We start from the raw sequence: 144179 nt of genomic DNA on the forward strand, positions 1-144179 counted from the left end.
CTTTATTGAATATGCCAAAGCCTTTGACTGTGTGGATCACAATAAACTGGAAAATTCTGAGAGAGATGGGAATACTATACCACCTGACCTGTCTCTTGAGAAATCTGTATGCAGGTCAGGAAGCAACAGTTAGAACTGGACATGGAACAGCAGACTGGTTCCAAATAGGGAAAAGAGTAAGTCAAGGCTGTATATTGAAAACCTGTTTATTTAAATTATGTGCAGAGTACATCATGAGAAACACTGGGCTGGAGGAGGAACAAGCTGGAATCAAGATTACTGGTTCTATAACCTCAGATATGCAGATGACACCATCCTTATGGCAGAAAGTGAAGAAGAAATAAAGAGCCTCTTGATGAAAGTGAAAAGGAGAGTTAAAAGTTGGTTTAAAACTCAACATTCAGAAAAGTAAGATCATGGCATCTGGTCATGTCACTTCATGGCAAATAGATGGGGAAATAAATGGAACCATGAGAGACTTTAATTTGGGGGGCTCCAAAGTTAGTGTAGGTGGTGACTGCAGCCATGAAAGTAAAAGACTCTTGCTCTTTCGAAGAAAAGACGTGACTATCCTAGACAGCATACTGAAAATCAGAGACTTTACTTTGCCAACATAAGTCTGTCTAGTGAAAGCTATGGTTTTTCCAGTAGTCATATATGGATATGAGAGTTGGACAAAAGAAAGCTGAGCTCTTAAGAATTGATACTTTTGAACCATGGTGTTGGAAAAGATTCTTGAGAGTCCCTTGGGCTGCAAGGTAATCCAACCAGTCCATGCTAAAGGAAACCAGTCCTGAATATTCATCAGAAGAACTGACGCTGAAACTGAAACTCCAGCATTTTGGCCACTTGATGCCAAGAACTGACTCATTTGAAATGACCCTGATGCTGGGAAAGACTTAAGGCAGGGGTGGGGGACAACAGGGGATAAGATGGTTGGATGGCATTGCCATGGCAATTGAAAAGAGTTTGAATAAACTCTGGGAGTTGGTGATGGACAGGGAGGCCTGGCATGCTTCAGTCCAAAGGGTCGCAAAAAGTCGGACATGACTGAGTGACTGAACTGAATCTTGCATCATGCTAATTTGCAGAGTTTATTTGCTCTAACAGTTTTGTGTGTGTGTGTGTAGAGTCTTTAGGATTCTCTATATAAAGTATCATGTCGTCTGCAAATAATGACTTTTTTTTTTACTACATCCCTTCCAACTTCTATAACTATTTTTTCTTTCTCTTGTATAATTGCTGTGGCTCTGACTTCCAATACCATGTTCAATAAGAACAGTGACAGTGGGTATGCTAGTCTTGTTCCCAAATTTAATGAAAGGCTTTCATGCTTTTCACCATTGAGTATTATTTTGATTATGGGCTTATCATAAATGACTTTTATTTTGTGGACGTATATTACCTCTATATCCATTTTAATGAGACTTTTTCTTATCATGAATCGATGTTGAATTTCATCAAAAGATTTATCCATGTCTATTGAGATGATCATGTAGTTCTTTGATTTGTTAATTAGGTGTATCATATTGGTTGATTTGCATACATTAAAATATCCTTGCTACTCTGGAACAAATCCAATTTGATCATGGTGTGTAATTCTCTTTATCTATTGGAATTGTTTGCTAATATTTTGTTGAGTATATGTGCATCTATATTCATCAGATATTGGCCTGTAATTTAATCTTCTTTAGTGTTCTTGGTTTTGATATCAGGATGATGATGGCTTCATAGAAAGAATTTGGGAGGGTTCTCTCCTCTTCAATTTTTTGGAGTAGTTTGGGAAGGATAGGTATAATTTTTTCTTTTTATGTTTGGTAGAATTCCATACAGAAGCCATATAATCCTAGACTTTTGTTTGCAGAGTTTTAATTTTTAAAATAACAGATTCTATTTCACTTCAGTGATCAGTGTGTTCAAATTATACATTTCTTCTTGGTTCAGTTTTGACACACTGTATGTTTCTAGAAAATTATGCATTTCTTGTGTGGCTCATGTGCTCAGTGTCCAACTCTTTGTGATGCCATAAGCTGTAGTATGGCAGGTTCCTCTGTCCGTGGAATTTTCCAGGCAACAATTCTGGAGTGGATAGCCCTTTCCTACTCCAGAGGATCTTGCCAACTCAGGGACTGATCTCACAACTCTTATGTCTCCTGCACTGCACACAGATTCTTTACCACTGAGCCACCTGGGGAGGCACAGTCTTTCCCAAGTATCCAATTTGTTGTTAATTAACTGCTCATGGTGTTCTCTTAGGATTTCTTTTTTTATTGTTGTTATTTTGCATTTCTTTGGTATCAGTTGAGATTTCTTCTCTTTCATTTCTTATTTTGTTTAATTGAGTTCTCTATCTTTTCTTATTGGTGAGTCTGAGGGAAGGTTTGTCAGTTTTGTCTGTCTCTTTCAAATAAATATATAAAAGCCCAGCTCTTGGTTTTATTAATCTTTTTACTGTTTATATCCTCTGATATTTATTTTTCCTTCCTTCTGCAGAGATTAGATTTTGTTTTCTTTTTCTGATTCTTTTAGTTGGTTTGCTGTGCTTAGTCACTCAGTTGTGTATGACTCTTTGCGACCCCATGGACTATAGCCTGCCAGGCTCCTCTGTCCATGGGGATTCTCTAGGCAAGAATACTGGAGTGTACTGTCATGCTTTCCTCCAACGGATCTTCCCAACCCAGGTATCGAACCCAGGTCACACTCACTATAGGTGGATTCTTTATCATCTGAGCCACCAGGGAAACTCCTTTTAGTTGGTAGTTTGGGTTGTTTTTCAAGATATTTTCTTGTCTGTTGAAGAAGGCCTATATTGCTATGGACTTCCCTCTTAGAATTTTTGCTAAATCCCATAGATTATGTAAGGTTCCATTTTCATTTTCCTTTGTCTCAAGGTATTTTCTGATTCATTCTTTGATTTCATCATTAAACTGTTAGTTTATAACAACATGGTTTTAATTTCCATGTGTTCATTCTTTTCCTATTTTTCTTTCTGTGATCATTTCAAGTTTCACACTACTATGGTCAGAAAAAAATGTTTGAAATGATTTCTATCTTCTTAAATTTGTCGAGGTTTACTTTATGACCTACTGTGTGGTCTACCATAGAGAGCATTCCATGCATGCTTGAAAAATATGTTTTTATTCTTGGGTTCTTTTGGATATAATTTCCTGTGGATGTCAATTTAGTCCAACTGATACTCTGTGTCATCTAGGACTTCTGTTGCCTTATTGATTTTTCTCTCTGGATTATCTGTCCATTGATATCAATGAGGTGTTAAAGTATCCTACTCTTCTTATATCATTATCAGTTTCTCCCTTTAGGTGTTTTAGTATTTGTTTCATATACGTTGATGCTCCAACTGAAAGAGTTAATTCTTAGGTAGGTTCATAAGGAATCCAGGGCTCTTGGAGGAGGAGAAAGGGGTCTGGGACACTAGAAGATGAAAAAGGGGTCTGAGGTCCTTGAAGAGTTTCAGTTCTGTCCCTCAGTGCTGTCCAACTTTTGGTGACCCCATGGACTGCAGCATGCCAGGGTTCCTTGTCCATTGCTAACTCACAGTGCCTCCCCAAACTCATGTCCTTCACGCCAGTGATGCCATCCAACCATCTCATCCTCTGTCGTTCACTTCTCCTCCTGTCTTGAATCTTTCCCAGCATCAGAGTTTTTTCACATGAGTCAGTTCTCCATATCCGGTGGCCAAAGTATTGGAGTTTCAGCTTCAACATCAGTCCTTCCAGTGAACACCCAGGATGGATTTCCTTTAGGATGGACTGGTTGGATCTCCTTCCAGCCCAAGGGACTCTCAAGAGTCTTCTCCAACACCATAGTTCAAAAGTATCTGTTCTTCAGTGCTCAGTTTTCTTTATAGTCCAACTCTCACATCCATACATGACTGCTGGAAAAACCATAGCTTTCACTAGACAGACCTTTGTTGGTCAAGTTATGTCTCCTTTTTATATGCTGTCTATGTGGTCATAGCTTTTCTTCCAAGGATCAAGGGTCTTAATTTCGTGGCTGCAGTCACCATCTGCAGTGATTTTGGATCCCCAAAAATGAAGTCTCTCATCATTTCCATTGTTTCCTCATATATTTGCCATGAAGTGATGGGACCTGGTGCCATAATCTTAGTTTTCTGAATGCTCAATTTTAAGCCACCTTTTTCACTCTCCTCTTTCACTTCATCAAGAGGCTTTGTAGTTCACTTTCTGCTTGAAGAGGATAAAAGGACAAACTTTTTTTTTCCTACATTCCTTCATCTTAATCACATTCGTTATTTTCTTAAACTCTGAGTTATTATGACAACACTCTTTAAGAATAACTTTCTTTAAGCCCAGAGTTAATGATTATAGAACAAAATCACTCATCTTGCTCAAGGGTATGTTTTTCCTTAAGCTCTGTGCTAATGATTACTTAACAACAATGTATCTTTCTTTGAGGACATGTTTCTCCTTCTTAATAGAAATATTCTGGCTAAGCTTGTTATCTTAAGAGGTATGTTGTGAGAGTGGGCCTAGTAAGACCTTTCTATTGTTAGTAACCAACTGAAAAATTATATAAGTCCCTGATAAGACTAGCAAGTGAGGCACTCTGCCCCCTTCTGATGTCTGTGTCAGAAGCTTTCTCTGTCCTTTTTTCACTGCTAGAAAACTCTGCTACACAAAATCTCTGAGTGAACAAGCCTTGTCTCTGGTCCTGAAGCTAAATTCTTTTCTTCTGAGATCACGAATCTGACACAGTTCACCATAAGGTATCACAATATTGAGTGTACATATGTTAAGGAGTGCAGTAACCTCTTCTTCTATTGATCCCTTTATCATTATATAATGCTGACTTTTTGTCTTTCTTTGTGGATTTTTTAAAAGTCTATTTTGCCTGATATGAGTATTGCTACCCTTGCTTTCTTGTTGTTTCCATTTGCATAAAATATAATTTCCTTCATTTCACTTTCAGACTGTGTATTTCTTTTGCCCTGAAAACAGTCTCCTGTAAGCAGCATATTGTAAGTTTTACTCTGACCTAGATCTAGCTGTAAGCTGTGTTGTTGAGTATGTGAAGCTGGGACACTGTCTTTGAGAAACAAACTGTTGCATACTCCTGTCCAGGGAGTTACTGAGAAATATAGTACTTGACTAGGTATTCAAGCATTCAAAATGAGCACAATTTTGAGACATGGATGTGAATAGGAGAGGCATGTGCAGTGTGGCTGGACATTGATCAACTCAAGCAATGTTAACAGTTAAAGATTAAATTGAAATGAGGGATCTAAATGCAATGCCATTTGAAATAATGTATTATTATGCTTTCAAAAAAATAGTCATTTCCATCAGTCATTTCTATGATTTTTTTACAACAGTTCTTTTTTAAGACACATGATTTTCTAATTTTATCATGCCACCCCAAAAGTTAAGAACAACTTTTGTTCATGTTGCATATATAGAATTATAAATAGCTAGTAAAGCTTTCCAAATTTTAATGTACACTTCACACTGATAAATTGTGGTACACTATTCTACCATTTCTCTCTTAAAATATCAAGGTCTCATACAATGAAAAACAACAGTCAAATAGCTAATGGCAGCTATCTGCTCCACTTGTCATCCTCAGAAATTGTTCTCACCTTCCACCTGTCAAAGCTTTTGTCTGTTGTTATAGAGATAGAGTGGTGTCTCATGCAATTGAGACACATTGTTCATTTCAGTTCCCTGAGTTGTAAGACTTGGTGGCCAGAGGCCACCATTATTTCTCTATCCCATCTGTCATCCAGCAAGCAAGAATAAGATGTGTCTTGAGATGCCAGAGGTGTCTTTCGTTTGCTCATGGTAAAGAGTCCCTATTATTTTTGGTCCCAGGCTGATCTGTTGAATTGCTGAGGTGAAGCTTCATATGATAGAGTCCCCATTCAACTTAGACCATTCAGCTTATTTGTTGACTTAGGGCAAGTATAGCTCAGTGGGTACAAAGTGTGCTCCACATGCCATTGCAGTACCTGCCAGAACTCAACGGTATTATTTTTAAACTGTAACAAGCACAAAATATATTACATAGTTGCTGTTCAATCAATCATCACTGAATATATTAGTGAATGAGAATAAAGGAAAATGCATATAGTATGATTTGTATTGAACCCAGTCTCTGATGTGAACAGAATAAGACATACAACTATTGAACTGAGCAATGTTCAGAGACTATTGCACATAGGAATGCAACAAAAATGCATGCTTCATCTGGGTTTACATGTTCGTATCATAGGTCTTCCTTTTTCTGTATTGAAAAGAACAGATTGAAACAATATTACAAAAGCAACAGAGTCCTCCAACTGCTGTATGTGTTGTAGATAGTTTACAGGTGTGCTGAAATTTGTTCTCTCTTATCCCTCAGAGTGGTTGGCCAGCATCTGAAGTGGCCAGAGTTCTAGAGATGAAGTTACCAAAGTCCTAGTGCAAGTTACCCCTGGTTCAAGAACCCCTTTCTGCTTATTTCAGTATACTATATAAACATTTTCAATGTCCACATGTGCCATGATGGGAAGTGGTTTGTAAATTCCAGACATCATAATCTTGAGTACCCCTGGTAAATATTTTAATGTATAATATTCACCCGAGACTTGTTTTGTTGCTCCCTAGCTGCTATTGAGAGTTTACATATAATTTTTAAATATTTTAGGGATTTTCCTAGAAAATTCATCTTTGCCGTTTTATCTATATTTTGTTATTTAATCAAATGTGCCATACCGTCTTACAATCTTAGTGAATCCATGACAATTTAATAGTTACTCTCCTATTAGGAAGCACTTTATCTGTCTAAAATGAAATAAGTGAAAGTGAAGTCACTCAGTCGTGTCTGATTCTTTGTGACCCTGTGGACTGTGGCCTACTAGCTCCTCCATCCATGGGATTCTCCAGGCAAGAATACTGAAGTGGGTTGCCATTTCCTTCTCCAAAAAATGGAATAAATCTGTACTAAAACAGGCCAAGGATCTGTAATTCAGTATATGCTCACCCTAATTTTTAAAGAAAAATGCATAACCACCCAGCATATACATCAAAGGAGAAGAAATACTTCTTTCTTGTGGTTAAAATGTTTGTCTCTACATTGAAACATGTGAAATTTGCCACCTGTGATAACCCATTATTGATTCACTCATTTGGCAAATATTTCTTAAGCATCTTTTGTGAAATGATAAATTCAGAAGGAGAAAAAGAGAAGGGTAAGGCATGGTTTTTATTCCCAAGGAGTTAATAGTCTGTTAGGAGAGGCAAGACATGAACACATTAAAAACAGTTTAAAATAATGTTACAAAAATGCAAGCTATTTCCCATGGTGACATAAAATGAAATGTGTCAAAGGACTCATAATTATTATAGGTAGTATAGGGGTTCAAAGGAGCACAAGGGTGTTATGCGACTTCCTGGAGATGATGGGAGCTAAACTGGGCTTTGAAGAAAGGAGGAAGAAAAATAGTAATAACAAACACTCACATAGCAACTACTCTGTGCCAGAAACCTTTTTCAGTCATATACTGCTTCATTTAATATTCACTAATACAGAAAGTTACAGGGCTTCCCTGAAGGCTCAGTGGTAAGGAAGCTGCATGCAATGAAGGGGACACAGGTTTGATCCCTGGGTCAGGAAGATGCCCTGAAGAAGGAAATGGCAACCTTCTCCGGTATTCTTACCTGGAGGATTCCATGGACAGAGGAGCCTGGTGGGCTATAGTCCAAAGGATTGAAGAGTCGGACATGACTGAGCATGAGTCACCACTGAATAGAGAAGATTAAGAAACAGAGAGCTTTGGTGACTTGCCTAAGGTAATATAGCTAGTCGGTGTGAGAATAAACCATGGGCAGTCTATGTTTTTACCACTATACTGTATTATCCCTTGTAGATACACTAGAACATGAGAAGTAATTGAACAAAGACACAGTAGGGGGTACTAAGATCAATTAGTAAAGAAGGGGTTGAGACTGATAAGAAAGGTGATATGTTTCTTGTGACTCTGCCCCTGCTTTTTTTGACGTTAGGGCTCTTCAACCCATCTAATTATGATTAATGCTGATGGCCCAGTACTGCCAATCCTTCACAAGAACCCAAAAGACCAAAGCTTATCAACCCTATTTGTCAGTTACTTGTTTTTACTAACTCTGTAATTTCTTAGGTTTAAAAATGAGTTGTTTAGGCAGGTAGTGTTTGACTTTCCCTATCAGTAACTTCGGCTTTACAAATTAAATGCTTAAGACTTATGGTTCAAGATAGAGTAGAATGGCCTGGGCTCATCTCCTCCTGTGAGCACCAAAATAGCTACTAGTTGTTGAACAACCATTGACAGGAGAATGCTGAAACCCACCAGAAAAAGATACCCCACATCCAAAGACAGAAGAAGCTGAGATGGTAGGAGGGGGCAATCACGATAAAATCAAATCCTGTACCCACTGGGGAGGTGACCCACAAACTGGAGAACAATAATAACAAAAAATGTTCTCCCACTGTTGTGAAGGTTCTGAACCCCCACATCAGGCTTCTCAGCCTGGGGATCCTACAAAAGGAACTGGGAATCCCCAGGAATCTGGCCATGAAGGCCAGTAGGATTTGATTATAGGACTTCTGCAGAACTGGGGGAAAGAGCGAGCTCAGTCTTGGAAGGCACAAACAAAATCTTGCATGCACCAAGACCCAGAGAAAACAGAAGTGACCCCACAGAAGACTGAACCAAAACTACTTGCTAATGTTGGAGGGTCTCCTATGAAGGCGTAGCTCAGTAGCGGCTCATGACAGGGATGGGGGCACTGTCAGCAGCAGTCTAGGAAGTTCCCCCTTAGTGTAAGGTCTCTTGGAGGTTGTCATTAACCCTACCACAGAGCCAATAGACCCCAGGGCTGGGTAACCTAAGGCAAAAAAAAAAAAAAAAACACTAACAGGAAGGGAGCACAACCCCAACCATGAGCAGATAATTGGATTAAAGCTTTGCTGAGCAAGGCCCTGCCATCAGAGCAAGACCCAATTTTTCCCACTACCAGTCTCTTCCATCAGGAAGCTTCCTCAAGCCTTTTAGCATCTTCCATCAGAGGATAGACAGAAGCATCAAGAATAACCACCATCCCACAGTGGCTAAAACCAAAACCACATAACAGAAAGTTAATCAGGATGAAAAAGCTGAAAATTATGTCCCAGAGGAAGGGACAAAATAAAACTGCAGAAAAACAACTAAATGAATTGGAGATAGGCAACCTTCCAGAAAAATAATTCAGAATAATGATAATGAAAATGACCCAGTATCTCAGGAGAAAAAAAAAATGGAGAAGACACAAGAAATGTTTACCAAAGACCTAGAAGAACTAAAGAACAAACAAACAGAGATGAGTAATACACTGCTAAGTCACTTCAGTCGTGTCCAACTCTGTGTGACCCCATAGACGGCAGCCCACCAGGCTCCCCCATCCCTGGGGTTCTCCAGGCAAGAACACTGGAGTGGGTTGCCATTTCCTTCTCCAATGCATGAAAGTGAAAAGTGAAAGTGAACTCAGTCATGCCCGACTCTTAGTGACCCAATGGACTGCAGCCTACCAGGCTCCTCCATCCATTGGATTTTCCAGGTAAGAGTACTGGAGTGGGGTGCCATTGCCTTCTCCGGAGTAATACACTAGAAGGAATCAATAGTGGAATAACTGAGGCAGAAGAACCAATAAATGACCTGGCAGAAAGAATGATGGAAATCACTGACACAGAACAGAAAATAGGAAAAAAAAAAAAAGAAGAATAAAAAAAATTTAAGATATCCTAAGATACATCTGGGACAACATGAAATGCACTAGCATTTACATTATAGGGGTTCCAGAAGAAGAGAGAGAGAAAGGACCTGAGAAAATATTTGAAGATGTAATAGACAAAAATTTCCTTAACATGGGAAAGGAAATACTCAACCAAATCCAGGAAGTATTGAGAGCCCCAGGCAGGATAAACCCAAAGAGGAATACATTGATACATATAGAAATCAAACTGATAATAATTAAAGACACATTAAATGTGTAAACTATGGTGTCAAATAAATTCCTCAACTTGCATTAGATGAGTTAAAATAGGTTCTTTGAGAGTCTTGCCTTTTGGATCAGGTCTTAGAGCTTTAATCTGTGTGATAATGGGGAGCAATTGAAAGTGATTGATAAGAGAACACTGAAGTAATACTGGTACTTTACCTGGCAGTCATGCGCAGGGTGAATTGATCAGTTTCCAGAAGTGTACAACTATACAGAGCTCATTTTTCTAGGACTTTTTTCTCCCCTCCATTTAAGCAGTAAAACTTTATGATCCAAAAATTCTAAGCTAATTAATCTTTTTTTGTTTCTTTTTACTTTTCAGTTTACCTATTCACGTGGTTTACAGACTTAACATTAAACTGAGAATATTTGCTGAACTATCTGACATACATAGAAATCTGTTTGTTTTTGACATTTTGGAGATTTCAATATAAAAAGAATACGTACAAAATATGCAAGATTTCAACTTTCTTGTTTTTAAATTTTGAATTTATTTATTTTATCATTGAAGGATAATTGCTTTACAGAATTGTGTTGGTTTCTGCCCAATATCAAAATAAATCAGCCATAGGTATACATATGTCCCTCCCTCTTGAAACTCTCTCCCATCTCCTTCTGTATCCTACCCCTCTAGATTGTCACAGAGCCCCAGTTTGAGTTCCCTGAGTCATACAACAAATTTCCACTGGTTATCTATTTTACATACAGTAATGGAAGTTTTCATGTTACTCTCTCCATGTGTCTCACCTTTTCCTCCCTTCTCCCTGTGTCCATAAGTCTCTTCTCTATGTCTGTGTCTCTACTGCTACCCTGCAAATAAATTCTTCAGTACCATCTTTCTAGATTCCATATATATGTGTTAGTATACAATATTTATCTTTCTCTTCCTGACTTACTTCACTCTGTATAATAGGCTCTAGGTTCATCCACCTCATTACAACTGACTCAATTGTGTTCCTTTTTATGGCTGAGTAATATTCCAGTGTATATATGCACCACAGCTTCTTTATCCATTCAGCTGTCAATGAACATATAGATTGCTTCCATATTCTAGCTACTTTAAATAGCACTGCAATGAACATTGGGATACATGTGTCTTTTCCAGTCTTGATTTCCTCATGGTATATGCCTAGTAGTGGGATTGCTGGGTCATATGATCCTTTAATTCCTAGTTTTTTTGTTTTGTTTTGTTCTGTTTTTAGGAATTTCCATAATGTATTCCATAGTGGCTGTATCAATGTACATTCCCACCAACAGTGCAAGAGAATTCCCTTTTCTCCACACCCTTTCCAGGATTTATTGTTTGTAGACGTTTTGATGATGGATATCTTTACTGTTGTGAGGTGATATCTCATAGTTTTGATTTGCATTTCTCTAATAATGACCAATGTTGAGCATCTTTTCATATGTTTGTTAACCATGTATATGCCTTCTTTGGAGAATTATCAGTTTTTATGTCTTTTGCCCGCTTTTTGATTGTTGTTGTTGCTTTCTTTTTTTTTTTTTATGCTTTACTAGTGTTAACTTGTATTAGCTCCTTGTATATTTTGGAAATTAATCCTTTGTCAGTTGTTTCATTTGACATTATTTTCTCCATTTCTGAGGGTTGTCTTTACACCTTATCTGTAGTTCCCTTTGCTGTGCAAAATTTTTGTAAGATAAATTAGGTCCCACTTAAATTATTTGTGTCTTTATTTCCCTTAATCCAGGAGGTGGGTCATGGAGGGTCTTGCTGTCATTTATGTCATACAATGTTCTGCCTATGTTTTCCTGTAACAGTTTTATAGTTTACGGTCTTAAATTTATGTCTTTAATCTACTTTGAGTTTATCTTTGTGTATGTTGTTAGGAAGTGCTCTAAATTCATGTTTTACATGTTAGCAGTTCAATTTTCCCAGCACCACTTATTGAAGAGGTGGTCTTTGCCCTATTGTATATTCTTGTCTCCTTTGTCAAATATAAGGTACCTATAAGTGTGTGGGCTTATCTCTGATGCTTCTAACTTGTTCCATTGGTCTATATTTATTTTTTTGTGCCAGTACCATACTGTCTTGATGACTGTAGCTTTGTAGTATAGTCTGAAGTCAGGAAGGTTGATTCCTCTAGCTCCATTCTTCTTTCTAAAGATTGTTTTGACTCTTCAGGGTCTTTTGTGTTTCCATATGAATTGTAACATCTTTGTTAGTTCTGTGAAAAAATGTCATTTGTAATTTGCTAGGGTTCACATCAAATCTGTAGATTGCAAATTGGTAGTGTAGTCATTTTCACAATATTTATTCTTCTAACACAGAAATATGAAATATTTCTCCAACTGTTTATGTCATCTTTGATTTCTTGCATCAGTGTCTTATAGATTTTTCATTTTTAGTATACAGGAATACAAGTAATTTCTCTATATGGAAGTGGGTCTCTGGTAGACAGCAATATATGGGTCTTCTTTTTGTACCCACTCAGCCAGTCTATCTCTTTCGGTTGAGCATTTGATCCATTTATATTTAAAGTAATTATTGATATATATGTTTCTATTAGCTGTTTCTCAATTGTTTGGGTTTTGTTTTTTGGAGGTCTTTTTCTTCTCTTGTGTTTCCTGTCCATATAAGTCCCTTTAACATTTGTTGTAAAGCTGGTTGGTGGTACAAAATTCTCTTAAATTTTGCTTGTCTGTAAAGCTTTTGATATCTCCATCAATTTTGAATGAGATACTTGCCACGTAGAGTAATCTTGGTTTTAGATTTTCCCCTTTCTGTACTTTAAATATATTCCACCATTCCCTGCTAATGGTAGAGTTTCTGCTGAAAGATCAGCTGTTAAGTGTAAAGGATTTCCCTGGTATGTTACTTGTGGCTTTTCCCTTGCTGCTTTTAATATTCTTTTTTGGTGTATAATCTTTGTTAGTTTCATTAATATGTGTCTTGGCATGTTTCTTCTTGGTTTATCCTGTGTGGGACTCTGAGCTTCTTGGACTTAATTGACTATTTCAATTTCTATGTTGGGAAAACTTTAGACTATAATCTCCTCAAATGTTTCTCATACCCTTTCTTTTTCTCTTCTTCTTCTGGGACTATTTTATGTCGAATGCTGGTGCATTTAGCATAGTCCCAGTGGTCTCTGCGACTATCCTCAGTTCTTTTCATTCTTTTTACTTTATTCTGTTCTTCAGTAGCTATTACCATCATCAACCCTCCAGCTTACATATCTGTTCTTCCACTTCAGATATTTTGCTATTTATTATTATAGAGTATTTTTCTTAAAGAGATATCTAGTCTTTCCTATTCTATTGTTTAAGTCTGTTTTTTTTGTTTGTTTGTTTGTTTGTTTGTTTTTTGCATTGAGCACTTAGGAAGGCTCGTATCTCTCCTTGCTATTCTCTGGAACTCAGCATTCAGTCGGATATATCTTTCCTTTTCTTCTTTGCCTTTTGCTTATCTTATTTACTCAGCTATTTTTAAGGCATTCTCAGACAACCATTTTGCATTTTTGCATTTCTTTTTCCTGGGGATGGTTTTCATCACTGCCTCTTGTATAGTGCTATGAAACTCCATCCTTGGTTCTTCAGTCACTCTGTCATATCTAATCCCTGGAATCTATTAGCCGCTTCCAATGTATAATCATAAGGGATTTTATGCAGGTCATACCTGAATGCTCCAGTGGTTATCCCTACTATCTTCAAGTTAAGTCTGAATGTGGCAATAAGGAGTTAATGATCTGAACCACAGTCAGCTCCTGGTTTTCTTTTTGCTAACTGTATAAAGCTTCTCCTTCTTTGGCTGCAAAGAATATCATCAGTCTGATTTTGTTGTTGACCATTTGGTGATGCCCAAATGTAAAGTCGTGTTTTGTGTAGTTGGAAGAGGGTCTGTGCTATGACAAGTACATTCTCTGGACAAAATTATGTTAGCCTTTGCCCTGTTTCATTTTGTACCTCAAGACCAAACTTGCCTGTTACTTCAGGTAACTCTTGACTTCATATTTCTGCATTCTAGTTCCCTATGTTGAAAAGGGCTTTTTTTTTTTTTTTTCTGTTAGTTGTAGAAGGTCTTTTAGGTTACTATAGAACCGTTCAACTTCAGCTTCTTAGACATTAGTGGTTGGGGCATAGACTTGGATTACTGTAATATTAAAAGGATTGCCTTGGAAATGAACAGAGAATATTCAGTCATTTTTGAGATTGCACCCAATACTGCACTTCAAAGTCTTTTGCTGACAAAGAGGGAACATTTGTTGACCAAAGGAACCTTTAATGCAAAGATGGGCACAGTAAAGGGTAGGAATGGTATGGAGTTAACAGAAGCACAAGATATTAAGAAGAGGTGGCAAGAATACACAGAACTATGCCAAAAAGATCTCCATAACACAGATAACCACGATGGTGTAATCACTCACTTAGAGGCAGACATTCTGGAGTGTGAAGTCAAGTGGGCCTTAGAAAGCATCACTATGAACAAAGCTAGTAGAGGTGATGGAATTCCAGCTGAGCTATGTCAAATCCTAAAAAGATGATGATTTTAAAGAGCTGCACTCAATATGCCAGCAAATTTGAAAACTCAGCAGTGGCCCCAGGAGTAGAAAAGATCAGTTTTCATTCCAGTCACACAGAAGAGAAATGCCAAAGGATGTTCAAACTACTGCACAATTGCATTAATCTCACACGCTATCAAAGCAATGCTTAAAGTTCTACAAGCTAGGTTTCAACAATACCTGAACCAAGAACTTCCAGATATTCAAGCTGGATTTTGAAAAGGCAGACAGACAAGAGATACAATTGCCAAAATGCATTGTATCATAGAAAAAGCAAGAGAATTCCAGAAAAACCTCTCCTGCTTCACTGATTATTCTAAAGTCTTTGACTGTGTGGATGACAGCAAACTTTGGAAAGTTCTTAAAGAAATGGGAATACCAGAAACCCTCCCCTGCCTCCTGGAAATCTGTATGAAGATCAAAAGCAACAGTTAGGACCAGATATGGAACAATGGACTGGTTCCAAATTAGGAAAGGAGTACCTCAAGGTTGTATATTTTCACCCTACTTATTTAACTTATATGCGGGTATCATCATGTGAATTGCAAGGCTGGATGAAGTACAAGCTGGAATCAAGATTGCCAGGAGAAATCTCAATAACCTCAGATAGGCAGATGACACCACCCTTACGACAGAAAATGAAGAGGAACTACAGAGCCTCTTGATGAAAGTGAAAAAGTTGCCATAAAACTCAGTATTCAAAAAACTAAGATCATGGATATAGGTCCCATCACTTCATGGCAAATAGATGGAGAAGCAATGAAAACAGTGACAGAATTTATTTTCTTGGGCTCCAAAATCACTGCAGATGGTGACTGCAGCCATGAAATTCAAAGATGCTTACTCCTTGGAATTAAAGCTATGACCAACCTAGACAGCATATTAAAAAGCAGAGACATTGCTTTGCCAACAAAGGTCCATCTAGTCAAAGCTGTGATTTTTCCAATAGCCATTGTGTGGATATGAGAGTTGGACTGTAAAGAAAGCTCAGCACCAAAGAATTGATGCTTTTGAACCGTGGTGTTGGAGAAGACTCTTGAGGGTCCCTTGGACTGCAAGGAGATCCAAATAGTTAATCCTAAAGGAAATCAACCATGAATGTTCATTGAAAGGACTGATGCTGAAGCTGAATCTTCAGCCACCCGATGTGATCTACTGATGCATTAGAAAAGCCCTTGATGCTGGGAAATGTTGAAGGCAGGAAGAGAAAGGTACAAAAGAGAATGAAATTGTTCAATGGCATCACTGACTCATGCACATGAGTTTGAGCAAGCCTCAGGATTTGTTGATGGACAGGGAAGCCTGGCATGCTACAGTCCATGGGGTCACAAAGTGTTATACAAGACTGAGTGACTGAACTGACAAAGATTATTTTTAATTTCAATATTTTTGTCATCTGTTTATTCTTTATTTTTTTTCTAGGTCTTTGTTGCCTGTTTTAATTGATTTTTCTATTTTCTCCTGTTTTTGAGGTTTGGATCATATTTACTATCATTACTCTGAATTGTTTTTTAGGTTGTTTGCCTAGATCCTCTTCATTTATTTGGAATTGTGTGTTTCTAGGTTGTTCCTTCATTCACGCAGTATTTCTCTGCCTTTTCATTATTTCTTTTAGTTTATTGTGTTTGAGGTCCCTTTTTCCCAGTCTTCAAGGTTAAATTCTTTCCCCCTTTTGGTTTCTGCCTCTGGTGAGTAAAGTTGATCCAGTGGTTTGTATAGTCTTCATGTAGGATGTGACTTTATGGGGTGAAGAGATTTTTTTTTTCCCTCTGATTGGCAGGGCTAGAGTTGTAATCCTGTCTGGTGGTGACTGAGTTTGTGTTTTTGTCTTGTATCTTGTTTGGATAAGGTGTCCTTCACAGGATGCTGCTGGCAATTGTTGATGACAGTTCTTATATACAGGTGGTTGCCTTTGTGGGAGTCATCACTAATTAATACTCCTTAGGGTTAGGAGTTCTCTTGTAGTCTACTGTCTTGGAGTTTTGGAGTCCCATTCCAAAAGGCTCAGGGATTTATCTCTGGCTGGGGAACTGAGAATCCACAAGTTGTTTGTTATGGCATTAAATGGGATTAAAACAAACACAAAACAGAAAGAAACAAAATTACAAAATCAGGCAAATAATGGAATATACACAAATAAATATACATCTATCAACTCAGTTCAGTTCAGTCGCTCAGTCATGTCCAACTCTTTTTGACCCCATGGACTACAGCATGTCAGTCCTACCTGTCCATCACCAACTCCAGGAGTTTACTCAAACTCATGTCCATTGAGTGAGTGATGCCATCCAACCATCTCATCCTCTGTTGTTCCCTTCTACTCCTGCCCTCAATCTCTCCTAGCATCAGGGTATATTCAAATGATTCAGCATTTTGCATCAGGTGGCCAAAGTACTGGAGCTTCAGTTCCAACATCAGTCCTTCCAATGAATACTCAGGACTGATCTCCTTTAGGATGGACTGGTTTGATCTCCTTGCAGTCCAGGGGACTCTCAAGAGTCTTCTCCAACACCACAGTTGAAAAGCATCAGTTCTTTGGTGCTCAGCTTTATAGTCCAACTCTCATATCCATACATGATTGCTGGAAAAACCATAGCCTTGACTAGATGGACCTTTGTTGGCAAAGGTTTCTGTATGTGTATGTATGTATACACACACACACATATACACACATATTTGCTGCTGCTAAGTCGCTTCGGTTGTGTCCGACTCTGTGAGACCCCATAGACAGCAGCCCATCAGGCTTCTGTGTACACAGGATTCTCTAGGCAAGAATACTGAAGTGGGTTGCCATTTCCTTTTCATACACACACACCTATAAACAAAACCAAAACAGTAAAAAAAAAAAAAAAAAAAAAAGGACAATGGATTGACCCAGCAAACAAAGGAAATGAAAAATAATATCAACCAAACAACTAATCTCAAAAATATACAAGCAAATTATGCAACTCAATTCCAGAAAAATAAACGACCCAATCAAAAAATGGGCCAAAGAACTAAGTAGACATTTCTCCAAAGAAGACATACGGATGGCTAACAAACACATGAAAAGATGCTCAACATCACTCATTATCAGAGAAATGCAAATCAAAACCACAATGAGGTACCACTTCACACCAGTCAGAATGTCTGTGATCCAAAAATCTGCAAGCAATAGATGCTGGAGAGGGTGTGGAGAAAAGGGAACCCTCCTACACTGTTGGTGGGAATGCAAACTAGTACAGCCACTATGGAGAACAGTGTGGAGATTCCTTAAAAAATTGCAAATAGAACTGCCATATGACCCAGCAATCCCACTGCTGGGTATACACACTGAGGAAACCAGTATTGAAAGAGACACATGTACCCCAATGTTCATTGCAGCACTGTTTATAATAGCCAGGACATGGAAACAACCTAGATGTCCATCAGCAGATGAATGGATAAGAAAGCTGTGGTACATATACACAATGGAGTGCCATTAAAAAGAATACATTTGAATCAGTTCTGATGAGATGGATGAAACTGGAGCCGATTATACAGAGTGAAGTAAGCCAGAAAGAAAAACACCAATATGGTATACTAACACATATATATGGAATTTAGAAAGATGGCAATCATGACCCTGTATGCAAGACAGCAAAAAAGACACAGATGTGTATAGCGGACTTTTGGACTCAGAGGGAGAGGGAGAGGATGGGATGATTTGGGAGAATGGCATTGAAACATGTATACTATCATGTAAGAATCGAATCACCAGTCTATGTCTGATGCAGGATACAGCATGCTTGGGGCTGGTGCACGGGGATGACCTGGAGGGATGTTGTGGGGAGGGAGGTGGGAGGGTCGTTCACGTTTGGGATCGCATGTGCACCCGTGGTGGATTCATGTCAATGTATTGCAAAACCAATACAGTATTGTAAAGTAAAATAAAGAAAAAATAAAAAGTTAAAAATGAAAAAAAATCAACCAGTTAAAAACAAAACTAAATAAAGCAAAAAATGGAAAACAAAAATAAATTAAGGTGCTACCTGGGGAATAAAGCAACAAAAATAAAACAAACTAACAGACATAGTGAAAAAAAGAAAGAACAAGAAGAAAAGGGAAAAAAAAAGAATTGCATTACAAAGTTAAATAGAGATTGATAAAGAAGATTTATACATATATTAAATAATAACTACAATGGGAAAAGAACAGTTGGAAAAGCAAACAGAGTAATAAATACAGAAAAAAATTATGTATAAATTAAACAAAAAAAAAAAAGAGAGAGAGAGAGAGAGAGAAACAGGAAAACCCCACAGAACTGCAAAAGGCCAACCTAGAGGCAGAAGTACATAAAAGAAAAAAAAAAGTGATTTGAAAAAGTTTCAAATGCTTAAATAGATTTAACAAAATCAACAACTACCACAACAGCAGGTGAGAAAGGGAAAAAAGTAAAGGAAGAAAATCCAGAAGCAACTACAAAACAAGTCAAAATACAAGAATCATAAGTGTTTTTATTGAGTCTCTGTTGTCAGTGTCGTTTGCCTCATTGGCAATCACAGTCCACCTCCCCACTCTAGGATGCCCTCCAATACTGGGCTAGTTTCTGGACCTGTTATGGGGGCAGCTCAGACTCTATTCTGGTTCTACTCCTGTTTGTTCTTGCCTCCAATGTTCAGAGCTATCAGAATTAGTGTGTTTTCTTTTGTGGGTGCTCTCATTGTCCTTTTACATATTCCATAGGCACAGAGACTGCCTAGTTGATCACTCTGTTTTAATCTACAGCTTGTACAGCTATTGGGAAGGTTTTGGGTCCTCTTCCTTAGCCTCACTCTCCCTGGGTTTCAATTGTAGTTTTATCTCCATCTCTACAAATGGGTCGTCCACAGGGGCTTGCTCCTGAGGCTGCCCTGGAGGACTTGGGTCTGCCACAGGAATGACCAGATGTGGAAGTATTGAAGCAGGTTGGCTCTCAGGGACCCTGGCAGCACCAGATACTCAGGGAAGCCAGCTGCTAGGCCCACAGGAAACATGATATAAAAGAGATACCCCTCTTCCAAGGTAAGGAGCAGCGGCTGCTGAAGATCACTGGAGAAATAACTCCAGAAAGAATGAAGGGATGGAGCCAAAGCAAAAACAGTACCCAGTTGTGAATGTGACTGGTGATAAAAGCAAGGTCCAATGCTGTAAAAAGCAATACTGCATAGGAACCTGTAATGTTAGGTCCGTGAATCAAGGCAAATTGGAAGTGGTCAAACAAGAGATGGAAAGAGTGAACGTCAACATTCTAGGAATCAGCGAACTAAAATGGACTGGAATGGGTGAGTTTAACTTAGATGACCATTATATCTACTACTGTGGGCAGCAATCCCATAGAAGAAATGGAGTAGCCATCATGGTAAATAAAAGAGTTCGAAATGCAGTACTTGGATGCAATCTCAAAAACAACAGAATGATCTCTGTTCGTTTCCAAGGCAAGCCATTCAATATCACAGTAATCCCAAGTCTATGCCCCAACCAGTAATGCTGAAGAAGCTGAAGTTGAACGGTTCTATGAAGACCTACAAGACCTTTTAGAACTAACGCCCAAAAAAATGTCCTTTTCATTATAGGGGACTGGAATGCAAAAGTAGGAAGTCAGGAAACACCTGGGGTAGCAGGGAAAATTTGGCCTTGGAATACGGAATGAAGCAGGGAAAAGGCTAATAGAGTTTTGCCCAAGAGAATGCACTGGTCATAGCAAACACCCTCTTCAAACAACACAAGAGAAGACTCTACACATGGACATCACCAGATGGTAAACACCAAAATCAGATTGATTATATTCTTTGCAGCCAAAGATGGATAAGCTATATATAGTCAACCAAAACAAGACTGGGAGCTGACTGCAGCTCAGATCATGAGTTACTTATTGCCAAATTCAGGCTTAAATTGAAGAAAGTAGGGAAAACCACTAGACCATTCAGACATGACTTAAATTAAATTCCTTATGATTATACAGTGGAAGTGAGAAATAGATTTAAGGGCCTAGATCTGATAGATAGAGTGCCTAATGAACTATGGAAGGAGGTTCGTGACACTGTACAGGAGACAGGGATCAAGACCATCCCCATGGAAAGGAAATGCAAAAAAGCAAATGGCTCTCTGAGGAGGCCTTGCAAATAGCTGTGAAAAGAAGAAAAGTGAAATGCAAAGAAGAAAAGGAAAGATATAAGCATCTGAATGCAGAGTTCCAAAGAATAGCAAGGAGAGATAAGATCACTTCCTCAGTGATCAATACAAAGAAATAGAGGAAAAGAATAGAATGGGAAAGACTAGAGATCTCTTCAAGAAAATTAGAGATAATCAAGGGAACATTTCCTGCAAAGATGGGCTCAATAAAGGACAGAAATGCTTTGTACCTAACAGAAGCAGAAGATAGCAATAAATGCTGGAGAGGGTGTGGAGAAAGGGAACCCTCCTACACTGTTGGTGGGAATGCAAACTAGTACAGCCACTATGGAGAACAGTGTGGAGATTCCTTAAAAAATTGCAAATAGAACTACCTTATGACCCAGCAATCCCACTTCTGGGCATACACACCGAGGAAACCAGAATTGAAAGAGACACATGTACCCCAATGTTCATCGCAGCACTGTTTATAATAGCCAGGACATGGAAACAACCTAGATGTCCATCAGCAGATGAATGGATAAGAAAGCTGTGGTACATATACACAATGGAGTATTACTCAGCCATTAAAAAGAATTCATTTGAATCAGTTCTGATGAGATGGATGAAACTGGAGCCGATTATACAGAGTGAAGTAAGCCAGAAAGAAAAACACCAATACTGTATACTAACACATATATATGGAATTTAGGAAGATGGCAATGACGACCCTGTATGCAAGACAGGGAAAGAGACACAGATGTGTATAACGGACTTTTGGATTCAGAGGGAGAGGGAGAGGGTGGGATGATTTGGGAGAATCACATTCTAACATGTATACTATCATGTGAATTGAATCGCCAGTCTATGTCTGACGCAGGATGCAGCATGCTTGGGGCTGGTGCATGGGGATGACCCAGAGAGATGTTATGGGGAGGGAGGTGGGAGGGGGGTTCATGTTTGGGAATGCATGTAAGAATTAAAGATTTTAAAATTTAAAAAATAAAAAACTAAAATTAAAAAAAAAAAAGAAGAGGTGGCAGGAATACACAGAAGGACTGTACAAAAAAGATTTTCATGACCAAGATAATCACGATGGTGTGATCACTCACCTAGAGGCAGACATCCTAGAATGTGAAGTCAAGTGGGCCTTAGAAAGCATGACTATGAACAAAGCTAGTGGAGGTGATGGAATTCCACTTGAGCTCTTTCAAATCCTGAAAGATGATGCTGTGAAAGTGCTGCACTTAGTATGCCAGCAAATTTGGAAAACTCAGCAGTGGCCACAGGACTGGAAAAGGTCAGTTTTCATTCCAATCCCAAAGAAAGGCAATGCCAAAGAATGCTCAAACTACCACACAATTGCGCTCATCTCACACACTAGTAAAGTAATGCTCAAAATTTTCAAAGCCAGGCTTCAGCAAAACGTAAACCATGAACTTCCAATGTTCAAGCTGGTTTTAGAAAAGGTAGAGGAACCAGAGATCAAATTGCCAACATTCCCTGGATCATAGAGAAAGGAAGAGAGTTCCAGAAAAACATCTATTTCTGCTTTATTGACTATGCCAAAGCCTTTGACTTTCAATCGCAATAAACTGGAAAATTCTGAAAGAAATTTAAAATAAATAAATATATAAATTATACTAACCAAAAAGCAAAATTCTGAAAGAGATGGGAATACCAGACCAAATGACCTGCCTCTTGAGAAACCTATATGCAGGTCAGGAAACTACAGTTAGGTCTGGACATGGAACAACAGACTGGTTCCCAATAGGAAAAGGAGTATGTCAAGGCTGTACTGTCACTCTGCTTATTTAACTTATATGCAGAGTACACCATGAGAAATGCTGGGCTGGAAGAAGCACAAACTGGAATAAAGATTGCTGGGAGAAATATCAATAGCCTCAGATATGCAGATAACACCACCTTTATGGCAGAAAGTGAAGAGGAACTAAGGAGCCTCTTGATGAAAGTGAAAGAAGAGAGTAAAAAATTTGGCTTAAAGCTCAACATTCAGAAAACAAAGATCATTGCATCTGGTCCCATCACTTCATGGGAAATAGATGGGGAAACAGTGGAAACAGTGTTAAACTTTATTTTGGGAGGCTCCAAAATCACTGCAGATGGTGACTGTAACTATGAAATTAAAATATGCTTACTCCTTGGAAGGAAAGATATGATCAACCCAGATAGCATATTCAAAAGCATAGACATTACTTTGCCAACAAAAGTCCATCTAGTCAAGGCTATGGTTTTTCCAGGGGTCATGTATGGATGTGAGAGTTGGACGGTGAAGAAAACTGAGTGCCGAAGAATTGATGCTTTTGACCCGTAGTGTTGGAGAAGACTCCTGAGAGTCCCTTTGATGGCAAGGAGATCTAACCAGTGCATTCTAAAGGAGATCAGTTCTGGGTATTCTTTGGAAGGACTGATGCTAAAGCTGAAACTCCAATACTTTGGCCACCTCATGTGAAGAGTTGACTCAGTGGAAAAACCCTGTTGCTGGGAGGCATTGGGGACAGGAGGTGAAGAGGAAGACAGAGGATGAGATAGCTGGATGGCATTACCTACTAGATGGACGTGAGTTTGTGTGAACTCCACGATTTGGTGATGGACAGGGAGGCCTGGCATGCTGCAATTCATGGTGTGGCAAAGAGTCAGACACGACTGAGCAACTGAACTGAACTGAACTAGCCTCTGGCTGCTCTGCCCCAGTGAGGATTGAGCATGAAGGTGGTGAAGCTGCCTGGGTCACAGGTACCCTGGTAGCGCCAAGTTTGCAGGGATACTGACTGCCTCAGCCACAGAAGCTATGGCTCTATCAGGGTCTTTTTCTAGTCTCTGGCACCTGGCAATCAGAAGGCCCATTTGGCTGGTCCTTCTCTCTTGTGCCGCCCATTCAGGCACTTAAATCGCCCCCTGGCTAGGGTTCTTCTCTGTTTCTGAGCACTTGAGGCGCTTAAATGCCCACCCTGAGTAGGGTCCTTTAATATTTCTAGGCTCTTCAGGCACTTAAATCTCCCTCCTCCCCCCACCCCTGGCTGGGCTCCTACTCTGTTGTTTGGTGCATCAGGCACTTGTAGGGCCAGCTTCTCTATTGTTTAGCTATTGGTGCTGGCATATGGGGAGAGAGAGGTTACTGTGATGACTGCACCTGCTATGCATGACTCAGCAGTATCACCTTGCCTCCATGGCTGCCTGGCTTTCCTCCACAGGTATTTCCAACTACAATCTCCTCTTTCATGTTCCTTGGGGCTGTCTCCCAGCAGTCAACAGCAGACCTTGCCCTTGGATTGCTCTACAATCCCTATTCTCCAGCTCCCAGCTGCTGTGCTTTCTAGGGAACTTCTGTCCCTCTCCAGGCTTTGGTAGTGGTTGTCTGTGTGATTCTTCTTCCATTCAGACTGTCACAGATCAGTTGCTTCACTCACAGCCTCAAATGTTTCTCCTCTGTCCCAAACTATTGCCCCAGTGTAGGGATTGGACCCCTGTTTCAGTTTCCCCACCCATCAAGGCATGACCAATCCTGCTGACTCTCCTCCCGCCCCCCCCCCCCCCGGCAACTGTTTCTTCCATCCTACCAAGTTTTGCATGATTCTACTTATTATTTTCCATTGGTAAGGTACTCCTGCCTGCTCTCAGCTGGTGTTCTGCAAGATCCTCTGTATCTGGAAGTATATTCTTGATGTATCTGTGGAGATAGATGTACTCCACATCCGCCTACTTCTACACCATCTTGTTTTCCCTAAGATTTCAATTTTCAATGATTTATTTTAGGCTGTCACCAAAATTTGAAGGGAAAATTTTAGGAATTTCACAGAGAAACTTTACATCTCATTGTCTCTGCATTAAAATATTGTATTACTTCCCACTATATACTTGCTTTTAAACTGTTCAAAATCTGCTGTATATGTTAAGAAGTCTTTGCAGATTTTGTTTTTCATTTTCCCTTTATTTTACTTTGTAAATCCAAGAAATCCAATTCTGAAAACAATTCTATTTTTCTTTATGATGCTTGCTCCAAATCTTCTTTGGTAAGGGGAAGCCCTGATTATCTACAATTTCCTCAGTCTAACCTAACAGCTGTAAACACTTAACAGCTAATCAGTTGAATTCAGCTCACCTGTGTGAGTGATCCTTGACCGCTCCATCTGCTTTGATTCAAGGTTTTTATTTGTTTTTTTTTGTTTGTTTTTTGTTTGTTTGTTTGTGTGTTTTTTTGTAAAAGGCTTAAAGGGAAAAGAACTAATAAACTTGCAAGATTACTTTCAGCTATTTTGAGTGTTATTCAAAGGACAAAAGTTATAAAACAATACATTTAGCTTTTATTGACTTACAATCTGTCAGTTTTTAGGTGTACAGCAAAATAATTCATATATATGTAAATCTTTTTCCGATTCTTTTCTAAGTTGCTACAAGATATTGAATATAGTTCGCTATGTTATTCAGTAGGATACATTTGTTTAATGCTTATTTCTAATCAACAAATGACTAACATTATTGACAATAAATACTATTGACAACAAATGGAATTAGGCTTAGGGTTAGGGTTAACCTCTGGGGTTTGAGGCTCTGACACACATAAACATGAAAGGGAAAAAGAAAAAAGACAAAGTGGATATTGTTTATTGTAACTGTTCTGGGTGTTGCTTTCTGAAACTACATAGATAGTGCAAACTTTGAAATTGGGTCTATGAGCATATTTGCTAGACCTGTAACTTGTTTTGACTTGAGGTAGTATAGCATGTTTTTACTTATTATTTTTTTAATCTTCCTTTACTGGGCACCAGGGTCATGCTGACTAAATGTGTGTAAGTGCTATTCTTTCTCTTTTAAAAACTTGAAGTGATGCAGTCCTGTCATATCTGATGTTTGGTCTTTGTGATGAAAGGAATAGAAGTGTGTTTGTTTTACACATTCAAAACAGAGCTAGAAGACCAGTGTCGGCATTTTATCAAGCACATTCCTGCATCTCTGGGATCTTGAATTTCCTGAATTGTATCAAACTCCAGGACAACACCAGCCCTTCTCAAAGGAACATCTGCTAGCAGCTTCCAGCTGCAAACCTATAGTCTCAAAGTCTTCTCTGGGAATATACAAAACAAGGATTTCAAACCCCAACTAATATGTTTTCAGCAACCTTACTTCTTGCAGCTCCAATGATATTTCATTAGAAAGAACTCATGGAACTAAGTGTAACGCTGCGGATTTTGCCTTTATAAGGCTACCTCATCTCCACTTAGTAATCCAGTGGAAGACAATTCAAGTGCTTCTGAAATCTGTGTGTTCCAGCCTCTAGCTTTCACTTTTGCTCAAATGATACTCTCTTCTTCTGTTCTTATTATGAATTGTATGCTGATTATTTCCATGGACAAAATAGAAAGTAAACAATTTAAATGGAAAATAAAACAAAATAGAGCAAATAAACAACAACAAAATAGAAAAAAAAACAAACCAACTCAAACTCTTAATCTTTGTCAACTGGAAAATATTATTAATTAGATTAAATTGGAAATGTTTGCAAATGAATGTACCATTCTGTGAAACTACATGTTAGGACTTTTGGTAGAGAAACTATTGTTGGGCAATACGACAGACAACAGGGCCAGCAACTTATATTTCAATTTCAAGAAGAAGAATAAAATGAAATGTCCAAGCCACTATCACTCTTATTGTCCAATTGATTCCTGAAAAATTTTCCTCAGCAAAATCTGTCCCTGCAATCATGGTGGTCATTTATATATTTGTGAACAACCCTGGAAGGGAATCAATGCATCTGGATGGTCCAACAAAGCCTTGATATGCTCAACAAATCCATGGTGGGAAAACCAACTGGATTGCATAGAAACTGCTGGCAAACTGTTTATTTTTTAAAACTGAGATAAGCATTTAAGATCTATCCCTTAGCTAGTTAATGCATAATATAGTATCATTAACAATAATCACAATGCTATATATTAGATCTCCAGAGATTATTCATATCCAAACTGCAAGTTTGTATACTTTTATCAACATCTCCCCATTTTCCCTGATAGCCACCAATCTACTCTCTGATTCTGTGAGTTTAGCTTTTTTTAGCCTTTACATAGAAATGATATTGTCTTTCTGTCTTAATTCACTTAGCATAATTCCCTCAAGATCCATACATGGTGTTGCAAATGACAGGACTTTTTATTTCTCTCTTAATTGACTAGTAGGTAGGTATGTAGATAGATAGATATCACTGCTCAGTCACAAATTCCTGTCTGACTCTGCAACCCTGTGGATGCATGCATGACAGGCTCCCCTGTCCATCACCGTTTCCTGGAGTTTGTTCAAACTCATGTCCATTGAGTTGGTGATGCCATCCAACCATCTTATCTTCTGTCATCCCCTTTTTCTCCTGCCTTCAATCTCTTTCTGGAATTCCCTTGCTTTTTCTATGATCCAACAGATGTTGGCAATTTGGTGTCCAGTTCCTCTAACTTTTCTAAACCCAGCTTGTACATCTGGAAATAAGTTAATATTTGAAATATATAAAGAAATAGTAAGGTCAATAAAAAGAAAGCCTCAACAATCCAATTAATAATAGACATTGTTCCAAAGAAGACATATAAATGGTAAACAAGTAAATTAAAAGGTATGTGATAGCATTAATAATCATGGAAATACAAATTAAAACCACAAAGAAGTATCAGTTAATACTCGTTAGAATGACTATTCTCAAAAAGACAAGAGATAACAAATATTGATGAGAATGTGAAAAAAAAAAAAAACTCTTGTGCACACTGGTGAGAATGTAAATTACTTGACTCAATCACTCTGGAAATTTCTAAAAAAAAATAACAATAGAACTACCATATTATCCACCAATCACACTTCTCTGTATATATCCAAAGTAAATGAAAACAGGTTATCAAAAAAAATCTACATTCCCATGCTTATCACACTTTTAGTCACAATAGTTAAGGTATGGTAACAAATGTATCATATACACTGATTATGGTAATAAACATATTCATCAGTCAATGGACAAATGGATAAAGAAGATGCAAGAGAATTCCAGAAAAAAAAAAAAAAAAAACATCTACTTCTACTTCATTGACTACACTAAAGCCTTTGACTGTGTGGATCACAGCAAACTGTGGAAAACTCTTAAAGCCATTAAATGCCAGACCAACATAACTGCCTCCTGAGAAACCTGTATGCAGGTCAAGAAGCAACAGTTAGAACCAGACATGGAACAATGGACTGATTCAAAATCGGGAAAGGAGTATGCCAAGGCTATATATATTTTCACCTTGCTTGTTTAACTTACATGCTGAGAATATCATGTGAAATTCTAGGCTGGACGAATCACAAGCTGGAATCAAGATTGCCTGGAGAAATATCAACAACCTCAGATAATGTAGGTAATACCACTCTAATGGAAGAAAGAGAAGAGGAACTAGAGTCTATTTAAGAGGTGAAGGAGGAGAGTGAAAAAGCTGGCTTAAAATTCGATACTCAAAAACTAAGATCGTGGTATCTGGTCCCATCACTTCATGGGAAATAGATGGGGAAACAGTGGAAACAGTGTCAGATTTTATTTTGGGGGGCTCCAAAAATGCTGCACATAGTGACTGCAGCCATGAAATTAAAAGATGCTTACTCCTTGGAAGGAAAGTTATGACCGAACTGGATAGCATATTGAAAAGCAGAGACATTACTTTGCCAACAAAGGGCCATCTAGTCAAGGCTATGGTTTTTCTTGTGGTCATGTGTGGATGTGAGAGTTGGACTGTGAACAAGGCTGAGCACCGAAGAATTGATGCTTTTGAACTGTGGTGTTGGAGAAGACTCTTGAGAGTCCCTTGGACTGCAAGGAGATCCAAACAGTCCATTCTAAATATCAGTCCTGGGTGTTCTTTTGAAGGACTGATGCTAAAGCTGAAACTCCAGTACTTTGGCCACCTCATGCGAAGTTGACTCATTGGAAGAGACCCTGATGCTGGGAGGGATTGGGGGCAGGAGGAGAAGGGGACGACCGAGGATGAGATGGCTGGATGGCATCACTGACTGATGGACATGAGTTTGAGTGAACTCCAGGAGTTGGTGATGGACAGGGAGGCCTGACGTGCTGCGATTCATGGGGTCCCAAACAGTCGAACACGACTGAGTGACCAAACTGAACTGAATTTCTGGCACAAAGCTCTATATTTCAAATATTGTCATTCCTTATCATTTTATACTTCATTTATAATACCTTATTAATTGACAACAACCCAGTACTGACTTCATCTTATTCTATCCTCCAAGCATAGTTAAAATGCTGCTGCTGCTAAGTTGCTTCAGTCGTGTCCGACTCTGTGCGACCCCATAGATGGCAGCCCACCAGGCTCCCCCATCCCTGGGGTTCTCCAGGCAAGAACACTGGAGTGGTTGCCATTTCCTTCTCCAATGAATGAAAGTGAAAAGCGAAAGTGAACTCGCTCAGTCGTGTCTGACTTCGAGACCCCATGGATGGCAGCCCACCGGGCTCCTTCGTCCATGGGATTTTCCAGGCAAGAGTACTGGAGTGGGGTGCCATTGCCTTCTCCATAGTTAAAATATAATTTGTAATTGACTTAGTACTAATTTACAATATCATTATGACTGTGAAAGTGCTGTTCATGACTGAGCCAAGGAGTATACAATAGCTATATTTCTTTGTAATTTTTTGCTTTTCCCAGTGTTTAAAATGCTGTTTGTATTTACCACAGTATTTTTCAGGGATTGATAATGGCTCTGTTTAAAATTTTTCATTTTTTTTCCTTTGTATCTATTGTTACTCATCCCTCCATCTCCAATAGCATCTCAATACACTTTTCTACATAGTCAATAGTATCTGATTATTAATTACTGTTATTTTTAAATTTTGTTTCCATTTTTGTTCTAATAATACTTGCATAAAGATACCTCCATTTTCCTGTAGTCTGGACTATTTGCTCTTCAAGCCTACTGCACAATTTTAATCCTGGCAATTTCTTTACCTTTCTCCTAATTCCCTCCATACTATATTTTCTGCTGTCTTGCTTTACTCCTCCTTTTTGCTGAAGCACCTCATGTATGATCTTCATAAGGAACGGTATAATGATGATAAATGTTGAGCCCTTGTTTGTTTAAATATACATTTATCATACTTTCGCTTAATTTAGTTTGCCTGGATATTAACTTTTAGATTGAAAAATAATTTTACCTAAGAGTTTTTTAAAAATTCCTACATATCCTAACTTCCAATAATGCTTCTCAGAAATATGATTTTATTTTAATTCCTTTATAAGTGACATGCTTATTTTTGAAACTCTTAAAAGTTTTTACAACTGTTTCTTTATCCCTGATGCTCTCAAATGACTTTCAGGTTATTCTTTATTTATCACGTTGTACACTAAGTCAGTTAAGTTATACTTATGCTATTTATTTGTATTTAACTTTTATTTAAAATATATGCACATATAAACACATTTAATTTTATATAAATTCACAAATGTGACTTAAATCATATTTTGCTCTGAGGGCAGAGAACCTGGATTCATATCCTATCTGCATTACTTACCATTTATGAGACCTTGGTAAAGTCATAAAATTTCTCTATTTCTCAGTTTCACCCTCTGTATAATGAAGTATGTATATCATATAGTCAATGAGAAATGAGTTTATACATATAAAGAAATTAGTCCATGGCATGTATGAGTTATTGAATATATGACTTAAAGTGTATCTCTTATTAAAATTTATATTTTTTCTTGCCTCTTCCCACCCAATTTTTTCTCTACTTTTTCATAACTATAGTCACGACCTAGTATATATTCTCTTATTTTTCTCCATGCTCATAAAATCACATATAGACAGCAGTCATTGTATTGACATTCTGCTGGTGTTGAATTTTCTTATTTGTCCTTTAATTGAAGAAGAATTTTTCCTTCTCTTATAAGATATTATTGTTTGATATAGAATTCTTGGGTGGTAGGTTTTCTTACAATATTTTGGCCACTATAAAGATGTTGAGTCTTCTTGCTTTATATTTTCTGATTGGAAGACAGATGGTTGTAAATCAATGAAATCCTGAATGTAATGACTTATTTTCCTCTGGCTAATATTGAGAGAGTCAATTCCTCTCTCAATAAGAAGAAAAAATCCAGGGGTCCCCAAGGAGAGAAGGGTCTGGAATTCTCAAGGAAGAGGAAAGGACAAATGTGTTTTTATTTCCTCTACATTCCTTAGGATTATATAACAATAATGTATCCTGCTTGAGGACAGTTTCTAGAAAAAACCTTCTGACTAATCCTGTTATCTTAAAATGTAAATTATGGGAGTGGGTCTAGTAAGGTCTTTACAACCTCCAGACATTCTTTTGATTCACTGTAATAACTAATTAAAAGGTATATAACTCCATTGCTAACACTAGCAAGGGGGTCCTCTTTCTGCCCCCTTCTGATGTTTATGTCAGAAGCTTTATCTATCCCTTTTATACCTTAATAAAACATTATTACACAAAAGCTCTGAGCAATCAAGCCTCATCTCTGGACCTGGATTGAATTCTTCTCCTCTGCAGGCCAAGAATCCCAGCATCTTTCGTGGTTTAGCAACAACCTTTCATCTTGGGGGCTTGTCTGGGATTCTTCAGGACAGGATAAGGATGCTTGGAGCTCTAGTTCTTTGTTCTCCTAGCAAACACATTTTCTGCTGTATTTTACTAACCCTACAGTGTGCTTGTGTGAATGAATGACATGCCCTGTGCAAAGCAAGTGAGGGGCCCTGCTCTGTGGTTCTGCAGTGAACTCATACAGTTTATGGCATAAACCTGTTGGGGGATTATACCGACCTGCCAATGCCAAGAGGCACCAAATGTCTCCTTCGGGGACTGACCAGAAATGGACAAACTCTCCTTGGGCCTGTGGCCCAAACTCTCCTTTCTCAGTCAAACTTTCCTGACCATTTCATAACTTCATGGGAATTAGAACTACTTCGGATTACAGACTTTCAAGGGACTTGTGATCTATGCTGGTACTGTGTACTGTTACTTAGGTCCCAAACTTGGACTGGTAGTCAGGAAGCACCTAAAGTGAAGGTGAAAGTGAAAGTGAAGTCGCTCAGTCTTGTCCAACTCTTTGCGACCCCATGAACTGTAGCTCACCAGGCTCCTCCGCCCATGGGATTCTCTAGGCAAGAATACTGGAGTAGGTTGCCATTTCCTTCTCCAGGGGAATCTTCCAGACCCAGGAATCGAACCCAGGTCTCCCACATTGCAGGCAGACGCTTTAACCTCTGAGCCACCAGTGAAGCTCTGTTACTGTGTGCTGTTACTTAGGTCCCAAACTTGGATTGGTAGTCAGGAAGCACCTAGCCTCATTAGAAATCGAAAGTTCAGAAGCTAGATGGAGCTCTAGCTTCAAGAGCATCTCTGAGGTTAAAGGTTATGCAGATTGGAAGTACAATGAGTTTCTTCCTTTGATAATGCTAGCTCTTAGTAGACCAGAGGAGGCTTTCCAGTGGCTTTTGTCCCAAATCCTTAGATATTCTTTCTGTGGAATCTGTGCAAATTAAATGGAAGGACTGGCCCTAATAACTCGAGGACAAAAATCACTTTTTCCTCACTGGCCAGCCCTTCACCATCTCTTTTGCTATCACTTATACTGGTGTGGTGACACTTGGAAGGAACATCTGTTTTATGTTCGTACCAGTCTTATTGTGGTCATAAATATACTCAGGGCTGTGCACAGGCACTCAGGTGAGGTCATAAATATACTCAGGGCTGTGCACAGGCATTCAGGTGACAAATGTTTCCCCCAGCAGTCTTAGCTTGGGAGGCATTCCAGAAGGTTACTTTGATTGCACCCCAGGTGGCATCAGAGGCAAGCAAGGTTTTAATGGTGAGGAACTGGATATCAGTCTGGGATGCCATCCGGTCTACCCCTGGTGCATCTCCACCCCAACTCAATGGAAGGGACAAGTATGGAAAGTAATGGACAGACTAAGTCCAACCAGGGAAGGAAAGCTTCAGTATAAACTCTGTCTATACCCCCATCTATAGCAGGGAGGGATGCCTCTGGTAGAAAGATGGCACTTGTCCCTTTCTTTCTTTCTTACAGATGGGAGCTAACAATTCCAGCCTTACTCCTTTGAACTGTATCCTGAAAAACTGGGATAGATTTGATCCTCAGAGCTTAAAGAAGGCACTCCTGATCTTCTTCTGTGATACTGAATGTCCACAGTATTCTTTAGAAGACGGGGAACACTGACCTGTTGAAGGATCTCAATTATAACTGTTCGACAATTAGACTGGTTCTGTAGCAAACAAGGGAAATGGTTAGAAGTAGCATATGTGTTACCCTTTTTCTCTCTGCAAGGTATGCCAGATATATGTCCTAAGGGCATAGATTTGGGTATGAAACCTTCAGCTCCCTCCTGTCCTCCTACTTTGCCCCCATACCTGGGACTGCAAGCTGAGCAAACTGAAAGTCAGAGAATCACCCCCCCCCCCAAGAAGGGTTTCCTTCATCTCAGTAGAAACCCAAACTGAGATTCAAATGGCCCAAGTAGAGGTCCAAAAACCCCTCTCTTAGTATGACCTCAGACTACTCTGGTTTCAACAGAAACTCAGACAATCGAAGTAAGAGAAGCTCAGACAGCAAAAATTAAGGGTGAAATACAGGATAAGATGGAGGACACGAAACAGAGAGATCAAGAAAAGCAAGTTTCTCCAATCTATCCCTGGGATCGTATGCACAGAGCAGCCAGAGAGACTTAGGAACAGCCACACAAGCTGTTGCATCTTCATGAAGCACCCACCAGGAGAAATAATCAGTCTATGAGAGTTAATAAGCCCTTTTCTTAACAAGAAATACAAAGAATCAAGGATCATCTGGGAGATTATTTAGAGGACCCAGAAAAATTTATTAGAGCTTTTAAAGGTGTTACTCTGCTTTAAGACCTTACTTGAAAGGATGTGTTGTATATCTTGGGACAAACACTGACTCCTAACTCAAAAACTCAAGTTTTGAGGAAAGCGGTTACTTATGGAGATGAATGGCTTGGTGATGAATCAGTTGAGAAGAGAGAGGATGAGATAGCCACCCTACCCACTGGGAATCAGGCAGTCCCGACCATAGAACCAGACTGGGACTATAACACTGCTAAAGGAAGATGGGGTCAGAGTCATTTTGTCAGATGTATTCTTGAAGGACTCAGGCAAGCACGTGCTAAGACTTTAAACTATGCTAAATTGGCAGACATAGAACAGGAGGAGAAGGAAGCTCCTGGTAAATTCCTAGATAGACTGAGAGAAGCCCTTCACAGATGCACTGAGATTGATCCCGAAAGTGAAGAGGGAAGAGTGATCTTAAAAGATAGATTTCTCACTCAGTCAGCTCTAGATATCCACCATAAGCTATTAAAACAGGCATATGGACCAAATCAGTTTTTAGATAATCTGTTGCAACTGGCTCAAACGGTCTATTATGGTAGGGAATATGAGGAAAAGAAAGAAAGGCAGGAAAGACAAAGGAACACCCTTGTAATGGTTGTCAGAACCATTCTTAAACAGCCTGAGAAAAATGCCCAGAGGGAACGAGGTGAAAAGGGATGAGTTTGCTATTACTGTGGAAAGGAGGGGCACCTCAAGCAGGATTGACCTCAGGCATCTAAGCTGCCCCCGGATCCATGTCTGGTCTACAGTGGACCACACTGGAGGAGAGAGTGCCCTCAGAAGTGTAGGTTTCAGGGGTTGGACCCTCAAGACAATCAGGACTGAAGGTGCCTGGGGGTCCCTACACAAGCTCCCATCTTAATTACACCTGAGGGACCCCGGTAATTGTGGTAGGCCAATCTGTCGATTTCCTTTTAGACACTGGGGAGACTTTCCTTGTGCTTACTGAAGCCCCTGGCCCACTTTCTTCTTGATCCACTTCCATAGTGGGACTGTCTGGACGAGTCAAAAGGTATTATTTCAGTTGTTCTTTAAGTTGTAACTGGGACACTGATATTCTCACATGAGTTTTTGATCATGCCAGAGTCTCCCTCACCCCTTTTGGGGAGGGATATACTGAGCAAGGTCCATGCCTCTGTTCTCATGAATATGGAGCCCTCCCTTTTTCTCCCTTTAATTGAACAAAATGTAAATCCTAGAGTGTGGGCTGATGGAAAATCTGTGGGTCGAGCACAAAATGCTATTCCTGTAGTTGTCAAGATTAAAAACCTGCACTTATTTCCACATAAGAAGCAGTATCCACTGAAACCTGAGGTTAAGGATGAGTTAAAACCCATAACTGAGAATTTAAAGGAGCAGGGGCTATTAATTCCATGTAACAGTAAATGCAACAGTCCGATTTTGGATATAAAGAAATCAAATGGTAAATGGAGACTTAACCGCTATATATTGTACTAAAGAAGTAGCTGTTATGCACTGTAAAGGGGACAGCAGGGATGGGAGTAAAGTAGCCAAAGGTAATCAGCTGGCTGACTGTAAAGCCAGGAAAGCAGCACTTTATGAAACCCCTTCACTGCAGACACCTTTGATCTGGACAGGTCCTGTGGAACAGGAAAAACCACAATATACTGAGGAAAGATATGAGAAAAGAGCAGTAAAGATTACTGATAAAGGATGGTTACAGTCCACAGATGGATGATTAATAATTCTTGAAAATGCCCAATGGAAAGTTTTCCTAAAGCCTTAGAATTAACTAATTATGTAGTTCAGCTCTCAGCTTTTCAACAGGCTTTAATGTAACTCCAGGAGCTGACTCCTGACGAAGCCTCTGAGTCAAGCAAGCCTCTATTTGAGCTAGGAACAGAAGTTCTGGTAAAAACATTGGGATCTGGGAGCCAATCCCTGAAGCTCCTGTGGAAAGGCCCTTACCAGGTTATTCTTTCTTCTCCCACATCTGTCAAAGTGCCAGGAATTGATTCGTGTGTGCATCACACTTAAGTTAAGAGGTGGCACCGTCACCAGAACTAAGTGATGTCATTTTATGTTTTTACTTTATATGCTCTGACTTTGTTCTTTCCAGATGAGCCTGATAATCTATGTGAGCCTACTTCTGCTGACTTCAAAAGTCCTGAGTCTGCCATTTGAACATCAATACAATGCCTTCCTGTCCTGCACTCATGCCTATGCCACATTCCACAATTGGTCTGCAGAGCACTCCCCTCCTCATCAGTTGAAGACTTCCCATGGTGGGTTTCTCTACATCAAGGAAAGGACTCTTTTCAACTCTGTGATGACATCTAACAATCCTCAGATGGACTGATGTAACTATGGACACAATGCAACTTTTAATTTTGATTTTAACTTGGTTTGGTGAGTATTTTGCCTTACATCTGTAACTGTATAATGAGGTTTGTTTCTAGCCATCTGAAAGCTTTTAAGTTACAAATGGTTGTCCAAGCTCCTGCGAGTGCCACAGCCTCATCCAACTATTACTTACCAGGGCCTCTGGATCAGAGATCCTCAATATGAGGGTTAGGAGGATATGTTGCCTCACCAATTTAGGGACAATGCCCCTTATCAGCTCAGAAGCAGTTATGGAATGAAAATGATTCCCCTTTTCCTTGACAACATAATTCTCCTAAAAGAAAAGGGGGGAATGAGAGAGTCAATTCCTAGGCAGTTTAATAAGAAGTCTGGGGGTCCCCAAGGAAAAAGGAGTCTGGAATTCTCAAGGAGGAGGAAAGGACAATTTTTTCCCCTCTATATTCCTTAAGGTTATATAACAATAATGTATCCTGCTTGAGGACCGTTTCTAGAGAAAAACAAAAACAAAAACAAAAACAATCTTCGGGCTAATCCTGTTACCTTAAAATGTAAATTATGGAAGTGGGTCTAGTAAGGTCTTTACAACCTCCAGACATTTTTTTTTGATTCACTGTAATAACTAATTAAAAGGCATATAACTCCATTGCTAACACTAGCAAGGGGGTCCTTTTCTGCCCCTTTCTGATGTCTATGTCATAAGCTTTCTTTATCCTTTTTATACTTTAATAAAACTTTATTATGCAAAAACTCTGAGTGACCAAGCCTCATCTCGGGCCCCAGATTGAATTCTTCTCCTCTAGAGGCCAAGAATCCTAGTGTCTTTCATGGTTCAGGAACAACCTTTCAATGTCAGCATGTTCTACTTATATTTGTGTTTTAGTACTTTGAATTTCACTTATTTATGCAAGGTTTTATTTTCTTGAAAAGCAGGCTTATTGAAGTGTATTTGATATAATTTTTAAAACTGTACATGTTTAATATATGCAACTTGATGAGTTTGGATATAAGCATACACCTGTTAAACCATCTTCACAATCAATGCAATAAGATATATCTATTACATTCAGAAGTTTACTTGTGTCCAGTGTGTGTGTGTGTGTGTGTGTGTGTGTTTATAGTGAGAATACTTAACATGAGGTCAACACTTTTAATGAAATGTTATGTGCATACACAATATTATTGACTGTATCACTAAATTATACAGCAGATCCCTAGAACAAATTCATCTTACATAAGTGAAGCTTGATCAGGTACCTCATGTTGCTTCCCTAGTGGCTTAGATGGTAAAGAATCTGCCTGCAATGCAGGAGACTCGGGTTCAATCCCTGGGTTGGGAAGATCCCTTGGAGAAGGGAATGGCAACCCACTCTGGTATTCTTGCCTGGAAAATTTCATGGAGAGAAGAGCCTGACCATCTACAGTTCATGGGTTCGCAAAGAATCAGACATGACTGAGAAACTCACACACACACACACACCCCTCATGTTAGTGAAGTCATGCTGTATTTATTCTATGACTGACATTTATTTTTGCATAAAACCATCCAGATTCATCCACATTGTTGCAAATGGCAGAATTTCATGTTTTTGGGTTTACTAAAATGTTATTGAACATTTTTTGTAGATTATACTTTATTTACAGTTATTATAAAATGTCAGCTATTTCCCCTGTGCAGTACAATACTTCTTTTTATCTTATATATTTTACATTTAGTAGACTATGCCTCTTAATCCCTTTCACCTGTCTTGCCCATCCCCTCACTGCTCTCCCTATGCGTAGCCACTAGTTTCTTCTCTGCATCTGTGAGTCTGTTTCTTTTTGTTGTATTCATTTTTTTAATTCCTCATACAAGTAACAGTAAATACTATTTGTCTTTCTTTCTTTGACTAATTCACTAAGCATAATACACTATAGATCCATACATTTTGTCACAAATGACAAAATTTCACCTGTCTTATGGCTATTAAATATTACATCATGTGCATATACACACACACCACAGCTTCTATATCATCTGTTGATGGACATTTAGGTTGAATTCATCTCTTGGTTGTAATGGCAAAAAGTGAAAAGAAATTAAAGAGCCTCTCAATGAAGGTAAAAGAAGAGAGCAAAAAAGCTGGCTTAAAACTCAACATTCAAAAAACTAAGTTCATGGTATCCAGTCCCATCACTTCATGGTAAATAGATGGGGAAAATAAGGAAACAGTGACAGGCTTTATTTTCTTGGGCTGCAAAATCAATGTGGATGGTGACTGCAGCCATGAAATTAAAACATGTTTTCTCCTTGGAAGAAAAGCTCTGACAAGTCTGGACAGTGTGTTAAAAAGTAGAGATGTCACTTTGCTGACAAAGGTCTATCTTAGTCAAAGCCATGGGTTTTCCAGTAGCCATGTATGGATGTGAGAGTTGGACCATAAAGAAGGCTGAATGCCTAAAAAATGATGCCTTTGAGCTATGGTTCTAGAGAAGACTCTTGAGATTTCCTTGGACAACAAGAAGATAAATAGTCAATCCTAAAGAAAATTAACACTAAGCAGTCATTGAAAAGACTAAGGCTGAAGGGGAAGCTCCAAATTTTTGGCCACCTGATGCAAAGAGTGGACTCATTGGAAAAGACTTTGAAGCTGGGAAACATTAAGGGTGGGAGGATAAGCGGATGACAGAGGATGAGATGATTAGATGGTGTCATTGACTCAATGGATATGAGTTTAAGCAAATTCCAAGAGATAGTGAAGGACAGGGAATCCTGGCGTACTGCAGTCCATGCCCCCCCCCCCCATGGGGACATGACTAAGTGACTGAACAACAAAATATATATGTATGAATGCATGTGTGCTCAGTCGTGTCCAACTCTTTATGACCCTGTGGACTGTAGCCCACTAGGCTCCTCTATCCATTGGATTTTCCAGGTAGGAGTGGGTTGCAATTTCCTCCTCCAAAGCAATTTCCCAACCCAGAGATCGAACCCATGTCTCCTGTGCTTCCTGCATTAGCAGGTGGGTTTTTTTTTTTTTTTTTTTTTTTTTTTAGCCACCCAGGAAACAGTGGTATGAAGCTAAAAATCAATTGTTGTTTTTCAGTCACTCAGTCGTGTCCAACTCTTTGCAAACCCATGGACTGCATCATTCTAAGTTTCCCTGTCCTTCACCTTCTCCTAGAGTTTGCTGAAACTCATGTTCATTGAGTCGATGATGCCATCCATCCATTCTATCCTGTGTCAACCCCCTTCTCCTCCTGCCCTCAATCTTTCCCAGCATCAGTATCTTTTCCAATGAGTCAGCTCTTCCCATTAGGTGGCCAAAATAATGGAGCTTCAGCTTCAGCATCAGTCCTTCCAATGAATATTCAGGATTTATTTCCTTTAGGATTGACTGGTTTGATCTCCTTGCTGTTCAAGGAAATCTCAACAGTCTTCTCCAGCACAACAGTTTGAAGGCACTTTTTGTGGTTCAATTCTCACATCCATACATGACTACTGGAAAACTAGACAGACATTTGTAGGCAAATGATGTCTCTGCTTTTCAATATGTCGTCTAGGTTTGTCATAGATTTTCTTCCAAGGAGCAAGCGTCTTTTCATTTCAAGGCTACAGTCGACATCCACAGTGATTTTGGAGCCCCCTTCCAAAAAAAACCTGTCACTGGTTCCATTTTTCCCTATCAATCTGCCATGGTGGAATGGGATCAGATGGCATGATCTTCATTGTTTTGAATGTTGAGTTTTAAGCCAGCTTTTTCACTCTCCTCTTTCACCTTCATCAAGAGGCTCTTTTAGTTCTTCTTTGCTTTCTGCCATTAGGGTGGTGTCGCCTGTATATCTGAGGTCATTGATATTTCTCCGGGGAATCTTGATTCCAGCTTCTGCTTCATGATTCTTGATTCCATCCTGGCAGTTCACATTATGTCCTCTACATATAGGTTAAATAAGCAGGTTGACAATATACAACCTTGACATATTCCTTTCATAATGTGGAACCAGTTTGTTGTTCCATATCCAGTTCTGACTGTTGCTTCTTGGCCTGCATACAGGTTTCTCAGGAGGCAGGTAAGGTGGTCTGATATTCCCATCTCTTTAAGAATTTTTCACAGTTTGTGTGTTCCAGAGAGTCAAAGGCTTTAGCATAGTCAATGAAGCAGAAATATTTTTTTTTCTGGAACTTCCTTGCATTTTCTATGATCCCACAGATGTTGGCAATTTGATCTCTAGTTCCTCTGTCCTTTCTAAATCCACCTTTTACAACTGGAAGTTCTTGGTTCACGTTCTGATGAAGCTTAGCTTGAACAATTTTGAGCATTACCTTGCTAGCATTTGTGGTTAGAAAAGATGTAATTTCTAATGTTTTAAATTTGTTGAGACTGCCTTCTGTTTTGTTAATATCATGTGATCTATTATGGAGAATGTCTCATGTTCACTTGAAAAAAAAAAGTGTATTCTGACTGGTATTAAATAGAATCTCCTGTAGATATCTGTTAAGTCTAACTGGTCCAATGTATCATTTAAGGCCATTGTTTACTTACTGATGTTCTGTCTGGACGACGCATCCATTAATTTAAGTGGGATACTAAAGTTCCCTACTATTAGTATATTTTTGTCAATTTCTCTTTTTGTGTCTGTTAATATCTGCTTTATTTACTTAATATTTCCTTATTTTTCTATACATATGGGTACCTCCATAGGACTATAAGAAGCTTTTTCAGTAGACTCTTTGCAGGCCAGAAGGGAATGGCATGATTTATTCAAATCATGAAAGAAAAAAAATTCAAACAATAATACTTTTTCTACCAAAGTTATTGTTTAAAAATTGAATGAAAGATAAAGAGTTTTCTAGACAAACAAAAGCTAAAGGAGTTTACCAACACTAACTGGCCTTAAAAAAATGTTAAAGGGACTTATTTAAGCTGAAAATTAAAGGTGTGACTAGTAATAAGAAAATATTTGAAAGAATAAATCTCACTGAAAAAGTAATTAATATAATAGAGGTATTGGATTAATCATACATAAAGGATACGTAAAGGATCTGGAGAAGATGGTGGAGGAGTAAGATAGGGAGATCACCTTTCTTCCCACATATACATCAAAAATAAATCTGCATGTGGAATAACTCCTGCAGAACACTTGCTGAATGCAGACAGAAAACTCCAGTTTTCCAAAAACACAAGTCAATCTGCTCAGAATGAGGTAGGCCAAAAGAAAAAGATAAAAAAGAGACAAAGATTTCAGGATGGGGGCCTGTGCCCTGGGGAGGGAGTCCTGAAGGAGGAAAACTTTCCACATTTTGGCAATCACTTCACAGTCAGGGATGGGGGTAGGGGAGTAGGGAACTGCAGAAACTCAGAGGGGAACTCAGCAACAGGTGCCAGGAAGGGAAAACAGAGAGAATTCATGACAGAGATCTTTAAGGAAAAGCACTTCCCAGCCAAAAAGCGGTTAACATTGCCCACAACAAGAGGGGCCTGGGTGCTGAAGTTCATGCTGTGGGGGTCATACCCCAGGGAGAGGTCCAGTGTTGGTTGCCATGAAAATATGCTGAGGGAGCTAGAACATAGCTGAGGGACTCCATAGAAAAGGCTGGGCTTGTCAGAGAGGCAAGAGATTGTTGGCACAGTTCAGTTCAGTTCAGTTGCTCGGTCGTGTCCTACTCTTTGCAACCCCATGAATCACAGCACACCAGGCCTCCCTGTCCATCACCAACTCCCAGAGTTCACTCAGATTCATATCCATCGAGTCAGTGAGGCCATCTAGCCATCTCATCCTCTGTTGTCCCCTTCTCCTCCTGCCCCCAATCCCTCCCAGCATCAGGGTCTCTTCCAATGAGTCAACTTCGCATAAGGGAGCCAAAGAACTGGAGTTTCAGCTTTAGCATCATTCCTTCCAAAGAAATCTCAGGGCTGATCTTCAGAATGCATTGGTTGGATTTCCTTGCAGTCCAAGGGACTCTCGAGAATCTTCTCCAACAACACAGTTCAAAAGCATCAATTCTTCGGCGCTCAGCCTTCTTCACAGTCCAAGTCTCACATCCATACATGACCACAGGAAAAACCATAGCCTTGACTAGATGGACCTCAGTCAGCAAAGTAATGTCTCTGCTTTTGAATATGCTATCTAGGTTGGTCATAACTTTCCTTCCAAGGAGTAAGTGTCTTTTAATTTCATGGCTGCTCTCACTATCTGCAGTGATTTTGAAGCCCAAAAAAATAGTCTGACGCTGTTTCCACTGTTTCCCCATCTATTTCCCATGAAATGATGGGACCGGATGCCATGATCTTCATTTTCTGAATGTTGAGCTTTAAGCCAAATTTTTCACTCTCCAGTTTCACTTTCATCAAGAGGCTTTTTATCTACTCTTCACTTTCTGCCATAAGGGTGGTGTCATCTGCATATCTGAGGTTACTGATATTTCTCCCAGCAATCTTGATTCCAGCTTGTGTTTCTTCCAGTCCAGCATTTCTCATGATGTACTCTGCATAGAAGTTAAATAAGCAGGGTGACAATATACAGCCTTGATGTGCTCCTATTCCTATTTGGAAGCAGTCTGTAGTTCCATGTCCAGTTCTAACTGTTGCTTCCTGACCTGCATACAGATTTCTCAATAAGCAGGTCAGGTGGTCTGGTATTCCCATCTCTCTCAGAATTTTCCACAGTTTATTGTGATCCACACAGTCAAAGGCTTTGGCATAGTCAATAAAGCAGAAATAGATGTTTTTCTGGAACTCTCTTGCTTTTTCCATGATGCAGCAGATGTTGGCAATTTGGTCTCTGGTTCCTCTGCCTTTTCTAAAACCAGCTTGAACATCTGGAAGTTCACGGTTCACATATTGCTGAAGCCTGGCTTGGAGAATTTTGAGCATTACTTTACTAGTGTGTGAGATGTGTGCAATTGTGTGGTAGTTTGAGCATTCTTTGGCATTGCCTTTCTTTGGGATTGAAATGGAAACTGATCTTTTCCAGTCCTGTGGCCACTGCGGAGTTTTCCAAATTTGCTGCCATATTGAGTACAGTACTTTCACAACATCAGCTTTCAGTATTTGAAATAGCTCAACTGGAATGCCACACCTCCACTAGCTTTGTTAGTAGTGATGCTTTCTAAGGCCCACTTGACCTCACATTCCAGGATGTCTGGCTCTAGATGAGTGTTCACACAATCGTGATTATCTGGGTCATGTAGATATTTTTGTTCAGTTCTTCTGTGTATTCTTGCCACCTCTTCTTAATATCTTCTGCTTCTGTTAGGTCCATACCATTTCTGTCCTTTATCAAGCACATCTTTGCATGAAATGTTCCCATGGTATCTCTAATTTTCTTGAAGAGATCTCTAGTCTTTACCATTCTGTTCTTGTCCTCTATTTCTTTGCATTGATCGCTGAAGAAGCCTTTCTTACCTCTTCTTGCTCTTCTTTGGAACTCTGCATTCAGATGCTTATATCTTTCCTATTCTCCTTTGCTAGTCATTTCTCTTCTTTTCACAGTTATTTGTAAGGCCTCCCCAGACAGTCATTTTGCTTTTTTACATTCCTTTTCCTTGGGGATGTTCTTGATCCCTGCCTCCTGTACAATGTCACGAACATCTTTCCATAGTTTATCAGGCACTCTATCTATCAGATCTAGGCCCTTAAATCTATTTCTCACTTCCACTGTATAATCATAAGGGATTTGATTTAGGTCATACCTGAATGATCTAGGGGGTTTCCCTGCTTTCTTCAATTTAAGTCTGAATTTGGTAATAAGGAATTCATGATCTGAGCCACAGTCAGCTCCTGGTCTCGTTTTTGTTGACTTTATAGAGCTTCTCCATCTTTGGCTGCAAAGAATAGAATCAATCTGATTTTGGTGTTGACCATCTGGTGATGTCCATATGTAGAGTCTTATCTTGTGTTGTTAGAAGAGGGTGTTTGCTATGACCAGTGCATTTTCTTGGCAAAACTCTGTTAGTCTTTCCCCTGCTTCATTCCACATTCCAAGGCCAAATTTGCCTGTTACTGCAGATGTTTCTTGACCTTCTACTTTTGCATTCCAGTCCCTTATAATGAAAAGGACATCTTTTTTGGGTGTTAGTTCTAAAAGGTCTTATAGGTCTTCATAGAACCGTTCAACTTCAGTTTCTTCAGCATTACTGGTTGGGGCATAGACTTGGATAACTGTGATATTGAATGGTTTGCCTTGAAAACGAACAGAGATCATTCTGTCATTTTTGAGATTGCATCCAAGTACTGCATTTCGGACTCTTTTGTTGCCCATGATGGCTACTCCATTTCTTCTGAGGGATTCCTGCCTGCAGTAGTAGATATAATGGTCATCTGAGTTAAATTCACCCATTCCAGTCCATTTTATTTGGTGATTCCTAGAATGTTGATGTTCACCCTTGCCATCTCTTGTTTGACCACTTCCAATTTGCCTTGATTCATGGACCTGACATTCCAGGTTCTTATGCAATATTGCTCTTTACAGCATCGGACCTTGCTTCTATCACCAGTCACATCCACAACTGGGTATTGTTTTTGCTTTGGCTCCATCCCTTCATTCTTTCTGGAGTTATTTCTCCACTGATCTCCAGTAGCGTGTTGGGCACCTACAGACCTGGGGAGTTCCTCTTTCAGTATCCTATCATTTTGCCTTTTCATACTGTTCATGGGGTTCTCAAGGAAAGAATACTGAAGTGGTTTGCCATTCGCTTCTCCAGTGGACCACATTCTGTCAGACCTCTCCATCATGACCCGCCCATCTTAGTTTGCCCCATGGGCAGGGACCCTTTAATTCCTCACAGATCTCAGGAATTCCTCTAATTTCTTGCAGATATCAGGAACCTGCCTTCATAAAGGCCATAAGTTGTAAGAACAACAGTTATGAATTTACCATAGAGAACATACAGTTGTTCAGAAAAGCTGGCAGGAAAGCCAGAGGTGAAACTAGATGCAACTTCAGTTTACAGTCCCAGAGTGAGGAACTCAAACCGAGTGGCTACTACCAAAGCCAGGGAGAATGCCTGCAACAGTGGACAAAATAGTACTGCTGTGGTTCCAGCCCTGGAAGTAGCAGCAACCATCAAGCCATGAGCAGGCACAAGCTATAGTCCACACATTCCTGGGAGCCAAAGCAGCTTGGCTCTTTCTGTGGACCCATGACCTGGGAGCAATTTCTCTGGGAGATCTCATGACCTGTCTCAGACTATAATAACATCAATCAGGTCTCTGCCACCACAGGCATTCCCTGGTACATTACAATTGTGGCTGCCATACCCCACCCTCTCCCCAGCCCAACTGAGCTAGTGAGCTTTAATAAACCTCAGCCTTCATCACCTTTTGTCTGGGCAGGGAACAGACACCGGAGCGTGGCCTACAAGCAGAGGCAGTCCCAAAACTAAAGCAGACCACCATGGGCTGCGTGACAAAGCAAGAGGTATGGAATTAGCACTTGAAGCCACAGGTTCAGCAGATTAAATCCCCACAATTAACTCGAGAGTGTGGACTATGGAGGTAATTGTCGACTTTGCAAGCAAGTACAAGCTGGCTAAGGGCAGATCTGAGTCTGAGCAGAACCCATAGTGCCCTCAGCATGTCCAGACACCTTCCTAGAATTATTGGAGAACTTCATGAGTAGGCAGATTGGCTGGTGCACACTACATGAAGAGGTCAATGGAGGAGTAAGAAGGACATTCTTCTGCAAAACAGTTGAGCCTCCCGGTCACGCCCAACTCTCTGTGACGCTAGGCCTCCCTGTCCGTCACCAACTCCCAGAGTTCACCCAAAGCCATGTTCGTCGAGTCAGTGATGCCATCCAACCATTTCATACTCTGTCATCCCCATCTGCTCCTGCCATCAATCTTTCCCAGCATCAGGGTCTTTTCTAATGAGTCAGCTCTTAGCATCAGGTGGCCAAAGTATTGGAGTTTCAGCTTCAACATGAGTCCTTCCAATGAACACCCAAGACTGATCTCCATTAGGATGGACTGGTTGGATAACCTTGCAGTCCAAGGGACTCTCAAGAGTCTTCTCCAACACCACACTTCAAAAGTATCAATTCTCTGGCACTCAGCTTTCTTCCCAGTCCAACTCTCACATCCATACATGACCACTGGAAAAACTATAGCCTGACTAGATGGACCTTTGTTGGCAAAGTAATGTCTCTGCTTTTGAATATGCTATCTGGGTTGGTCATACCTTTCCTTCCAAGGAGTAAGCATCTTTTAATTTCATGGCTGCAATCACCATCTGCAGTGATTTTGGAGCCCAGAAAAATAAAGTAGGCCACTGTTCCTACTGTTTCCCCATTTATTTTCCATGAAGTGATGGGACCAGATGCAGTGATCTTAATTTTCTGAATGTTGAACCTTCAGCCAACATTTTTACTCTCGTCTTTGACTTGCATCAAAAAGCTTTTTAGTTTCTCTTCACTTTCTGCCATAAGGGTGGTGTCATCTGCATATCTGAGGTTATTGATATTTCTCCTGGCAATCTTGATTCCAGCTTGTGCTTCTTCCAGCCAAGCACTTCTCATGATGTACTCTGCATAGAAGTTAAATAAGCAGGGTGACAATATATAGCCTTGATGTACCCCTTTTCCTATTTGGAACCAGTCTGTTATTCCATGTCCAATTCTAACCGTTGCTTCCTGACCTGCATATAGGTTTCTCAAAAGGCAGGTCAGGTGATCTGGTATTCCCATCTCTGTCAGAATTTTCCAGTTTATTGTGGTCCACGTGTGGCTGAGAGCTACCACACGTCCGAAGTCAGGGACAGCGGCCCAGAGTGCCAGGCTGCTATGGCGCAGGAACGGCTGGGAGGAGCCACCCCACGTCCGAGGTCAGGGCAGTGGCTTGGAGGAGCTGCCGAGCATCCGAGGCCAGTGGCAGCCAGGAGGAGACACCCTGTGTCCGAGGTCAGGGGCGGACGGGACAAGCCACCTCGCACTGGAGGCCAGGAGCAGTGACCCTGGGGAGCCACGCCGAGCTCGAGGCCAGGGGAGGCAGCTGGGAGGAGCCAGCCATGCCTGAGGCCAGGGCCAGCGGCTGGGAGGAGCAACCCAAAGAGCAGTGGCTGAGCAGACACAGGAGGGCCTAGAGGAGATATCCCAAGTTGAAGGTCAGGAACGGTGGCGGTAAGGAGATACCCCTCATCCAAGGTAAGGAGCAGTGGCTGCACTTTGCTGGAGCAGCCATGAAGATATACCCCACGCCCAAGGTAAGAGAAATGCAAGTAAGATGGTAGGTGTTGCAAGAGGGCATCAGAGGGCAGATACACTGAAACCATACTCACAGAAGACTAGTCAATCTAATCACACTAGGACCACAGCCCTGTCTAACTCAATGAAACCAAGACATGCCTGCTGGGCAACCCAAGATGGGTGGGTCATGGTGGAGAGGTCTGACAGAATGTGGTCCACTGGAGAAGGGAATGGCAAGCCACTTCAGTATTCTTTCCTTGAGAACCCCATGAACAGCATGAAAAGGCAAAATGATAGGATACCGAAAGAGGAACTCCCCAGGTCATTAGGTGCCCACTATGCTACTGGAGATCAGTGGAGAAATAACTGCAGAAAGAATGAAAGGTTGGAGCCAAAGCAAAAACAATACCCAATTGTGGATGTGACTGGTGATAGAAGCAAGGTCCGATGCTGTAAAGAGCAATATTGCATAAGAACCTGGAATGTCAGGTCCATGAATCAAGGCAAATTGGAAGTGGTCAAACAAGAGATGGCAAGGGTGAACGTCAACATTCTAGGAATCACCAAATAAAATGGACTGGAATGGGTGAATTTAACTCAGATGACCATTATATCTACTACTGCAGGCAGGAATCCCTCAGAAGAAATGGAGTAGCCATTATGGTCAACAAAAGAGTCCAAAATGCAGTACTTGGATGCAATCTCAAAAACGACAGAATTATCTCTGTTCGTCTCCAAGGCAAACCATTCAATATCACAGTTATCCAAGTCTATGCCCCAACCAGTAATGCTGAAGAAACTGAAGTTGAATGGTTTTATGAAGACCAGAACCCCGGGAGATGGTGATGGACAGGGAGGCCTGGCGTGCTGTGATTCATGGGGTCGCAAAAAGTCAGACATGACTGAGCAACTGAAATGAACTGAACAAGACCTTTTAGAACTAATACCCCCAAAAGATGTCCTTTTCATTATAGGGGACTGGAATGCAAAAGTAGGAAGTCAGGAAACACCTGGACTAACAGGCAAATTTGGCCTTGGAATGCAGAATGAAGCAGGGCAAAGACTAATAGAGTTTTGCAAGAAAATGCACTAGTCATAGCAAACACCCTCTTCCAACAACACAAGAGAAGACTCTACACATGAACATCACCAGATGATCAACACCGAAATCAGATTGATTCTATTCTAAACAGTGGAAAATTCTGAAAGAGACAGGAATACCAGACCACTTCACCTGCCTCTGCCTCTTGAGAAATCTGTATGCAGGTCAGGAAGCAACAGTTAGAACTGGATATGGAACAACAGACTGCTTCCAAATAGGAAAGGGATTACGTCAAGGCTGTATATTGTCACCCTGCTTATTTAACTTATATGCAGAGTACATCATGAGAAACACTGGGCTGGAAGAAGCACAAGCTGGAATCAAGATTGCCGAGAGAAATATCAATAACCTTAGATATGCAGATGACACCACCCTTATGGCAGAAAGTGAAGTGGAGCTAAAAATCCTCTTGATGAAAGTGAAAGAGGAGAGGGAAAAAGTTGGCTTAAAGCTCAACATTCAGAAAACGAAGATCATGGCATCCGGCCCCATCACTTCATGGGAAATAGATGAGGAAACAGTGGAAACAGTGTCAGACTTTATGTTTTTGGGCTCCAAAATCACTGCAGATGGTGATAGCAGTCATGAAATTAAAAGACGCTTACTCTTTGGAAGAAAAGTTATGAGCATATTCAAAAGCAGAGACATTATTTTGCCAACTAAGGTCCATCTAGTCAACGCTATGGTTTTTCCTGTGGTCATGTATGGATGTGAGAGTTAGACTGTGAAGAAGACTGAGCACTGAAGAATTGATGCTTTTGAACTGTGGTGTTGGAGAAGACTCGTAAGAGTCCCTTGGACTGCAAGAAGATCGAACCAGTTCATTCTGAAGATGAACCCTGGGATTTTTTTGGAAGGAATGATGCTAAAGCTGAAACTCCAGTCCTTTGGCCACCTCAGGAGAAGAGTTGACTCATTGGAAAAGACTCTGATGCTGGGAGGGATTGGGGCAGGAGGAGAAGGGGACGACAGAGGATGAGACGGCTGGATGGCATCACGGACTCGATGGTCGTGAGTCTGGGTGAACTCTGTGTGATGAACAGGTAGGCCAGGCATGCTGCAATTCATGGGGTCACAAAGGGTCAGACTCGACTGAGCGAATAAACTGAACTGAACACAGTGAAAGGCTTTGGCATAGTCAATAAAGCAGAAATAGATCTTTTTCTGGAACTCTCTCTTTTATTTTTTTTTCCCATGATCCAGTGGATGTTGGCAATTTGCCCTCTGGTTTCTCTGCCTTTTCTAAAACCAGCTTGAACATCTGGAATTTCACTTTTCACTTATTGCAGAAGCCTAGGTTGGATAATTTTGAGCATTACTTCACTAGCGTGTCGGATGAGTGCAATTGTGCGGTAGTTTGAGCACTCTTTGGAATTACCTTTCTTTGGGATTGGAATGAAAACTGACCTTTTCCCATCCTGTGGCCCCTGCTGAGTTTTCCAAATTTGCTGGCATATTGAGTGCAGCACTTTCACAGCGTCATGTTTCAGGGTTTGAAATAGCTCAACTGGAATTCCATCACCTCCACTAGCTTTGTTCACAGTGATGCTTCCTAAGGCCCACTTGACTTCACATTCCAGGATATCTGGCTCTAGGTGAGTGATCACACCATCTTACAACCACTCTAATATAACTTTTTTTAATATCTTCTTTTTCATACTATTCCAATATTTTTTATTATTCCTTTAATTTTTACCTTACATTTTTCTTTCTTAAAAAATCTACACCAGTGGCGGATCCATGTTTATGTATGGAAAAACCAATAAAATACTTTAAAGTAATTAGCCCTCAATTCAAATAAATTTTTAAAAATCTAATTTTTAAATAAACTTATTTTAGTTTATGTTTTTCCTATTTTTACCATACTATTCAGTTATATTGTATTTTATCCTTATTTCTTATTTTGTATTTTTGCTAATCTAGTGTTTAGTGTCTTTACTTATGAGTTTATTGGCTTGATTTCTCTCTTCTCTTTTTATTCTTGTTTATGCCCCTTTTTCTTTTTGTAAGTTTGTGAATTGCTTTGGGTGTTCTTTGCTGATGAATGTTGCTTTCACTATTAATCTTGGCATTTGTCTTATCACCTCCCTCTTGAGTCTCTCTCCCCTTTCAATTATTCCAACAATTATTGGATAAAACATCCTATAAGTATTAATTAGGTCCAACTGGTCCAATGTATCATTTAAGGCTTGTGTTTCTTTATTAATTTTCTATCTGGATGATACTGACTATAAGGTTACTTTGTAGGCTGTAATTAAATATACATTAACTCTTTACTAAATAAATACTAACAAAATGATGTAGTTCTTTTTATGATATGCCATGGATTGTAAAATATTTCTTTCACTTTTTAAAAATGCTTTTTTTCTTTTTTCTCTTTGTAACTTAAAAGTATCTTCGGTCTCACATATTCTTTCATCTGTTTGGTCTGTTCTATTCTTGATGCTTTCCCTTGCATTTATTTTCTTATTTCAATCATTGGATTCTTTAACGTCAAAATTTTCTGTTTGTGTATTTCTTTATTTATTTAAATATATATATTTATTTATTGTAGTTGGAGGCTAATTACTTTACAATATTGTATTGGTTTTGCCATACATCAACATGAATCTGCCACGGTTGTACATGTGTTTCCCATCCTGAACCCCCCTCCCACCTCCCACCCCATATCATCCCTCTGGGTAGTCCCAGTACACCAGCCCCAAGCATCCTCTATCATGTATCAAAACTGGGCGGGTGATTCATTTCATATATGATATTAAACATGTTTCAATGCCATTCTCCCAAATCATCCTATCCTCGCCCTCTCCCACAGAGTCCAAAAGACTTTTCTATACATCTGTGTCTCTTTTGCTGTCTCACATACAGGGTTATTGTTACCATCTTTCTAAATTCCATATATATATATATATATATATATATATATATATATATATATATATATGTTAGTATACTGTATTGGTGTTTTTCTTTCTGGCTTACTTCACTCTGTATAATTGGCTCCAGTTTCATCCACATAATTAGAACTGATTCAAATGTATTCTTTTTAATGGCTGAGTAATACTCCATTGTGTATATCTACGACAGCTTTCTTATCCATTCATCTGCTGATGGACATCTAGGTTGTTTCAAAGCCTTGGCTATTATAAACAGTGCTGCAATGAACATTGGGGTATATGTGTCTCTTTCAATTCTGGTTTCCTCAGTGTGTATGCCCAGCAGTGGTATTGCTGGATCATATGGCAGTTTTATTCCCAGCTTTTAAGGACTCTCCACACTGTTCTTCATAGTGGCTATACTAGTTTGCATTCCCACCAACAGTGTAAGAGGGTTCCCTTTTCTCTACACCCTCTCCAGCATTTATTGCTTGTGGACTTTAGGATCACAGCCATTCTGACTGGCGTGAAATGGCACCTCTTTGTGGTTTTGATTGGCATTTCTCTGATAATGAGTGATGTTGAGCATCTTTTCATGTGTTTGTTAGCCATCTGTATGTCTTCTTTGGAGAAATGACTATTTAGTTATTTGGTCCATTTTTTGATTGGGTCGTTTATTTTTCTGGAATTGAGCTGCAGGAGTTGCTTGTATATATTTGGATTAATTCTTTGTCAGTTGCTTCATTTGCTATTATTTTCTCCCAATCTGAAGGCTGTCTTTTCACCTTGCTTACAGTTTCCTTTGTTGTGCGGAAGCTTTTAAGTTTAATTAGGTCCCATTTGTTTATTTTTGCTTTTATTTCCAATATTCTGGGAGGTGGGTCATAGAGGATCCTGCTGTGATTTATGTCCGAGAGTGTTTTGCCTATGTTCTCCTCTAGGAGTTTTATACTTTCTGATCTTACATTTAGATTGTTAATCCGTTTTGAGTTTATTTTTGTGTATGATGTTAGAAAGTGCTCTAGTTTCATTCTTTTACAAGTGGTTGACCAGTTTTCCAGCACTACTTGTTAAAGAGATTTTCTTTTCTCCATTGTATATTATGCCTCCTTTGTCAAAGATAAGGTGTCCATTGGTGGATTTATCTCTGGGCTTTGTATTTTGTTCCATTGATCTATATTTCTGTCTTTGTGCCAGTACCATGCCATCTTGAAGACTGTGGCTTTGTAGTAGAGCCTGAAATCAGGCAGGTTGATTCTTCCAGTTACATTTTTCTTTCTCAAGATTGCTTTGGCTATTCGAGGTTTTTTTTGGATTTCCCTAAAAATTGTGAAATTATTTGTTCTAGCTCTGGGAAAAAATGCCATCGGTAGTTTGATAAGGATTGCATTGAATATATAGATTGCTTTGGGTAGTGTTCTCATTTTCACTATATTGATTCTTCTCATCCATGAACCCAGTATATTTCTCCATCTATTAGTGTCCTTTTTGTTTTCATTCACCTGTGTTTTTTAGTTTTCTATATACACGTTTTCTGTTTCTTTAGGTACTGGAGTGGGTTGCCATTTCCTTCTCCAGGGGATCTTCCCCGACCCAGGGATCGAGCCCAGGTCTCCCGCATTGCAGGCAGATGCTTTAACCTCTAAGCCACCAGGGAAGCCAGATATGTTCCAAAGTATTTTATTCTTTTCGTTGCAATGGTGAATGAAATTGTTTCTTTAATTTCTCTTTCTATTTTCTCATTATTTGTGTATAGGAATGCAAGGAATTTATGTGTGTTGATTTTATATCCTGCCACTTTACTATATTGATTAGCTCTAGTAATTTCCTGTGGAGTTTTTAGGGTTTTCTATGTAGAGGATCATGTCATCTGCAAACAGTGAGAGTTTTACTTCTTCTTTTCCAATCTGGATTCCTTTCACTTCTTTTTCTCCTCTGATTGCTGTGGCCAAAACTTCCAAAACTGTGTTGAATAGTAGTGGTGAAAGTCGACATCCTTCTCTTGTTCTTGACTTTAGGAGAAATGCTTTCAATTTTTCACCATTAGGGATAATGTTTTCTGTGGTTTTGTCATATATAGCTTTTATTATGTTGAGGTATGATCCTTCTATTCTTGCTTTCTGGAGAGGTTTTTTTTTTTTTATCATAAATGGATGTTGAATTTCGTCAAAGGTATTCTCTGTATCTATCAACATAATCACATGGCTTTTACTTTTCAATTTGTTAATGTGGTGTATTACATTGATTGATTTCCAGATATTGAAGAATCCTTGCATCCCTGGGATAAAGCCCACTTGATCATGGTGTATGATCTTTTTAATATGTTGTAGGATTCTGATTGCTAGAATTTTGTTAAGGATTTTTACATCTATGTTCATCAGTGATAATGGCCTGTAGTTTTCTTTTCTTTCTTTCTTTCTTTCTTTCTTTCTTTCTTTCTTTCTTTCTTTCTTTCTTTCTTTCTTTTTTTTGTGGCATCTTTGTCAGGTTTTGGTATTAGGGTGATGGTGGCCTCATAGAATGAGTTTGGAAGTTTACCTTCCTCTGAAATTTTCTGGAAGAGTTTGAGTAGGATAGGTGTTAGCTCCTCTCTAAGTTTTGGTAGAATTCAGCTGTGAAGCTGTCTAGACCTGGGCTTTTGTTTGCTGGAAGATTTCTGATTATAGTTTCAATTTCCATGCTTGTGATGGGTCTGTTAAGATTTTCCATTTCTTCCTGGTTCAGTTTTGGCAAGTCGTACTTTTCTAAGAATTTGTCCATTTCTTCCACATTGTCCATTTAATTGGCATATAATTGCTGATAGTAGTCTCTTGTGACCCTTTGTATTTCTGTGTTGTCTGTTGTGATCTCTCCATTTTCATTTCTAATTTTATTGATTTGATTTTTCTCCCTTTGTTTCTTGATGAGTCTGGCTAATGGTTTGTCAATGTTATTTATCCTTTCAAAGAACCAGCTTTTGGCTTTGTTCAATTTTGATATGGTCTCTTTTGTTTCTTTTGCATTTATTTCTCCCCTAAATTTAAGATTTCCTCCCTCTACTAACCCTGGGGTTCTTCATTTCTTCCTTTTCTAGTTGCTTTAGGTGTGGCGTTAGGTTATTTATTTGACTTTTTTCTTGTTTCTTGAGGTATGCCTATAATGCTATGAACCTTCTCCTTAGCACTATTTTTCCAGTGTCCCACAGGTTTTGTGTTGTTTTGTTTTCATTTTCATTCGTTTCTATGCATATTTTGATTTCTTCTGTTATTTGTTGGTTATTCAGCAGCATGTTGTTCAGCCTCCATATGTTGGAATTTTTAATAGTTTTTTTTTTCCTGTAATTGATATCTAATCTTACTGCATTGTGGTCAGAAAAGATGCTTGGAATGATTTCATTTTTTTTTTTTGAATTTACCAAGGCTAGATTTATGGCCCAGGATGTCATCTATTCTGGAGAAGGTTCCATGTGCACTTGAGAAAAGGTGAAATTTATTGTTTTAGGGTGAAATGTCTTATAGATATCAATTAGGTTTAACTTGTCTATTTAAAGTTTGTGTTTCCTTGTTAATTTTCTGTTTATTTGACCTATCCATAGGTGTAAGTGGGGTATTAAAGTCTTCCACTATTATTGTGTTATTGTTAATTTCCCCTTTCAGACATGTTAGCATTTGTCTTACATATTGTGGTGCTCCTATGTTGGGTGCATATATATTTATAATTGTTATATCTTCTTCTTGGATTGATTCTTTGATCATATGTGATGTCCTTCTTTGTCTCTTTTCACAACCTTTATTTTAAAGTCTATTTTATCTGATATGAGTTTTGCAACCCCTGCTTTCTTTTGGTCTCTATTTGCATGGAATATTTTTTTTCCAGCCCTTCACTTTCAGTCTGTATGTATCCCTTGTTTTGAGGTGGGTCTCTTGTAGACAACATACATAGTGGTCTTGTTTTTTGTATCCATTCAGCCAGTCTTTGTCTTTTGGTTGGGGCATTCAACCCATTTACGTTTAAGATAATTATTAATAAGTATGTTCCCATTGCCATTCATTTTATTCTTTTGGGTTCGAGTTTATACACCCTTTTTGTGTTTCTTGTCTAGAGAAGATCCTTTAGTATTTATTGGAGAGCTGGTTTGGTGGTACTGAATTCTTTCAGCTTTTGCTTGTCTGTAAAGCTTTTGATTTCTCCTTCATATTTGATTGAGATCCTTGCTCGGTACAGTAATCTGGGCTATAGGTTATTTCCTTTCATCACTTTACGTATGCCTGCCATTCCCTCCTGGCCAGAAGAGTTTCTATTGAAAGACCAGCTGTTATCCTTATGGGAATCCCCTTGTGTGTTATTTGTTGTTTTTTCCCTTGCTGCTTTTAATATTTGTTATTTATGTTTGATCTTTGTTAATTTCATTTATATGTGCCTTGGGGTGTTTCACCTTGGGTTTATCCTGTTTGGGACTCTCTGTTTTTTTTGGACTTGGGTGATTATTTCCTTCCTCATTTTAGGGAATTTTTCAACTATTATCTCCTCAAATATTTTCTCATGGTCTTTCTTTTGGTCTTCTTCTTCTGGGACTCTTATGATTCAAATGTTGGGTTGTTTAATATTGTCCCAGTGGCCTCTGAGATTGTCCTCATTTCTTTTAATTCTTTTTTTTTTCCTCTCTGATTCATTTATTTCTACCATTCTATATTCTACCTCACTAATCCTATTTTCTGCCTCCATTATTCTATTTGTTACCTCCAGAGTATTTTTTATCTCATTTATTGCATTGTTCATTATACATTGACTCTTTTTTATTTCTTCTAGGTCCTTGTTAACCCTTTCTTGCATCTTCTCAATCCTTGTCTCCAGGCTGTTTTTCTGTAATTCCATTTTGTTTTCAAGATATTTGATCATTTTCACTATCATTATTTGGAATTCTTTATCAGGTAGATTCCCTATCTCTTCCTCTTTAGATTGGTTTGGTGGGCATTTATCCTGTTCCTTTACCTGATGGATATTCCTCTGTGTCTTCATCTTGTGTATATTGCTGCATTTGGGGTGGCCTTTCTGTATTCTGGCAGTTTGTGGAGTTCTCTTTATTGTGGAATTTCCTCATTGAGGGTGGGGTTATATCAGTGGCTTGTCAAGGTTTCTTGGTTAGGGAAGCTTGTGTCGGTGTTCTGATGGATGGAGCTGAATTTCTTCTCTCTGGAGTGCAATGAACTGTCCAGTAATGAATTATGAGATGTCAGTTGTTTTGGGGTAACTTTGGGCATCCTGTATATCGAAGCTCAGGGCTGTGTTCCTGTGTTGCTGGATAATTTGCCTGGTATGTCTTGCTCTGGAACTTGTTGGCCCTTGGGTGGTGCTTTGTTTCTGTGTAGGTATGGATGTGAGAGTTGGACTGTGAAGAAGGCTGAGCACCGAAGAATTGATGCTTTTGAACTGTGGTGTTGGAGAAGACTCTTGAGAGTCCCTTGGACTGCAAGGAGATCCAACCAGTCCATTCTGAAGGAGATCAGCCCTGGGATTTCTTTGGAAGGAATGATGCTGAAGCTGAAACTCCAGTACTTTGGCCACCTCACGAGAAGAGTTGACTCATTGGAAAAGACTTTGATGCTGGGAGGGTTTGGGGGCAGGAGAAGAAGGGGAGGACAGAGGATGAGATTGCTGGATAGCATCCCTGACTCGATGGACGTGAGTCTGAGTGAACTCTGGGAGTTGGTGATGGACAGGGAGGCCTGGCATGCTACGATTCATGGGGTTACAGAGAGTCGGACACGGCTGAGTGACTGAACTGAACTGAACTGATGGAGGCATTAGATGAGCTCCTATCGATTAATGTTCCCTGGGGTCAGGATTTCTCTGTTGTTCTCAGGATTTGGACTTAAGCCTCCTGTTTCTGGTTTTCAGTCTTATTCTTACAGTAGCCTCAAGACTTCTCCATCTATACAGTACAATTGATAAAACATCTAGGTTAAAGATGAAAAGTTTCTCCACAGTGAGGGACACCCAGAGAGGTTCACAGTGTTACATGGAGAAGAGAAGAGGCAGGAGGGAGATAGAGGTGACCAGGATGAGATGAGGTGGAGTCAAAAGAGGAGAGAGAAAACTAGCCAGTAATCACTTCCTTATGTGCGCTCCACAGTCTGGACTGCTCAGAGATGTTCACTGAGTTATACAGAGAAGGGTAGAGGGAGGAAGGAGACAGAGGTGGCCAGGAAGATAAAGGGGGGAATCAAAAGGAGAGAGACAGATTCAGCCAGTAATCAGTTCCCTAAGTGTTCTCCACCGTCCAGAACACACAAAGAGATTCACATAGTTGGGTTGAGAAGAGAAGGGGGAGGGAGGAGATAGAGGCCTGGAGGAGAAAAAGGAGAGTTGAAAGGAGGAGAGAGCAGTCAAGCCAATAATCTCACTCCCTAGTAAAAATGGGTACTGAAGATTGGGTTCTTAAGGGTACAAAATTGATAACAAATACCAAAGAGCAAATATTAAAAATCTAAAAGAGAGGTTGAATTTTCAAAAATACAATATTAAGGAAAAGAAAAGAAAAGTCACAAAAATTATAAAATATATATGTATGAAGTTTGCTTTAAAAAATAGGGTCTCATTTTTTGGCAAGGTAATGGTAGGTTACAAAAATGAAAAATAAAGAAACAATAGAGGACTTAAAAACTAAAAAAAAAAAATTAAGAATGATAGTAAAAATATATCTAGGACTTCCTCTGGTGTTGTTGTGGGTAGTGTGGGGTGAGTTCATTTTTGGATAGTTTCTTGATCCAGCTTATATTTCTCAAGACCTACAGGCCCTTTCCTATGTAGTCAGTAGTAACTACAGGTTTTTAATCTATTGCACCTGTCACTTCCAAGGCCGTTCCCTCTGTTTTAGCTTCTTCTGTTTGCTGGTCTCTTCAGTGTCTACTTTCCACCCTGACACAAGGGGGCGCTGAAGGACACTTTTTTTTAGGCTCACTTGTTCATTAGTGCTGTAGGGAGGGAGGAGTGCTGCAAACAAATAACACTGGAGTGTGCTCGCAGTGTCTAGGCCACACTGGGTTTGCCCTCACTCATGGTGTGTGTGCTTTCCCTGTCTACACTGATTAGGCTCTAGGTTGCTCTGCTGGGAACTGTCTGAGGCTGGCCCTGGGTTGTATGCACTTCCCAGGTCTAAGCTGCTCAGGTTCAGTTACTCAGGTAGTCCTCAGAGGTGCAGGCTCGGTTGGGCTTGCATTTTGTGTCCTTCCCAGGTCCAAGCAGCTCAGGTGATCAGGTGTTTGGTGAGTGTGGTCACTGTGACTTATTGCCTCCCCCGTCCCTGCAACTCAGTTTTCTGGGTGTCCAACTGGTGTACCTTCTCAGGCAGATGTTGACCATCCAGAATCCTAAGAAGTCTGTTATCAATGAAGCCTGCTTGCAGTTTGTTAGATAATGCCTTTCTGGGGCTGCGATGGTCCCCTTCCGGCTCTGGCTGCCTGTCACTGGAGTGGGATGGTCTGCAGCCGGCTAGCTTTGCTCAGTCCTTTGTTCTGTGAGTGGCCCTGATAGTGTCTTATGTTAGGGCTTTTCATGTAACTCTAGTCAGTCCTTTGTTCTGTGAGCCGGCCTGGTGGTGTTTAGGTTAGGGCTTTTCTCGTGGTAGCTATCCCACAGTCTGGTTTGCAAGCCCAAGTTAGTTCCCTCAGATTGCCCTTGGGGCATTCAGGCCTGGTCCATACTCTAAGCAATGCAGCCCACACCTCCTTGCCCAGCCCCCGCTTGCTAGTGGTGGAGACAGGCATTTGTGCTGCTTCTCCGCTGGGGATGTGGGTTTGAATTATTTATTTATTTTTCCTCCTGGTTATGTTACCCTCTGTGGTTCCAAGGTTCGCCACAGACTCAGCAGTGAGAGTGCTTCCTGGTGTTTGGAAACTTCTCTCTTTTTTAAGACTCCCTTCCCAAGACAGAGCTCTGTTCCCACCTCTTTTGTATCTCTTTTTGTCTTTTATATTTTTTCCTACCTTCTTTCAAAGACAATGGGCTGCTCTTTTGGGTGCCTGATATCCTCTGCCAGCATTCAGAAGTTGTTTTGTGGAATTTACTCAGCCTTTAAATATCTCCCCATCCTATTCCTCTGCCATCTTAGGGCCACCTCTTATGTTTCTTTCTTATTTTGATAACTTCTATGTTAAATTTCTAATTTTATTCATATGTTATTTTACTAATTTCATTGAATTTTCTTTCTGTGTCTTTTTTTGTAGCTTATTGATTTTCCTCAAAATGGCTACTTTGAATACTTTCTATTGTAAATTATAAATCCCATGTTTTGGGGTTCGTTTACTAAAGATTATTGTGAACCTTTGTTTATGTCATGTTTATTTTCTCATGTTTCTTAAAGATTTGTGTTACTGTCTTTGCATTTGAAAACCCGTCTGCTTTTGAAAAAGCTGTCACTTCCTCTTATCTTTGCTAACTGCTTTCATAGGAGAAACAACTTTTGTCATTCTAGCTATACAGCCCATGGAATTATCCAGGCCATAATACTAGAGTGATAGCCATTCCTTTCTCCAGGGGATCTTCCCAACCCAGGGATTGAACCCAAGTCTGCCACATTGCAGGCGGATTCTTTACCAGGTTAGCCACCACAGAAGCCTAATAATATAGGAGCGGGTAGCTTATCCCTTCTGCAGGAAATCTTCCTGACCCAAGAATTGAACCAGGGTCTCTTGCATTGCAGGTGGATTCTTTACCAGCTGAGCTACCAGGGAAGCCCAGAAATTCTTAGGCTTTCTCAGAACTTGTATGGATACATTTACTCCACACTACTTGTTCCTTCTTGTGACAGAATTCTTCAGCTTATATAATTTCTCTCAGACTTACAACACACCAGGCCAACTTCTGAGACCATCTCTATTCCTAAAAGTGGTACTACAGCTGCAATTTATGGTTTCTACTGGTCTGTGGACCCTAGTCTGGTTTTTGCATTTTCTTCTGAACTGTCTACTAAAACTTAGTCTTGCCACTACCTTCAGGAGTGTTCACAGGGGGCAGTTGAAGAGTGGATGTAAAGGAGTGAAGCACATGAGATATTGGGTTTTCCTAAGGCCAGTTGGAGAGATCTGAGGGTTAGGCTTTCCTTATATTTCATGGGCAGGCTTTCTGATAAGTTCCACAGGGCAGCAAGAAGAGACTGCATCCTTTTAATGCCTTCTGAAATATTATCTGCCTCTCTCTTGTCTGTCCCCAGTCAGGAAGCTTCTGATTTATTGTAGAGACTGACATAGAGTTTAGTCCTTTTGACAGTGTCTTGCCATCACTAGAAGCCACACTCACTATCCTGATCCCCCTTCTTCCTGTGGGAAACATCTTAGTCTTTGAAGATCTCATTTAGCCTTAACCTGTGCAATTTGGTGGAGGGGCGATGCTGCATAGTTACCTTACCCACCCCATTTAGTCCAAATTTGTATTTCTTGCTCTAGCTGTGGGCTGGAACTTCTTATCCTGATTTTCCACAGGGATCATTCATCCATGGGTGACTGCCCAAGTCAATGTTTTTCATGTGCACCCAGAAATGGTCAAGAGGGGCTGGAACAAACTCATAGTCTACTGCAAGGTCCACAATCAAATCCACCACAAAACAAGTATTTGTTATCCATTTACAAACAAACTGCCTCAGTGGGAGTTCTGAGATACAACACTATGCACAAAGGGACCGAAAGAGACTCTTGCCCACATATGCATCAGGGAATAGACAGACAGAAGTTACTGTTTGTAATTTTTTTAAATGATGGCCAATCTGACTGGTATGAGTTAGTAGCTCGTTGTAGATTTGATTTGCACTTCTCTAATAATGAGTGATGTTGAGCATCTTCTCATGTGTTTATTGGCCATCACTATGTCTTCTTTAGAGAAGTGTCTGTTTAGGTCTTCAGTTTAGTTCAGTTCAGTCACTCAGTCATATCTGACTCTTTGCAACCTCATGGACTGCAGCATGCCAGGCTTCCCTGTCCGTCACCAACTCCCAGAACTTGCTCAAATTCATGTCCATCGAGTCAATGATGCCATCCAACCATCTCATCCTCTGTTGTCCCCTTCTCCTCTGGCTTTGAATCTTTCCCAGCATCCATGTCTTTTCCAATGAGTCAGTTCTTTGCATAACATGGCCAAATTATTGGAGCTTCAGCTTCAGCATCAGTCCTTTCAATAAATATTCAGGACTGATTTCCTTTAGGATTGATGGGTTGTATCTCCTTGCAGTCCAAGGGACTCTCAAGAGTCGTCTCCACCACCACAGTTCAAAGCATCAATTCTTTAGTGCTCAGCTTTCTGTATAGTCCAACTCTCACATCCATACGTGACTACTGGAAAAAAAATACCTTCTCCTGCCCATTTTTTTGATTGGGTTTTTGCTTTTTCTGATATTACTGCATGAACTACTTATGTACTTTGGAGATTAATCCTTTGTCATTTGTTTGGTTTTCAATTATTTTATCCTATTCTGAAGGTTGTCTTTCATCTTGTTTATAGTTTCCTTTGCTGTGTAAATACTTTTAAGTTTAATTAGACACCATTTATTTATTTTTTTAAAAAAATTCTTGTTACTCTAGGAGATGGATAAGAGAGGATCATGCTGCAATTTGCATCAAAGAGTGTTCTGTCTATGTTCTCCTCTAAGAGTTTTCTAGTTGCTTACACATAATCTTACTTTTAGCATTTAAGTCTATAATCCAGGTCCTAATTTCATTCTTTTACATGTAAATCTCCAGTTTTCTCAGCACCATTTATTGAAGAGGCTATCTTTTCTACATTGTATTTTCGTGCCTATTATGTCAAAGATAAGGTGTCCAGAAAAGCATGGATTAATTACTGGGCTTTCAGTCTGGTTCCATTGATCTATATTTCTATTCTGTGCCAGTATCATGTTGTTTTGATGACTGTAGCTTTGTAGTACAGTCTGAAGTCAGAAATGTTAAATCCTCCAACTCCATTTTTCTGTCTTAAGGTTGCTTTGGCTAGTCAGGTTCATTTGTGTTTCCATACAACCTGTGAAATTATTGGTTCTGTGAAAAATGCTGTTGGTAATTTGCTAGGGATTGCACTGAATCTGTAGATTACTTTGGCTTGTATCGTTATTTTCACAATATTGAATCTTCCAATCCAATAACGCGGTATATCACTCTGTCAGTTTGTGCTATCTTTGATTTCTCTCATTGCTGTCTTATAGTTTTCTGCAGGCATGTCTGTTGTCTCTAGGTAGGTTTATTTCAAATTATTTTACTTTTTGTTGCTGTTGCAATGGTGAATGGGATTGCTTCCTTTTTTTCCTGATAATGCATTGTTTGTGTATAGGAATGCAAAAGATTACTCTGTATGACTTTTGTATCCTGCAACTTAATTGATTAGCTCTAGCAATTGTCTGGAGAAGGTAATGGCACCCCACTCCAGTACTCTTGCCTGGAAAATCCCAGGCAAAATCCCAGGATGGAGGAGCCTAGTAGGCTGTAGTCCATGTGATTGCTAAGAGTCGGACACGACTGAGAGACTTCACTTTCACTTTTCACTTTCATGCATTGGAGAAGGAAATGGAAACCCACTCCAGTGTTCTTGCCTGGAGAATCTCAGGGACGGGGGAGCCTGGTGGGCTGCCATCTGTGGGGTTGCACAGAGTCATGTATGACTGAAGTGACTTAAAAAAGCAATTGTCTGGTGTTATCTTCAGGGTTTTTTATGTATAGTATTCTGTCACCTGCAAGCAGTGAGAGATTTAGTTCTTTTTCAGTTTGAATTCCTTTTCTTTTTCTTCTCTGATTGCTTTGGCTAAGAATTACAAAATCATATTGAAAAATAGTGGTAAGAGTGGGCACACTTGCCTTGCTAATGATCTTAGAGGAAATGCCTTTCAGGTTTTCACTGTTGGGAATAATGCTTTCTGTGGCTTTGTTGTATGTGGACTTTATTATATTGAGGTAGTTTCCTTCTATGCTGATTTTCTGTTTTTTTTTTAAATTATTATTTTTTAATCACAAATGGGTGTTGAATTTTGTTGAAAGCTTTCTTTGCATCTATTGAGATGATCATATTGTTTTATCTTTCCATTTGTTAATATGATGTATCTCATTGATTGATTTGCATATACTGAAGAATTCTTGTACCCTTGGGATAAACCCTATTTGATCATGGTGTATAATCCTTTTAATGTGTCATTGGATTTTATTTACTAGAATTTTGTTGAGGAATTTTACATCTATGCTCTTCAGTGATATTTGCATGTAATTTTTTAAATTGGTATCTTTTTTATTTTAATTGGAAGCTAATTACTTTACAACATTGTAGTGGCTTTTGCCATATATTGACACGAATCAGCAATGGGTGTACATGTGTTCCCCATCCTGAACCCCCTCCCACCTCCCTTGCCATCGCATCTCTCAGGGTCATCCCAGTGCACGAGCCCTGAGCACCCTGGCTCATGCATCAAATCTGGACTGGCGAACTGTTTCACATATGATAATATGCATGTTTCAATGCTATTCTCTCAAATCATACCACCCTTTATTTCTCCCACAGAGTCCAAAAGAGTGTTCTATACATCTGGGTCTCTTTTGCTGTCTCATATATAGGGTCATCATCCCATCTTTCTAAATTCCAGATATATGCATTTGTATACTGTATTGGTGTTTTTCTTTCTGGCTTACATCAATCTGTATAATAGGCTCCAGTTTCATCCACCTCATTAGAACTGATTCAAATGTATTCTTTTTAATGGCTGAGTAGTACTCCATTGTGTATATGTACTACAGCTTTCTTATCCATTCATCTGCTGATGGACATCTAGGTTGTTCCCATGTCCTGGCTATTATAAACAGTGCTGCAATGAACACTGAGGAACACGTGTCTCTTTCAATTTTGGTTTCCTCAGTGTATATGCCTAGCAGGGGGTGGATTGTTGGGTCATATTGCAGTTCTATTTCCAGTTTTTTTAAGGAATCTCCACACTGTTCTCCAGAGTGGCTGTACTAGATTGCATTCCCACCAACAGTGTAAGAGGGTTCCCTTTTCTCCACACCCTCTCCAGCATTTATTGTTTATAGACTGTTGGATAGCAGCCATTCTGACCAGCGTGAGATGGTACCTCATTGTGGTTTTGATTTGCATTTCTCTGATAATGAGTGATGTTGAGCATCTTTTCAAGTGTTTGTTAGCTACCTGTATGTCTTCTTTGGAGAAACTCTGTTTAGTTCTTTGGCGGATTTTTTGATTGGGTTGTTTATTTTTCTGGAATTGAGCTGCATGAGTTGCTTGTGTATTTTTGAGATTAATTATTTGGCCATTGCTTCCTTTGCTATTATATTCTCCCATTTTGAAGGCTGTCTTTTCACCTTGCTTATAGCTTCCTTCGTTGTGCAAAGGCTTTTAAGTTTAATTAGGTCCTGTTTGTTTATTTTTGCTTTCATTTGCATTACTCTGGGAGGTTGGTCATAGAGGATCCTGCTGTGATTTATGTCCGAGAGTGTTTTGCCTATGTTTTCCTCTTGGAGTTTTATAGTTTCTGGTCTTACAGTTAGATCTTTAATTCATTTTGAATTTATTATTGTGTATGGTGTTAGAAAGTGTTCTAGTTTCATTCTTTTACAAGTGGTTGACCAGTTTTTCCAGCACCATTTGTTAAAGAGATTGTCTTTTCTCCATTGTATATTCTTGCCTCCTTTGTCAAAGATAAGGGGTCCATAGGTTCGTGGGTTTATCTCTGGGCTTTCTATTTTGTTCCATTGATCTATATTTCTGTCTTTGTGCCAGTACCATACTGTCTTGATGACTATGGCTTTGTAGTAGAGCCTGAAGTCAGGCAGGCTGATTTCACTAATTCCATTCCTCTTTCTCAAGATTGCTTTGGCTATTCGAGCTTTTTTGTACTTCCATACAAATTGTGAAATAATCTGTTCTAGTTCTCTGAAAAATACCATTGGTAGCTTGATAGGGATTGCATTGAATATAGATTGCTTTGGGTAGTACACATATTTTTATGCAACTGATTCTTACAATCCATGAACATGGTATTATATACATCTATTTGTGTCATCTTTCTTTCATCAGTGTTTTATATATATGAGTCTTTTGTTTCTTTAGGTAGGTTTATTCCTAAGTATTTTGTTCTTTTCTTTACATTGGTGAATTGACTTGATTCCGTAATTTCTCTTTCTGTTTTCTCATTGACAGTGTATAGGAATGCAAGGGATTTCTGTGTGTTGATTTTATATTCTGTAACTTTACTATATTCACTGATTAGCTCTAGTAATTTTCTGGTGGAGTCTTTAGGGTTTTCTATGTAGAGGATCATGTCATCTGCAAATAGTGGGAGTTTTACTTCTTCTTTTCCAGTCCGGATTCCTTTTATTTCCTTCTCTGCTCTGATTGCTGTGGCCAAAATTTCCAAAACTATGTTGAACAGTAGTGATGATAGTGGTCACCCTTGTCTTGCTCCTGACTTTAAGGGAAATGCTTTCAATTATTCACCATTGAGGATAATGTTTGCTGTGGTTTTGTCATATATAGCTTATATTATGTTGAGGTATGTTTCTTGAATTTTGTCAAAAGCTTTCTCTGCATCTATTGAAATAATCATATGGTTTTTTGTCTTTCAATTTGTTAATGTGGTGTATGACATTGATTGATTTGAGGATATTAAAAAATCCTTGCCTCCCTGGGATAAGCTCCACTTGGTCATGATGTGTGACCTTTTTAATATGTTGTTGGATTCCATTTGATAGGATTTTGTTAAGGATTGTTGTATCTATGTTCATCAGCGGTATTGGTTAGCAGTTTTCTTTTTTTGTGTCATCTATGTCTGGTTTTGGTGTTAGGGTGCTCTTGGCCTCACAGAATGAGTTTGGAAGATTACTTTCCTCTGCAAGTTTCTGGAAGAGTTTGAGTAGTATAGGTGTTAGCTCTTCTCTAAAGTTTTGGTGGAATTCAGCTTTGAAGCCGTCTGGACCTGGGCTTTTGTTTGTTGGAAGATTTCTGATTACAGTTTCGATTTCTGTGCTTGTGATGCGTCTGTTAAGATTTTCTATTTGTTCCATGTTCAGTTTTGGAAAGTTATACTTTTCTGAGAGTTTGTCCATTTCTTCCACATTGTCCATTTTATTGTAATATAGTTGCTAATAGTCTCATGATCTTTGTATTTCTGTGTTGTCTGTTCTGATTTCTCTATTTTCACTTCTAATTTTGTTGATTTGATTCTTCTCCCTTTGATTCTTTTTTTTTCTTTTGTGGGTTATGACCAGAATTTTATTTAAAATAAACTGAATAACAGAAGATATCATAGTATATAAAATTTAAAGTTACGCTTTCTTTTTTTTTCTGTTTTTTTTTTAATTTTAGTTTTTTATTTTTTAAATTTTAAAATCTTTAATTCTTACATGCATTCCCAAACATGAACCCCCTCCCACCTCCCCTCCCCATAACATCTTTCTGGGTCATCCCCATGCACCAGCCCCAAGCATGCTGCATCCTGCGTCAGACATAGACTGGCGATTTAATTCACATGATAGTATACATGTTAGAATGTCATTCTCCCAAATCATCCCACCCTCTCCCTCTCCCTCTGAGTCCAAAAGTCCGTTATACACATCTGTGTCTCTTTCCCTGTCTTGCATACAGGGTCGTCATTGCCATCTTCCTAAATTCCATATATATGTGTTAGTATACTGTATTGGTGTTTTTCTTTCTGGCTTACTTCACTCTGTATAATCGGCTCCAGTTTCATCCATCTCATCAGAACTGATTCAAATGAATTCTTTTTAACGGCTGAGTAATACTCCATTGTGTATATGTACCACAGCTTTCTTATCCATTCATCTGCTGATGGACATCTAGGTTGTTTCCATGTCCTGGCTATTATAAACAGTGCTGCGATGAACATTGGGGTACATGTGTCTCTTTCCATTCTGGTTTCCTCGGTGTGTATGCCCAGAAGTGGGATTGCTGGGTCATAAGGTAGTTCTATTTGCAATTTTTTAAGGAATCTCCACACTGTTCTCCATAGTGGCTGTACTAGTTTGCATTCCCACCAACAGTGTAGGAGGGTTCCCTTTTCTCCACACCCTCTCCAGCATTTATTGCTTGCAGATTTTTGGATCGCAGCCATTCTGACTGGTGTGAAGTGGTACCTCATTGTGGTTTTGATTTGCATTTCTCTAATAATGAGTGATGTTGAGCATCTTTTCATGTGTTTGTTAGCCATCCGTATGTCTTCTTTGGAGAAATGTCTATTTAGTTCTTTGGCCCATTTTTTGATTGGGTCGTTTATTTTTCTGGAATTGAGCTGCAGAAGTTGCTTGTATACTTTTGAGATTAGTTGTTTGTCAGTTGCTTCATTTGCTATTATTTTCTCCCATTCAGAAGGCTGTCTTTTCACCTTGCTTATATTTTCCTTTGTTGTGCAGAAGCTTTTAATTTTAATTAGATCCCATTTGTTTATTTTTGCTTTTATTTCCAGAATTCTGGGAGGTGGATCATAGAGGATCCTGCTGTGATTTATGTCTGAGAGTGTTTTGCCTATGTTCTCCTCTAGGAGTTTTATAGTTTCTGATCTTACATTTAGATCTTTAATCCATTTTGAGTTTATTTTTGTGTGCGGTGTTAGAAAGTGATCTAGTTAAAACTGGTCAACCACTTGTAAAAGAATGAAACTAGATCCCTTTGATTCTTGATGAGTCTGGCTAATGGTTTGTCAGTTTTATTTATCTTCTCAAAGAACCATCTTTTAGGTTTTTTGACTATAGTCTTTGACTTAGTTGCTGTGTGTGTGTGTGTGTGTGTGTGTGTGTGTGTGTGTGTGTGTGTGTGTGTGTGTTTACATTATGGTCTCTTTTGTTTCTTTTGCATTAATTTCTAATCAAATTTTTCATGATTTCTTTCCTTCTAGTAACCCTGGGGTTCTTCATTTCTTCCTTTTCTAGTTGCTTTAGGTGTAGAGTTAGGTTATTTTTTGGACTGTTTTCTTGTTTCTTGAGGTAAGCCTGTATTGCTATGAACCTTCCCCTTAACACTGTTTTTACAGTGTCCCATAGGTTTTAGGTTGTTGTGTTTTCACTTTCATTTGTTACTATCCATATTTTATTTTTTTATTTCTTCTGCAATTTTTTTTAGTTATTCAGAAGCATGTTGTTTATCCTCCATATGTTAGAATTTTTAATAGTTTATTTTCCTGTAATTGACATCTAATCTTACTGCCTTGTGGTCAGAAAAAATGCTTGGAACGATTTCAATTTTTTTTTTTTTAATTTATGAAGGCTAGATTTATGGCCCAGGATGTGATCTATCCAGGAGAAGGTTCAATGTACACTTGAGAAAAAGGTGAAATTCATTGTTTTCTGGTGAAATGTCCTATAGATATCATTTAAGTCTAAGTGATCCATTGTATCATTTAAAGTTTGTGTTTCCTTGCTAATTTTCTGTATTGTTGATCTATCCATAGGTGTGAGTGGGGTAGTCTCCCACTATTATTGTGTTATTGTTAATTTCCCCTTTCATACTTGTTAGAATTTGCCTTATATATTGCGGTGCTCCTAAGTTGGATGCATATATATTTATAATTGCTATATCTTCTTATTGGACTGATCCTTTGATCATTATGTAGTGGCCTTCTTTGTCTCTTTTCACAGCCTTTATTTCAAAGACTATTTTATCTGATATGAGTATTGCTACTCCTGCTTTCTTTTGTTTTCCATTTCTGTGAAATAACTTTTTACAGCCTTTCACTTTCAGACTGTATGTTTACCTTGTTTTGAGGTGGGTCTCTTGTAGACAGCATATATAGGGGTCTTGTTTTTGTATCCATTCAGCCAGTCTTTGTCTTTTGGTTGGGGCATTCAACCCATTTGCATTTAAGGTAATTATTGATAAGTATGATCCAGTTTCCATTTACTTTGTTGTTCTTGGTTCGAGTTTATACACCTTTTCTGTTTCCTGTCTAAGGAAGATCCTTTAAAATTTGCTGAAGCTCTGGCTTGGTAGTGCTGAATTGTCTCTGCTTTTGCTTGTCTGTAAAGCTTTTGATTTCTCCTTCATATTTGAATGAGATCCTTTCTGGGTATAGCAATGTGAGTTTTAAGTTTTTCTCTTCAATCACTTTCTAAGCATGTCTCACTTTTCCTTTCTTGTCTGAAGAATTTCTATTGAGAGATCAGTGGTTATCCTTATGGGAATCCCCTTTTGTGTTTTTTCTTGTTTTTCCTTTGCTGCTTTTAATATATGTTCTTTGTGTTTGATCTTTATTAATTTAAGTAATATGTGTCTCGGGGTGTTTCAGCCTTTGGTTAATTTTGTTTGGGACTCTCTGTGTTTCTTGGACTTGGATGACTATTTCCTTCCCCATTTTAGGGAAGTTTTCAACTCTTATCTCCTCAAGTATTTTCTCATGGCCTTTGTTTTTGTCTTCTTCTTCTGGGTCTCCTATGATTCGAATGTTAAGACGTTTGAAATTGTCCTAGAGGTCTCTGAGATTTTCCATATTTCTTTTAATAATTATTTTTCCCTTTTTTCCTCTCTGCTTCATTTATTTCTACCATTCTATCTTCTACCTCACTTATCTTATCTTCTGCCTTAATTATCCTACTGTTCGTTTCCTCCAGAGTGCTTTTTATCTCATTTATTGTATTTTACATTACTGACTTTGTCTTTTTATTTCTTTTAGGTCCTTGTTAAACATTTCTTGCATCTTCTCAATCCTTGTCTCCAGACTATTTATCTGTAACTCCATTTTGTTTTCAAGATTTTGGATCATTTTCACTATCATTGTTATGACTTCTTTTTTCAGGTAGACTCCCTATCTCCTCCTCTATTGTTTGGTTTGTGGGCATTTGTCATGTTCCTTTACCTGCTGAGTATTTATTTGCCTTTTCTTTTTGTTTATATTGCTGTGTTTGGGGTGGCCTTTCTTTATTCTGGCAGTTTTTGGTTCCTCTTTATTGTGGAGGTTTCTCCCTGTGGGTGGGGTTGGACAAGTGGCTTGTCAAGGTTTACTGGTTAGGGAAGCTTGTGTCGGTGTTCTGGTGGGTGGAGCTGGATTTTTTCTCTCTGGAGTGCAGTGACATGTCCAGTAGTGAGTTTTGAGATGTCAATGCGTTTGGCGTGCCTTTGGGCAGCCTGTATATTAAAGCTCCGGTTTATTTTCCTGTGTTGCTGGAGAATTTGTAAGGTATGTCTTGCTCTGGAACTTGTTGTTTCTAGGGTGCAACTTGGTTTCAGTGTAGGTTTGGAGACTTTTGAATGATCTCTTACTGATTAATGTTCCTGGAGTCAGGAGTTCTCGGGTGTGCTCAGGTTTTGGACAGAAGCTTCCTGCCTATAGTTTTCAGTCTTATTATTACAGTAGCCTCAAGAATTCTCCATCCATACAGCACCAATGATAAAACATTTAGGTTAATGAGAAAATATTCTCTGCAATGAGGGAAACTCAGAAAGGTTCTCTGAGTTACACAAAGAAGAGAAGAGGGAGGCGGGAGACAGAGGTGACCAGGAGGAGAAGAGGAGGAATCAAAAGAAGAGAGAGCCATCTAACCATTAATCAAATCCTTATGTGCTGTCCACAGCCTAGAACACCCAGAGAGGGTCACAGAGTTACAGAGAGAAGAGAAGAGGGAGGAAGGAGATAGAGGTGACCAGGAGAAGAGGAGAAGTCAATAGGAAAGAGACAGATATAGCCAGTAATCAGTGTTTTCCACAGCCCAGAATACCCAGAGATTCAGAGTTGGGCAGAGAAGAGAAGGGGGAGGGAGGAGATAGAGGTAACCTAGGGGAGAAAAAGGGGAGTCAAAAGGGGGAAAAGGCAACCAAGCCAGTATTCATGCTCCTAAGTAAAAATGAGTACTGAAGAATGGATTCTTAAAGGTACAAAATTGACAAAAATTCCAAAAGGCAAAGATTAAAAATCTAGAGTAGAAGTTAGACTTTAAAAAATACAATATAAAAAAGATCACAAAAATTATAAAAATATATATATATATGTTGTTTGCTTTAAAAATAGGGTCTTTTTTTGCAAGTTAATAGTAGGTTATAAAAATGAAAGTTAAAGGAGTAATAAAGGACTTAAAAATAAAAATTAAAAATTATAATAGTAAAAATATAATACACCGAAGAACTGTACAGAAAAGATCTTCATGACACTGATAATCACGACAGTGTGGTCACTCACCTAGAGCCAGACATCCTGGAATGTGAAGTCAAGTGGGCCTTAGCAAGCATTACTACGAGCAAGGTTAGTGGAGGTGATGAAATTCCAGTTGAGTTTTTTTCAAATCCTGAAAGATGATGCTGTTGAAAGTGCTGCACTCAATATGCCAGCAAATTTGGAAAACTCAGTACTGGCCACATGACTGGGAAAGGTCAGTTTTTATTGCAGTCCCACAGAAAGGCAATGCCAAAGAATGTTCAAACTACTGCACAATCACACTCATCTCACACGCTAGTAAAGTAATTCTTAAAATTCTCTAAGCCAGGCTTCAACAATACATGAATTGTGAATTTCCAGATGTTTAAGCTGGTTTTAGAAAAGGCAGAGGAACCATAGATCAAATTGCCAACATCTGACGGATCATCAAAAAAGCAAGAGAGTTCCATAAAAACTTCTATTTTTGCTTTATTAACTATGCCAAAGCCTTTGACTGTGTGGATCACAATAAACTGTGGAAAATTTTTCAAGAGATGGGAATACAAGACCACCTGACCTGCTGTTTGAGAAACCTGTATGCAGGTCAGAATGCAACAGTTAGAACCGGACATGGAACAGCAGACTGGTTCCAAATAGGAAAAGGAGTACGTCAAGGCTGTATATTGTCACCCTGCTTATTGAACTTATATGCAGAGTACATCATGAGAAACATTGGGATGGAGGAAGCACAAGCTGGAATCAAGATTGTCAGGAGAAATATCGATAACCTCAGATATGCAGATGACACCACCCTTATGGCAGAAAAATTGGCAGGAGGAGAAGGGGACGATAGAGGATAAGATGGCTGGATGGCATCACTGACTCGATGGACGTGAGTTTGAGTGAACTCCGGGAGTTGGTGATGGACAGGAAAGCCTGGCGTGCTGCAAACCATGGGTTCTCAAAGAGTCAGACATGACTGAATGACTGAACTGAACTGAACTATGGCAGAAAGTGAAGAAGAACTAAAGAGTCTCTTGATGAAAGTGAAAGAGGAGAGTGAAAAGATTGGCTTAACGTTCAACATTCAGAAAACTAAGATCATGGCATCCAGTGCCATCAATGCATGGCAAATCGATGGGGAAACAGTGGAAACAGTGGCTGACTTTATTTTTCTGGGCTCCAAAATCACTGTAAATGGTGACTGCAGCCACAAAATTAAGACACTTACTCCTTGGAAGCAAAGTTATGACCAGCCTAGACAGCATATTAAAAAGCAGAGAGATTACTTTGTCAACAAAGGTCCATCTAGTCAAGGCTATGATTTTTCCTGTGGTCATGTCTGTATGTGAGAGTTGCACTATAAGGAAAGCTGAGCAGCAAATAATCGATGCTTTTGAGCTGTGGTGTTGAAGAAGACTCTTGAGAGACCCTTGGTCTGCAAGGAGATCCAAACGCCCCATCCTAAAGGAGGTCAGTCTTGGGTTTTCATTTGAAGGACTGATGTTGAAGCTGAAACCCCAATACTTTGGCCACCTGATGGGAAGAGCTGACTCATTTGAAAAGACCCTGGTGAAGGAAAGATTGAGGGCAGGAGGAGAGAGGGATGACAGAGGATGAGATGGTTGGATGATATCACAGACTCAGTGACATGGGTTTGGGTGAACTCTGGGAGTTGGTGATGGACAGGGAGGCCTGACGTGCTGTAGTTCATGGGGTCGCAGAGTCAGACACGACTGAGCGACTGAACTGAACTGAAAAATATATCTAGGAATTTCTCTGGAGCTGTTGTGGGCAGTGTGGAGTCAGTTCAGTTTCAGATAGCTCCTTGTTCCAGCTTATATTTCTCAAGATCTATAGGCCCCTTCCTATGTAGTTGGTGCTAACTACAGGGTTTTAATGTGTTGTACCTGTTACTTCCAAAGAGGTTCCCTCTGTTTATTTTGGCCTATTCTTTTTGCATGTCTCTTCAGTGTCTAATTTCTGCCCTGACACAAGGGGGGCGAAGGTGGTCACTTATTTAGGCTGACTTGTTCAGTTGTGCTGTGGGGAGGGAGCAACACTGCAAACAAATACAACTGGTGTGTGTGGGGAGCACACATAGTGTCTCAGCCACACTGGGTTTGCCCCCACTTATGGTGTGTGTGCATTCCCAGTCTAAACTTCTCAGGCTCCAGGTTGCTCTGCAGGGAACTGTTTAAAGCAGGCCCTGGTTTGCGTGCACTTCCCAGGACTTAGCTGCTAAGGCTCAGGTTCTCAGGTACTCCACAAAGGCACAGATTCGGTTGAGCCTGTGTTTTATGTCCTTCCCAAGTCCGAGTAGCTCAGGCTACCAAGTGCTTGCCAAGCGCACACTCCCCAGGTGTGGTGTGTCTTATCGCCTCCCCAGTTCCAGCTGCTCAGTTTCCTGGGTGTGCAGTGAGTGTGCTGTCTCAGGTGTGCTATGTGTCTCTTCTGGAGAGCTGATCTCTGGCTGCAACCCTCCTGGCAGATGTGAACAGTCCAGGATCTCAGGAAGATTTGGTTAGCAGCTGGGAGCCTGCTCACAGTTTGGTAAAGAATGCCATCTCTGGGGCCGAGATTGCACCTTTCCAGTTCTGGCTGTTGCCCGCCTGCCTTTTTTCCTCCAGCAGAGGATGGGGCTGTCCACTGCCAGCTAACTCTCCTCTGGTATTCACTCAGTCCTTTGTTCTGTGAGCAGGTCTGGCCGTGCCTTAGGTTAGGGCTTTTCATGGGAAAGTTCTCTCTCTCTCTCTTTTTTCTCTCTCTTTCTGTCTATCCCACAGTTTAGCTTGCTATCTCACATTAGCTCCCTCAGATTGCCTTCAGGGCATTCAGGCCTGGTCCTTACCCTAAGCAGTGCAACCTGTGCCTCCCTGTTCAGCCTCAGCTTGCTGGTGGTGGATACTAGTGCCGGGAGTTGCCATTAGGCATGTAATCTGTGGGGTTTATTTATTCATTTATTTATTTTTCCTCCCAGTTATGTTGCCCTCTGAGATTCCAAAGCTCCCCACAGACCCGCCAGTGAAAGGGTTTCCTGGTGTTTGGAAACTTCTGCTGTTTTATGACTCCCTCCCGGGATGGGTCTCCATCCCTAACTCTTTTGTTTCTCTTTTTATCTTTTATAGTTTGTCCTACCTCATTTCAAAGACAATGGGCTGCCTTTCTGGGTGCCTGGTATCCTCTGCCAGAATTCAGTTGTTTTGTGGAATTTGCTCAGCTTTCAAATGTTCTTTCAGTGAATTTGCGGGGGAGAAAGTGGTCTCCCCGTCCTATTCCTCTGCCATCTTAGGACCGCCCCCAATGTGGTATATTTGTCTGGTTTTGATATCAGGGTGATGGTGGCCTTGAGAGAGTCAATTCCTAGGCAGGTTGATAAGAAGTCCAGGGTCCACATGGATGAGGAGAAAGGTCCGGGGCTCTTGAACAGGAAATAAGTGTTTGGAATTCTCAAGGAGGAGGAAAGGACAAAGTTTTTTTTTTTTTTTTTTTCCTACATGCCTTAGTCTTAGTAAAGATTATATAAAAACAATGTATCCTGCTTGAGGACAAGTTTCTCCTTGAGCACCTTCTGACTAATCCTGTTATCTTAAAATGTATATTATGGCAGTGGGTTTAGTAAGATCTTTACAACTTTGAGACATTCTTTTGATTTATTGTAATAACCAGTTTAAAAAGTATATCACTCCCTTGCTAAAACTAGTGAGGGGGGCACTCTCTATCTCCCTTCTGATGTCTATGCCAGACGCTTTCTCTGTCCCCTTTCACTTTAATAAAACTCTGGTATACAAAAGCTCTTGAACAATCAAGCCTGGTCCCTGGTTCCAAAGCTAAATCTTCTTCTTTGGAGATCACAAATCCAATATCGTTCACCATAAGTTATCATCTTGGGGGCTCATCCAGGATCTTCAGGACAAGGTAAGAACACTCAGAGCTCTAGCCTCTCTGCTTTCTCAGTATACATGTTTTCTGCTTTGCTTTACTAACTCTATAATATGTTTGTGTAAATGAACGACATGCCCTGCTCAAAGCAAGTGATGAGCCCTGCTCTGTGGTTTCATGGTGCCTTGTGATGACTGAAGGCAGTCCCAGAAAGGGGATCCTTGTTGGGGACTTTATACCGACCCGCCAATGCCAAGAGACACCCAAAATCCCTGTGAAGGGAGAGGCCAGAAATGGGCAAAGTATGTGGACTGAATTTTCTTTTCTCAGTCTCCTTTTACTGGTCTCTTTGACCATTTCATAATTGCGTGGGGAATTAGAACTACTAACCTACTCTTTTGGTTCATAGACTCACTAGGGACTGGTGACCCATGCCGTTAATGTGTACTTTTACTGAGACCCCCTGTATGGAAGCACCTAGCCTTGCTGGGAGCCGAAAGTTGCAAGAGCGTGTTTGGGAGTGAAGTGGAGCTCTAGCTTTAGGAACGTCTCTTAGGCTAGAGATCACTCTCTTAGCTGTCTGCCTCAAGGGCCTCCAACCTGAAAGTGAATCTTTGTCTGATCTGTGTGGATACAAGCATTGCTGGTGACCATTAGATGTTTAAGGACACAGATAGGGCATTGCAGGTGTTATGCCCAAGGCACGAAATCTCCCAATGACCACCAGGGAGCTGATATCTGATGCAAAAGCAAGAGAGTTTTTAATACCAACCTCGAGCTGGGGCTCCCACTGTTACCGACGCAGTGGCTAAGGAGAGGAGCCCCGAACTCTGGGTTACATTGCTTATATAGGGTATTCTCAAGCGAAAAATTCAAAAAACAGGAGTTTCCGAGTTGGGAGATGTCTAATTGGTTACCTTCTGTGGAAGGGTTAGGTGTTGGGTTCTGATTGGTTTTCATTTCCCGGGCTGGCCACGGGTTCTAATTGGTTTCCATTTCCCGGGCTTAATTCAAATTTCCCGGGCAGGTCATAAGTCTTGAACGTAAAGTCAGGAGATCCTAATCTGGGATCTGATTGGCTCGCAGGTGATGGGGTGAGGTCAGGGGATTTCCAAAGACTCGTTCCTCAGAACTCTAAAATGGCAAAATGGAGTGGCTTAGGCTCTTCATTCCCCCCTTCTCAAGGACCCAGGACAGACTCAATCATGGGTCTGTAACCAGCTCTATATTTTCTTTCGCTAAGTGGGCGGCTGGAAGAGCTGTATATTGGGACCTGATGGAAGCATAAGTCGGGCCACAATGTGTTTACAGGGTGTGTGGCAGTCGTCTGGTTCAGCACCTCGTATGTCTCTCCATTTCGTAGTTTCCAGGTTACTTTAAAAGGTTGGTGTGAATTTTGGTCCTGGGCCACACCTAAAGCCTTCCAGCCCAGGAGGGAGACCACCAGGAGTAGCTGGGTAGCCATTTTACCTACTTTTGTTGTCTTCGCAGTTTCAGCTTGAGCGGGTTAGTTTTGTCTATTTCTGCCTTCCACTGGGGGAGGAACTCTTCTCGTAAGGCGAACAGGTCTGCAGGCCGTGTGTGGGTGTAGTGGACCCAAGCAGAGATGCTGTCAACTTTGAGAGCAGTTGGTGTCGCCAAGATGACAAGGAAGGGTCTCTTCCACCTAGGCTCTAGGGTCTCTTGGCGATGATGGTGTACGTACACCCAGTCTCCTGGCCAGTAGCGGTGAGGTTCAGGTGGAGGGCCTGATTCATATAGTGCTTTAAGCCTCTTCCATGTGTCCCTGTGGGAGTATTGTAAGGACCAGAGACAAAAAAGCAACTTCTGATCATCTATTTCTTTTAACACTTCTGCCTTTAGGTTAGGGATTAATGGGGGTTCAGTTCAGTTCAGTTCAGTTCAGTCGCTCAGTTGTGTTTGACTCTTTGCAACCCCATGAATCACAGCACACCAGGCCTCCCTGTTCATCACCATCTCCCAGAGTTCACTCAAACTCATGTCCATCGAATCCGTGATGCCATCCAGCCATCTCATCCTCGGTCGTCCCCTTCTCCTCCTGCCCCCAATCCCTCCCAGCATCAGAGTCTTTTCCAGTGAATCAACTCTTCACCTGAGGTGGCCAAAGGACTGGAGTTTCAGTTTTAGCATCATTCCTTCCAAAAGAAATCCCAGGGTTGATCTCCTTCAGAATGGACTGGTTGGATCTCCTTGCAGTCCAAGGGACTCTCAAGAGTCTTCTCCAACACCATAGTTCAAAAGCATCAATTCTTTGGCCGGAGGTATCCCATACATGATTTCAAAAGGGGTGAGTCCCAGTTGGTAAGGTGAGTTCTGCACCCGATACAGGGCAAAGGGGAGGAGAGCCACCCAGTCCCCGCCAGTCTCAGCAACTAGTTTTGTTAATGTCTCTTTAAGCGTCCTATTCATCCTTTCCACTTGCCCTGACCTCTGGAGCCTATAGGCACAGTGCAGCTTCCATCTAGCCCCCAAAGCCCGGCTATACCCTGGCTTACCTGAGACACGAAGGCTGGCCCATTATCTGACCCCACCTGTGCCGGAAACCCGAACCGTGGCAAGATGTCTTCAATCAGCTTTTTGGCCGCCACCTGTGCTGTTTCTCTCTTGGTGGGGAAAGATTCTACCCACTCTGAGAAGGTATCTATGAACACCAACAGGTATTTGTATCTGTATTTACCCGGTTTTACCTCAGTGAAGTCCACCTCCTGGAAGTCCTTCACCTCAGTGAAGTAAGCTCCTGGTCTTGTCCCCTGTTCTCTAATTCCTTGGTTGGCCGGATGAGGGACAGCGTTCATGAGCTGGCATGCTTTGCAGTTTGATACGATGTCTCCTACTATCGTCCTGACATCTTTCATGGTAATCTTGGCATGTCTAATCAGGTCTTGCATCTTGCAGGTTCCCAGGTGAGTGGCACGATGCACTTTTAGTAATACTTGTTTTCCTAGTTCTTCTGGGAGGATTAGAGAGCTGTCTGCTTCTCTCCACCACCCGGCCAGCTGTTGGGCCATAGGCAGGCTTTTTATCCAGTCTAAGTCTCTTGTTGAGTAATTGGGCAAAGCTGGCAGAATAGGGCTCCCTGGGTCAGGCAGCTGAAGAGTGGCCTCTATCATGGTATTCTGGGCTGCATCCCTGGCTGCCCTGTCTGCCAAGTTGTTTCCCTTGGTGTGTCTGGCTTCTGGTGCCCCAGGCAGTGTATTATGGCTAGTTTTTTTAGGAAGTCATAATGCTGAGAGGAGAGCTTTTATTTCTTCTTTGTTTCCAATCGTCTTACCCTCTGCCATGAGGAGTCCCCTCTCTGTGTAGATGGCCCCGTGTATGTGGGCAGTAGCAAAGGTGTATTGGCTATCAGCAATGATGTTAAGCTTTTTGTCCTTTCCCAACTGGAGGGCTTTTGTTAGGGCGATTAGTTCAGCCCTTTGAGCCGAAGTACCCGGAGGTAGTGCTTCTGCCCACACAATTTCGGTTTCCGTGGTTACAGCTGCCCCTGCATACCTGAGTCCATCTCTAACGAAACTGCTCGCGTCCGTATACCAGGTGACCTCAGCATCCACCAGGAGGTGATCTTGCAAGTCCTCTCGAGTCCCATGCACCTGGGCTAGTATGTCTCTGCAGTCATGGATTGGGGCTTCCAAGTCTGGGTTAGGAAGCAACGTAGCCAGATTGAGAGCAGTAGGCAGTAGAAAGATGATTCTGGAGGGGTTTAGCAGTATTCCCTGGTAGTGGGTCAGCTGAGCGTTGCTGATCCATCTATTTGGGGGTTGTTCCAGTATGCCCTCAATGGCATGGGGGGCATTTTGTGACATTTTGTGACGTCAGGCAACCCTAGGGTGGGGGCTGACAGCAGAGCCGTTTTAATAGTTTTGAAGGCGGTCTCCATCTGTTCTGTCCAGCTGAAAGGGGTGGTTCTTTTCGGTGGCTTCATATAAGGGTTTAGCCAGTTCCGCATAGTTTGGAATCCAAAGACGGCAGAAGCCAGCAGACCCCAAGAATTCTCTCACCCTTTGAGGTGAGTCTGGGGTTGGTATTTTGAGTATCATCTCCTTTCATGCATCTGACAGCCACCTCTGCCCTTCTTTTAACACATACCCTAAGTAGGTTACCATCTCCTTTCATGCATCTGACAGCCACCTCTGCCCTTCTTTTAACACATACCCTAAGTAGGTGACCTCTGGTTGGCATATCTGAGCCTTTTTGGCTGAGGCTCGGTACCCTAATTTTCCAAGGGTCCGCAATAGTTCTCAGGTGCCCACGAGGCAAGTCTGTTGGTCTTTTGCTGCAACTAAGAGGTCATCTACGTATTGCAACAAGGTTAGTTGGAGGTGCTGTTGTCTAAACTCACCCAGGTCTTCATGGAGGGCCTCATCGAAGATGGTGGGAGAATTTTTAAATCCCTGTGGCAGTCGCGTCCAGGTCAGCTGTCTGTTGATCCCGTCTTCCAGGTCGGACCTCTCAAAGGCGAAAAGCTCCTGGCTCTTGGGCACCAGGGATAGACTAAAGAAAGTGTCTTTTATATCTAGGACCATATACCAGTGATGATCTGGTGGGAGTGAGCTCAAGAGTTTGTATGGGTTTGGCACCATAGGATGAATATCTAGAACTCAGCGGTTAACTTCCCACAGGTCCTGTACAGGCCAATAGTCATGAGAATTTGGTTTTATAACAGGGAGCAGGGGAATGTTCCACACCAACTGACAGGGTCTCAAGATTTTCTGGGCTAGGAGCCTGCGGATATGGGGGGTGATTCCCTGTCAGGCCTCTAAGGTCATAGGACACTGTCTGATTCAGACAGGATTGGCCCCTGGCTTGAGATCTATATATATAGGAGGGCGGTGCCTAGCCAAGCCGGCTCCCCCTGTCTCAGGCCACGCTTCAGGGAATTCATCTAGCCACTTCTGGATGTCCGTTTGGGGAAGGGTCGGTTTTTGGTGCAGCCGATATTCATCCTCTAATTGAATTGTCAGTACTTGAATCGGCCTGCACGCCTGATCAAGTATTTTAGTTTCTCCTGAGAGGAAGTGAATTTGAGCTCCCATACTGATTAACAAGTCTCTTCCCAACAGTGGTACGGGGCATTCTGGGATGACCATAAAGGAGTGGGATACCCGGCCCGTGCCCAAATCCACCGATCTTCGAGTAGTCCATTGATATTTTTTCATCCCAGTGGCCCCCTGCATCCATGAAGTCTTTCTGGCCAATTTCCCTTGGGGCTCCAGCAAAACCGAATATTGAGCCCCTGTGTCGACAAGGAAGTCAATTGGGGTACCCTCCACTCTTAGGGTTACCCTGGGTTCGGGGAGGGGCGCCAAACCCTATCTCCCCTAGTCGCTCAGTTCATCGACGACCAGGATAGGGGTCTCTCGTGGTCTCTTCTTTTTCTTAGGGCATTCTTTGGCGCAGTGTCCTTCCTCCTTACAATAGGCACATTGGTTCTTTCCTAATGCTGGTCGCGTATGGGGGTAGCTTTTACCTTCAGCCGCTAGGCAGTGCAGCTGGTGTTCCCTTCCTCCCGAATCAGGAACTGTTGCTGCTAGCAGGATGCATGCCATATTGCGGGTCTGGCTGTCTGCTGCCTTAGCTTGTTTTTCCTCGGGGGTCTCTCGAGTATTGTAAACCCTTTCTGCCACTGTTATTAAATCCTGGATACTCTTTTCACCCAGGTGTTCTAGTTTTTGTAACTTTTTCCTGATGTCTGGAGCCGCCTGGTTGACAAAATGCATTATCAAAGCAGCCTGAGTGCCTTCTGCTTCTGGGTCCATGGGGGTGTATTGTCTAAAGGCCTCTATCAGCCTTTCCAGATAAGTGGCTGGACTCTCAGTGAGGCCTTGTTGGACATCTCCTACTCTAGCTAGGTTAGTGGGTTTCCGTGCAGCTGCCTTGAGCCCCCCCAACAGTCTGGTGGTAGACCCGGAGCCTCTCCTTACCTTGTGCCATATTGTAATCCCAGTAAGGTCACGATAAAGGAAAAGAGGTGTTAATTTCATCTATACTCGTGGTGGGTTCTCCATTTGCCCCTGGGACCCTTTTACGGGCCTCATTCTGTATTTTCTCTCTCTCTTCTGTGGTGAAGAGAATCTGGAGCAGCTGTTGACAGTCGTCCCAGGTGGGCTGATGAGTAAAAAGCACAGTCTCTAGAAGGTTAGTTAGATCTCTAGGGTTATCTGATAACTTAGCATTCTGTGACCTCCAGTTATATAGGTCACTGGTAGAGAAGGGCCAGTATTGATGAGGTTGGTTCCCTTCCTCATTGGGGGGACCAGCCACTCGTAAAGGGAGGGCAACAGTTGAGTCTACCGGGCCCGCCGGAGACATGGCTCGCCTATGGCGAGTATTTTGTGCAGGCCCCCCTTCTGATGCGTCGGCCCTAGGTGGAGGGATAGCAGGGGCCCGCAGTGGCTCGAGGGGTTAGTAAGGGGGTGGGAAGAGAAGTTCTTCCTCTGTTCCCCCTTGTAAAATGGGGTACAGCGGCACCTTTGGTTCAGGTTCCTTGGGATATTTCAGGTTCTTTCCTATACGTGTCACCAGTACCTGCATGGTGGAGAATCCCTGTTGAGGCAAGAAGGTTTTACCCATGGAGGGGGGCACAATATGAGATCTTCCCACACTATGACATAGGGAACTTGGTCAGGGTGCCTGCTCCACAGTTGAAAGATGATATCTCGAACTCAGTGCATGGTTTCCAAGTCAAAGGTGCCCTCTGGGGGCCATCCCTCGTGGAAGGTTGGCCATTCCGCACTGCAAAAAGTGATTAATTTATCTTTCTTAATTTCCACACTGAGGTCATGTGAGCGCATCTTGACCTCCTTAAAATGGTCAGTGATCAGGGATAAAGGGGTAGCGTTAGATTGACTTTGCCCCATCATTCCTAGATCAGTCAGATGTTGGTAAATTAACACAGACAGTACAGATAGCCACACAGACAGAGAGATAGAAGATACAGACCTCCGGGAGTCCGAAGGCAAAACTGAAAGTAAGACGACGGCCTCCGGCCGTTCAGTGGGAGCGACCCACTATCGTCTACAGAAAACAGGGGCACTCCGTTCCCTCCGAAGGGGCCAGGGACGTCTCCCAACAACCCGCACTGGTGACCCATAGGTTTGTCCACCTGAGTCATGTACTGGTCTCAGAAAATAGGCCTTGTCAGAAACAAAGAGACAGAGAGGAGCTTACTGGCTGTGGATAACTCTCCGGATCGGTTTCCCTGCGGGGCCGGTGGGAGATCCCGGACGAGCCCCCAAATGTTATGTCCAAGTCACAAAATCTCCCAATGACCACCAGGGAGCCGATATCTGATGCAAAAACAAGAGAGTTTTTATTACCAAGCTCGAGCTGGGGCTCCCACCATTACGGACACAGTGGCTAAGGAGAGGAGCCCCGAACTCTGGGTTACATTGCTTATATAGGGTATTCTCACAGGAAAAATTCGAAAAACGGGAGTTTCCGAGTTGGGAGATGTTTAATTGGTTAACTTCTGTGGAAGGGTTAGGTGTTGGGTTCTGATTGGTTCTCATTTCCCGGGCTGGCCATGGGTTCTAATTGGTTCCCATTTCCCGGGCTTAATTCGAATTTCCTGGGCAGGTCATAAGTCCTGAATGCTGGCCACGGGTTCTAATTGGTTCCCATTTCCCGGGCTTAATTCTAATTTCTCAGGCAGGTCATAAGTCCTGAACGTAAAGTCAGGAGATCCTAATCTGGGATCTGATTGGCTCGCAGGTGGTGGGGGTGAGGTCAGGGGATTTCCAAAGACTCTTTCCTCAGAACTCTAAAATGGCAAAATGGAGTGGCTTAGGCTCTTCACAGGATCTGGTCAGATTGAAAGTGCAGCAGGCTTCTTCCTTTGGTAGTGCTAGCTCTTAGCAGACCAGAGAAAGCTCTTGAATGGCTTCTGTCTCAACTCCTTAGGTATTTCTTTTGTGGAAGCTGTGGAAATGAACTGGAAGTATTGGTCCTAGTAGCTTGAGGGCAAAAATAACTTTTTGCTCACTGGCCAAGCTCTTTTGCTATCACATATACTGGTGTGGTGACACTCAGAAGGGACATCTTGGTTGTTGTTCATCCCTTTATGATTCACTGTTTCTACTGTGGTCAGGACTGTATTCAAGAATGTCCATAGGCATACAGAACATGGATGCTTCCCATAGTAGACCTAGCTTGGGAAACATTCCAGAAAGCTACTCTGCTCCACCCTGGGTGGCATCAGAGGAAAAGGGCAAATCAAAGGTCTTGGTGGTAAGAAACTGAAAATCAATCTGGGATACCATTAGGTCTACCTCTGATGCATCTCCACCCCACCTCGGTGGTAGAACCAGGAAGGACAAGTAAGGCACCTGCATCACTAAGGGACAGACTAAGTCCAATCAGGAAAGGAAAACTTAGGTGGAAAGTCTGTCTATGCCCCCATCTAGAGCAGGGAGGGATACTTCCAGTGGAAAGAAAATCACAGCTGTAGATGATGTTTTTTCTCTCTTACAGATGGGAGCTAATAGTTCCAGAACCACTCCTTTAAGATGTATTAAAAAATGAAATAAAACTGGGACAAGTTTGATCCCCAAACTTTAAAAAAGGCACGCCTGATCTTCTGTGATACTTAATGACCACAGTATCCTTTGGAAGATGAGGAACACTGGCCAGTTGAAGGGTCTTTTAATTATAATACTGTTTTACAATTATACCAGTTCTGTAGAAAACAAGAAAAATAGGTGTAAGTGCCATATATGCTGCTCTTTATCTCTCTGCAAGATATGCCAGACTTGTGTCCTAAGGGTGCAGATTTGGGTGTGAAAACTAAAGCTGCCGCCTGTCCTCTTACTTGGCCCCAGTATCCAGGGCTCCCAACTGAACAGACTGAGAATCAGGGCACCCTTCCAGGAGAGGTTGCCTCAGTCTCATTAGAAATTCAAGCAGTCCCAATTGTGGTCAAGACTATTTAGAGGATCCAAAAAGTACATAGAAGCCTCTACAGGACTAACTTTACTTTATGACCTGACCTTACTTGGAGAGATGTAAAGTACATCTTGGGATAGGCGCTGCTGACTCCTGACTCGAGAGCTTGAGTTCCGGGGAAAGTTGCTACTTTTGGTGATGAAAGGCTTGACTGTGAGACAAGGGGAAAGAGGGAACACGGAATAGCCCTCCTTCCTACTGGGAGTCAAGCAGTTTCCATAACAGAGCCACGTTGTCAGATGTATTCTTAAAGGACTCAAGCGAGTGTACACTAAGACTTTAAAATTATGCTAAGTTGGCTGACATAGAACAGGGATAAACTCCTGCTGCTACTGCTGCTAAGTCGCTTCAGTCGTGTCCGCCTCTGGGCGACCCCATAGACGGCAGCCCACCAGGCTCCTCCATCCCTGGGATTCTCCAGGCAAGAGCACTGGAGTGGGTTGCCATTTCCTTCTCCAATGCATGAAAGTGAAAAGTCAAAGGGAAGACGCTCAGTCATGTCAGACTCTTCCTAGTAAATTCCAAATAGACTGTAGGATCTCCACAAGTTTATTGTCATTGATTCTGAAAATTCAGAGGGAGAAATAATCTTCAAAGATAGATTCATCACTCAGTTGGCTCCAGCTATCTGCTGTAAGCTACTACAACAGGCGTTTGGACTGAATTAGTCTTTAGAAAAACTGTTGCAGCTGGCTCAGACAGTATATTATGATAGAGAATATGAGGAGGAAAATAAAAGTCAAAAAAGAACCAGGCAAAGACTGAAGCTTCAGCACGGCTGTTAGATCCACTCTGAAACAGCCTGAGGAAAAATGCGCAGAGGGACCCAGGTGAAAAGGGATTTACTTGTTATTACTGTGGAAAGGAGGGCTATCTAAGCTAACCCTGCTCCGTGTCTGGTCTGTAAAGGACCACATCTGAGGAGAGATTGCCCTCTGAGACATAGGCCCCAGGAGTTGGACTCTCAAGGCAATTGGGACTGAAGGTGCCCAGGGATCCCCACACAAGTTCCCATCCTAATTACACCTGAGGAACCCCAAGTATTAATAACTGTGGGGGCCAATCAGTTGATTTTACTTTGGACACTGGGGCAAATTTCTCTGTGGTCACTGAAGACCCTGGTCTGCTTTCCTCCTGATCAGCTGCCTTAATGGGACTGTCTGGATGAGCCAAATGTTATTGTTTCAGTTGTCCTTTAAGCTGCAACAAGGACTCTTGTGCTGTTTTCTCATGAGTTTCTAATTGTGCCAGAGTCTCCCTCACCCTTTTCAGGGAGGGATATACTGAGCAAGGTCCGAGCCGGGGGTGGCCTCTGTTTTCATGAATATGGAGACTACTCTTTCTCTCCCATTAATTGAACAGAATGTAAATCCTAAAGTGTGGGCTGATGGAAAAACTGTGGCTCGAGTACAGAATGCTGTTGCTGTCATTATCAAGCTCAAAGACTCCCACATATTTCCACATCAAAAGCAGTATCCATTAAAGCCTGAGGCCAAGGGTTAAAACTCATCATTGAAAATTTAAAGGAACAGAGGCTATTAACTTCCTGTAATAGTCCATACACCAGTCCTATTTTGGGTGTGAAAAAGTCAAATTATAAATAGAGACTAGTTCAAGATTTATGAATAATAAATGAGGCTGTGGTCCCTTTTACTCATATGCCAAAAACAAATGGATTTTCTTGCTTACAGGTCTGAGTGGACACTTTTGCTAGATGGATTGAGGCCTATCCCTGCTGTAGTGAACAGGCTAAGGAAGTTAAAAAAATTTTAATCCATGAAATTATTCCCGGGTTTGGGCTGCCACAGAGCCTCCAGAGCAACAATGGCTACACCTTTAAAGCTGCTGTAAGTCAAGGGGTGTCATAAACTCTAGTAATAGAATATCACTTTCACTATTCCTGGAGACCCCAATCTTTAGGAAAGGTAGAAAAGGCTAATGACATTATTAAGAGACATCTGCATAGATTAACCCAAGAAACACAAGAAAGTTGGTTTAAAGTTATACCCATAGCTTTAATGAGGGCTTGAACTGCCCCTAAAAAGAAGGGACTGTCTTTATGACAGACTGTTTTTGCACACATATATTATTGTAAATCCTAAAGCCTTAGAATTAATTAACTATGTTACACAGCTTTCAGCTTTCAACAGACATTATGAGAACTCTGGGAGGTGAGCCCTGACCCAGCCTCCATAATCTGTCTAATTTCTGGGTCTGTGGACCGGTCCTCCTCCTCATCAATTGAAGGATTCCCATGGTGGGCTTCTCCATTTCAAGGAAAGGACTTACTTCAACTCTATGCATACCTTCACCAAGAGCAATCATATGTGACGCCTCTTCTTGATCTGATGACATCTAGCAATCTTAAGATGGACTGATGTAACTATGTACAAAATGTAACTTTTAATTCTGATTATGTTTTAACTTGGTTTAATGACTATTTTGCTGTACATAAGAAGGTGAATGGGTCTAGATCTGGTGGTTTTCTACCTGATGCTTATCAAATATGGTATGAGGCCATATGGCTAACTTCTGAAGAGGGACACCTACTATCTAATGCTCCCATATGCTGGGAACTAACAGAGCCATCCCTGGAAGTTAGATGACAACTTAATTATAATGACTGGAAACAATTGGGACTTTGGGGCCTCAAGAAATATGCAATGAAATCATTCCTGTGTTTTTCAATCCCAGTTCAGGTCGTCCTTTTGCCTGGTCAGCCACTGATTGGGACTGGATCCCACAGTCAGGCTGGCTTGCCCCAAATGGGACCTACTGGATATGTGGCTCTTATCTATGGGTGTGGCTTCCCCCTTGCTGGATAGGCAGATGCACCCACAGTTCAGTTCAGTTCAGTCACTCAGTCGTGTCCGACTCTATGCGACCCCAAGAATCGCAGCACGCCAGGGCTCCCTGTCCAACACCATCTCCCAGAGTTAACTCAGACTCATATCCATCGAGTCCATGATGCCATCCAGCTATCTCATCCTCTATCGTCCCTTCTCCTCCTGCCCCCAATCCCTCCCAGCATCAGAGTCTTTTCCAACAAGTCAACTTTTCGCATGAGGTGGCCAAAGTACTGGAGCTTCAGCTTTAGCATCATTCCTTCCAAAGAAATCCCAGGGTTGATCTCCTTCAGAATGGACTGGTTGGATCTCCTTGATGACCAAGGGACTCTCAAGAGTCTTCTCCAACACCACAGTTCAAACTCATCAATTCTTCGGCACTCAGCCTTCTTCACAGTCCAGCTCTCACATACATGACCACAGGAAAAACCATAGCCTTGACTTGACGAACCTCAGTCGGCAAAGTAATGTCTCTGCTTTTGATATGCTATCTAGGTTAGTCATAACTCTTCTTCCAAGGAGTAAGCGTCTTTTAATTTCATGGCTGCAGTCACCATCTGCAGTGATTTTGGAGCCCAAAAAGATAAAGTCTGATAGTGTCTCCACTGTTTCCCCATCTATTTCCCATGAAGTGATGGGACCAGATGTCATGATCTTCGTTTTCTGAATGTTGAGCTTTAAGCCAACTTTTTCGCTCTCCTCTTTCACGTTCATCAAGAGGCTTTTAGTTCCTCTTCACTTTCTACCATAAGGGTGGTGTCATCTGCATATCTGAGGTTATTGATATTTCTCCAGGGAATCTTGATTCCAGCTTGTGTTTCTTCCAACCCAGCGTTTCTCATGATGTACTCTGCATAGAAGTTAAATGAGCAGGATGACAATAAACACCCTTGACGTACTCCTTTTCCTATTTGGAACAAGTCTGTTGTTCCATGTACAGTTCTAACTGTTTCTTTCTTACCCGCATACAGATTTCTCAAGAGGCAGGTTACGTGGTCGGGTATTCCCATCTCTTTCAGAATCTTCTACAGTTTATTGTGATCCACACAGTCAAAGGCTTTGGCATAGTCAATAAAGCAGAAATAGATGTTTTTCTGGAACTCTCTTGCTTTTTCCATGATCCAGCAGATGTTGGCAATTTGATCTCTGGTTCCTCTGCCTTTTCTAAAACCAGCTTGAACATCAGGGAGACCATGGTTCACTTATTGCTGAAGCCTGGCTTGGAGAATTTTGAGCATTACTTCACTAGCATGTGAGATGAGTGCAATTGTGTGGTAGTTTGAGCATTCTTTGGCATTGCCTTTCTTTGGAGTTGGAATGAAAACTGACCTTTTCCAGTCCTGTGGCCACTGCTGAGTTTTCCAAATTTGCTGCCATATTGAGTGCAGCACTTTCACAGCATCATCTTTCAGCATTTGAAACAGCTCCACGGGAATTCCATCACCTCCACTAGCTTTGTTCATAGTGATGCTTTCTAAGGCCCACTTGACTTCACATTCCAAGATGTCTGGCTCTAGATTAGTGATCACATCATCATGATTATCTGGGTAGTGAAGATCTTTTTTGTACAGTTCTTCCATGTATTCTTGCCACCGCTTCTTAATATCTTCTGCTTCTGTTAGGTCCATACCATTCCTGTCCTTTATCGAGTCCATCTTTGCATGAAATGTTCCTTTAGTATCTCTAATTTTCTTGAAGAGATCTCTAGTCTTTCCCATTCTGTTGTTTTCCTCTATTTCTTTGCATTCATCGCTGAAGAAGCCTTTCTTAACTCTGCATGGCTTCATATTTTCAGGGTTTCCAGGGAAGCCTGCTAATCTGCCATACCTTAGCCATACCTTAAAACTAATTGGGCAAGGTCTGTATTTCACTGGTATGATTATCTAGCTGCAATATTTTTTTCCCTCTCCAAGAATTACAGATGTTGTGCTATGATTTCATGCTCTAACTTTACTTAACAAGCTTAACAAGTTTCTCAAAAAGGTATTTCAGCCCTTAATACCAAACAAATACAAATTAGAAAGATGGTTTTACAAAACAGATTGGCCTGAGATATTCTATTGGCCACACAAGGAGAAACTTGTGCTATTATTCATACTCAATGCTGTACATATATACCAGATATGAATACTAATGTTACTCAGTTTACTAAACACATGGACAAGATGATTCAAGCTATGGATTCTCCTGAAGCCTCAGTCACCTAACTTTGGGAAACATTAACTAGCTCCCCATGGTGGAAAACTATCTTAATCATAATAATTTTAATTGTTCTGTTTTTACTGTTTGATCCCTGCATCTGCAAATGTGTAACTGGATCTGTTTCTAACCATCTAAAAGCTTTTAAGTTACAAATGGTTGCCCAGACTCCTACGAGTGCCACAGCCTCCTCCAACTATTACTTGGGACCCCTGAGTCAGAGGATTAGGAGAATATGTTGTCTCAACAATTTAGAGACGATGCCTCTCAGAGCAGGAAGTAGTTATGGAATGAAAATGATGCCCCTTTCCCTTGGCAACATAATTCTCCTAAAAGAAAAGGAGGGGCTGAGAGAGTCAATTCCTAGGTAGGTTGATAAGGAGTCCGGGTTCCACAAGGAGGAGGAGAAAGGAGTCTGGGGCTCTCAAGGAGGAGATAAGGGTCTGGAATTCTCAAGGAGGAGAAAAGGAAAAACTTTTTTTCTACATTCCTTAGTCTTAGTAAGGATTATATAACAACAATGTATCCTGCTTGAGGACAAGTTTTCTCCCTTTTGAGAACCTTCTGATTAATCCTGTTATCTTAAAATATATATTATGGGAGTGGGTCTGGTAAGATACTTACAACCTTGGGACATTCTTTTGATTTATTGTAATAACCAGTTTAAAAATGTATATAGCTCCCTTGCTTAGACAAGTGAGGGGGGCACTCTCTCTCCCCCTTCTGATGTATATGTCAGAAGCTTTCTCTATCCCTTTTCACTTTAATAAAACTCTGCTACACAAAAGTTCTTGAGTGATCAAGCCTGGTCCCTGGTCCTGAAGCTAAATCTTCAGAAATCATGAGTCCAACATCATTCATCTTAAGCTCTCAGCCTTACTGAATTAGTTGGTGTGTGTTCCTCCCTCTGCAATTTTTTTTTTAATCTGATCAGCAGCATTTTATTATAAAATCAACAGGGAATCATGACCTGGTGACTCATGCTGGAGTGTACAGTTGTTCTTAGCTTATCTAAAAAGGAAGAAGAGTTCATTAAAGTTCAAGTGTTGAGAATACACATCTGAAAACCTAGGTTTTTTTTTTTTTTATTTTACTTATTTATTTTAATTGGAGGCTAATTACTTTACCATATTATATTTGTTTTGCCATACGTCAACATGAATCTGCCATGGGTGTACATTTGTTCCCTATCCTGAACCTCCTCCCACATCCCTCCCCATACCATCCCTCTGGGTCATCCCAGTGCACCAGCCCCAAGCATCCTGTATCCTGCATCGAACCTGGACTGGCGATTCATTTCTTATATGATATTATACATGTTTCAATGACATTCTCCCAAATCATCCCACCCTCTCCCTCTCCCACCTCTGCAATTTTTTAAATGAGTTTGAGCTGGATTTGTGTTAACTTTCTTTAAAAGTTTGATAGAATTCAGCTGTGAAGTCATCAGGTCCTGGGGTTTTGTTTGTAGGAAGATTTTTTGTTACAGTTTACATTGCATTGCTTGTGATTGTTCTGTTCATATTTCCTATTTCTTCCTGGTTCAGTCTTGGAAGGTTATACTTTTCTAAATATTTTTTCATTTCTTCCAGGTTTTTCATTTTATTCTATATAGTTCCTCAAAGTAGTCTCTTATGATCCATTGTATTTCTGTGTTATTTGTTGTGACTTTTCATTTTTTATTTCTAACTTTATTGATTTAAATTTTCTCCCTTTTTCTCTTGATGACTCTGGCTAATGGTTTGTCAATATTATCTTTCAAAGGACCAGTTTTTAATTTATTGATCGTTGCTATTGTTTCCTTCATATTTTTTCATTTATTTTGGCTCTGATCTTTATGATTTCTTTCATTCTGATAACTCCAGGGGTTTTTTTTTTTTTTTTTTGATTGTTCTTTTTTTTTTTTTTTGCTTTAGTTGTAAGATTACATTTTATTATTTGATGTTTTTTCTTATTTCTTGAGGTAAACTTTTATTTTTATAAATTTCCACCTTATCACTGTTTTTGCTGCATGCCATAGATTTTGGCTTATCATCTTTTCGTTTTCATTTCTTTCTAGATTTTTTTTTTTAATTTCCTGGTTGATTTCTTCTATGATCTCTTGATTATTTAGACATGTGCTGTTTAGCCTCCATGTGTTTTTACATTTTTTCCTGTAATTGATATCTAATCTTATAGTGTTGTGGTCAGAAAAAAAAAAAATGCTTGATACAATTTCAGTTTTCTTAAATTTACCAAGGCTTGATTTGTGACCCAAAAAGTGATCTATCCTGGAAAATGTTCCATGTGCACTTGAGAAAAAAATGCATTCTACTGTTTGGGATTGTAATGTCCTGTAGATATCAATTAGGTTCTCCTGTTACAAGCTATTATTTAAGATATGTTTCCTTATTAATTTTATGTTTGGATGGTCTGTCATTTGGTTTGAGTAAGGTGTTAAGTCCTCCACTATTATTTAGTTACTATCAATTAACTTTTTATATGGTTAGCATTTGTCTTATGTATTGTGTTCCCATGTTTGGTGCATATATATTTATAATTGTTATATCTTCTTCTTAGATTGATATCTTCATTATTATGTATTATCTTTCTTGGTCTCTTACAACAGTTTTTGATCTTAAAGTCTGTTTTATTTAATATGATTATTGCTACCCCAGCTTTCTTTTGATTTTCATTTCCATGGAATATCTTTTTCCAGCCCCTCACTTTCAGTCTGTATGTGTCCCGAGGTCTGAAGTAGGTCTCTTGTAAACAGCATATATACAGTTCTTGTTTTTCTATCCATTCAGCCAGTTTGTGTCTTTTGATTGGAACATTTAATTCATTTACATTTAAGGTAACTATTGTTATGCACAATCCTATTACCATTTACTTTTTTGTTTTGGGTTTGTTTTTGTAGGTCTTTTCTTTCCTTGTGTTCCCTGTCTAGGGAAGTTCCCTTACCATTGGTTTTAAAGCTGGTTAGATGGTTCTGAATTCTTCTAACTTTTGCTTATCTGTAAAACTTTTGATGTCTCTGTTGAATCTGAATGAAATCCTTGCTGGATAGAGTAATCTTTGTTGTAGTTTTTTCCCTTTCATCACTTTTTAAAAAATATATATCCTGCCACTCCCCTCTGGCCTGAAGAGTTTCTGCTAAAAGATCAGCTGTTAACTTCTGGGGATACCTATATATGTTATATGGTGCTTTACCCTTGCCACCTTTAATAGCTTTTTTTCTTTTTGCTTAATTTTTGTTACTTTGATTAGTATGTGTCTTGGGGTGTTTCCCTTTGGGTTTATCCTGTATCAGACACTTTGGGCTCCTGAGACTTGGGTGGCTGTTTACTCTCTCATGTTAGGTAAGGTTTTTTACTATAATCTCCTCAAACATTTTCTCATACCCTAACTTTTCTAATCTTCTCTGAGACCCCCATAATTTGAATGTTGTGCTTAATGTTGTCCCAGAAGTCACTAAGCCTGTCCTCATTTCTTTTAATTCTTATTTCTTTTCTTTTTTGTTTGTTTTGCTTCAATTATTTCCAACATTGTATTCTTCAGCTCACTTATAGACTCTTATTCCTTAGTTATTCTGCTATTGGTTCCCTGTAGTGTATTTTTTTAATGTGAGTTATTATGTTGTTCATTGATGATCGTCTGTTCTTTATCTCTTTTAGTTCTTTTTTAAGACTTTCTTGTGCCTTCTCAATTTGTGCCTCTGTTCTATTTATCTGTGTTTCTACTATATTTCTGAGGTCTTGGATCATCTTTACTATCATTACTGTTAATTCTTTTTCAGTTAGATTGTCTATTTCCTCTTCATTTATTTGGTCTTGTGGGGTTTTAGCATATTCCTTCACTATGGCATATTCTCTGTTCTTTCATTTTAATTTACTGTGTTGTGGGTCTCCTTTCCACAGGATTCCAGATTGTAGTTCTTACTTGTGGAGTCTGTTTCCAGTTGGTGGGGTTGGACCAGTGTCTTATGATGGCTTCCTGATTTGGGAGGGTGGCACTTGTATTGTGAGTGGAGTTGAATCTTGTCTCTCTGAAGGGCAGTGCCACATCTAGTGGTATGTTTTGAGGTGTCTGTGGGTCTGTTATTGCTTTGGTCAGCCTGTCTGCTGGGCTTCCCTGATGACTCAGCAATAAAGAATCTGCCTGCAATGCAGGGCACCCAGGCTGGGTCAGGACCATCCCATGGCATGGCAATCGACTCCACTATTCTTTTCTGGAGAATCCCATGGTCAGAGGAGTCTGGCAGGCTCACAAAGAGTTGGACATGACTGAAGTGACTGAGCACACACACACTCAGCCTGTCTGCTAATGGGTAGGATCCAGTTCCTGTTTTGCTAGCTGTTTGACATGCATAATCTGTCACTGGAGCTTGTTGGCCTTTGGAAGGGACCATATCTTAGTTGTTGAGATGCAGACCTTTGGAAAATGTTAAACCAATTAATATTCTGTGGAGTTGGGAGTTCTCTAATGTTTCAGTCTCTTGAACTCGGTTCTACAACTTTAGATCTTCAGACCCACCTCCTGGGTAGTGCCCCAAGACTTCCTCTTCATTTTATTTTATCTTCATTATTGACCAAAATGGATTAAGATATATAATATGCCTCTAAGCTGATATTTTAATTGGAGGCAAATTACTTTACAATATTTTGGTGTTTTTTTTTTTTTTTTGTCCTACATTCAAATGAATCAGCCATGGGTGTACACGTGTTCCCCATCCCGACACTGCCTCCCACTTCCCTCCCCATCCCATCCCTCAGGGTCATCCCAGTGCAACAGTCATGAGTAACCGGTCTCATACAATGAACCTGGACTGGCGATCGATTTCACATATAATAATATACATGTTTCAATGCCATTGTCTCAAATCTTCCCAACCTCGACTTCTCCCACAGAGTCCAAAAGTCTGTTCTTTACATCTTTGTCTCTTTTGCTGTCTCACATATAGGGTCATCATCACCATCTTTCTAAAATCCATATATATGCATTAATACTGTATTGGTGGTTTTCTTTCTGACTTACTTGACACTATATAATAGGCTCCAGTTTCATCCACCACATTAAAACGGATTCAAATGCATTGTTTTAAATAGCTGTGTAATATTCTGTTGTATATATGTACCACAGCTTTTTATTCATTAGTCTGTCGATGAGCATATAAGTAGCTTTGGCCATTGTAAACGGTGCTGAGATGAACATTGGGGTACACGTGTCTCTTTCAATTCTGGTTTCCTTGCTGTGTATGCCCAGCAGTGGGATTGCTGGGTCATATGGCAGTTCGGTTTCCAGTTTCTTAAGGAATCTCCACACTGTTCTCCATAGTGGCTGTACTAGTTTGCATTCCCACCAACAATGAAAGAGGGTTCCATTTTCTCTGCACTCTCTCCAGCATTTATTGCTTGTAGACTTTTGGATTGCAGCCATTCTGACTGGTGTGAAATGGTACTTCATTGTGGTTTTGATTTGCATTTCTCTGATAATGACTGATGTTGAGCATCTTTTCATGTGCTTGTTAGCCATTTGTATGTCTTCTTTGGAGAAATGTCTGTTTAGTTCTTTGGCCCAGTTTTTTATTGGGTCACTTATTTTTCTGGAATTGAGCTGCAGGAGTTGCTTGTGTATTTGTGAGATTAATTATTTGTCCGTTGCTTCATTTGCTATTATTTTCTCCCATTCTGAAGGTTTTCACCTTGCTTGTAGTTTCCTTTGTTGTACAAGAGCTTTTAAGTTTAATTAGGTCCCTTTTTTTTTTTATTTTTCCTGTTGTTTCCATTACTCTGGGATGTGGGTCATAGAGGATCCTGCTATGATTTACATCAGAGAGTGTTTGGCCTATGTTTTCCTCTAGGAGCTTTATAGTTTCTGGTCTTACATTTAGATCTTTAATCCATTTTGAGTTAATTTTTGTGTATGGTGTTAAAAAGTGTTCTAGTTTCATTCTTTTACAAATGGTTGACCAGTTTTCCAGCACCACTTGTTAAAGAGATTTTCTTTTCTCCATTGTATATTCTTGCCTCCTTTGTCAAAGATAAGGTATCCACAGGTAAGTGGACTTATCTCTGGGCTTTCTATTTTGTTCCACTGATCTATGTTTCTGTCTTTGTGCCAGCGCCATACTGTCTTGATGACTGTTGCTTTGTAGTATAGCCTGAAGTCAGGCAGGTTGATTTCTCCAGTTCCATCCTTTTTTCTCAAGATTCCTTTGGCTCTCCAAGGTTTTTTTTTATGTACATACAAATTGTGAAATTATTAATTCTAATTCTCTGAAAAATACCATTGTTAGCTTGATAGGGATTGCATTGAACAGTATAATTGTTTTGGGTAGTATACTCATTTTCACTCAATTGATTCTTCTGATCCATGAGCATGGTATATTTCTCCATCTATTTGTGTCCTCTTTGATTTCTTTCATCACTGTTTTATAGTTTTCTATATATAGGTCTTTTGTTTCTTTAGGTAGATTTATTCCTAAGTATTTTATTCTTTTCATTGCAGTGGTGAATGGAATTGTTTCCTTAATTTCTCTTTCTGTTTTCTCATTGTTAGTGTATAGGAATGCAAGGGATTTTTTTCTGTGTTGATTTTATATCCTGCAACATTTCTATATTCATTGATTAGCTCTAATAATTTTCTGGTGGAATCTTTAGGATTTTTTATGTAGAGGATCATGTCATCTGCAAACTGAGAGTTTTATTCTTTTCCAATCTGTATTCCTTTTGTTTCATTTTCTTCTCTGATTGCTGTGGCTAAAACTTCCAAAACTGTGTTGAATAGTAGTGGTGAGAGTGGGCACCCTTGTCTTGTTCCTGACTTTTGGGAAATGCTTTCAATTTTTCACCTCACATTGAGGATAATGTTTGCTGTGTGTTTATCATATATGGCTTTTATGATGATGAGGTATGTTCCTTCTATGCCTGCTTTCTGGAGAGTTTTTATTTTTTTATCATAAGTGGATATTGAATTTTTTTCAAAGCTTTCTCTGCATCTCTTGGGAAAATGATATGGTTTTTATTTTTCCAATTTGTTAATGTGATGTATCATATTGATTGATTTGCAAATATTGAAGAATCTTTGCATCCCTGGGATAAAGCCCACTTGGTCATCCTGTATGATCTTTTTAATATGTTGTTGGATTCTGTTTGCTAGAATTTTGTTAAGGATTTTTGCATCTATGTTCATCAGTGATATTGGCCTGTAGTTTTCAGTTTTCTTTTTTGTGTGGCATCTTTTTCTGATTTTGATATTAGGGTCATGGTAGTCTCATAGAATGAGTTTGAAAGTTTACCTTCCTCTGCAATTTTCTGGAAGAGTTTGAGTAGGATAGGTGTTAGCTTTTCTCTAAATTTTTTTTGTAGAATTCAGCTGTGAAGCATCTTGTCTTTGGATTTTGTTGGAAGATTTCTGAATACAGTTTCAATTTCCGTGCTTGTGATGGTTCTGTTAAGATTTTCTATTTCTTCCTGGTTCAGTTTTGCAAAGTTATACTTTTCTAAGAATTTATCCATTTCTTCCAAGTTGTCCATTTTATTGGCATATTGTTGCTGATCGTAGTTTCTTATGATCCTTTGTATTTTTGTGTTGTCTGCTGTGATGTCTCCATTTTCATTTTTAATTTTGTGCCTTGATTCTTCTCCCTTTGTTTCTTGATGTGTCTGGCTAATGGTTTGTCTAACCCTTTCTTATCTTCTCAAAAAAAACAGCTTTTAGCGTTGTTGATTTGGCTATGGTCTCCTTTGTTTCTTTTGCATTTATTTATGCTGTAATTTTTATAATTTATTTCCTTCTGCTAATGCTGGGGTGCTTCATTTCTTCTTTTTCTAGTTGCTTTAGGTGTAGGATTAGGTTATTTTATTTCTCTCCTGTTTCTTGAGTTAAGCTTGTATTGCTATGAACCTTCCCCCATAACACTGCTTTCACTGAATCCCGTAGTTTTGGGGTTGTTGTGTCTTTGTCATTCATTTCTATCCACATTTTAATTTATTTTTTTATTTCTTCTGTGATTTGTTGGTTATTTAGAAGTTTGTTATTTAGCCTCCATATGTTTGTTTTTTAATAGTTTTTTCCCTGTAGTTGACATCTAATCTTACCGCATTTTGGTCAGAAAAGTTGCTTGAAATGATTTCAATTTTTTTGAATTTACCAAGGCTAGATTTATGGCCCAGGATGTGATCTATCCAGAAGAAGGTTCCGTGTGTACTTGAGAAAAATGTGGAATTAACTGTTTTATGGAGAAATGTCCTACAAATATCAATTAGGTCTAAGTGGTCCATTGTACCATTTAAAGTTTGTGTTTCCTTGTTAATTTTCTGTTTTGTTGATCTATCTATAGGAGTGAGTATGGTATTAAAGTCTCCCACTATTATTGTGTTACTGTTAATTTCCCTTTTCATACTTCTTAATAGTTGCCTTATATATTGTGGTGCTCCTAGTTGGGTGCATATGTATTTATAATTGCTATATCTTCTTCTTGGATTGATCCTTTGATCATGATGTAGTGTCCTTCTTTGTCTCTTTTCATGGCATTTATTTAAAAGTCTGTTTTATGTGATATGAGTATTGCTACTCCTGTTATCTTTTGGTCTCCATTTGTGGAAAATATATTTTTCCAGCCCTTCACATTCAGTTGGTATGTATCCCTAGGTTTGAGGTGTGTTTTTGTTCAATTCAGTTCAGTTCAGCTGCTCAGTCATATCCGACTATTTGCGACCCCATGAACCGCAGCATGCCAGGCCTCCCTGTCCATCACCAACTCCCGGAGTCCACCCAAACCCATGTCCATTGTGTCGATAATGCCATCCAACTATCTCATCCTCTGTCATCCCCTTCTTCTCCTACCCTCAGTCTTTCCCAGCATCAGGGTCTTTTAAAATGAGTCAGCTTTCTGCATCAAGTGGCCAAAGTATTGGAGTTTTAGCTTCTATATCAGTCCCTCCAATGAACACCTAGGACCTTTAGGATGAACGGGTTGGATCTCCTTGCAGTCCAAGGGACACTCAAGAGTCTTCTCCAACACCACAGTTCAAAAGCATCAATTCCTCGGTGCTCAGCTTTCTTTATAGTCCAACTCTCACATGCATACATGACTACTGGAAAAACCGTAGCCTTGATTAGACGGACCTTTGTTGGCAAAGTAATGTCTCTGGTCTCTTGCAGACAGCATATATAAGGGTCTTGTTTTTGTATCCATTCAGCCAGTCTTTGTCTTTTTTGGGGGCATTCAACCCCTTTACATTTAATGAATTATTGATAAGTATGATCCTGTTGCCATTAACTTTATTGTTTTGGGTTTGACTTTATCAACCTTTTCTGTTTTTCCTGTCTAGAGAAGATCCATTAGCATTTGTTGAAGAGCTGGTTTGGTGGTGCTGAATTCTGTCAGCTTTTGCTTGTCTCTAAAGCTATTGATTTCTCCTTCATATTTGAATGAGATCCTTGCTGGGTACAGTAATCTTGGTTGTAGGTTTTTCTCTTTCATCACTTTAAGGATGTCCTTCCATTCCTTTCTGGCCTGAAGAGTTTCTATTGAAAGGTTCACTGTTATCCTGATGGAAATCCCCTTCCAAGTTATTTGTTTTTCCCTTTCTGCTTTTAATATTTATTCTTTGTTTTTGATTATCAATAAATTGATTAATATGTGTCTTGGGGTGTTTCACCTTAGGTTTATCCTGTTTAGGTCTCTCTGGGTTTCTTGGACTTGGGTGGATATTTCCTTCCCCATTTTAGGGAAGTTTTCAACTATTAACTCCTCAAGTATTTTCTCATGGCCTTTCTTTTTGTCTTCTCCTGGGACTCCTATGATTCAAATGTTGGGGCCTTTAACATTGTCCCAGAGGTCTCTGAGGTTGTCCTTATTTCTTTTAGTTCTTTTTTTCTTTTTTCCTCTCTGTTTCATTTATTTCCACCATTTTGTCTTCCACCTCACTTATCCTATCTTCTGCCTCAGTTATTCTACTGTTGGTTCGCTCCAGAGTGCTTTTGATCTCAGTTATTGCATTATTAATTATTGACTGACTCTTTTTTATTTCTTCTTGGTCCTTGTTAAACTTTTCTTGCATCTTCCCAATCTTTATCTCTATTTATCTGTAACTCCATTTTGTTTTCAAGATTTTGGATCATTTTTACTGTCATTATTCTGAATCCTTTTCCAGTTAGACTCCTTATCTCCTCCTCTTTTGTTTGGTTTTGTGGGCTTTTGTCATGGTCCCTTACCTGCAGAATATGTCTCTGCCTTTTCATCTTGTTTTGGTTGCTGTGTTTGAAGTGGAAGTTTGTGGTTGCTCTTTATTGTAGAGGTTTCTCCCTGAGGGTGGTGTTGGATGAATGGCTTGTCAAAATTTCCTGGTTAGGAAAGCTTGTGTCTGTGTTCTGGTGCTGAACTGTGTTCTGGTGGGTGGAGCTGGATATCTTCTCTCTGGAGTACAATGAAGTGTCCAGTAGTGACTTTTGAGATGTTTTTGGCTGCCTGTATTTTGTGCTCAGGATTATGTTCCTGCTTTGTTGGAGTATTAGTTTAATATGCCTTACTCTGAAACTTGTTGGCTTTTGGGTGGAGCTTGGTTTCAGTGTAGGTATGGAGGCTTTTGGAGGAGCTCTTGTCGATTAAGGTTCCCTGGAGTCAGGAGTTTTCTCATGTTGTCAAGTTTTGGATTTAAGCCCCTGCCTCTGGCTTTCAGTCTTATTCCTACAGTATCCTCAAGACTTCTCCATCCATACAGCACTGATGATAAAACATCTAGTTTAATGGTAGAAGGATTCTCTGCAGTAAGGAACACACAGAGAGGTTCACAGTGTTACATGGAGAAGAGAAGAGGGAGGATGGATATAGAGGTGGCCAGGAGGAGAAGAGTGGGAATCAAAAGGGGAGAGAGGAATCAAGCCAGTAATCAATTCCCTATTGTTCTCCACAGTCTGGAACATTCAGAGAGGTTCACAGAGTTCCATAGAGAAGAGAAGAGGGAGGCAGGAGATAGAGATGACTAGGAGGAGAGAAGGGGGAGTCCAAATGAGAGAGACCAATCTAGCCTGTGATCAGTTCCCTAAGTGTTCTTCACAGCCTGGAACACCCAAAGAGATTCACAGAGTTAAGTAGAGAAGAGAGGGGAGAGGGAGGAGATAGAGGTGACCTGGGGGAGAAGAAGGAGTGTCAAAAGGGAAGAGAGCAATAAAGCCAGTAATCACATTCCTAAGCAAAATGGGTACTGAAGATTGGATTCTTAAAGGTTCAGAATTGATAACAAATATCAAAGAGCAATGATTAAAAATCTAGAGTAGAAGTTAGACTTTCAAAAATACAATATTAAAAAGACAAAACAAAACAACAAAACTTATTTAAAAAATATGAAATTTGCTTTAAAGATAGGGTCTTTTTTTGCAAGATAATGAAAATTAAATAAGTAATAAAGAACTTAAATTTAAAGAAAAATTAAAAATGATAATAGTAAAATATATTTAGGATTTTCTCTGGAGCTGTTGAGGACAATGTAGGGTCAGTTCAGTTTCAGATAACTCCTTATTCCAGCTTATACTTCTCAAGGTCTATATATCTCTTCCAGTTTAGCAGTGCTAACTACAGGGTTTTAATCTGTTGCACCTGTCACTTCCAAAGAGGTTCTCTCTGCTTTGTTTATTTTGGCTTCCTCTGTTTGCAAGTCTCTTCTGTATCTAACTTCTGCCCTGATACAAGGGGCTGAAGGTGGTCATTTATTTAGGCTCACTTGTTCAATTGTGCTACAGGGAGGGAGGAACACTGCAAACCAATATCACTGGCATGCGTGGGGAGTGCTGGCAGTATCTGGGTCACAATGGGTTTGCCCCCGCTCATGGCATGTATTCTTTTCTGGTTTACACTGTTCAGGTACCAGGTTGTTTTGCAGGGGAACTGTCTAAGGCGGGCCCTGGGTTAAGTGTACTTCCCAGGTCTTAAGCCACTCAGGTTCAGGTTCTCGGGTACTCCCTAAAGGTGCAGACTCGGTTGGGCCTGCAATTTGTGCCCTTCCCGGGTCCGAGAAGCTCAGGTGACCAGGTACTTGTGAACACACTCTCCCCAGGTGGAAGATGCGTCTTATCACCTCCCCCATCCCAGCTGCTCAGTTTCCCGGGTGCACAGATGGAGTTGCCGCCTCAGGTGTTCTGTGTCTCCTCTGGGGAGCTGATCTCTGGCTGCTACTGTCCTGGCAGATGTCACCCATCCAGGATCCTAGGAAAACTTGATTAGCAACTGGAAGCCTGCTCTCAGTTTGTTCAAGGATTCCATCTCTGGGGCTTAGTTTGCCCCTTGCCTTCCGCCTCTCACTGTCGGCCACGTGCCTCTGGCAGGCAGGGGATGGGCCAATCTGCAGCCAGATAGCTCTCCTCTGGTATTTACTCACTCCTTTGTTCTGTGAGTGGGCCTGCAGTGCCTTACATTAGAGTATTTAGTGGTAAATTTCTCTCTCTCCACTTTCCCCCCCCCCCACCTCTCTCTCTGGCTATCCCACAGTTTGGGTTGCTAGCTCATGTTAGCTCCCTCAGATTGTCCTCAGGGCATTCAAGCCCCATCCTTACCTTAAGCAACGCAGCCCATGCCTCCCTGTTCAGCCTCTACTTGCTGGTGGCAGTCATGAGAGTCTGGGCTACTTTTCTGCTGGGAGTTGCAGTTAGGCACGTAATCTGTGGGTTTTATTTATTTTTTTTCCTTCCAGTTATGTTGCTCTCTGAGATCCAAAACTCCCCACAGACCCACCCATGAGAGGGTTTCCTGGTGTTTCTGAACTTCTCCTCTTTTAAGACTCCCTCCCCAGGACAGGTCTCTTTTGTCTCTCTTTTTATATTTTATATTTTGTCCTACCTCCTTTCCAAGACAATGGGCTGCCTTTCTGGGTGACTGTGTCCTCTGTCAGCATTCAGAAGTTGTTTTGTGGTATTTGCTCAGTGTTCAGATGATCTTTCCATGGGGGAGAAAGTGGTCTCCATGTCCTATTCCTCTGCCATGTTTGACCTTCTCCCCTGCATTGTTGTTTGATTGTTCTAATTTCATTCACTTAGTTGTAGTTGTCTAGTATTCCCATAACCACTTATTGATTAGATAGTCATTCCTCATTGCAGAGTCTTGCCTCCCTTGTCATCTATAAGGTGACCATAAGTGTGTGGGCTTATCTCTGGACATTCTATCATATTCCATTGATCTATATTTATTTTTGTGTGCCAATATCATGCTGTTTGGATGATTCAGGCTGAGATCATAAAGGCTGATTTATCCAGCTTTTATATGTGTGTGTGTGTGTGTGTGTGTGTGTGTGTGTGTATATATATATATATATATATATATATATATATATTTTTTTTTTCCTTTCTCAAGAGTACTTTGGCTACTTGGGGTCTTTTGTCTTTCTATACAGTTTGTAAAATTTGTATATCCTATTTATATACCCTAATTCAATGAAAAATGCCACAGGTAATTTGATAGGGAACACATTGAATCTGTAGATTGCTTTAGGTAACATAGTCATTTTGAAAATATTGACTCTTCCAATCCAAAGACATGGTATATCTCTCCATATGTTTGTCTTATTTTTGAATTATTTCATCAATGTTTAATAATTTTCTAAATATAGGTCTTTTGGCACCTTATGTAGGTTTATCTTTAGTATTTTATTCTTTAAGATATAACAGCAAGTGAGATTGTTTTGTTAATTTTTTCTTTCCAAATTTTAATTGTTAGTTTATAGGAATAAAGTGATTTCTGTTCACTAATTGTGTATCCTGCAAATTTACAAAATAGCTTAATGAGCTCTAGTAGTTTTCTTGTAGCACATTTAAGATTTTCCATGTGTAGTATCATGTCATCTGCAAATAATGACAGTTTTTTTTTTCTTTTACACTTTGGATTACTTTTAGTTCTTTTTCTACTGATTGCCATAGCTAGAACTTCCAAAATTATGTTGAATAAGAATACAAAGAGTGTACATTCTTGACTTCTTTTTGATCTTAGAAGAAATGTTTTCAATTTTTCACCTTTGAGAATGTTTGTTGTTAATTTGTTATATACAGCATTTATTATGTTCAGGTAGGTTCTCTCTGTGCCCACTTTCTGGAGAGTTTTTATTATAAATAGGTATTAAATTTTGTCAAAAGTATTTTCTTCATCTATTGAGAAGATCACATGGTTTTTATTCTTCAGTTTGTGTGGTGTATCACATTAATTGATTTGTTTATATCAAAGAAATTTTATATCCCTGGAATAAATGTCATGTGAGCAAGGTTTATGACCCTTTTAGTATGCTGTTATATTTGGATTGCAGGTACGTTCTTGAGGATTTTTGTATTTATGTTCATCAGTGATATTGGCCTGTGATTTTCTTTTTTGTGTGTGGTATCTTTGTCTGCTTTTGGTATCAGGGTGATGGTGGCCTAATAGTTTCAAAAGGATAGGTGTTAACTACTCTCTAAATGCTTGGTAAAATTCATCTGTTAAGCCATCTGGTCCTGGACTTTTGTTTGCTGGATCATTTTAGTCACAGTTTCAATTTCATTCTTTTTTTTTTCTTTTTTAGTTCTACCAGTTTATTGCTGCCAATCCATCTCCCTCCACCCTCATGCACACACGCTCAGTCATGTGACCCCATGGGCTGCAGCCCATCAGGCTCTTCTGTCCATGGGATTCTCCAGGCAAGAATACTGGAGTGGGTCAATTTCATTCTTATGATTGGTATGTTCATATTTTCTTTCTTTTTGGTTCAATCTTGGAAGGTTTTACCTTTCTAAGAATTTGTCTGATTATCCTAGGTTGTCCTTTTTATTGGCATATAGTTGCTTGTAGTAGTCTCGATTCTTTGTATTTCTTCGGTGTATGTTGTAACTTCTTTTTCATTTCTAATTTTACTGATTTAAGTCCTCTCCTTTTTTTTCTTGATTTCAATTTTGTCTGCTTACTCAAAGAAATAGGTTTGTATTTCATTTATATTTTTCATTATTTTCTTTGTCTCTATTTCATTTTTTTTCCTATTTCATTTTATCTGCTTGATCTTTAGGATTTCTTTTCTTCTACTACCTTTGAGTTTTGTTTGTTCTTCACTCTCTAGTTGCTTTAGGTGAAAATTTAGGTTGCATGAGGTTTTTTCTTATTCCCTGAAGTAATATCCAACTCCCGGAGTTCACTCAGACTCACGTCCATCGAGTCAGTGATGCCATCCAGCCATCTCATCCTCTGTCGTCCCCTTCTCCTCCTGCCCTCAATCCCTCCCAGCATCAGAGTCTTTTCCAATGAGTCAGCTCTTCTCATGAGGTGGCCAAAGTACTGGAGTTTCAGCTTTAGAATCATTCCTTCCAGGACTGATCTTCAGAATGGACTGGTTGGATCTCCTTGCAGTCCAAGGAACTCTCAAGAGTCTCCTCCAACACCACAGTTCAAAAGTATCAATTCTTCGGTGTGCAGATTTCTTCACAATCCAACTCTCACATCCATACACAACCACTGGAAAGACCATAGCCTTGACTAGACGGACCGTCACTGACTGGATGGACGTGAGTCTCAGTGAACTCTGGGAGTTGGTGATGGACAGGGAGGCCTGGCATGCTGCGATTCATGGGTTCACAGAGTCTGACACGACTGAGTGACAGAACTGAACTGAACTGAATATTACATTGCTAAAAACTTCCCTATTTGACTTGCTGTTTCCCCCCGCCCCCCATAAGTTTTGGATCATCATGCTTTCATTTTCATTTGCCCCTAGGCAGTTTTTATTTTCCTCTTTGATTTTATCAGTGACTTATTGGTTGTAACATAGATTTCAGTCTCCATGTGCCTGTGTTTTTAACGTTTTTCTCCTATAACAGATTTCTAATCTCACATTGTGGTGTTAGGAAAAGATGCTTGATATGAGTTTACTTTTCTTAACATTACCAAGGCTTGATTTGTGACCCAAAGTGTGATCTGTTATGGAAAATGTTCCACGTGGGTTTTAAAAGAAAATCTATTCTACTGCTTTTTGTTGGAACATCCTATAGATATAAATTAAGTCTATCTGGTATAATGTATCATTTAAGGTTTTTGTTTCCTTATTAATTTTCTGTCTGGATGATCTGTCTGTTGATGAATGTGGGGTGTTAAAGTCAACCCATAATTATTTTGTTACTGTCATTTGCCTTAAAAATTGAGGTACTGCTATGTTGGGTTCATATATATTTACAATTTTTGCATATTTTCTTGGAATGATCCCTTGATCATTATATAGTATCCTTTATCTCTTGTAGCAGTATTTATTTTAAAGTCTTTTTTATCAAATATGAGTGTTTTTATGCCAACTTTCGTAGACAAACCTAGACAGAGTGTTAAAAAGCAGAGGCATAAATTGCCAACAAAAGTCCATATAGTTAAGTTTGTTTTTTCCAGTAGTCGTGTATGGATGTGAGATTTGGACCATAAAGGAAGCAACGTGCTGAAAAATTGATGCTTTTGAAGTGTGCTGCTGGAGAAGCCTCTTGAGAGTCCCTTGGACAGCAAGGAGATCAAACGAGTCCATTCTAAAGGAACTCAACACTGAATATTCATTGGAAGGACTGATGCCATTAATGAAGCTCTAATACTCTGGCAATCTGATACAAAGAGCTGACTCACTGGAAAAGACCCTGATGCTGGGAAAGATGGAAGACAAATGGGGAAGAGGGTGGTAGAGGAAGAAATGGTTAGATAGTATCACTGACTCAGTGGATATTAATTTGAGCAAACTGAGGGAGATTGTGATGGGCGAGGAAACCTGGTACAGTTTAGTCCATGGGTTCACAAAGAGTCATTCATGACTCTGTGACTGAACAAAAACATTAGGGTTTTGTTTTTGTATCTACTCAACCAGTCTGTGTATTTTGTTTGAAATATTGAATCCACTTACATTTAAGATAACTATTAATATTTATTTTTCTATTGCCAGTTTATTTGTTTTACATTTGTTTTTATAGGTGTGTTTTCCCACTTGCTATTTTGTTCTTTTTTCTTTTGGTTTGATAAGCATCTTGTGTCATTTTTGGGTTGCTGTTTCTTTTCTGTGTGTGTATCTATTTTTTTTTTTTTTTTTGGTTTGCATTTCCCAATAGGATTTGATATAGTGATCTGTATATATTCAAGTTATTTTAAGTTTTTGGCCCCTCAATTTGAAATGCAATTCCTTTGCTACATTTTTACTCTGTTCTTATCATGGTTTCTGGTATTAATATTGTATTTGTGTATGAATAGTATCCTACTTTTACAGTATATTTGCCTTTTGTAATTGTTGTTAGTTATAAAGTAGTGTCTGAATATTTGTAATATCATGGAGTGTAGAACGTCAGGCTCCTCTGTTCTCTATCTCCCAGACTCATTTTCATGTTCATTGAATCAGTGATGCTCTCTAAACATCTCATCCTCTGCCCCTCCCCATCTTTTGCCTTCAATCTTTCCCAGCATCAGGGTTTTTTCCAGTGAGTCAGCTCTTTGCAACAGGGGGCCAAGGTATTGGAGCTTTAGCTTCCAACAATCCTTTCAATAAATATTCAGGGTTGATTTCCTTTAGGATTGACTGGTCTGATCTTGCAGTCCAAAGAACTTTCAAGAGTTTTCCCCAGCACCACAATTTGAAAGCATCAGTTCTTCACTGCTCAGTCTTCTTTATGGTCCAAATCTCAAATCCAAACATGACTACTGGGAAAACCATAGCTTTGACTATATGGACCTTTGTCAGCAAAGTGGTGTCTCCACTTTTTATTATGTTGTCTAGGTTTGTCATAGCTTTTCTTCCAAGGAGCAAGTGCCTTTTAATTTCATGGCTGTAGTCACCATCCACACTGATTTTGGATCTCAATGAAGTGGCGGGAGGGAGGAGGAAATCTGTCTTTGCTTGAACTTTTTCCCCTTCTATTTGCCCGTGAAGTGATGCAACCAGATCCCATGATCTTCATCTTTTGAATGTTAAGTTTTAAGCCACGTTTTTTTCACTCTCCTATTTTACCTTCATCAAGAATCTCTTTAGTTCCTCTTTACTTTCTGCCATTAGGGTGGTGCCATCTGTATATCTGAGGTTGTTGATATTTCTCCCGGCAATCTTGATTCCAGCTTGTGCATGATCCAGCCCAGCATTTCCTATGATGTAATCAGTATAAGCAGGGCAACAATAGACAGTTTTGAAGTACTCCTTCCCAATTTGGAACGAGTCTATTGTTCTATGTCCAGTTCTAACTGTTGTTTCTTGTCATGCATACAGGTTTCTCAGGATGCAGGTAAAGTGGCCTGGTATTCCCATCTTATCAAACATATTCCACAATTTGTTATGATCCACACAGTCAAAGGCTTTAGTGTAGTCAGTCAAGCAGAATTAGAATTTTTTGCAATTCCATTGCTTTTTCTATGATCCAGTAAATTTTGGCAATTTGAACTCATGTTCCTCTGCCTTTTCTAAATCCAGCTTGTACATTTGGACGTTCTCAGTTCACATACTGCTGAAGCCTAGCTTGAAGGATTTTTTTTTTTTTTTTAGCATAACCTCGCTAGCATGTGAAATGAATGCAATTGTACTGTAATTTAAACATTTGGCATTGCCTTTCTGCAAGATTGGGAGGAGAAAAGTTGACCTTTTCCAGTACTGTGGAACTACTGAGTTTTCCAAATTTGCTGGCATACTGAGTGTAGCAATTTGACGGCATAACCTTAGGATTTTGAATAGCTCACCTGGAATTCCATGACCTCATGAGCTTTTATCATAGCAATGCTTCTTAAGGCCCACTTAATTCATACCCCCAGGATGTCTGGCTCTAGGTGAATGACAACACCATCATAGTTTCTGGATCATTAAGAACTTTTTGTATAGTACTTCTGTGTATTCTTGCCACCTCTACTTAATCTCTTCTCCTGTTAGGTCCTCGCTGTTTTTGTCCTTTATTCTGCCTAACTTTGCATGAAATATTCCCATGGTGTCTCCAATTTTCTTGAGAACTCTAGTCTTTCCCATTCTATTATTTTCCTCCATTTCTTTGCATTGTTCAATTAAGAAGGCTTTCTTATCTCTCCTTGCTATTCTCTAGAACTCTGCCTTCAAGTGGGTGTATTTTTCTCTTTCTCCTTTGCCTTTCACTTTTCTTCTTTTCTCAGCTGTTTGTAAGGCCTCCTCAGCCAACCACTTTGCCTTCTTGCATTTCCTTTTCTTAGGGGTGCTTTTGGTCACCACCTCCTGTACAATGTTATGAACTTCCATTCATAGTTCTTCAGGCGCTCTGTCTACCAGCTCTAGCACCTTGAATCTATTCATCACCTTCACTGTATGATCATAAGGGATTTTATTTAGGTCATACCTGAATAGACTAGTGGTTTTCCTTGCTTTCTTCAATTTGAGCCTGAATTTTGCGATAAGGAGCTGATAATCTGAGCCACAGTCAGCTCCAGGTCTTGCTTTTGCTGACTGTATAGAGCTTCTCCATCTTTGGCTGCAAAGAATATAATCAGTCTGATTTCAGTATTGACCATCAGGTGACAACTAAGTGTAGAGTTGTCTCGTGTTGTTGGAAGAGGTTGTTTGCTATGACTAATGAGTTCAGGAGATCCAACCAGACCATTCTGAAGGAGATCAGCCCTGGGATTTCTTTGGAAGGAATGATGCTAAAGCTGAAACTCCAGTACTTTGGCCACCTCATGCAAAGAGTTGACTCATTGGAAAAGACTCTGATGCTGGGAGGGATTGAGGGCAGGAGGAGAAGGAGACGACAGAGGATGAGATGGCTGGATGGCATCACGGACTCGATGGACGTGAGTCTGAATGAACTCCGTGAGTTGGTGATGAACAGGGAGGCCTGGCGTGCTGCGATTCATGGAGTCACAAAGAGTCGGACACAACTGAGTGACTGAACTGAACTGAACTGAATGAGTTCTCTTGGCAAAACTCTGTTAGCCTTTGCCATGGTTCTTCTTCTGGGACCCCTATAATGTGAATGTTAGTGCAATTAATGTTTTCCCAGAGGTGTCTGAGAATTTCCTCATTTCTTTTCATTCTTTATTCTGTTCTGTGCCACTGATTTCCACCATTTTGTCTTCCATCTCACATCTGTTCTTCTGCCTCAGTTATTCTGTTAGTGATTCCTTCTAGTGTAGTTTTCATTTCTGTTATTGCATTACTCATCTCTCTTGTTTGTTCTTTAGCTCTTCTAAGCCTTTGTTAAACATTTCTTTTTTAATTAATTATTTTTGAAGAATAATTACTTTAAAATATTGTGATTGTTTCTGCCATACATCAATAACAGGTTCCCCCCACATGTTCCCCCCATCCTGAATCCCCCTCACCTCCCTCCCCACCCTGTCCCTTTTTGTTGTCCCACACCACCAGCTTTGGATGCCCTATTTCATGCATCGAACTTACATTGGTCATCTGTTTTACATATGGTAACGTATATGTTTCAATGCTATATTCTCAAATCATCCCACCCTGCCTTAAACACTTCTTGTATTTTCTGTATCTGTTCCTCTTTCACTTTCCAAAATATCAGATCTTCTTTACTATCATTACTCTGAATTCGTTTTCAGGTAGATTGGTGATCTCTTCATTTAGGTAATCGTGTTGGTGTTTATCTTGTTCCTTTCTCTGCAACAGATTTCTGTGTTGTCTCATTTTGTCTAACTTACTGCATTTGTGCTCTCCTGTTTGCAGGCTGCAAGATCATAGTTAATCTTGCTTCTGGTGTCTGCCCCCGTGTAAGTTATATTGGTTCAGAGATTTGTGCCATTATTTCCTAAATAGGGGGATTGACATGTGTGGTGGTGACTAGGGCCTGCCCTGGATATTGTTCTGTGGTTGTCACTGTCCTGTCAGGGGTAAGGTCCGGTTACTAGTTTGTTGGAGTAGAGGCCCACAGGTCTTCTTCTTAGCTGTGTTGTTTTTGTTTGTTTGTTTGTTTGTTTGTTTGTTTTTTATCTCTGGTGCAAAGTAGGTGGGAGTAGAGCACTCCCATGTCAGAAGAAGCCACCAACTATTATTTCTCTGGAGCTGTTCAGTTCTGAATCTGCTCTATTGTGTCCCCTTTCACCCACTGTGTGGGTTCACAGAATATAGCATTGTTTGCAGTGCTCTCGGTCCCACATTTACTATGGATATGCCAGCAGTTCACCCTGATGACACTCAGGCATAGTTTTCACCAGGCCAATGGAGCAGATCAACTGAGGTCAGGTCCCAGGACTGCAAGATTCATGCACCTGGACTAGCTATGGGAACTATAGAGACAGTTCAGGCTCTGGCCTGAACCAACTCCCATGTGTACATACCCACAATGCCCACAGCCACTAAAGAAAGACCTGTCTCAGCTATAGGTGCAATTGTTTTAATTTTTGATGCTCTGCAGGCGCTAGATTTAGGAAGCTGTCAGCAGATGAGTAACCCCAAGGTTTGTGCAACCACAAGAAGAGAGATCAGCTCTTCTTCATTACTCATATGGCTCCTGGGGCTCAGCTGTGGTTTCAGCCCCACATCTTTGTGTGTTTCTCCCACTGGAGCCTTCTTCAGAGGTTGCTAGAGCACAGGAGCTCATCAGGCAAGAGTGGGTTAAGGTGAGATCAGAGCTAGTGAGTTGCCTACATGGGAAGGGTGCTGGGTTAGTGGTTGGAATGCAGCCCATCAGGTGTGGGAGACAGAAGAGGTGATGGTGGGAGTATACAAGCTGGTTTCAGCTCCAGAGGGAGCACTCCCTAGGAGATGACACAAGAGGAGAGAATCTGCAAAGGGGGCCCAGTCCTTTGCATGCCACTCAACAATGGCGCTTGGATTCTATGGCAGTCCAGGTTTCCTCCACAAGCATTCTGGGTTGTCAAGCTCCTCGCTTCCATCCCCTCAGGTTGTCTGCTGATAGCCAATAGCAGTTGCCTCCCCAGATCTGCTCTCCAGACCCCATGTTCCAGTGCTCAGTCCTTGCTCACTGATGGATACCAGTCTCAGGTTGAGGCATGCAGGACTGTGGCATAGACCAATTATGTAGGTCTCACTCTATCCTGCCTGCCACACACTGGCTGCTGGGCTCACCTTTTAGCCTCCAAATCTCCCCTCCTGCCGAAGCTGATCTCCTCATCAATGAAGGTGCTTCCCCAGATGCAGGACCTTCTCCTCATCTTCAGCTCCCTGCCAAGGGCACAGGTCCTGTCCTGCTTCCTCTCCTTTTCCTTTTCCCTTTTTCTTTCTTTCATACTTCCCAGCTATATGGGAATCTTTCTCATCCTTTTGTGGTCTGAAGTCTTCTGCTAGTGTCCAGCAGGTACTTTGTGAGAATTGCCCCGTTTATAGATCCACTTTTGAGAATAGATTAACTGCCTGTCTTTGTACTCTTCTGCCATGTTGAGGATCCTAGATCTAAGTTTTCAGGTGTGTTTGGGTCCTATTTAGGTTATCATAACTGGAAACTATTGTTGGGATTCCAAAAGCTATGATTTACATAAATTAAGCACTTTGTTATGCATGAAATAAGCACAGAGTTATAAAGACCCTTGTGCTCTTTAGTTTTTTCATCATCTAAATTAGCAAGACTTTTTATTAGTGACATATATTTCTCTCATAGTTCTTGCCCTATGTCTAATGACAAAGTCTTCCATGTACTAGTGTAGGAAGAAACTTATGAAGTTATAGAACTACTGAGTCAAGCCTAGAACTTAATATCTTCCTCTGATCAAATGTAGTGGAGCAACATATGATTCAGACTCATTTTTTTCTGAATTAGGCTCTAGCAAAAAAGGTCCTCTTCTATGCTCATCAGGGGCTTCCATGGTGGCTCAGAGGTTAAAGCATCTGCCTGGAATGTGGGAGACATGGGTTCGATCCCTGGGTTGGGAAGATCCCCTGGAGAAGGAAGTGGCAACCCACTCCAGTACTCTTGCCTGGAGAATCCCATGGAGGGAGGAGCCTGGTAGGCTACAGTCCATGGGGTTGCAAAGAGTTGGACATGACTGAGCAACTTCACTTTCACTTTCTATGCTCATCATGGCCAACTAGTCTATAGAATTTTTCCTTCTACTTTTGGAAGGGTATCTAATTTCCTGGAGAAGGTTATACCTTGGTTATTGAAAGCCAGGTGAGCAAGAAAGTCAAGCATTCCAGGAAGGAGAAGGGGAACAGCTTATGCAGAGATAGTGTGATGAAAGAGATAATAAGACTTTTTCAAGGCACAAGTTTTATTTAACTTTTATTGATAAGTCAGTGCAGTAAGAATCATTACTCCTCCTTTATTAGTAGAAGTTGAGTTTCTTCAAAGCATAGATTCCACAAAAATTTAGATGTAACATTCTTATGTTTAAAAAAGCAGTCCCTCAGATTTTAAGGATGATCAAGGTAGTAATGAAAAGAGAAGTCTCCAAACATCTAGACAACTGTAGTCACTGTGATATGAATTTCATTGTACTTTTCACAGATGTGCTGAACAGATGTCATCATCTTTCAACGTGTCCATTATATATATATATATATATATATATATATATATATATATATATATATATATATATATATATAAACAAAAGCTTGGAAAGCAGTAGATTAGAGAATTAACTGTCTTAAGTAAGAGATAGGGCCATAATTATAATCTAGGAGTTCTGACTCTATGCCTAAGGCCTTTTCCCTACTTCACAACATACTTTGCATTAGGAAAGTTTTTTGCTCAGGACACTAGAACTTCACACTCGTACCAAGTTAGAGTATTTTCTTTTTAATATTTGACAAGATGGAAGACATTAATATAGAATTTTATAGGTCATGTAGACTCACACTTTCCTGAACATGAAATAGAGAGGCCAGAGATGGCTTTTTAACAATTATTTAATGCAGCGTGTAGAATTATTTTTAATTAAGAATATTTTGTTCAACTAATAATAAATATTTTGAAATAACTATTTTTTTTTGTTTTTCATTTTAGCTTTTTATTTTGAGGGGGGAAAGAGACACAGATGTGTATAACGGACTTTTGGACTCAGAGGGAGAGGGAGAGGGTGGAATGATTTGGGAGAATGACATTCTAACATGTATACTATCATGTGAATTGAATCGCCAGTCTATGTCTGACGCAGGATGCAGCATGCTTGGGGCTGGTGCATGGGGATGACCCAGAAAGATGAAATAACTATTTTTAAAACATTTTAAAATTGTAATATTATGTTTTTCATTTTAAAAATAATTTTTATTGGATTATAGTTGTTTATAATTTTTGCAGCCAAAGATGGAGAAACTCTATACACTCAGTAAATACAAGGCATGGAGCTGATTGTGGCTCAGATCATGCATGTGGGCAAAGTTGCTTCAGTCGTGTCTGACTCTTCATGACCCTATTGACAGTAGCCCACCAGGCTTCTCTTTCCATTGGATTCTCCAAGCAAGAAGAGGAGTGGGTTGCCATGCCCTCCTCCAGGGCATCTTCCTGACCCAAGGATCAAACACTTGTCTCTGGCATCTACCTGCATTGGCAGGCAGGTTCATTATCACTAGTGTCACCTGAGAAGCCCATGGGTCAGATCATTAGATCCTTATTGCAAATGTCAGGCTTAAATTGAAGAAAAGGAAAACCACTAGGCTATTCAGGCTTGATTTAAATAAAATCCTTTATGAATATACAGGGAAGGTGATGAATTTACTCAAGGGATTAGATCTGACAGACAGAGTGCCTGAAGAGCTATGGATGAAGGTTCAAAACACTATATAGGAGGCAGTGACCAAAGCTATACCAAAGAAAAAGTTATGCGAGAAGGCAAAGTGATTATCTGAGGAGGCCTTACAAATAGCTGAGGGGAGAAGAGAAGTGAAATAGAAGCGAGAAAGGGAAAAATATACCCAACTGGATGTAGAGTTCCAGAGATAGCAAAGAGAGATACAAAGTCCTTCTTAAATGAACAATGAAAAGAAATAGAAGAAAAATCAGAATTGTAAAGACCAGAGATCTCTTCAAGAAAGTTGGTGATATCAAGGGAATATTTCGTCCAAGAATGAGCACAATAAAGTACAGAAATGCTAAGCACCTAACAGAAGCAAATGAGATTAACAGATGGTGGCAAGAATATACAGAAGAACTATACAAAAGAATCTTAATGACCTGAACAAACATGATGGTGTGGTCATTCACCTGACGCTGAACAACCTGGAGTGTGAAGTCAAGTGGACCTGAGGGAGCATTAATATGAACAAAGCTAGTGGAAGTGATGGAATTCCAGGTGAGCTATTTAAAATTCTAAAAAGCAATGCTGTTAAGGTGCTGCACTCAAAATGTCAGCAAATTTGGAAAACTCAGCAGTGGCCACTGAACTGGAAAAGGTCAGTTTTCATTCCAATCCCAAAGAATTAATGGTTATACCAAAGAATGTTCAAACTATTGTACATTTGCAATGATTTCACATGCTAGCAAGGTTATGCTCAAAATCCTTCAAGCTAGGCTTCAGTAGTACATGAACCAAGAACTTCCTGGTGTATAAGCTGTGTTTTGATGAGGCGGTGGAACAAGAGTTCAAATTGACAACAGTCATTGGATCACAAGAAAATAAGGGGATTCCAGAAAAACGTCTACTTCTGCTTCATTGACTATGCTAAAGCCTTTGACTGTGTGGAGACAATAAACTATGGAAAACTTAATGAGATGCAGATACCAGAGGACCTATTTCCTAAGAAACTTGTATGTCGGTCAAGAAGTAACAGAACTGAACGTGGAACAACTGACCAGTTCAAAATTGAAGAGGAGTATGACAAGGCTGTATATTGTCACTCTGCTTATTTAACTTCTATGCAGAGTATATCATGCAAAATATCAGGCTGGATGCATCACAAACTGGAATTAAGATTTCTGGGAGAAATATCAACAACCTCAGATATGCAGATGATACCACTATAATTCCCGAAAGTGAAGAGGAACTAAAGAGTCTCTTGATGAAGGTAAAAGAGGAGAGTGAAAAATTTGGCTTAAAGCTCAACATTAAAAAAAAAAAAACACTAAGATCATGGCATCTGGTCTCATCACTTCATGGAAAATAAGAGGGGAGAAAGTGCAAGCAGTGACAGATTTTATTTTCTTGTGATCCAAAATAAATGCAGATGATGGCTACAGCCATGAAATAAAAAGATGCTTTTTCCTTGGAAGGAAAGCTATGAAAAACCTAGACAGCATCATAGAAAGCAGAGACACCACTTTGCCCACTAAGGTCTGTAGAGTCAAAGCTATAGTTTTTCCAGTAGTCATGTATGGATGTGAGAGTTGAACCATAAACAAGATGGAGTGTTGAAGAACTGATGCTTTCAAGTTGTAGTACTAGAGAAGACTCCTAAGAGTCCTTTGAACTGCAAGGATATCCAACCAGTCAATCCTAAGGAAAATCAACCCTGAATACTCATTGGAACAACTGTTGGTAAAGCTGAAGCTCCAATACTTTGAACACCTGATGGGAACAGCTGACTTATTGGAAAAGAGCCTGGTGCTGGTAATGATTAAAGGAAAAAGATGAGGGTGGCAGAAAATGAGATTCTTAGACAGCATCACCGACACAATAGGCATGAATCTGGGCAAACTCCGGGAAAAAGTTGAGAACAGAGGAGCCTGGCGTGCTACAGCCCATGAGGTCACAGAGTTGGACATTACTTAACTACTGAACAACAGCAACAACATAGCTGATTTACAATGTTATTATGCTTTCTGTTGTAAAACAAAGTGAATTAATTATATATATGCATATACCCACTCTTCTTTAGATTATCTCCCCCTATACGTCAATTCAGAGTATCGAGTAGAGTCCCCTGGGCTACACATAAGGTCTTTGTTAGTTATGAATTTCATATATACTAGTGTTTTATATGACAATCCTAATCTCCAAATTTATCCCTCTGGCCCCATCCCCCTTGGTAACCATGGTTTATTTTCCCTACAACTCTCTTTTTTGAAATGTTTATTTATATCATTTTTAAAGATTCTACAAATAAGCAAAATGTAAAATTAGCTTTTCTCTGTCTCCATTCAGTATGACAATCTATGTCAATCCATGTTGCTGCAAATGGCATTATTTCATTCTTTTTATGGCTAATATTCCACTTTATACATGTACCACATCTTTATCCTTTCATTCATTGATGGACATTTAGGTTACTTCCATTTAATAGCTATTCTAAATAGTGCTGCAATGAACACTGGGGTGCATATACTATACCAAATTATGAATTCCTCTGTATATATGCCTAGAAGTTGGATTGCAGGGTCATATGGTAACACTATTTTTAGCTTTTTAAAGGAAAATCCATACTCTTCTCCAGAGTAGCACTATTAACTTATATTTCCACCAACAGTGTAGGAGAGTACCCTTTTCCCCAAACCCTCTCCAGCATTTATTGTTTGTAGACTTTGTAGATTTTGATGATGGCTATTCTAAATGGTGTGAGGTGATATCTCATTGTAATTTTCATTTGCATTTTTCTCTTTATTAAAAATGTTGAGCATCTTTTCTTGTGCCTTTTGGCCATCTGAATGTCTTTTTTGGAGAAAAGTTTACCTGTGTCTTCTGCACAGTTTTGATAGGGTTGTTTGTTCATTTTTTATATTGAGCTGCATATGCTGTTTGTACATTTTGAATATTAATCTCTTGTCAGTTGCTACTTTTTCAAATACTTGATCCCATTCTATGGGCCACTTTTTGTTTTAACTAAGTCTCTTTTTCTATGCAAAAGCTTTTATGTTTCATTAGGTCCCATTTGTTTAATTTTGTTTTTATTTTCATTATTCTAGGAGGTGGGTCAAAAAATATCTTGCTACAATTTATATCAGAAAGTGTGTTTTCTATGTTTTCCTCTAAGAGTTTTATAAGTATCCAGTGTTACATTTACATATTTAATTCATTTTGAATTTATTTTTGTGCATGATGTTATGGAGTTATATAATTTAGTTCTTTACCATGTAGCTGTTCTGTTTTACCACCACCACTTATTGAAGAAACTGTCTTTTCTCTATTGTATATTCTTGCCTCATTTGAAATATATTAGGTGACCATAGGTATGCTGGTTATTCTCTGGACTTTCCATTCTGATCCATTGATCTACCTTCCTTTTTTGTGCCAGTACCCTACAGTTTTGATGACTCTAGCTTTGTAGTTTGGGTGAAGTCAGAGAGCCAGATTCCTTCAGCTCTGTTTTTCTTTCTCAAGATTGCTTCAGCTATTTGGCGTCTTTTGTTTTTCCATATAAATTGTAAAAAAAAATTGGTATAGTTCTATGAAAAATATCCTTGATGATTTCATAAGGATTGCATTAAATCTGTAGATTCTTTCAGTAGTATAGTCATTTTCACAATACCAATTCTTACAATGCAAAAACATGGTATATATTTTCTTTTCTTTTTCTTTTTCTTTTTTTTTTAGTTTTCTATTTTTAAAATTTTAAAATCTTTAATTCTTACATGCGTTCCCAAACATGAACCCCCCTCCCACCTCCCTCCCCATAACATCTCTCTGGGTCATCCCCATGCACCAGCCCCAAGCATGCTGCATCCTGCGTCAGACATAGACTGGCGATTCAATTCTTACATGATAGTATACATGTTAGAATGTCATTCTCCCAAATCATCCCACCCTCTCCCTCTCCCTCTGAGTCCAAAAGTCCGTTATACACATCTGTGTCTCTTTCCCTGTCTTGCATACAGGGTCGTCATTGCCATCTTCCTAAATTCCATATATATGTGTTAGTATACTGTATTGGTGTTTTTCTTTCTGGCTTATTTCACTCTGTATAATCGGCTCCAGTTTCATCCATCTCATCAGAACTGATTCAAATGAATTCTTTTTAATGGCTGAGTAATACTCCATTGTGTATATGTACCACCGCTTTCTTATCCATTCATCTGCTGATGGACATCTAGGTTGTTTCCATGTCCTGGCTATTATAAACAGTGCTGCGATGAACATTGGGGTACATGTGACTCTTTCCATTCTGGTTTCCTCGGTGTGTATGCCCAGAAGTGGGATTGCTGGGTCATAAGGTAGTTCTATTTGCAATTTTTTAAGGAATCTCCACACTGTTCTCCATAGTGGCTGTACTAGTTTGCATTCCCACCAACAGTGTAGGAGGGTTCCCTTTCTCCACACCCTCTCCAGCATTTATTGCTTGCAGATTTTTGGATCGCAGCCATTCTGACTGGTGTGAAGTGGTACCTCATTGTGGTTTTGATTTGCATTTCTCTAATAATGAGTGATGTTGAGCATCTTTCCATGTGTTTGTTAGCCATCCGTATGTCTTCTTTGGAGAAATGTCTATTTAGTTCTTTGGCCCATTTTTTGATTGGGTCATTTATTTTTCTGGAATTGAGCTGCATAAGTTGCTTGTATATTTTTGAGATTAGTTGTTTGTCAGTTGCTTCATTTGCTATTATTTTCTCCCATTCAGAAGGCTGTCTTCTCACCTTGCTTATATTTTCCTTTGTTGTGCAGAAGCTTTTAATTTTAATTAGATCCCATTTGTTTATTTTTGCTTTTATTTCCAGCATTCTGGGAGGTGGATCATAGAGGATCCTGCTGTGATTTATGTCTGAGAGTGTTTTGCCTATGTTCTCCTCTAGGAGTTTTATAGTTTCTGATCTTACATTTAGATCTTTAATCCATTTTGAGTTTACTTTTGTGTGCGGTGTTAGAAAGTGATCTAGTTTCATTCTTTTACAAGTGGTTGACCAGTTTTCCCAGCACCACTTGTTAAAGAGATTGTCTTTACTCCATTGTATATTCTTGCCTCCTTTGTCAAATATAAGATGTCCATATGTGTGTGGATTTATCTCCGGGCTTTCTATTTTGTTCCATTGATCTATATGTCTGTCTTTGTGCCAGTAGAAAAACATGGTATATATTTTCATCTGTTTGTGCCATCTTTTATTTTCTCCATCAGCATCTTATATTTTGCTATGTTTTTTCCATAGTCATGGACAAATGTGAGAGTTGGACCATAAAGAATGCTGAGTGCCAAAGAATTGATGCTTTCAAACTATGGTGTTGTTCAAGACTATTGAGAGTTCCTTGGACAGCAAAGTGATCAAACCAGTCATTCTTAAAGGAAGTCAACCCTGAATATTCATTGGAAAGACTGATGCTGAAGCTGAGTTCCAATACATTGGTCACATGATGTGAAGAGCCAATTCATTGGAAAAGACCCTGATACGGGGAGAGATTGAGGGCAGGAGGAGAAGGGGCTGACAGAGGAAGAGATGTTTGGATGGCATCATCAACTCAATAGGCATGAGTTTGAGCAAAGTCTGGGAGATAGTGGTCAGGAAAGCCTGGTGTGCTGCAGGACATGGGGTCGTGGAGTTGGACATGATTGAACAAATGAGCAACAACAATCTTATAGTTTTCAGGGTACAGATTTTTTGCCTCCTTAGGTAGTTTTATTTCTAGGTATTTTATTCTTTTTTATGTGGTGGTAAATTGAATTCTTTCTCTAAGTTCCCTTTTCTGATCCATTGTTTTTAGTATATAAAAATGAGAGTGATTTCTGTATATTAATTTTGTATCCTGCCTCTTTACAAAATTCATTGATGAGCTCTAGTAGTTTTCTGGCAGCCTCCTTAGGATTTTGTGTGTATAGTATCACGTCATTTACAAACAGTGTCAGTTTTACTTCTTTTCCAATTTGAATTTCTTCATTTTTCTTCTTTGCCATGTCTAGACTTCCAAACCTATGTTGAATGAAAGTGCAGAGTAGACATTCTTGTTCCTAATCTTGAAGGACACACTTTCAGTTTTTCAGCAGTGAGAATGATGTTGACTGTAAGTTTGTCATATGTGTCCTTCATTATGCTGAAGTATGTTCCCTTAAGGGCCTTCCCTTGTAGCTCAGCTGATAAAAAATCCGCCAGCAATGCAGGAGACGTGGGTTTGATCCCTGGGTTGGAAAGATCCCCTGGAGAAGGAAATGGCAGCCCACTCCAGTATTCTTGCCTGGAGAATCCCATGGACAGAGGAGCCTGGCAGGCTACAATCCATGGGGTCACAAGAATCAGACATGACTTAGCAACTAAGCCACCATATTCCCTTTATGTCCATTTTCTGGATAGGTTATTTTCTTTTAATCATTGTGTTTTGAATTTTATCAAAAGCTTTTTCTGCATCTATTGAAATGATCATATGATTTTTATTATTCAGTTTGTTAATGTGATGTGTCACATTGATTGATTTACATATATTGAAGTATCCTTGCATCCCTGGGATAAATCCAGCTAATCATGTTATATGCTTTTAATATGCTGTTGGACTTTTTTGCTAGTATTTTGTTGAGGAATTTTGCTTTTCTGTTCATCTGATATTGGCCTGTAATTTGTGTGTGTGTGATATGATTTTCTGCTTTTGATATCATGGTAACTGTGATATTATACAATGAGCTTGGGAGTGTTCCTTCCTCTCCAATATTTTGCAGTCGTTTGAGAAGTATAGGGGAAACTCTTCTCTAAATGTTTGATAGAATTCACCTTTGAAATCACCTGGTCTCAGACTTTTGTTTGTTGAAAGTTTTTTACATCACAATTTCATTTTAAGTACTAGAGATTGGTCTGTTCATAATTTCTATTTCTTTCTGCTTCAGTCCTAGAAGGACTTACCTTTCTAAGAATTTGCTCATTTATTCTTGACTTTCCATTTTAATTGCATACAGTTGCTTGTAGTAGTCTCATGATCCTTTGTATTACTCCGGTGTCCATTGTAATTTCTGTTTCATTTATAATTTTACTGATTTGAGTTTTATCTCTTTTTTCTTGATTAGTGTGGAAAAAGTTTTGTGTTTGTCTTCTCAAAGAATTATCTTTTAGTTTCATTGATCTTTGCTATTGTTTCTTCAACTCTTTTTCATTTATTTCTGCTCTGATTTTTATTTTTCTTTTGCAAACTATGAGTTTTGTTTGTTCTTCTTTCTCTAGTTTCTTTAGGTTCAATATTAAGTTGCTTGAGTTTTTTTTTTCTTTTCCTGATGTAAGATTATATTGCTATAAACTTCCCTCCTAGAACTACTTTTCTATATCCCATAGGTTTTGGATCATTGTGTTTTCATTTTTATTTGTCTCTAGGTAATGTTTTTTTCCTCTTTGATTTCTTTATTATTTTTTTTTAGTAACATATTGTTTACCCTCCAAGTGTTTGTGTTTTTTACATTTTTTTTTCTGTAATTGACTTCTAATCTTGTACTGTTATGGTTGGAAAAGATATGATATAATTTTAATTTTCTTACATTGATCATTGTTTATTTGTAGCCCAAGATATGATCTATCCTGGAGGTTGTTCCATGTGGATTTGAAAAGAAAGTGTCGATTTTATATCCTGCAACTTTACTATATTCATTGATGAGCTCTAGTAATTTTCTGGTGGAGTCTTTAGGGTTTTCCATGTAGAGGATCATGTCATCTGCAAACAGTGAGAGTTTTACTTCTTCTTTTCCAATTTGGATTCCTTTTATTTCTTTTTCTGCTCTGATTGCTGTGGCCAAAACTTCCAGAACTATGTTGAATAGTAGCGGTGAAAGTGGACACCCTTGTCTTGTTCCTGACTTTAGGGGAAATGCTTTCAATTTTTCACCTTTGAGGATAATGTTTGCTGTGGGTTTGTCATAGATAGCTTTTATTATGTTGAGGTATGTTCCTTCTATTCCTGCTTTCTGGAGAGTTTTTATCATAAATGGATGTTGAATTTTGTCAAAGGCCTTCTCTGCATCTATTGAGATAATCATATGGTTTTTATTTTTCAATTTGTTAATGTGGTGAATTACATTGATTGATTTGCGGATATTGAAGAATACTTGCATCCCTGGGATAAAGCCCACTTGGTCATGGTGTATGATCTTTTTAATGTGTTGTTGGATTCTGATTGCTAGAATTTTTCCCTTGCATTCCTATACACGAATAATGAGAAAGTAGAAAAAGAAATTAAGGAAACAATTCCATTCACCATTGCAACGAAAAGAATAAAATACTTAGGAATATATCTACCTAAAGAAACTAAAGACCTATATATAGAAAACTATAAAACACTGATGAAAGAAATCAAAGAGGACACTAATAGATGGAGAAATATACCATGTTCATGGATTGGAAGAATCAATATAGTGAAAATGAGTATACTACCCAAAGCAATTTACAAATTCAATGCAATCCCTATCAAGCTACCAGCCACATTTTTCACAGAACTAGAACAAATAATTTCAAGATTTGTATGGAAATACAAAAAACCTCGAATAGCCAAAGCAATCTTGAGAAAGAAGAATGGAACTGGAGGAATCAACGTGCCTGACTTCAGGCTCTACTACAAAGCCACAGTCATCAAGACAGTATGGTACTGGCACAAAGACAGACATATAGATCAATGGAACAAAATAGAAAGCCCAGAGATAAATCCACACACATATGGACACCTTATCTTTGACAAAGGAGGCAAGAATATACAATGGAGTAAAGACAATCTCTTTAACAAGTGGTGCTGGGAAAACTGGTCAACCACTTGTAAAAGAATGAAACTAGATCACTTTCTAACACCGCACACAAAAATAAACTCAAAATGGATTAAAGATCTAAATGTAAGATCAGAAACTATAAAACTCCTAGAGGAGAACATAGGCAAAACACTCTCAGACATAAATCACAGCAGGATCCTCTATGATCCACCTCCCAGAATGCTGGAAATAAAAGCAAAAATAAACAAATGGGATCTAATTAAAATTAAAAGCTTCTGCACAACAAAGGAAAATATAAGCAAGGTGAGAAGACAGCCTTCTGAATGGGAGAAAATAATAGTAAATGAAGCAACTGACAAACAACTAATCTCAAAAATATACAAGCAACTTATGCAGCTCAATTCCAGAAAAATAAACGACCCAATCAAAAAATGGGCCAAAGAACTAAATAGACATTTCTCCAAAGAAGACATACGGATGGCTAACAAACGCATGAAAAGATGCTCAACATCACTCATTATTAGAGAAATGCAAATCAAAACCACAATGAGGTACCACTTCACACCAGTCAGAATGGCTGCGATCCAAAAATCTGCAAGCAATAAATGCTGGAGAGGGTGTGGAGAAAAGGGAACCCTCCTACACTGTTGGTGGGAATGCAAACTAGTACAGCCACTATGGAGAACAGTGTGGAGATTCCTTAAAAAATTGCAAATAGAACTACCTTATGACCCAGCAATCCCACTTCTGGGCATACACACTGAGGAAACCAGTATTGAAAGAGACACATGTACCCCAATGTTCATTGCAGCACTGTTTATAATAGCCAGGACATGGAAACAACCTAGATGTCCATCAGCAGATGAATGGATAAGAAAGTGGTGGTACATATACACAATGGATTATTACTCAGCCGTTAAAAAGAATTCATTTGAATCAGTTCTGATGAGATGGATGAAACTGGAGCCGATTATACAGAGTGAAGTAAGCCAGAAAGAAAAACACCAATACAGTATACTAACACATATATATGGAATTTAGGAAGATGGCAATGACGACCCTGTATGCAAGACAGGGAAAGAGACACAGATGTGTATAACGGACTTTTGGACTCAGAGGGAGAGGGAGAGGGTGGGATGATTTGGGAGAATGACATTCTAACATGTATACTATCATGTGAAGTGAATCGCCAGTCTATGTCTGACGCAGGATGCAGCATGCTTGGGGCTGGTGCATGGGGATGACCCAGAAAGATGTTATGGGGAGGGAGGTGGGAGGGGGGTTCATGTTTGGGAATGCATGTAAGAATTAAAGATTTTAAAATTTAAAAAATAAAAACTAAAAAAAAAATTAAAAAAAAAGAAAAAAATTAAAAATTAAAAAATAAATAAATAAAAAAAAGAAAAGAAAGTGTCTTCTGCTGCTTTTTGGTGGAATGTCCTATAGATATCAACTAAGTCTATCTGATCTAATGTGTTATTTAAGGCTTTTTTTTTTTCCTTAGTAAATTTCTGTTTGGATAATGTCTGTTCATTAAAGTGGGTGTTTAAGTCCCCCACTATCATTTTGTTACAGTTGATTTCTCCCCTTATAGATGTTAAACTTACTTCGTAAATTGAGATACTCCTGTGTTGGGTGCATACATATTTACTTATCGTTTTATCTTCTTGGATTGATACCTCGATCAGTTTGTCTCTTTTAAGCCTTTATTGTAAATTTTATTTTGTGTCAAATAAGTAGTGCTACTCCAGCTTTATTTGTTTTTCATTTACATGGAATATCTATTAACATCCCTTCACTTTCAGTCTGTTTGTGTCCCTAGGTGTGAAGGGGACTCATAGACACATTACATAAGGTTCTTGTTTTTATATATTCACTCAATCTCTGTGTTTTTGTTAGAACGTCTAATCCAATTACAATTAAGGTAATTATCAATAAGTGCATTCCTATTGCCATTTTCCTAATTGTTGTGGGTTTCTTTTTGTAGTTTTTTTTTTTTTTTCTCCCTTGCTACTTTGGTCTTTTACAGTGTGATGACAATTTTTAGTGTTGTGTTTGGTTGTGTGTGTGTGTGTGTGTGTGTGTGTGTGTGTGTGTGTATCTTCTGTATTTTTGAGTTTGCTCTTTTAATGAGGCTTTGATATAGCAGTCTATATATGTATAGGCTTCTTTTAAGTTGCTAGTCTCTTTCTCACCTAGAGAAGTTCCTTTAGCATTTGGTATATTGTGGCTTGTTGGTCCTGAATTTTCTTGGCTTTTGTTTGTCTGTGAATATTTTAATTTCTTCATGTAATCTTAATTGAGTTTCCCAGGTGGCTCAGTGGTAAAGAATCTACCTGCAATGCAGGAGATACAGGATACTCAGGCTTGATCCCAGGGTTGGGAAGATCTCCTGAAGGAGGAAATGGTGATGCACTCCAGTATACTTGCCTGGGAAATCCCATGAACAGAGTAGCTTGATGGGCTACAGTCCATGGGGTCACAAAGAGTTGGACACAACTTAGTGACTAAACAACAACAATCTTAATTAGAGCTTTGTTGGGTAGATAATTATTTTTTTTTCTTCTTTTCTCTTCATTTATTTAATTTTCTGTCATTTTGGGGGTATATTTGACATATTTCTTTCACATTTCTTTGCAAATGGTATTTTTCAATTTCTTTTTAAAAATTTATTTATTTTAATTGGAGGATAATTACTTTACAATATTGTGACGGATTTTTTTTAGCTTTTTATTTTTTAAATTTTAATATCTTTAATGCTTACATGCGTTCCCAAACATGAATTTTGCTATACATACATCAGTATAAATTGGCCATAGGTATATATGTGTCCCCTCCATCCTGAAACCCCATCTCTCTTCCTTCCCCACCCTATGCTTCCAGGTTGTCACAGAGCATTAGCTTTGGGTGCCTGGCTTCTTACATCAAATTCGCACTGGTTATCTATTTTACATATAGATTATGTCTCAATGCTATTCTCTCAAATGATCCCGCCTTCTCCTTGTCCAACCAAGTCCAAAAATCTGTTCTTTATGTCTGTGTCTCCTTTGCTGCCCTAGATTGTTGGTACCATCTTTCTAGATTCCATATATATACTAACATATGGCATTTGTCTTTCTCTTTCTGATTTATTTCATTCTGCATAATAGACTCTAGGGTATTCCACCTCATTAGAACTGACTGAAATGTGTTCCTTTTTATACCTGAATAATATTCCATTCTGTTTATGTACTACAGCTTCCTTATCCATCCAGGTCTATAGACACCTAGGTTGTTTCCATGTCCTAGCTATTGTAAAGAGTGCTGCAATGAACACTGGGGTGCATAATGTCTTTTTCACTTCTGGTTTCCTTGGTGTGTATGCCCAGCAGTGGGATAGCTGGGTCATAAGGTAGTTCTATTTGCAATTTTTTAAGGAATCTCCACACTGTTCTCCATAGTGGCTGTACTAGTTTGCATTCCCACCAACAGTGTAGGAGGGTTCCCTTTCTCCACACCCTCTCCAGCATTTATTGCTTGCAGATTTTTGGATCGCAGCCATTCTGACTGGTGTGAAGTGGTACCTCATTGTGGTTTTGATTTGCATTTCTCTAATAATGAGTGATGTTGAGCATCTTTTCATGCGTTTGTTAGCCATCCGTATGTCTTCTTTGGAGAAATGTCTTTATCTCTTATTCATTTACTTGTTCTTGAGAGTTTTTATCTTATTCCTTCATTTGCAAATATTTTTTTGTTACCTCATTTTGTCTAATTTTCTGTGTTTGTGGTCTCCTTTCCACACGTTTCAGGATCATAGTTTCTCTTGCTTCTGGTGTCTGCCCCCTGGTGGGTTAGGTTGGTTCAGGGGCTTGTACAGGCTTCCTGTTGGGAAAAACTGATGTCTGCCCTCTGGTGGGTAGAGCTGGGTCTTGTCCCTCTGATGGGCAGCACTGTGTCAAGTCATGTGTTTTGAGGTGGCTGTGAGCTCAGTTTGACTATAGGCAGCCTGTCTTCTGAAGAGGAGAGATGCATTTCTATGCTTTTGGTTATTTGACGTAATGATTTCGAGCACTGGAGCCTGCAGGTTTTTGTGTGTGGCCAAGTCTTGGTACATTGAGAAAACTAGGATCATGGCATCTAGTCCCATCACTTCATGGGAAATAGATGGGAACCAGTGGAAACAGTGTCAGAGTTATTTTAGGGGGCTCCAAAATCACTGCAAATGGTGATTGCAGCCATGAAATTAAAAGATGCTTACTTCTTGGGAGGAAAGTTATGACCAAACTAGATAGCATATTGAAAAGCAGAGATATTACTTTGCCAACAAAGGTCAGTCTAGTCAAGGCTATGGTTTTTCCAGCGGTCATGTATGGATGTGAGAGTTGGACTGTGAAGAAGGCTGAGCGCCAAAGCATTGATGCTTTTGAACTGTGGTGCTGGAAAAGACTCTTGAGAGTCCCCTGGACTGCAAGGAGTTCCAAACAGTCCATCCTAAGAGAGATCAGTCCTGGGTGTTCATTGGAAGGACAGATGCTGAAGCTGAAACTCCAATACTTTGGCCACCTCATATGAAGAGTTGACTCATTGCAAAAGATTCTGATGCTGGGAGGGATTGGGGGCAGGTGGAGAAGGGGAAGACAGAGGATGAGATGGCTGGATGGCATCAACGACTCGATGGACATGAGTTTGAGTGAACTCTGGGAGTTGGTGATGGACAGGGAGGCCTGGCATGCTGTGATTCATGGGGTTGCAAAGAGTCAGACACGATTGAGTGACTGAACTGAACTTAAGTCTTGTTACAAAAATGTGGACCTCTGAGAAATTTCACTCAGATAATTATCCCCTGAGGTTTCCACCACCAATATCCTTTTCCCCCAAAGTGAGCTATATTTAACCTTTGCTTCCACAGGCAATCCTTCAACACTCCTTGATAAATGTAGTCCAGGTTTCTATGAAAGTGAAGTCACTCAGTCGTGTCCAACTCTTTGTGACACTGTGGACTGTAGCTCTCCAGGCTCCTCTGTCCATGGCATTCTCCAGGCAAGAATACTGGAGTGGGTTGCCATTTTCTTCTCCAGGGGATCTTCCCGACCCAGGGATCGAACCCAGGTCTCTTGCATTGCAGGCATATGCTTTAACCTCTGAGCCCCCTATGGAGATACTTATTTGTGCTGCATCCCAGTGTACTTAAAACATTGTGTGTGTCCTTGAAGAGTGGATTCTCCATGTTCCTCAGCCATGTGGAGCTCCTGCATGCAAGCACCCCTTGCCTTCAAAGTTAAATGATGAGTTTTTTTGTTTGTTTGTTTCCTTCTGATTTCAAAACCTTTATCTTGAAGTGCTATTTTTATGTGGAAACATCCCTGTGTAGCCTGTAGGGGTTTAATATTTTTGACGAAAGGGCTGTTTTTTCTGCCACTTCTTTTTTTGTGTGTGAATAAAGACGGTTATCCTCTTCATAGGAGGTGTGACTGATATTTTGGTGACCAGAGCCTGCACTTGGTATTGAGCAGGTGCTCTGTGGTTGTCACTACCCTGTTAAAAGTGGAATCTGCTCTCTAATTGTTGATACAGAGGTGCCCAACTGTTTTTGATCTGTGGCACTAGGTAGGTGGGACTGGAGCATTCCCACTGGGAGAGAAGCTAGAGTATCCTTTGTCTGGAGTTGTTCACCTCTGAGTATGCTCTGTTCTGTCACCTTTCACCTGTTGTGTGAGCTCTCAGATTACATTGTTATTGGTACTTCCCTCAGCCCCACCTAAAACATGGGTATGCTGGCAGTTGCCCTGATATATATCACATGTTTTTTGTTGTTGCTGTTGTGTTTTGTTTTTGTTTTTTAACCAGGCCATCAGCATAGATCCATTAGAATCAGGTCCCAGAATTGCAGTAATCATGGATCTAGACCCACTGTGGATGCTAGGGGGCAGCTCAAACTCTGGTGAGCTCAATTCCCATGGATATGTGTCCATAACATCTACAGCTACTAAAGCTAGGCCTGTCTTGGCTACAGGAGCACTTGTTGTCCATTCAAATGTTCTGTAGGCACTGAACTTACAAAGCCAGTCAGTGTGTCAATTTGCAGTTTACACATGCAGAGATGTCAGGTTTTCTTCCTTAGTTGCATAGCCTCTGGGGCTCAGTTGTGCCCCACCTCTGTGTGTGGGTCACCCATCGAGTTCTGCTCCTGATTCTGCCGCAGAGCACAAGAGTTCTGTCCAGCAAGGAAGAGGTGCAGAGCCAGCAGCCTCTGGGGTGGCAAGAGCCCTGGTGGGGACAGCTATCATGGGGAAGCTGATGAATGCATGCACAGGAGACCCATCCCTTGCAGGGATGGGGTATGCAAGGGAGACAGTGGCCATGGATGTGAGAAAGCTGGCCCTGGCGGAAGCTCTTCTTAGTACCCAGGGAAGCTGGGGTCAGCTCATGGGGACAGAGGCTGCAGTAGTGCCCCCACTCCTTGTCTGTCACTCAACAATGGATCTTCATTGTTACTGTGGTCTGAGTTTCCTCCACCAGCATTCCTCATTGGAGATTTCCCCACTCTCATCCCCTCAGGTTGTCTCATTGCAACCAACAGTAGTCTTCTCTCCATGTTTGCCCTCTAAATCCTACGTTCCAGCACCCAATCCCCATTAGCACTGACAAATACATATTTCAGGCTAGGTCACACAGGTCTGTGGCATGTACCATCTGTGTATGTCTCACTCTGTCTTCTTGCTTACCACAGACCAGTTGCTGCAGTCTCCTCTGACCGTCCCCAAAGTTCCCCTTCTGTCCCATCTGGTCTCCCTACTGTTGAGGGAGTTTCTCTGCATGCAGAACCATTCCTCTCCTTCAGCCCTCTCTTTTCTTTCATCTTACTCTATTATTTGGGGAGTGTTCTTGTCCCTTTAGGTATCTAAGTTCTTCTGCTAGTGCTCAGGTTGTTATCTGTGAGAATGGTTCTATTTGTAGATATATTCTTGATGAATTTGTAGGGACAGATGATCTCCACATGTTCTTACTCCTCCACTATCTTGACTTCTCTAAAATTGCAGTTTTTTTTTTTTTAATTTAAAATTTTCATTCTATTGTTATAGTCACATTATAAAAGATTACCTTTCCTCTAGTTTTTCACAGAAAACAGGAAATCAAAAGTGGTACTTTAAAGGGAAATTAGATCAACATAATCAGTTTTTATTACAAAGCAGATCCTGTCAACATTTCTTCTATTAATAACAGAGTATCCTGGGGCCTATCCAACCCTACCTACAAGGGACAGGTTTTAAGTGACACTAAATTTGTTTCATGATCCCATAAAACAGTCTTTGATTTACCTTGAGACCAAATTTATTTTCAGATTAGCCATAAAGCGTAGCCTTACTAGAAATACTACAAGGGAAAAGTATTTTCATCTGTATCACTATGGGTAAAATAATAACAAAAATTATATCAGAACAATTTCTAGACTACCTGTCTTGAATGTTCACAGTAAAGTGTTTTATCAGGAGGCCATAGTCCTAATGTACTTTTCTTAATGATTGCTTGTATTGCTGTGGAAGGTCAATACTCTTTTCCACCCATTAACCAAACTATACTACATATTGTTAATCAAACATTGACTATACATTACTGCCTTCAGGCCACACTCTTACAATTCTTCCAGACTGTAAGCAGGACTCTTCTCTCATTCCCACACATTCAAGCAAATTTACCTATCCTTCAAGATTTATCTCCATGTTCCCCATCATGAAGCCTTCCTTAACCAAATGCATGTATACTTGGAAGGATTACTTCTTATGAGTGTCTATATATTTATCATACTTAGTTTATTTTTATTAACTATTTTATTTTGTCTTAAAAACATGGTATTATTTCATTGGTATGTTTTATTCTTCCCTTACTACATAGTTATTTGAGCATAGGATCCTGTGTGTATCCTTCACAACACAGATTACTTCATACTGAGTTTTGTACAAATAGGTTTTTGATAAATAAGTTTGTTGAGTTGAGTTTTAACAAAATATCTAGATGACATGGTTGCCTCCAACATTAAACTCAGGCTCGAAAACAGTCTAGACTTTGAAGATTTCTCTGTAGTTCATCAGTATTACAGGAACATGAAAGCAATATTATATTTTTGTTATCATCATCGAGGCATATTTATGTGGTAAATATGCTCTGTAGTTTAACCTTGACAACTTCTTTTTATCTCTATATATCTACATCCAGAAAGCAAATATTTTCTTTTGTCAGTCTATTTGTCTGAGTAATGTTGCTAGTAAACTATTAAATGACAAAGCGTTTTAACATCAAATGAGTTGAGATTTTTATATTAAGATGAAAGGAACATCAAGCTTGGAATCATGAGGCATCAAAGATTCATTCTATCAATAATTATCATCTCAATTCAATAAAATTTTTGAGCTGCAATTTTATTATATGTTAAAATAAATTCTATGAAGACTACTGAAATTACATCAATTCATTCATCAAATATTTACTGAGGGCTTGCTTTGTGTCAGACACTATTGTAGGTACAAGGGAAATGAACAATGAATACAAGAGAAAAAACTCGATTTTCATAGATTTATATTATAATTGGGAAAAAGATAATGAACTATCAAACAATAACCAATAAGATAAAAGGTAGCTTATTTTATAATAAATAATACATTTATAATTATATTTCAGTCTATTGTCCTTATTAAATTTATTGTTACCTTATATATTATTGGTTATTGTTTGATAGCTTATTATCATTTTCCCAGTAGAATGCAGATCCATGAGAGCAATGCTTTTTATTAGAAAGTGACCAGGGGTAAACACTAATTGAGACTGAGTGTCGAGATAAGTCCTAATTAATGGTGCATTTAAACTGAGACCTGACTGAAAAGAAGAGCAATTATTGTGAATAACTGATTGCAGAATATTTCATATAGAAGTAAAAATGTGCAAAGAATATTAGGTGAGAATAAGTTTGATATGCTATTAGTAAAAATGTATGGTCATTTTGGACAGAACAGAGTTATGAAGACAGTGGCAGAAAAGGAGGAAAGAGAGATAAGCCTAGTCCAGATTACTTAAGGCCATATATGCCAAAGTAATTGGTTTAAATTTTATTCTAGATATCATGGGGAGCCAACAGATGATGTTAAGCTGAGGAGTAATGAAATCTTATTTATATTTTAAAAATATTACACTGATTGTGGGAAATGAGTTGTCAGTAACTGGCAGCAGATTGTTCTATGCATATGCTAACTACCTATTAGTCATTCACTTTTCACTCCCCAAACATAGAAATGTTCAATACAATTTTCAATTTTATCAAAAAAGTTAAGACATAGATGAGCTCAAAAGTAAAGACATGCTCAAATATCAGAACTTAAATGTGAATGTCAAAACCAGATGGCTGAATACATAATACCAGTTGATGTTTTAATAATCTAGCAAGATAAAGTCTAGGATTTTCAAGTGGCCTTGGATTTGTATTAAAAAAATGGAATCATTTGTATAAAGGCTGAAACACTGAAGGACTGCTAACTTCATGAAAAACAGACGAGAAAATCCCATCCTCACATGTGAGGGAATTAGGCAGTTATCATATGGTCACTATTATGAAAGGGAAAAAAAAAGGTTTCTATATAAAATCAAAGCTACCAAACTGTGCCATGATTGGGTATAGGATTCATATTTAAATTACCTTTATGATTTTAGAAATGAAGGCATGAAACTAGTATGAAAACTGACCTAAAACCAGTGAAACCACTGGGACAATGGCAGGAGCAAACATAGCAGCGTTCTGTTGGGACTCTTAAAAAATCCAGGGCTTTCTGACATGCATAACAAAAAAGTAAGCACAAATAACAGGAGCTTATATTTTTAAATTAAGCATGACTCTTCAGGATAAAAATAAAGCGACCAAAATAAATAAAATCAGAATGAAAAGGAAGCTACAAACAACACAACAGAAACACAAATGATCATAAAAAATTACTAAGAAAAAGTATATAACAATTAAATTGACAACCTAGAAAAAATGCATAAATATCTAAAAATGTCTAATTTCCCAAGATTGAATTTTAAAAATAAACATAAAAATGAACACAGTGATTACCCATAATGAAATTGAGTCAGTAATAAAAAGAAATTCCCAACATACAAAGTTCAATATCAATTGGCTTCACAGCTGAATTCTACCAAACATTTTGAAAAGAATTAACACCTACATACCTCAGATTATTCAAAAAAAAAAAAAAACTGCAAAGGAAGGAATGCTTACAAAGTTGTTCTAAAAAACAAAGTCTGTGAAAAAGGAAATAACAGATTAATACCATTGATGAGTATAAATGCAAAATCTTCAACAAAATATTAGCAAAATTAAATCAACAATATATGAGAATCACACAATATGATCAAGCAAGATTTATCCAAAATATTGCAAGTATGGTTCAATATCCACAAATCAGTCAATATGACACACCACATTAACAAATGGAAAACAAAAACCACACAATCATCTCAACAGATGCACAAAAAGCTTCTAACCAAATTCAACATTCATTTATGATAAAAAGAACTCAACAAAATGTGTATAAATGGGACATAACTCAACACAATAAGGCCTCATATAGCAAACCTATAAGCAGCATCATACTTAGTGTGAAAAGCTGGAAGCACTTTTTTTAACATCAGAATAAAAAAGGGTGGCCACTCTCACCACTTTTATTCAACATAGTCTTGGAAGTCCTAGCCACAGCAATCAGACAAGAAAAAATAAAAAAGAAGAAAGAAAAGAAAGAATTCCAAATTGGAAAAGATGAATTAAAACTGTGACTGTTTGCAGATAGCATGATAATACATATAGGAAATTCTAAAGAATTCACTAAAAATATATCAAACTGATAAATAAATTTAGTAAACATGCAGAATGTATAAAATCATTAATAATATACAGAAGTTTACTGCATTTCTATACACAAATTACTAACTATCAGAAAGAAAAATTTTGAGAACAATCCCACTCACAATTGCATGAAAATGAATAAAATACCTGGGAATAAATCTAACCAAAGATGTGAAAAACCTATACTTGGACAATCATAAGTTGTTAATGAAATAAATTAGAAATGAAACAGGCAAATGGAAAGATATACTGTGCTTATGAATTAGAAGTATCAATACTGTCAAAATGATCATACCACACAAAGCAATCTACATATTCAATGCAATCTGTATCCAAATAACAATGGCATTTTCACTGAACTATAACAAATGATTCTACGATTTGTATAGGAATAAAACCCGCAAATACTCAAAACAATCATAACAAAGAAAAACAAAGCTGAAGGTATTGCATTTCCTGGTTTCAAACTATGTTGCAAAGATATATTAATAGTAACCCAAACAGTATTGTAATGGCACAAAAAAAGACAAATATTATCAATAGAACAGAATAGAGCTCTCAGAAATGAGCTGACACTTAAGTGGTCAAATAATCTTTGACAAAAGAAGCAAGCATATACAATGGGGAAAAGATACACTCCTCAACAAATTATGTTAGGAAAACTGGTCAATTACATGCAAAATGATTAAATTGGACTACTTTCTCATACCATTTGCAAAACATAAGCACAAAGCCTGAAGGTGTAAAACTTTTCGAAGAAAATGTAGCACACTTTTGATATTGGTCTTAGCATATTTTTTGGGGGTATATCTCCTCAGGAAAGAGAAGAAAAAAGCAAAAATAAGAGGACTACTTCAAACTCAAAAGTTTTTGCGTGGCAAAGGAGACTATCATTAACACAAAAAGGCAGTCTATTGGATGCAATAAGGTATTTGCAAATGATATCTCTGATAAGAGGTTAATATCCAAAATATACAAAGAACACCGTTCAACATTAGGAAAACAAACAACCCTATTCAGAATGAGCAAAGAACCTGAATGGACACTTTTTCAAGGAATACCTACAGATGGCCAACAGACAAATTAAAAGATGCTCAACATCACTCATTATCAGGAAAATGCAAATCAAAACCACCATGAGATATCACTTCATACCTGTCATAATGCCTGATATCAAAAACACAGCAATAAATGTTGGTGAACTTTTGTGCACTGTTATTTGGTGTAGTTGCTCTGGAAAACACTGTAGTTTCCTCAAAAAAATTAAAAAAATAGAGTTAACATAGAACTTAAAAATTCCACTTCTAAGTTTTTATCAGACAAAAACAAAAACACCACTTCAAAAAGAAAAATACCACTTCAAAAAAATATATACAGCATTCTTCAAAATATCCAAGATATGAAGCAACCTAAGTGTCCTCATTAGAGAAGGTACACACACACACACACACACACACACATATATATAAGGGCACACACATATATAATACATATATGAATATATATTATATATATAAATTACACACACAATGGAATCTTACTCAGCTATAAAAAAAGAATGAAATTTTACCACTTGTTGGAATATGGATGGACCTAATAGCTGTTATGCCAAGTATAATAAGCTGGACAGAGGAAGAAAAAGAGTATGATTTCACTTATATGTGAAATCTGATAAATGAAACAAACATAGCAAAACAGAGACAGAGTCATAGATACAGAGAACAAAAAAGTTCTTCTAAGAAGGAGGTGAGTGAGGGGTTGAGTGAAATAAATGGATGAGGTTAAGGGAGATAAAGTTCAAGAAACAAAATAAATGAGTCACAAGGATGAAATGTACATTGTGGGGAATATATTCAATAATAAAATAATATATTTGAATACTGATGAAGGAGGTCAATAGGTACAAATTTTCAGGTATAAGCTAAATACTAGGGATGTAATATAAAACATAATTAGTATAATTAACACGTTATATATATGTGTATATGCATATATATATACATATGTTAAGATAAATTCTAAAAATTATTAAAACAAGAAAAAATTGTTTTTTCTTTTATTTTGTACCTCTATAAGATGATGGAAGTTCACTAAATATATTGTGGTAATAATTTCATGATTGTTGTTGTTCAGTCATTCAGTCGTGTCCGACTCTTTGCAACCCTATGGACTGCAGCACGCCAGGCTTCCCTGTACTTCACCAACGCCTGGAGCTTGCTCAAACCCATGTCCATTGAGTTGGTGATGCCATCCAAGCATCTCATCCTCTGTCATCCCCTTCTGCTGCTTTCAAACTTTCTCAGCATCAGAGTGTTTTCTAGAGAATCAGCTCTTCCCATTAGGTGGCCAAAGTATTGGAGCTTCAGCTTCAGCATCAGTACTCTCAATGAATATTCAGGATTTATTTCCTTTAGAATTGACTGGTTTGATCCCCTTTTGTCTAAGGGACTCTTAGGAGTCTTCTCCAACACCATAGTTCAAAAGTATCAATTCTTTGGTGCTCAGCCTTGTTTATGGTCCAACTCTCACATACATACATGACTACTGGCAAAAGCATAGCGTTGACTAGATGGATCTTTGTTGGCAAAATAATCTCTGTGCTTTTTAATACACTATCTATGTTTGTCACAGCTTTTTCTTTCAAGGAGCAAGTGTCTTTCAATTTCATGGCTGCAGTTGCCATCTGCAGTTATTTTGGAGCTCAAGAAAATAAAGTCTGTCATTGTTTCCATTTTTTCACCATCTATTTTCCATGAAATGTTAGGACTGGCTGCCATGATCTTAGTTTTTTTTTTTTTTAATGTTGAGTTTTAAGCCAGCCTTTTCACTCTCCTCTTTCACTTTCATAAAGAGGCTCTTTAGTTCCTCTTCGTTTTCTGCCATAAGGGTGGTGTCATCTGCATATCTGAAGTTATTCATAGTTCTGCCTGTAATCTTGATTCCAGCTTGTGCTTCATCCATTCTGACATTTCTCATGATGTACTCTGCATATAAGTTAAATAAGCAGAGTGATAATATATAGCTTTGACACACTCTTTTCCCAACTTTGAACAAGTCCATCGGTCCATCGTTCCATGTCTGGTCTTAACTGTTGCTTCTTGACCTGTATACATGTTTCTCAGAAGGCAGGTAAGGTGGTCTGGTATCCCCATCTCTTTAAGAATGTTCCACAGTTTGTTATGATCCACACAGTCAACGACTTTAGCATAGTCAGTGAAGCAGAAATAGAAGTTTCTCTGGAATTGTCTTGCTTTTTCTATGTCAAAGGATGGTGGCAATTTGATGGTTGGTTTCTCTGCCTTTTTGATGTCTAGCTTGAACATCTGGAAGTTCTCGGTTCATGTACTGTTGAAGATTAGCTTGAAGAATTTTGAGCATTACTTTGCTAGCATGTGAGATGAGTGCAATTGTGCAGTAGTTTGAACATTCTTTGGCATTGCCTTTCTTTGTGATTGAAAATAAAACTGACCTTTTCAGTCCTGCGGCCACTGCTGAGCTTTTCAATTTTGCTGGCATATTGAATGCAGCACCTTAACAGCATCATCTTTTAGGATTTGAAATATCTCAGCTGGAATTCCATCATCTCTACTAGCTTTGTTCATAGTGATGCTTCCTAAGGCACACTTGACTTTGGACTCCAGGATGTCTGGCTCTAGGTGAGTAATCACTCCATTGTGGTTATATGCATTGTTAAGATCTCTTTCACATAGTTCTGTGAACATCATTTCATGATGTATGAAGTCAAATCACTGTACACCTTAAACTTGTACAGTGCTGTGTGTCAATTCCATTTCAGAAAAATTGGAATTAAAACATAAAATAAATTTTCATTTATAAACTATCCATGAGATTACATATATACACATGCACACAGAAAAAATAAGGACAATAATTTGAAAGAATAGAATATTCTAAGAGGGATTCTGAAGTAAGTATAGTTAAAATTATAATGGAATTCAAGAGGAAATGTCAGCCAACATGGAAAATAATAATACTATGCAAAATGCATATTTGTAAAAGAAAAAAAATTAAAATCTAATAATGACAGACAACAAAATTCTGTAAAGCAATTATCCTTCAATAAAAAGATAAATTTAAAAACATTAAATTCAATAAATGTAAGTAGAAGTTTGATATAGTCAGAAAGAAAATTAGTAATTTGAAAGGCAGGAAAATATGTGAAATTACAGAGTGGAACCCAAAAAGTAAAAAGTGGAAAACAGGAAAGAGTTTGAGAACTGGAAAATACAATAAGCAAGTCAAATATCCATGTAGACTGAATGCGCCCCATCAAAAATTAATATATAGAAGCCCTAACTTCCATTGTGATGGCATTTGGAGGTAGGGCCTTTGGGAAGTAATTAGATTTAGATTAGATCATTAGGTTTAAATTAGGACCCTCATAAAAGGATAAGTGCCCTTAGAATATAAGGAAGAAATATTTCTCTCTCTGTCCCTTCCTCCCTCCATCCCTCCCCATGTGTATGTACTGAGAAATGCCATGTCCACACACAGTAAAAAGATAATCATCTTCAAGGTATGAAAAGGGCTCTCACTGAAACTTGACTATGCTGCCATCCTGATCAGGAGCTTTTAGCCTCAAGAAATGTTAGAAAAAGACTGTCTATTGTTTAAGTGACACAATCTATGCTGCAGCCCAAGCAGACTGATAGTATATCTAAAAGAAAGTTAGAGAGAACAGACACAATCAGAGAAAGAAGATTTTTTAAAACTAAAGAAATACCAGTGTTCTCAAGTTGAATAAAGGTACTGATTACTGACTATAATAAATATAAATAAATATTAAACTAGACATATGTGGTATACCCAATATAGAACTACAATAACTAAGAAAATATTGAGAGCTTTCGAGAAATAATTTATCTAAAAATAACAATTAGACATAGTAAATTATTAACATTAATTTATTCCAGCAGACAATATAATAATATTGTCAAAGCCTTAAAGGAAAACAATTACCATCTTAGAATTATGTACCAGCCAGTTTATCATTCAAGAGTAATAGTTAAATAACTAGAATTTCAGGCATAAAAAGTTTACAGAGTTTAACATTTACTTACCTTTCCTGAAAGAGATATTGAAGGCTATACTTCATTAAAAAAGACATTGAAATTCAAAAGAGGAAGTGGAAACAAGGTCAGTAAGGAACAAATAAACTAGAAATACACGGGTAAATCTAAATAATAATGAACATTTCACAAAACCAAAATTATCATAATAACTATGGGAGATCATAAAGTGGAATTGAAACACTAGACATGTAAAATAAAATTGAAGATGAAAGGGTGAAAAAATAGTGTCAAATTTTTAAAAGACCTTTCAGCTTTTTTTCAGGATAATATTATAGATATTAATTGATTTGTAAAAGTTTAATCACTTGAAAGATTCAAGTTTAATATACAACTTTCAAACCAGCAGAGGATAAAAAGAATGTAATAAAGAAAATAATGAGTCCAATGGAAGACAGGAAAGGATAAAAACACAAATAAAGAGAAAATAGAGTGAGATGGCAGAAATAAGTCAAAATATATCAGTAGCCACATTAAATATAACTAAACAAAATTTACATATAAAGAAAATACATTGTAACACACGAGAGTAGGATCACTAATGTTATTACTGATTTTATATAAAGTTAGACATATGGATTCCATGCAAGAAAAAAGAAAATGTTGAATTGCTTTGACACCATGGATGAACCTTGAGGATATTATGCCAAGTGTAATAAGACAGAGAAATACAAATACTATATGATTTCATTTATATGCGGAACCTGAAAAATTAAACGAACAAGTAAACAAACCAGATTCATAAATACAGAGAACAGATTGGTGGTTACCAGAGGGCAGGGGGATTGAACAGGCTAAGTCATTTCAGTCATGTCTGACTCTTTGTGACCCTATGGACTGTAGCCCAGCCAGGCTCCTCTGTCCATGGAATTCTCCAGGCAAGAATACTGGAGTGGGTTTCCATGCCCTTCTCCAAGGGGATCTTCCTGACCCTGGGATCGAACCTTTGTCTCTTACATCTCCTGCACTGGCAGGCAGATTCTTTACCTCTAGCACCACCTGGGAAGCCCAGGGACATTGCGGGTGGGCAAAATTGGTGAAGGGGATCAAAAGGAACAAACTACCACTTATAAAATATAAATATGTCATAGAAATGCAATGTTCAGCATGGCGAGTATAGTAAATAATAGAGCATTAACTTTGTATGGTGACAGATGAAAACTAGACCTACTATGGTGATCATTTCACAATGTATATAAATGTTGAATCACCAGTTTGAACACCTAGAACTAATATAATATTGTATGTTAATTATAATTCAATTAAGAATAGAAAAGTGAAAAATTATTCACAACAGTGTTATTTAAAACAAAACTTGAAAATGAATGTTAACCAAGGAATCACTAAATAAGCTGTGATAAATCATGTAAGGGAATTCTGGCTAACACTTTAACTGAAGTTCAATAGGCAATAGGCATTAAACTGGAAATTTCATCAAAGGCGAGATTAAAAGAAAGTTTTAGAGTGGTGTTTATTATGTTACTGTTCATGGGGTTCTCAAGAATAATGGAAAGGTTTACCATTCCCTCCTCAAGTGGGCCATGTTTTGTCAGAACTCTCGCTATGACACATCTGTCTTGGTGGTCCTACATGGCATGGCCCAGGCTTCATTGACTTATGTAAGCCCTGTAATCATGACAATGCTGTGATGCATGAAGAGGGTCCCCAGGTTGGAAGGTGTCAAATATGATACAGAGGAAGAGTAGAGAAATAGCTCCAGAAGGAATGAAGTGGCGAAATGATTCTCAGTCGTGAATTTGTTTGATGGTGAAAGTAAAGTTCAGTTCCATAAAGAAAAATATTGCATGGGATCCTGGAGTGTTAGGCCCATGAATCAAGATAAATGGGACATGATCAACCAGAAGATGACAAGAGTGAACATAAACATCTTAAGAATCAGTAATTTAAAGTGGATGGGAATGGGCTAATTTGATTGGATTCATCGGTACATCTACTTCTGTGGACAAGAATCCCTTAGAAGAAATGGAGTAGCCCTCACAGTAAAAAAAAAAAAAAAAAAAAAAAAGTCTGAAATGCAGCAATTGGGTGCAATCTCAAAAACAACAGAATAATCTTGGTTCATTTTCAAGGCAAACCATACAACATCACAGTAATCAAAGTCTATGCCCCAAACACTGACGCTGAAGAACCTAAAGTTCACTGGTTCTATGAAGACCTACAACAATTTCTAGAACTAGCACCCATCCTTTTCATCATACAAAATTGGAATACAGAAGTAGGAAGTCAAGAGATAACTAGAGTAACAGTAAAGGATGGCCTTCAAGTACAAAATGAAGTAGGGCAAATGCTAACAGTTTTATCAAGAGAACATGCTGGTCATAGGAAATACCGACTTCCAATAATTCAAGAGATGACTCTACACATGGACATCACTAGATGGTCAACGCCAAAATCAGATTGATTATATTCTTTGCAGCTGAAGATAGAGAAGCTCTATACAGTCAGCAAAAACAAGACCTGGAAATGACTGTGGTTCAGATCATGAATACCTTATTGCAACCTCAGGCTTAAACTGAAGAAAGCAGGTAAAACCACTAGGCCATTCAGGTATGACATAAATCAAAGCACTTATGACTATACAATGAAGGTGGCAAACAGATTGAAGAGATTAGATCTGGTAGGCAGAGTGCCTGAAGAACTATGGATGAAGGTTTATAACAATGTACGGGAGGCAGTGACCAAAACCAACCCCAAGAAAAAGAAATGCAAGGAGTCAAAGCTGTTGTCTTAAGGGACTTTACAGTTAGGTGAGAAAAGAAGAGAACCAAAATACAAGAGAAAAAGGGAAAGGTACACCCAACTGAATGCAGAGTTCAAGAGAATAAAAAAGACAGATAAGAAATATATACATACATATAAAATAATTCTAACAAGTTGCTGCTATTAAATTCAGATAATCAGGAAAATTTTAACCACATGCATTTTTTGAGTTTTGTGTTAATGTGTATGCATATATTTGTTATTATCAACTTTAAAATGAAGACAGAATAAGAAGGAACAGTGGTAAAATGTAGTATAAATGATAAATTGTATACTTGTGAATACTTATTTTTAAAATGTAGTATAAATGATAAATTGTATATTTGTGAATACTTATTTTTAACATGAAATATTAAACTGTAGTATAAATGATAAAAAAAAGACAGATAAGGAAACGTCCTAAGTGAACAATGAAAGAAATAGAGGAAAATTATAGAATGGGAAAGACTAGAGATATCCTCAAGAAAATTGGGGATATCAAGGGAAAATTTCATACAAGGATGGGCAGGATAAAGGACAGAAACAGTAGGGACTTAACAGAAGCAGAAGAGATAAAGCAGAGATGGCAAGAATACACAGAACTCTACAAAAAAGATCTTAATGACCTGGATAAAAACGATGGTGTGATCACTCACCTAGAGTGTGGAGTGTGAAGTCAAAGAGGCCTTAGGAAATATAACTATGAACAAACCTAGTGGACATGAGGGAATTCCAGCTGAGCACTTTAAAACCCTAAAAGATGATGCTGTTAAAGTGCTGCACTCAATATGCCAGCAAATCTGGAAAACAGCAGTGGCCACAGGACTGGAAAAGGTCAGTTTTCATTTCAATCACAAAGAAGGGCAATGCCAAAGAATCTTCAAACTACTACACAACTGTGCTTACTTCACATGCTAGCAAAGTTATGCTCAAAATCTTTCAAGCTAGACTTCAGCAGTATGTGAACCCAAAATTTCCAGATATGCAAGCAAAATTTAGAAAAGGCAGAGGAACCAGAGATCCAACTGCCAACATCTGTCAGATCATAGATAAAGAAAGGTAATTTCAGAAAAACAAAATCTACTTATGCCTTATTGACTATGCTAAATTCTTTGACTGTGTGGATCACAACAAAAGAAAAAATTCTTAAAGAGATGGGAGCATCAGATCACCTTACCTGCTTTCTGAGAAACCTATATTCAGTTCAAGAAGCAACAGTTAGAACTGGAATGATGGAATGATTCAAAATTGGGAAAGGAGTACATCAAGGCTGTATATTGTCACACTGCTTAACTAACTTATATGCAGAGTACATCTTGCAAAATGTCAGGCTGGTTGAATCACAGGCTGGAGTCAAAATTTCCAGGAGAAATAGCAACAATTTCAGATATGCAGATGATATCATGCTAATGGCAGGAATTGAAGAGGAACTATACAGCCTCTCGATGAGGGTGAAAGAGAAGAGTGTAAAAGATGTCTTGAAATTCAACATTAAAAAATACTACGATCATGGCATCTGGTCCTAAAACTTCATGGCAAATAGAAGTGAAAAAAGGGGAAGCAGTGATGTTTTATTTTCTTGGGCTCCAAATCACTACAGATGTTGGCTACAACCATGAAATAAAAAGATGATTTCTCCTTGGAAGGAAAGCTATGACAAACCTAGACAGCATATTAGAAAGTAGAGACATCATTTTGTCGACAAAATTCCATATAGTCAAAGCTATGATTTTCCTAGTAGTCATGTATGGATGTGAGAGTTAGACCATAAAGAAGGCTGAGTGCCAAAGAATTGATGGTTTTGAACTGTGGTGTTGGAGAAGACTCTTGAGGGTCCCTTGGACTGCAAGGATATCAAACCAGTCAATCCTAAAGGAAATATTCAACACTGGGTATTTATTGGAAGGACTGAAGCTGAAGCTCCAATACTTTGGCCACTTGATTCAAAGAGCCAACTCATTGGAAAAGATCTTGATGCTGGGAAAGAATGAGAGCAATAGTACCAGAGTGTGACAGGATGAGTGGTTGGGTAACAATACTGACTCAATGGACTTGATTTTTTTTTAAATTTTTTTATTTTTTTTTTACTTTATTTTACTTTACAATACTGTATTGGTTTTGCCATACATTGACATGAATCCACCACGGGTGTACACAAGCTCCCAATCCTGAATCCCCTTCCCACCTCCCACCCCATATCATCTCTCTGGATCATCCCCATGCACCAGCCCTAAGCATCCTGTATCCTGTATTGAACATAGACTGGCACTTTGTTTCTTACATGATAGTATACATGTTTCAATGCCATTCTCTCAAATCATCCCACCCTCGCCCTCTCCCTCAGAGTCCAAAAGTCCATTCTATACATCTGTGTCTCTTTTGCTATCTCGCATACAGGGTCATCATTACCATCTTTCTAAATTCCGTATATATGTGTCAGTATACTGTATTGGTGTTTTTTTTTTTTTTTTCTGTCTTACTTCACTCTGTATAATCGGCTCCAGTTTCATCCACCTCATTAGAACTGATTCAAATGCATTCTTTTTAATGGCTGAGTAATACTCCATTGTGTATATGTACCACAGCTTTCTTATCCATTCATCTGCTGATGGACATCTAGGTTGCTTCCATGTCCTGGCTATTATAAACAGTGCTGCAATGAACATTGGGGTACATGTGTCTTTCAATTATGGTTTCCTCAGTGTGTATGCCCAGCAGTGGGATTGCTGGGTCATAAGGCAGCTCTATTTGCAATTTTTTAAGGAATCTCCACACTGTTTTCCATAGTGGTTGTACTAGTTTGCATTCCCACCAACAGTGTAAGAGGGTTCCCTTTTCTCCACATCTTCTCCAGCATCTATTGCTTGTAGACATTTGGATTGCAGCCATTCTGACTGGTGTGAAATGGTACCTCATTGTGGTCTTGATTTGCATTTCTCTGATAATGAGTGATGTTGAGAATCTTTTCATGTGTTCGAATAGCCAAAACAATCTTGAGAAAGAAGAATGGAAGTGGAGGAATCAACTTGCCTGACTTCAGGCTCTACTA

At 39.3% G+C, this 144179-nt stretch overlaps 2 pseudogenes; one reads left to right on the forward strand and one right to left on the reverse strand.

Annotated features, from left to right (window-relative positions):
* The first annotated feature begins 35664 nt into the window (after positions 1-35664).
* LOC132658803 (endogenous retrovirus group PABLB member 1 Env polyprotein-like) lies at positions 35665-93006 on the forward strand (annotated as a pseudogene).
* On the reverse strand, positions 79281-80798 carry LOC106991263 (uncharacterized; annotated as a pseudogene).
* Positions 93007-144179: the final 51173 nt, after the last annotated feature.

This window comes from Ovis aries, chromosome X (assembly GCF_016772045.2).
Source record: "Ovis aries strain OAR_USU_Benz2616 breed Rambouillet chromosome X, ARS-UI_Ramb_v3.0, whole genome shotgun sequence".
NCBI lineage: Eukaryota > Metazoa > Chordata > Mammalia > Artiodactyla > Bovidae > Ovis > Ovis aries.